The 111,445-nt window shown below is 29.3% G+C and overlaps 4 protein-coding genes across 6 annotated transcripts; 2 read left to right on the top strand and 2 right to left on the bottom strand.

The window, feature by feature from the left end:
• The first annotated feature begins 40 nt into the window (after positions 1 to 40).
• LOC122271738 (uncharacterized protein K02A2.6) lies at positions 41 to 1,282 on the top strand. Its single transcript, XM_043054027.2, has one exon. The coding sequence runs from the start codon at positions 41 to 43 to the stop codon at positions 1,280 to 1,282; it is 1,242 nt and encodes a 413-aa protein (XP_042909961.1).
• Positions 1,283 to 5,723: 4,441 nt separating this feature from the next.
• On the bottom strand, positions 5,724 to 30,068 carry LOC107457284 (deformed epidermal autoregulatory factor 1 homolog). Of its 2 annotated transcripts, XM_016075419.3 has the most exons (12): positions 29,444 to 30,068; positions 24,842 to 25,071; positions 22,337 to 22,433; positions 22,055 to 22,141; positions 20,300 to 20,341; positions 19,656 to 19,697; positions 18,838 to 18,879; positions 16,414 to 16,508; positions 15,247 to 15,378; positions 14,221 to 14,385; positions 10,788 to 11,867; positions 5,724 to 8,602 (listed from the first exon to the last, which is right to left on the bottom strand). In XM_016075419.3, the coding sequence occupies exons 1-11, from the start codon at positions 29,853 to 29,855 to the stop codon at positions 11,691 to 11,693; spliced, it is 1,521 nt and encodes a 506-aa protein (XP_015930905.1). In that variant the 5' UTR covers positions 29,856 to 30,068; the 3' UTR covers positions 5,724 to 8,602; positions 10,788 to 11,690. The 2 variants fall into 2 exon arrangements, with proteins under 2 accessions (XP_015930905.1, XP_015930906.1); XM_016075420.3 differs by lacking the exons at positions 5,724 to 8,602; positions 20,300 to 20,341 and having other exon boundaries at positions 11,359 to 11,867.
• Positions 30,069 to 51,338: 21,270 nt separating this feature from the next.
• Positions 51,339 to 88,475, top strand: LOC107457283 (spindle orientation adaptor protein inscuteable). Its single transcript, XM_043054022.2, has 16 exons — positions 51,339 to 51,505; positions 58,144 to 58,512; positions 66,779 to 66,895; positions 68,642 to 68,646; positions 68,710 to 69,855; positions 71,129 to 71,283; positions 71,763 to 71,938; positions 73,310 to 73,362; positions 73,952 to 74,057; positions 75,130 to 75,243; positions 77,921 to 78,046; positions 81,370 to 81,544; positions 83,230 to 83,405; positions 84,953 to 85,178; positions 86,055 to 86,131; positions 87,087 to 88,475. Exons 1-16 carry the CDS (start codon positions 51,449 to 51,451, stop codon positions 87,216 to 87,218), a joined length of 3,210 nt encoding a protein of 1,069 aa, XP_042909956.2. The 5' UTR covers positions 51,339 to 51,448; the 3' UTR covers positions 87,219 to 88,475.
• A 2,890-nt stretch (positions 88,476 to 91,365) lies between these two features.
• On the bottom strand, positions 91,366 to 110,683 carry LOC107457262 (pyridine nucleotide-disulfide oxidoreductase domain 1). 2 transcript variants are annotated; one of them, XM_043054023.2, is made up of 13 exons: positions 110,488 to 110,683; positions 109,093 to 109,173; positions 107,430 to 107,549; positions 107,267 to 107,338; positions 103,727 to 103,783; positions 102,496 to 102,569; positions 101,499 to 101,659; positions 99,838 to 99,917; positions 98,430 to 98,544; positions 96,885 to 96,994; positions 95,566 to 95,688; positions 94,043 to 94,180; positions 91,372 to 91,735 (listed from the first exon to the last, which is right to left on the bottom strand). In XM_043054023.2, exons 1-13 carry the CDS (start codon positions 110,581 to 110,583, stop codon positions 91,487 to 91,489), a joined length of 1,476 nt encoding a protein of 491 aa, XP_042909957.1. In that variant the 5' UTR covers positions 110,584 to 110,683; the 3' UTR covers positions 91,372 to 91,486. The 2 variants fall into 2 exon arrangements, with proteins under 2 accessions (XP_042909958.1, XP_042909957.1); XM_043054024.2 differs by lacking the exon at positions 107,267 to 107,338 and having other exon boundaries at positions 91,366 to 91,735.
• Between the last annotated feature and the right edge of the window lie 762 nt (positions 110,684 to 111,445).

Raw genomic sequence — 111,445 nt, forward strand, 5'->3', positions numbered from 1 at the left:
CCAGATAAAACTAGAACAAGAGACTGACTCAACATGCAATATGTTGATCAATTACGCTTCTCAAGGTTGGCCGGAGAAAAACCAGATAGTACCATCCTGTTTACCCTTTTGGCCTCTAAGATATGAAATCTCCATACAGAATGGCTTGTTAATGAGAGGAAACCGAATAATCGTGCCAAATAGGCTACGACAAGAAATATTGGGCAAAATCCATGAAGGGCATATGGGAATTAATAAATGTCGAGCTTTAGCGAATTCAGCAGTATACTGGCCTGGCATTAGTAAACAAATAGAGGAATTAGTTCGGGACTGTCCTTCATGTATACAGGAAGCTAAAAACTGTTCTGAACCTTTGAAACCAACTAGTTTTCCTCAGAGACCATGGGAAATTGTAGCTATGGACTTATTTAAACTCCATGCAGAATGGTATTTATTAGTTACAGATTTTTACTCACGTTATCCAGAAGTGGCAAAACTGGATAGTTTAACATCAAAAGAAGTAATTTTACACTGCAAATCAATTTTTGCCAGACATGGAATTCCAAATGTTGTAAGATCAGATAATGGACCACAGTTTGAAGTTACTAGAACAGCAGAGTTTCAAAACTTTGCAAAAGTATACGGTTTTAAGCACATTACTTCAAGTCCAAGATATCCTCAAAGCAACGGTTTTGTTGAAGCAGCAGTGAAGATAATTAAATTAAGATTCAAAAAGTCTAAAGATCCTTACTTGGCTTTATTGAGTTATCGGACAACACCTTTAAAGAACGGCTACAGTCCTGCTGAATTGTTGATGGGGCGTCGACTACAGTCAACCTTACCTTTAGCAATTTCACTACTTCAACCAAAGCTAATAGAGAAGGAGATATTGGAAGAAAAAGAAGAGAAAAGAATAGAAAGACAGAAAAAGGATTATGATCGGAGGCACAATGCTCATGAATTGAAACCAATACATCCGGGTGACAAGGTATGGATAACTGATAGGAAGGCTGTTGGAACTGTACAGAGAAAAGCTGAATCACCAAGGTCATACTTTGTTAAAGAAGGCAAACAAGTGCTTCGACGGAATAGGAAACATTTGATTCCAGGATCTAAACTACAGATTCCACCGCTAAACGATGATTTAGAGGAAGCTCTTTCAGAAAGAGATAACAGAAGGAACTTACCAGAAATAACGGATCCAGATCCTACAGTGTTAACTCATAAGAAGGATGTATCTTCAAAAACTGTTGTGACTCGCTCTGGAAGAATTGTGAAAGCTCCCAATAGACTAAATCTTTAAAGGGGGGAGATGTGGCATCAGCCAGATTAACTGTAACTGTGTACTTACTGTTTAGTTTCAGTTTGTGTTTGTGTATCTCGTTAAGTTATTATTAAATGTGTTTGCGAGATGCTAGATCCTGCTCGTTTATTTAATATGTACTGAAATAATACATAACAACACACTTAAGCAGTATTTTCCAACTGAGCAAACCCTGTACAAAAATAAAATATAACCCTAATAAAATAAAAATTTTGATTGTTTTAATAATCATTTTTGCCAAAACAAAGTACTAAACCGTATTTTCTTACACAAAAAAAATTTTTTTTTTCCTTTATCAAAAAATAATTGCTTTGAGGAAGTAAAAACCAAATATGCTCTTCATCCAGTACACAACGCTTTCTGAAAATTTAACATTTGTTGTTGTTGCCAATTGACCCAGTTGACCCCGTCAGACCAGATCAATAAATCCGTTGTCATCTAGAAAGTCAGAAACCAAAAGGGGAGAGGAATGAATGTCGTTCCAGTTCAGCCCAAGTGTTCAAGAAGTGCTCAGGTGATGCCTAGTTTTGTTGGCATTTAGGGCAAAGAGGAAAGATCTGCTTTTCTTTACTTTCACTAACAGCCTTCACTGCCAGCTTTAACAATACGGATTTTTTAGAATTTACCAATGCAGTGCATTATCAAAAATATATTGTATATATAGTAACATACATTTATTTTTTAAAGTGGTACTATTTAAAAAAAAAATTTTTTTTCGATTTCGAGCATACATGATTATACTCATTCACCTTGAAAGTCCTTCAGACTTTCTCAGATTTAGTAAAGATTTTTAAGACTTGCATTGTGATAAATTAGTTTCCGTTGCACAGGGGGCAGAGGGAAGAAATGAAGGGATGTAGCCCCTTCTACGATTATATTTTTCACCCAATATTTGTGCAATTAAATTTACAATTAAGAAAAATTAAAAAAAAAAAAATTTGTCCGAAATCTTTAAAAAAATTTGTCTATTTCAAGCGAGCTTTCCTTGATGAAAACAACTACCAAATCATCCCTCACTAATCCCCCCTGCAGAAGAAATATGCTTCCCCATTGCTGACCGAGGGGAAAATTCCTTGCTTTAAATGTCACTGCGATAAAGAAAAAAAAAACTAAACAGTGTAAAAAAAATAAATAAATACCGTTTAATGAAACTAAATACCACAATAATAAGTGAGACAATTCGAATTAAGGTTAAAATTGTAAGTTCGAATTAGCCATTTTGTGACCTTCTAATAATTTCATTTTTATATATATAGAGAGAGAGGGGGGGAAGCCCCCCCCCTCCTCTTAAGACTGCTATCGCATGTAGGAATATTTTATTTTTACTTACATTAAAAATAAATCACTTATGATTTTTGTATAATCAAATATTGAACCCTGACATTTCTTTTTCATACAATTAATCAGAATCTAAGAAAGTAGATAAAGCATTAACCCTTTCCTGTTAATCGTCTTTTTAAAAGTACGGCTCCTCTTATACACACTTGTTTCTTAGCTGGGATTTATTTTTCCGCAAAAATAAACTTTCTACAATTATTTATACAGGAGAGTGCGCACGCCTTCCAATGAGGTTAACCGGGTTCGAATCCCAGCGAAGACTGTTCGATTCGAATTTTGCACCCAGCTCGTACCGACCACAGTGCTGATGTAAAATATCGTCAGTCAGGGGTAGACGGACCATGAGTCTTCTTGCCGTCTGACTAACCATGGGAGGTTCTCATGATTTTCCTCTCCTTATAACGCAAATGCAGGTTAGTTCCATCAAAAAGTCATCAGCGAAGGAAAATTTCTTCCAATACTTTATCTAGGAGTCCCCTTGTCTTTTGGATTGGATTCAAAATCACAAGGTCACGGAGTTGAACATTGGTAGTCATAAATTTTGTCACATTTTCTAACTATTCATGTTTTGAGTTTCTTCTTGTTTGTGGATTTTTCTTTACGGCTGCCTCGTCGTAACTCTTCTTTTTGAAATTGTATCTATTTTCATGGGCTTTGGACAAACACTGGTTCTCTTCATCATCACAATATATTTCGTACCTTTTTTCAATGTCTCTCTTTTTTTTGTTTTAATTCATGTCTCGCCTATTATATTTGAACACTCAAACTCCTAAATTCTATTTTCTCAGTAACTACTTTTGTTAATTTTATGATTTCACTAAATTCCTTGAGGCCTTCTGGTTGGAGGCAGGGAATCTGGATCTTCGTAACGTCGCGGGTAGGAGCGCGCGCGGTGCCTAACCAACGTCAACCAGGGTTTTCCCTGTAGTTTCCCTTGGCCATTTTTACAAGTTGCCATGGATGGCCATCAAGCCTACCTTTTAGAATCCTCGTTTTCTTTTGTTGAAAGGTCAACACGCACTTAGAGTCTACAGTATTCTCCGGATGGCCCCTAACGGGGGCGGGACGGGGTTAAGTTTTGATTGGTAGTCATAAACCCAAAATTGGGTCGGCTGTTCAACGACGATTATAAAATGAAATTTTCTATTCAAATATATTTCAAGAATGTGGCACTATAAACTCGTGTATTTCTCTATCTGTTGGCAACACTTAGAGTTATTATTCATTTTGTTGGATTGTCTGAAGAAATAATTTAAGTAGTGTTAAAAAAAATTAGTTATGCGTTAAGTATTTCTTTAGATTCATTTTGTTGTTTTAACCTTTTGCAATGTGAAGTCGCCTCTGAAGTGTCATCAACAGTCTACATTCTAAGATTTAAAAACAATTATACATTAATTAGAAACCACATTGTATTAAGGTATTTTAAAAATTAGATTTAAAAAAAATACTGTATTGCATATTTTAAAAGATTTAGTACTTATACAGAGATGCCAACTGCACCGGATTCAACAAAATATTCGAAGAAACGGTGAGAAATACCAAATAATATAAAGCTAGAAGAATTTTAGTTAATTTTGCTAACTTTTTAAACACTGCTTAGCTTTACCTAGTCCTGGTGGGGCAATTTATCTGGGCCTACTTATCCTGAATTTAAGTTCAGTTTGCGTTGAGTCTTTACGGTCAACAAGCAGTCAGGTAACTGTATATACACTTCAAGCACTGTGCTTGAGTAGCTAAAAATACATGGAAATAATAAAAGCAGCTTGCTCTAAACTAGGTCTGCTTAAAGAAATTTAATTGTAGATGAGTAAAAAAAGTATCAGTATGAGGAAACGCCTGGAATATTCAGTTGATCGATTTCAGCAGTTGTGATTTTATTTTGTAGAATTTTTACTTTTAGAACTGCGGTTTAGGCAGAAGTTTCAAAATTAAATCTGCAGTTGAAGCTATGAGAAGATTTGAAGTTCAGAACTATTATATAAACAAATACATTTATATTTGTTTTTATTTATTTCAAACAAATAAGAGTAACTTATAAAAAAGCATTATAAGAATTTCAATAAAAAATATGGCTAAAATTTATATTTATACTCTTTACAGGTGTTTTATTATTACCCGTGTTGAACAGCCGACCCAATTTTGAGTTTACGACTACTAATGTTCCATTCCGTAGTCTTGTAATTTAAAACCCAATCCAGAAGATAAGGGAACTTCTGGATCAGTACCCCCCAGAGGTATTGAGTTATGGGAATTTGGAGGACAATGTGACCCCGACAGATTTAACGTGCACCAGTCACCATTTAATACACGGGGATTCTTCAGCCAGCTAGATTTGAACTCCAGTTCTCACAAACAAGAACGTCCTACCAACCTGGTTATCCCGTCCCTTTGCAGGTGTTGTGTTAAAAATGAGCTCTGCACAGTAGACAATAGTTGCTTACACATTTTGTTATTCTATGTCTCTTGGATGGATAGAAAGTACAAACTCTGCTTTTGTTCGCCGCACTTACAGTCGAGTTTTCTGTTAGCTTTTCAAAATTAAAAATATCTTCAGTGTTTATTTTTACATAACTAAGCATTCAACTGTTAGACGACAAATACCGCAAACCTCACAAAGTAACTAATGTACAGCCATGTTTATTACCTTCGGATACCTGATTTTACTAGCTATCAAGGTACTGTGATTGCAACAGATACATCACGACGTTGCAAGAGTCGGTAAACTACTAGACGAATGTTTAATTATCTGGGGTTAAAGTAACACATACTTTTTAAACCATTTTTGTTACCAATTTTAGGGATAATAGGAAGAATTTTTAAGTGTTTGAGTACATGGTTATGTATAATAAGGCATCACATGCAAAGAATTGTAAGGTTTTCAAAAACTATGAACAATAACAATTGTTTGTGTGACAATAATTGATTTTTTTTTATCGTTGAGATTATGATGAAGAATAATTAAAAATATTTCAATCAGCATAATGTTAACAAAATGCATAGACTCATAATTCTCCTACATGCCTTTGTAACTTTTGTAGAAGAGAAATAATTTCTACGGAATTCAAAAGCACAAAATGCAATATAATTAATAATACATATTTTATTCACAACAAACACAACACATTACAGATAACAACTCAAGTATTTCCAATATTTAAGTCACTTGGCTTTGATATTTAACAGTGGGGGAAAAAAATAAAATAACTTAAAGACTTTTGAACTAAACAGATCTGAAATAAGTATTCATAATCATCGCCCTTAATATATAATTTTAGAATCCTTGCTGAAAAAGCATATACATTAGCAAACAAAAATGATAGTTTAAGCAGAGATCAAAATTAATGACAGTGCATTGGTTTAGGACTACAGAATTTGACTCGGATCAATATAAAATAATAATCAGTGGTTCTCTGGGCCAGAAATTATAAAAGTATGTATAGTTATATCCTCCAACAACTACAGAATTCCGTAGTTTCAGAAAACATTTTGTATTGTGGTAGATAAGGTAAGGTATTAATAAATTTAACAAATTAGAAGTAAAAGAATTTTGCGCAGCACTACTTTTAAAAACCTTACACAGATATATAAAAGGTCATAATTTTGAATTCTAATCGAAATTTTGATACAAAAATTTCATCTGTTTGAAAAATTTCAGTTTTTTGTTCACAACTGTTGAAAAAAATAATTTGCTACCACCTCAAATGTTAGAAGACTTTTTTTTTTTTTTAAACTGTCTCAGTTTAATGTTTTTGGTCAGGGTCATTCTCCCAAAGTAGGCATACTTCAGCATAATTGTGAACATTACATTCTTTATATTAGTATTTTTCATTTAAAGTCATTTTATTAGCCTTTTGTTTCACAAAAATTCTAATGGAGACTAGTAAGCAGATTAGTGAAAATGTGTGAAAATTAGTAATATTTTTTTGTCATCGGTTCATTAACAAGTGACGAAATTTTCTTAATTTCTACCCTTGATGTAAGTAAATAAGAATCTAAAAGGCAACTGAAATCTGTTGAGCGACTAGAGAAATTAGAGTTGAAAGGCATGGAAAAAAATTTGATTCTCTTGTGAAATTAACATTACTTTTCAAATCTTATATATACATACTCTTCCAAAAATCAAACAGATTTGTTTTTCAATATTAGACTGATGCCTAATATTATGACAGCATAACTTAATGAATGGTTAATAAATAAATCAGATGCAAAAATTAATGAATAAGTTTTGCCTACCTTAAATATTAATTTATAGCCTCTAATGTGCATACTTTTTTCAGGAAGTGCAATTTAATATAAAAATTAAGCTATTTGCTCTCTGTCAAACCAAAAGAATAAAAACAATTAAAATACTTTTAAGTACATACTTAAATAAAGTTTTACAAAAGAGAAATTAATCAATTTGTATTTTACTTTAGCAATTGTCAGACCATAAAAATATTAATATACTTTGATTGTTTAAAGCTTTAATTTTTAAAAATTTGATAAAATTGTCTATACAATTTGATATTTACTCTTTGACACATAAGGGATGCCTGTCCCCTATTATATATATTTTTTCACACTTTAATTACAAGTAAAAATAGGTGTTGGTATTTTTTAATAATAAAAAACAGTCTAATAGTTATTAAAGAAACCTGATAGATTATTTCAATTACATTTGTACAAAAATATAAAATCCAAAAAAAGTAGTTAGAAATTTTTTTTTCCCACTCATATTCAAAATTTTACAAATAGTTGATTTTGTGAAGAAATTTCAATGATGAATAACTGTTTTTCTTAGATGCAAATAAGAGCAAATTTGAAAAAAAATGATTGTTTAGAAGAGAGCCATGTTTTGAAAATTTAACCTTTAATGCAGAAAAAGACACCAGTGTTTCATGTTGAATTTCATAACCATAAGTAATCAAAATGCTAAATATAATATTTTTAATTTATTTTGACCTAAATTAATACAAAATAATGAAAAAGTATGAAAAATATGTTTGATAAAAATTCTGCATCAAAGGTTGAAAATTCACGAGTGCAAAATCCGTTTTCCCGATTATTTCGGAACTCATCTTGAAAAATAGAGTTGGAAAGAAATTTCAAATGAAGAGATAAAAACCTATAAGTCCATGTTGAAGAAAATTTCAAAACTTATGTAAAAAAAAAAAAAATTTATACTTTAACAAGTATAAAACTTGCTAAAATGCAAATTATAGTAAAAAAAAAAATTTCAGTTAGATAAAAAACAATAGTAGACCATAGAAGAGATCTTTTTAAAAAAAACTAAATTTCACTTATTTTTATGAAGATGGCTGGTTCTGATGCCTAAAATTTCACATTATCAATGCTCAATAACAAATATTTGTATTTGCACTAAATCATACCTCTCAAACAAACTAAAGCAAACCAATGTATAAAACAAATTACTCTCAACTCATTAATTAAAATTAAATATTTCCATTAATACAAGGGGTATAAAAACAATGGAAAAAGTCAAATGTCATGAGAAAACACATCAGGTCTAAAATTTAAGACTATTGAAGTAAAATGTTTTCAAAAGATACATTCACCTATCTAACGACATAAACCCATGCATGGCAACATGTTTGCTTTATTTACTTGCAACAAAAATAAAAGTTTCTATTTTTACTTGTCCTTCGTTACTTTTAAATTTAGTACTTTTACTTGTTTTTGTTATGTTACTTTTTGAGGGAAAATGTACAAGTATTTATGACGAAAACTCTGAAAAAAATCATTACTAAAAAAAAAAAGAAAAAAGAAGAAATTTCAAAATTTTTAAAATAGATATTTTGTTTTCAATTTATGAATTTAATGTATTTATAAATTTAATTATATTTATGCATATATTAATTATATTTAATTATATTTATTTTAATTATATTTATATTATTACAACATATTTATGAATTTAATTTAATATATCTTATAATAGTTAACTTCTTTTTCAAGAAACACCTNTGTTAATATTTTTATCAGAAATTAAATTTAAAATTGATTTTCTGAATTCTATATTTCAGTATTCTGAAATAAAAAACACGAATTTGTAAAAAAAAAAATTTTATTTCAGAAACAATTTTTTTCTTTTTTTAAATCAGCAGTGGGGACAAGTGAGGGAATGACATATTGGTATATTTTAATTACCTAAAATAAATAAAAAATAAAAATTGATAATTTTATTTTTATTCTTTTGTTAGCTTGCATTCTGAAGGACACTTTCCGTGAATTTTTTTTTTCGTAAGCTGTAAAACAAACATAAAATATACTGGGGACATGAAAATGACTGTTTTTGTGAGAATGACCCATATATATACTCTTCCAAAATTCAAACAGATTTTTTTTTTCAATCCTAGACTGATTTCTTAGATTATGACAGCATAATTTAATGAATTATTAATAAATAAATCAGAGGTAAAAATTACTGAATTAAGCACCACAGAATATTTGATAAGTTTTGCCCTGCTTAAATATTAATTTATTGTCTCTCATGTGCATACTTTTCCAGGAAATGCAATTAAATATAAAAAAATGCAGCTATTTGTTTTCAGGCAAACATGAATATAACCAATTAAAATGCGTTTAAGTACATACTTAAATAAAGTTTCACTAAAGAGAAATTAATCAATTCGTATTTTATTTTAACAATTGTCAGGCCATAAAAATATTAATACTTTGACTGTGTATAAGTTCAAGTTCTTAAAAATTTGATAAAATTATTAATACAATTTGATATTTACTCTTTAACACAGATGGGATGCCAGTGCCCTATTATATATATTTTCTGACACTTTAATTATGAGCAAAAATACGTGTTGGTATATTTTAATAATGAAAAATAATCTAACAGTTATTAAAGAAACCTGTTAGATTATTGGAATTATATTTCAACAAAAATATAAAATCCAAAAAAGTAGTTAGAAATTTTTTTTTCACTCATATTCAAAATTTTACCAATAGTTGATTTCATAAAGAAATTTCAATGATTAATAATTGTTTTTCTTAGATGCAAATAAGAGCAAATTTGGAAAAAAATTGATTGTTTGGAAATGAGCCTCGTTTTGAAGATTTAGCCTTTCATGCAGAAAAAGATACTGGTGTTTCATGTTGTATTTCATAACCATAAGTTATTAAAATGTTAAAGATCATATTTTTAATTTATTTTGACCTAAATTAATACAAAATAAGGAAAAAGTATGAAAAATATGTTTAATACAAATTCTGCATGAAAGGTTAAAAATTCACTAGTGCAAAATCTGTTTTCCAGATTATTTCAGTATTTATCTTGAAGAATAGAGTTGGAAAGAAATTTCAAATTAAGAGATAAAAACCTATAAGTCCATGTTGAAGAAAATTTCAAAACTTATGTGAAAAAAAAGAAGAAAAAAGTTTTTCCAGCAAGATTTGTACTTTAACAAGTACAAATCTTGCTGGAAATGCAAATTATAGTAAAAATAATTTTTCCGTAAGGTGAAAAACAATAGTAGAGCATAGAAAATATTTTTTTTAAAGAATAAATTTCACTTATTTTTATGAAGATGGCTGGTTATAATGCCTAAAACTTCACATATTCAATGCTCAATATCAATTATTTGTATTTGCACTAAATCAAACCTCTCAAACAAACTAAAGCAAACCAATGTATAAAACAAATTACTCTCACGTCATTAATTAAAATTAAATATTTCCAATAATACAAGGGGTCTAAAAATAATGGAAAAGGTCAAATATCATGGAAGTACATATCAGGTCTAAAATTTAAGATTATTGAAATAAAATATTTTCAAAAGATACATTCACCTATCTAACGACATAAACCTATGCAAGACAGCATTTTTGCTTCATTTACTTGCAACAAAAATAAAAGTAAGAAGTTTCTATTTTTACTTGTCCTTTGTTACTTTTTAAATTTAGTACTTTTACTTGTTTTTGTTATGTTACTTTTTGAGGGAAAATGTATAAGTATTAACAACGAAAACTCTAAAAAAAATTATTTCTAAAGGGGGGGAAAAAGAAGAAATGTCAAAATTTTTGAAATAAATATTTGTTTTCAATTTATGAATTTAATGTATTTACGAATTTAATTTAACATATTTATGAATTTAATTTAATATATCTTATAATTAACTTCTTTTTCAAGAAACGCCTTTGAGGACATCAATTTCCTGAAAAAGGGCAGCTCATTTGAAAACTTAATACCTGAAAAAGTCATCAAGCGTTTTTTTTTTTTCTTTTTTTCTTTCAGAACAAGTAACATCTAAAGGATTGCCACTCAAATCTGGAAGAAAAAAAAGTATTCCCTGTGTTTTTTCTGTACATATTATACATCATATATATTTAGAGGAAACACAACAATTACTGCCCCCTTGTGTGAATTATAGATATGGCTGGGTATATTTAAATAAATAATGCTATAGTAAATTAAATAGTTTAGTATAGCTAAAATATCCTTTTTAAATATCCAATAGATTATGCTTTGACTGGTCACTATCTTTTAAAAGACAAAAATATGAAACAAAATTCTCTGTATTTTTCTAGTTTGTAAAGAAAAAATCTAAATTCCCCGCATTTTACCTGCTAATTTAGGTGATTTTAAAATTCCCTGTATTTTCCAGGTTTTTCCCTATTCTTCCTGTATTAGTCACAACCCTGATTTATTTTCTACAAATCACCTGTGATTTGCTACATAAATACCTGAGGTGTTGAAACCAATTTCATTTTCCTGTTATGATTGCAGAGCTATCTGGGCAACAAAATATGTAACCTGGGATGCTTTTTCTGAGTTATTGGGGTTCCTACCTAAATTTTGAAGGCTTTGCATCAAATTTGCTATCACTGAATGCATCTTTCACACTTTTTGGACACCCTGTACACCTCTACTGCAATAGATTATAGTCACACAAAAAAAAACTTTAATCTTGTGTGAGGTAAATGGAATCATTATAATGGGTATTAAATGTAATTTCAATTCAGCAGATCAGTTTGGTTTGCTGAATAAATGCACGCAGGAACTTGGAACACGCTACAGTATTAGAGTCTGTCAAAACTATCAACTGGTTGGGTCATCACTGTCAGGAAGTTCTGAGCAATCAGCAGCAAGATCACAGTCACCACAGTCATGTTTATGTGCAAGCCAATCTTTACGCTGGCAAAATGTACTACAATAACTGACTCGATGACAGCCAGTACATTCGGAGAAAGCCTCTCGATCACAGTTGGCACAGTGCTAGGAAAAGATTTTTTTAAAAAAATCTATATGAAATTTGATAAAACGCACATTTTATGCAAAATGAACAATTACAAACAGAAATATACGTTGCATGAGTAAGTTTTCTTCCAGATAAACAGTCTTTAAAATTTTTAGTACTATAAATAGTTGAAAAACTAGAACAAGTGAAGAACAGAACAATTAAAACACATAACACTTATACTCTGTTACAAATTAAGGAAAAACCATTGCTTGTTTGCATCTAAGTGTGCGACAAATGAATGCTAAGCACCCATCGTGAATGTATATCAACATCTTTGATGTCATCAACAATAACGTTGCACAACTTTCCTTTTGCTTGCTTTCTTAAATCGTGTTAAATTAGAAAAACAAAACTTATTGAATAAGCAATTAAAAAGCAATAAGAATTAATAAAAATGATATCTAAAAATCCAAACAAATATACACCTTTCTGTTCGCATTTAAAAAAAAGCCGTTGAAAGAATAGTAAATATTGTTTCTTGCAGACGATTTTCTTTTACAGTGAAACAAAAGCGAAAATGTTTCTAGCATTTGATTGTTTAATTCTAGTAAGACTACGAAATGAAAACCTTGTTTTAATAATTCTATTATATATATTTTAAAAGATGGCACGAATTCAATTTCTGTCCGATGAGTTTAACTTTTAAAAGTTATTATATTGTTTTGAAAGCAGAATTGTATAATTTGGTAGCAAAATATAACAGAACGATAAGCATTCGTGGATGATTACTTAAACCCGTTACCGCAATGGTTTTTTCTTAACTTGCAATGGAGTATTTTACAAAACATTTCGTGAAAAATCAACAAAAAATTCGACAAAAATTTGGCAAATATTGTTTAAAAGTTCTTTAAAAAAAGCTGACAGGGAAACTTTTTTACAAAAGAAGATTTTTCTGTTCATATTATAATTTAAAAATACCAGAAATAATATATACACAATTATAAGCATCTTTCTCATAAAGCATGCTTCAAATGCGTTATATACACTCTGGCTTATGAAACACAGAATTATTTCATTTTTTTAGATTTGGCAAGAAAATTAAATTCAAAAATTAGTAAGATTGATTCTTTTAAAAAAAAAACTCTATGCATCTAGAATATTCAAATATTTTATTCTGAGGAAGTTTCTAGAATTATCTTGTAACATCTGTGATTGCATAAAAAGAAATAAGTGAAGTCTTTAATTAGTTAGCTAAAGTACACTGAAAGTATCCTCCTAGTACACTGAAAATTAGTACTAATTCAGTTAAAATTTTAAAAGTAGTACTACACATGTTAAGAATGTTAGATCGTGGCTAAATTCATGATTTTCTAGTGTGATTGAGTTTTGACTTGTCTTGAATTCTTGAGAGCTAATAGGGCTATTTTAATATATTTACATTGTGTGTGTCACAAATTTATGAAAAAGTTGTTTCTGCATTTTTGCTCCCTGCCCATCTTCAAATAAATAAAGTTTGTCTATATCTTGGGGCCTCCAGAGTGGAAAAGTATGTCCCACCAAAGCTTTGAGGTAAAAGTGCAACCTTTCATAAGTCATATCTTTGTTAATTTTCCTAGAAGAATTGTTGTGACACTATTTCCTGATAACAGAGCAATTAGAAAATATATTCACGTTACAAAAAGACTATTTAAATATCCTAAATATTCAATGTATTTGTAAGAAAATTTTCCGGACAAGATTGCTCCTTTGTAGAAAATACGAAGATTGCCTATGCAAAAAAATGGTCAGGTTCTATAATTAATTTGGTTTCTCATTGCCAGATTTTAAAAAGTAATTTTATTGGATCTAACTCTACAAACATTTAACCTAAAAAAACCTCAATGTGCATAAAATATTTTTAACTATTTCAGAAATACTTCATAACACTTTTAATATTTGCCAGCATATACTTTTAATATTGGCATATTTAAATATATTTGAAAGAGAGGCTATCAAACTGCAAACCAGGTTAACTCAAACCCAAGTGATTAACTGCAAAATAATTTTATAATATAAAAACTACTAATGTTTACAATTTGTCTATGGGATGACAAACGCTTATAGGATTTAATAAAAAATATAGCTATTTCTAAACATTGCTTATAATCAATTTAAAAAGTTACTTTACTGTACAATTTGTTATAAAGAATGATAAAAAATCCTAAGTATTAGTCATAAATTAATGTTTATGATATTATTTGGCTTGTAAACCATAAATTCTATTAGTTATTAGTTGATACAAACAAGTAGAGAGCATAATGCACACCAGTCAGTTTATTATGCAAATGGCTTTCAACAACATTTAAGCACCACAGAATATTTTATCAAATAATCAAGTTCAATTAGTACCTTTTGAGTATCGGATTTTTCTGTGACAAGAGCATTCAGTTTCTCTTGCATCTCCAGTTGAGCCTGTTGAAGAGCTTCTTGCACAGCTGCTTCTTTCTCATTTTTTGCTTCTAAACTAGCTCTGGATAAGGCTAACTGAGCTTCCAGGCGACAAGCACTCAGAGCCTTAAGGGAGAGAAGAAAAAAATTCACCAATTGCAGTACAAAAATGAGTTTTAAACAGTTTAACTAAAATAAAAAGTGCAACATCCTAAGCATTTCTTCAAATGGGAGATAATATTGGTATGAGCTGATAAAAAGCATGCAGGGACTTAATTTAGATGTGCAATAAAAAGGACTTTAAAGGTAGCAGATAAAAAGTTAATAAACTATGAAACGTGACAAATGACTGAACGCTACATTTAAATTGTAATACAAATATGATTTAATCAGACGTGGCCAATTAGGACAGGTATGTGTTTTGACACTTAAGTGTTTTACATTATATGTTGCACATTGTTTGGTGTAGAATTCAGAAATGGCTACGCAAATGTTTTTTTTCTTCGCCAAATTCTCTCTTAACTTAGTAAGGACTTCATTGTAATAGAATTGGTTCGCTATTTGCTTTGAACCTTTATCAATCATGATATCATATATAAAGAAAAGAAAGCGAACTTTCAAGCGTTTTCTTATGCCTCAAACTTTTCTGTTCGCTGGTGGTAAGGAAGTCTACCAGGAAAAAAATAATTTTAAAAAAAAATTGGCATTTTATTGTATCAACTCAAACTGCGAAACATCACATGCTGTCAGAACAGTTGCATTTCTGTTCTCTTTTTGCATCTGTATGAGTTTTTTATGTTAATTTCACAGAAAGTTTTAACCATTTGCAAATCTTTGCACAAAAGTCATTTCGCATTGACAAATCGGGTGCTCTATTTCTACTTCCATTTAATAAAAAAATAAATTTAGTGTTTTCATTAATTAAGACAATTTCTTTTTCATCAACATAATGTTTTGATTCACAATTAATGAATAATAATAATATACCTGTTTTTTCTCTTCCTCCATTTGATTCCTGAGATCCTGTAATGCTGCCTCTCTGGTAGCAACACATTGATTTTTCACAGTTTCTACATGTTTTTGTAAATCTAGAATTTGACGTACTGCATTCTTTACCATCTATTGTAGCACAAATTAAAATTTAATAATAACTAATAAAATTTATGAGAACATAAATATTTAAAATACGTTACTAAAGAGTTTTTACAAAAGATAACTTTTTAAAATATTACAATTCAATATAAGTTATAGGTGATTTGTCAAAAACAAATACCAGATTCATGTTGTTTTAAACTAAAAATATTTACAAGGAATGCACAGAAATTTTAAGTAATAAAAATGTATTTTTTGTTGTTTAAAAAAGTTAATCAGCAAACTTTATATTACATTGAAGTATTTCATAAAGTTATTTCTACAAATAAATATACTATGTTTTTTTTTCTTTAAAAAAAAGGAAAGAAACAAGTTAAAGTATAATTTCTTAATTTCAAACAATATAAAATATGTAAGTCTCACCTGGATGAAAAAGGTCACTATCGACTTGACTGTGTTGTAAAAAAATCAAGTTTGAAAAATATTTGGAGACCATTCAGATATATCTTTTTAATTAAACGTATTTCTTTCCTTCCTTTTTAATAAGAATTTAAAATGAGCTCGAGTTCAGGTCTGACAGAAACCTTTAATAGATAGACCATAGAAATAAAGAATCACAAAGAAGGATCTAACTTTAAACTTAGTCCTGATCAAACTTGAATTTAAATGAATTATTATTTTATAAAATTCAAATGTGTGATTAGAGCCACTGAAATTTCAACAGCATAGATTTCAGTCATATCTCAGCAGGTAAAAAAATGCACATTGTTATGCAACAAAAAAAAGCTAATAAAATAAGTAATTACACAACAATATAAAACAAGGAAATAGCACTTAAACTTAATTTAAACCCAATAAAATCATTTAAGAACAATTTAGATAGTTAATTTAGGTACAATTTGAGCATTTACAAGAAAAAAATGTTGATAGTTAGTAAAAATGCCATTAAAATACTTGTAACATTTCAATTCCCTCTAAATTACTCTAGAATAGTTTCTTAACAGAGGAAAAGGTATCTACTTACTACTTAAAGGTATCTACTTACACTAGGTATCTACTTACTTCTTCTAATTGCCACCAATGCTTTTGTTCTGTTATATCTACTACACTTGACACTAATTTGGGTAGTTTGGATTCAGGCTTCACAATTACTGAATCTGAAATATCAAAGACAGTATAAAATCCAAAGAGAATACTTAGTATTGTGTTAACAAAGTTAAACAAATAAGTATAACACACAAATACCATTTACCATAAAAAATCAATTGCTAGTAAAATACAATTATTACAAAGTTAATAATAAGGCAGTAAATACTCATTTCTTAACTCAATAACATTTCTATAAAAACATAATACTCAGTAGCATCTATTACAAATAATATGATTATTGATAAAAATAGAACTCAAGATTAAATGAGTAAAGATAGTACTCTAACTTTTTTTAATAACCTAAATATTCAGTTACTCCTCAAGATTACCATTCTAATAAAAATAAATTCTTTTATATCATAAAAAATCAAAATTTATTTTTCATTTACTTTGCTGATACTTAAAAAAAAAAAAAAAAAAAAAAAAATGAAAAGCTTAACTGAATATTTTTTGCAGTGACCCTTGAATTCACAAAATACTTTTCATCACAATTTTTTTTATCTAATTGCAGTAGAATTTTAAATGTTTTATTGGAATATTAAATATATGAATCTAAAAATGTTTCTTAAATAATTTCTAATCTTCATTTTTAGACAATTTCTTGAACCCCCTAATCAGAAAGAGATTGTGTTTTCCTTTGGGCTCATATCATGTTTTGACTGTGCATATGATTTGCTGAACCAAAATAGTATCAATTGGCAACAGAGCGTTCTCTAATACTTAAATGGTTTTGTTGATAGATTTTTCCAATAAGCGGAAAATTTTTCGTAGCATTCTGTAATATTTTTTTTCTTTTTAATTTCTGTGTTAAATTATTTACATGCATTATTAACAAAAAATTAACTTTTGCATTTGATATGAAAACAGCATCATTATAAAATATTTTCCTTTAATTTTAAAAGGAAATAGAAGCAGATGTTATAAAAAACATTAAATTATTAATAGCCACTAATCTCTTGAATAATTAATAGCTACAAATATCAAAGGAGTGCCCAGACAAAAAAAAAATTTTTGAGGCATTAATTTAAAAGCTGAATTTTAGGTATCTTATTTGAAAAACATGCAATATCTATTGAAACTATCCATACACATACACATTATGTTTTGAAGTATTTAACTTTAACATTTTATTAACTGATACTGGTGAAATATTGATTACATTTTCTGCAAAATCCAATAAAATCTTTTCTCCATAAAATACACAGATAAGGGCAGTGGACCTAATCGTTAAAACTAATTAGCCATTTCCTTAAAATACAGCACAGAGTAAAAAAAAAATTTTTTTCGAATTTTTAGCCTTAAAAGCTTTTTTTTAGGCATGTAAACTGTGATGTAACAATGAACACAGCCAACCCTCGCATTATCAAAAGAAAGGGTACTCTATGAATCCAAAAATTACACTATGAATTTCTAAGACAGAACCTAAAACAACTTTCATGCAATTTATAAAAAAATTCTAAAAGTTCATATCATTCTGTTTGTGCAAAATAAAAAACATAGAAATTCAAAAAAATATTATTTGAATGTTAAAATCCAAAAGGAAGAACAGAAGAAGTTAAGATTGTCTTCCCTATGACAATTGGTTAAACAATAAGAGAACTTGTATTTATCATTCCTAAATTGATGATTTAATAACATGTAAAAGAATTAAATTTCAAGGTAAAAAATTTAAATACAGTAAAACCTCGTTAAGTCGACACTCAAGGGACCGAACATTTTCGACGACTTAAGCGGAGTGACGACTTAAGTGGAGTTAGAAATATCTTTAAAAAAACTAAAATAACATTGAAATTTTTTAATGGACTGCAATAGGATTCGTTGAGAAAAATTAGATTTTTAGAATGTAATGCACATGCAAATAAATGTGTAGAAAAGGAATACAAATACTTTTGTATAGTTACCACTTTTTATTTTTATTTCTGAGCATTAAAATAGCTTAACATAGTGGATTGATGCAGGAATTGTTGATTGCTGTTAACCTTCTTTTCCAATATCATCAGCGCCTTGAANGTTAAGATTGTCTTCCCTATGACAATTGGTTAAACAATAAGAGAATTTGTATTTATCATTCATAAATTGATGATTTAATAACATGTAAAAGAATTAAATTTCAAGGTAAAAAATTTAAATAATTTTTTTTTTCTTTACACAAAACAAAAAAATTATGTTTTTAGGTTTACTCCATATTTAATAATAATTTCATTTGTCAATTTTTGTCTAATTCTTAGGGGAAAAAATTTGTATAAAATTAAAAGAAATAGTGAAACAAATGACATAATAAAACAATGATATAATATAAATACAACAGGAAACCACAAATGTAATAAAAAATTATACCAGCACACACTGCATTTCCACTTTCTCTAGTAACAAGTGGCACTAAAAAAAATAAGAATATTTTTATTTAGTACACAATCTTTTTTCAAAAAAAGTTACTTTTCATATGAATAAAAGAAAAAAAAAGATCAGTTCAAAATTTAATAGGCATCGAGTAATTTAAATTAAATAGCACCACTCAGATAGGTTAAAATTTTGAAGAAGAAAATGGATTAAAATAAGTAAAACACTCTAAACTAATATTGTGCAATACATTTAAAAGCAGAATATAATGTAATAATGAAAGAGATGGATAACTTAAGCTTTCTTTTGCTATGTCATGATACAGTTTCACAAGCCCCTAATAATAACACAATTTCTCTGATGATATGTTATTTCAATATTGAATTAATTTAATTATTTGTCTCTCTTTGACACGCTTTTATGTTATAATTTCATACATGCACTATATAGTACAACGGAATAATCAAATTTTATCAACCATTTGAGAATTGGTCTAGAAACAAACATTATCATTTCTTGTTCAAAATCATATGCACATTGAATTGAAATACGGAGATTGGGACTAACAAGACTATTGTAAATGTATAAGTGCAAAGATATAATAATATGTATAAGTAACAAACATTCTCATTTCTTATTTAAATTCAAAAGAAAATTGAACAAAATAGAGCTTTGAATTGAAATAATGTGAGTGGAGCTAACAAGACTACTGTAAACATAAAAGTGCAAACAGATAATTTTTTTTTTTAATAAGTGAAAATTTTAAAATCACATTTACATTAAAAATTGTTACAGTAAATAAATAAATTTATTACCAGTGCAAATTGTAGTTCCAGTGTTACTGGTGACCATCGGAACTGTAAAGGAAAGAAAAAAGTATTTAAGAAATGTCATAATAAGAAGAATTATTTTCTAAAGAAAAAAAAAACGAAACAGGAAACTCTAATAATGTAACACTGTAATAAAAAAACATACACATCATAATAAATATATTAAAAATGAATTATCTCAAGGAACTGAATTGAAAAAGATATATTTGATGATTTCAAAACTTCATTCACTTCAAAAATATGAAGATGGTAATAAAAGTAGACTTATTTTGAGTGGTCAAAAAAAGACAAACACTCTCAAAACTCACCAAACGTGAATAAGGAAACAAAAGTGATTTTACCAGGACTATTGTAAATGTGTAGAACAAATAAAAATTTTGAAATCACACATTTTAAATGTGAAAAATCCCTTTTGTTTCCTTTTTTTTTGACTGGCAAAACTTTAGAATGGGCGTCAATTTTTGAGTGCTCAAAATATGTTGACTATTATTACCATCTACATATTTTTGCAGCAAATGAAGTTTTTAAATCATCAAATATATTATATAAACAAACATAAATAAATATCTTTAGGGTGGCAGAAATCAACAGTATATAATTGATTTTAAGTTAATAAATCTAAATATTACCAGCACAAATAGTAGTTCCATTATCCCTGGTAACCAAAGGAACTGGAAAATGAAACAAATCTAAGTGACTATTTTAATGCATATGTTCATATGCACTAATTTTAATATGTTTAATGGATTAATACCAAATTGTTCTCCTACAATTTAACAAAACCATAACATCATATATGATTTACTTTATCAATATAAGTCTTAAATTTTTTTTAAACATAAAATGAGAATTTGCTTTTAAAATTCTAATTTAATTTTATTTTAAAAATGTCTTATAACTCCTGTTTATCAACTTGAAAAATATTATTGAAATGTATACATCAGTAGATAATAATTTTTAATATAAACTTAAAATTATCAAAAAAAAAAGTTCTTTATTTAAAATAAAAATATTAAGTTTCGCAAAATTTTGCACATTTTTGAATAAATTAAATTTTTATTTACTTTTTTTTAGTTATAAAATTTTATAACTAAAAAAAATTATAACTATATTTTTATTATAAAAATTTTAGTTATTATATATAGCAGGGGTCTGTCTAGGTTTTTCTGAGAGATACCTATTTAGAGGATATTTAGACATAATTTGAGAAAATTAAAAATTATATTAAAAAACCAACACAATATGGTAAACATATGGATTTATCGTTTCTTACGGGATACAAAAATAAAATTTTAAGAAAAAGTATTTTGTGAAACTGCCGTTTTTCCTAAAGTTAAATTTGTGAAGGTAGCGCTAAACAGAAGAAAATTTGGCCTAGACAGCCACCTGTATAATATTTATTTTTTATTTAATACATGAAAACACATTACATGATAGCTCATGCATCAGTGAGAAAGAAACAGTTGACACTGAAGAAGTTTTCATAAAAAATCTCTCTTCTAATTTTCAAACTTATTCTAGTTTGGGTTGTAACTTGCTTACCAGTTTTTACTAATTTCAATTCAACAAAAATATACAAATTGAAAATAACAGTCAACATGTTTCAAGTACTACAAACAGGCACGCATTTTCAAGACGAAAATAAAAAGTTTATTTTTAGTTTTAAAACAAAAGCTTGTCTTTCCATTTTTCATTGGCAACTTAAAATTTCATATTTCTAATCACTTTTGCTTCTTCTCATTCACTTCAGGCAATTTTTGAAAATCAGTGTCTGTTTCCAAGGACTTGAAACATGACTATTACTTCTGATTTCCATATTTTTGAACCAAATGAAGTTTTTAATTTAGTAATATTTTACTGCTTCAGTGTTTAGGAATAATTTATTTAATTGTTTATTCTACATTCATCATTAATTAATTCATACTAAAACATACCTGTTCTTCACTTTTCATCTATGTATACAGCCAATTTGTTATTTTTAGTCCTTTTCATAATTCCATTATTTTCAAATATTTTTTAATTGAAAAAATATATCATCTTACATTTTTCATGTTCCTTTAAATTAAAATTTATATGAATTCAATTGAAAGAAAAAGACATGATCATTTTATTATGCACTTTGATACAAGTGTTGTAAATTGAATACTGTAAGTTAATGATATTAAATAATGCTAAAGTATAACATTTTCATATGTACTCATAAACAAATTCTATTAAACTCATTCCATTAATTTTAATTTAGAACATAAAGTATTTTTGAATCAAACCAAAAAAAAAAAAAATTAAAACTGGTTCAAACAAAAACAGAAAAATGAGTTTTTCAGTTTTAGTGAAGAAAAAAAAGTTTTTTTTTCCAACCCTGATTTTATATGATGTTTATATACCTGTTAATCCACTAACAACAGATTCAGGTGTCAAACTAGTTGAAGTAATATCATCAGTGTGAAGTTCTGCTGGAGCAGATACAATATCTAAAATTATGAAAAATAGAATTTCAACATACAATATCTAACATTAGGAAAAATAGAATTTCAACATACAATATCTAAAATTATGAAAAATGGAATTTAAACATGATTGAATAACAGCTAAAAATTATTTTGAGTAGTTTAATGCACAAAAAATGAGACTAGTTTTTCATTAGCAATAATAAAGCACATACTTACTGTCACTAGTAGGCAGTGCGACGTTTGTTTCAACTTTTAACCTTGGATGTTGGCGTTTCCTCCTTTTATAAGGCGTGAAAAGTCTCACTGGTCCACTCTATCAAAACGAAAAAATATATGGAAATCAAGGCAAATTAATGGAATTATTTTTCAGAATTATAGATTTTTTTAATCTATAATTATGAATTGAATAATTTAATTAATTTCTTAGTAATTTTGAAAGATTTAAGACAACTTAAGATAGTAAATCCAACAAGGTTAACACACAGCCTAATGTTTGCAGTTGAATATGTGGCTTGAATTTACTCAATTCTTTTTACGTAAATATCAACAAACTACTTTTTAGTTTCAGACTTTGAAAGTTTTTTACAGTTTAGAAAATGTCTGGAAAGGTCAACAAAAAAAATTCCTTATCAAAGAAACCTAATGGATAGCAGAATCTTTTTTTTTCCATTTTCCATTAAATTTCTCTCAAAAATATTTAGCCATTTCCACCCTTCTTTCCCAAATTTGAGATAAAAAATAATCAGCCCATGGCGTGACAATTTGTAATCTGTGTAAAATCTAATATGCCTTTAAAAAAATCAAAACAGAAGGTTCAAAGATATTTCCCATTTGTACGGATGGTATCTTCAATATAAATGTAAACAATAACAATCTCAAGCTCAATACCTGCTCTAGTTCCCTTTTGAAAGTTTGCAACAGCTTACTACCGCTTATTCTGCAAGGCGATATTTTCAAACGGATAATTTTGTTTTAAATAAAAGTAAATTAGATAATTTCTGAGCTCAAATTTGCCGTATTTCATAAGATATTAATGTTATTAAGTAATTCTGGTGAGTTTTAAGTGAAAATTTGTTTTAGTTGCTTATAGATACATTGTTAAAAAAGGTTTCATGGTTGCTAGATTTTGAATAACTTGCTTTTTTGGTAGTCCTGATTTGCCTCTTTAAAATTTGTTTATTACTGTTTGTTCCTGTTTCAAGCTGTGCACCATCTTATCTTAGTGTTAGCACCTTTAGCATTGTAAACACAAGTAATAAGTAATCAAATACCACGTTTGCAAGAATCTCAAAACACAATGATCACGTTGTAAGCCAAATGACTTTAAAATACACGGGAAACAGTAACCCAGAAGTATAGGCGGTATGGAGCTTGCAGCGTTCCCTAGTGTAGAAAACACCATCCTTTGCTGACTGGCAGCAAGTTTTGCTAATCACTCTATATGTATGTAATATTACAATGTATATGCATTTGCAATATGTGAAATAAGTAGGATATAGCAAAATTCATCTAGTAAAGTATGTTTAGTTCAAAAGGTGATTTTTAATGGCCAGGCATATAAATTAAAAACAGGTTACAGTATAAAAATTTCTTGTAACCGATAAAATATTTTGAAAGGTAAAAAATTTTGTAAAACAGAATGATCCATAAAAGAGCACCTTAAATTTAAGAATTTAATTGAAAAAATTTCTAAATATTATCAGAATCAAAATTGAAATAAGTATCAGCATTTATAATTTTATTTATTGATTGACATTTAAAATGAACAATTTACATCCGACACCAAGATGAAATAATTTCAAATTAATTATAGGTATTATATGTTTTAAAAACTGTATAGATTATTTTATTTAAATGTAAGCTACAAAATTTAATTTGATTTAAAATTCTAAACAAATTCACAGAATGTAAAGGATACATAACCAAGTAATCATGTTTAAATTATGTGTGATTTACATCCAACACCACAGTTTAATCCATTTAATATGTAGGTATTTATTATTATCAGATTGTAAAATTAAAGTATTTTTTGATAGAATATAGTAACTATGTAGTATTTTAAATACAAATTTAATACTTTTTTTAGTTCAATTTATAGTTCATAAAAGAAATTGTTCTAAGAAATTTTAGTTCGTTTATTACATGTGTGGCAATTCTATGGTGTACCCATAGAATTGTCCAATCACAGATTTAGTAAATATGTATTTTATACACATTTTATGCTTAGGGTAAAACTGTAGTTGAATACCACTTCAGATGACATTTTAAAAGTTGCCAATTTGGCATTTCTTTGAGAACTTTTCTCAAGTTCACATTTGAAATCAAAATAACTGTATAAAATAAATTAGCAGCATTTTAAATTAGAAAATTAACAAATAATTACAATAAAATTGTCACAAATCAAAAGAACTTAAGAAAATAAATAAAGATTTTAAATTAAAACTGAATAAAACAAATAAATTTTGAATTTGAAAAGGAAACTTTACTTGTCTATCATGCAGGTAGATCTTTATTAAATTAGAAAATTAGTAAATAATTAATAATAAGAACATTTTTGCAAGTCAAAATAGCTAAACAAAAGAAATGAATCGAAAGAAGAAGAAAAATTTCACCCAGGGTGGGATTAAACTACAATTCAACCATGCTCTGAAGTTAAGGTTAATGAAGACATAAAAACTATATTCAACTATTATAATGAGACAAAATTAAACAGATACTAACAGACACATCTGGTGAGCCATCCCCATATAAATTATCATCACAACAGTTGCCACAAGTACAAGTTGTTGCATGTGGCCGAAGAATGCCTTGTTCAATTAAGCACTGTAAAGTACGACCGCCGTAACGAATGCTACGTTTCCAGTCTTTGCTATTTCCACGGCCACCTAATGTCTCAAACTCTGAAGGAGTAACCCATGAACCATTCACCGAAATGCAACGTCCTCTGCTACCTGAAATAAAGAACATAATAGCTTTTCTTATGAACTTAAATAATGTTCTGCAAAACCAGGGTAGGCAAGTTTCTGTCAATTGATGGTTTCAACCATAGTTTAGCATTCAACCATCATCTTATAAATAAATACATAATCAACTTAGTCATTATATGCAAAATAAATTTTTATTTACTCGCATTTTAACTCCTCTTTTCTCTATAGTATGTGCTTGCAAAAAAAAAAATAGTTTTGAAGTCCTCTGTACTCAATAGTATATTTTTGAATTTTGTATCAATAAGACTGAAATTCAAAATTACTCTTTTTTTATTGATGATGAGCTGTATGGACTAGAATATATACCTACTAAGACTATCATAAAAGAATAAAATAACATGTAGTTAGTAAATTTGTTCTAAATTAATAGCCTGAAAATTTAAATTTTCAAGTAGAAGCCAGCGGCAGGGAGTAACAGGAAAGTAGTAATTTAGTAGCCCCTTTTTTCCTCCAACCTAATGAGCTGGTGACCGATACTGATAGGACCTTTTCCTTTAATAGCCTCTTTTTATTTTTATTTATTTATTTATTTTTATTTACTTATTTTTATTTTTTTGCTCGGATTTAATTAAACAGTAATTTAAGTTAATTCAACAATAAAAATAGCATAAATATGTGAAAAAATTCACTCCTAAACTTAAATTATAACTAATAAATACACAGAATGACTATGTTTTTAATAGGAAAATTTTTTTGAAAAGCACCATATTTTTTTAACAAAAAATTTTTTAGAAATTTTATCGGACCTATCATTCCCCCAGGGTTGCCTGAATTTCCCCAAAATCCTTCTTCTTGATATCAAACATATTCTGCTTCCCTGCATAAAAGAACAAATATTGAGAATCAAACAAAACATTTTCTAAGAGCTTAGACAATTATTGGCAATTACTTTAGTTTTGCTTAATCTAAGAAATCTGTCTAAATTATGACATGAAAGAATTAAAATCAATATTTAGATTTATAATAATTAACAACTCATAGTTATTACCTACAATATAAACTGTATAGTTCTAATGTAGCAAATAATACTGATCTTAGAGTATTAGGAGTTAATGTTTTTATAAATTATGTTTGCTGACCGGAGTGTGATGGGGTCAAGGAACTGGCCTTGCAATAGAAAGATTCTCGGTTCGAATCCTGGGCCAGGCATGGATATTCTTTCATTCTCTGCACTATCTGTCAATTTCTAACGTCGGCCACCTAATATGGTGGCCCTGAAAGAGTGGCCAACAAATCTGCCCGGGAAATGCTTGGATTGACGAAATGTTAACACAAGTGGGCATTGGAAACAAAAATAAAACATGTTTTAATAAAAACTAATTAATAGTTTCAATAATTCTGGCTATATTTTTTATAGATAATATAAAATTAAAAATCATAATTATGGCAATATATAATGCAATTATTGTCCATGATTTACTATCATATAAAATGTCCCCAATGACAATAAAAACTTATTCCAGGTTTTTGACGTGTCATGTCAAAAACCAGTTTTTAACATCAAAAACCCAACCCTGCAGGAAACCTAGGGTTCCATAGAAAGATCACAGGAGCTCCAAGAGCTCTGAACATTTTTCTAACAGCAATTATATTTATATCAACAGAATAATCCAAACTTTGTTTAATATTTCAACTGCTTAGATAAAATTATCTATGCTACATAATTTCATTTGAGCAATTATGTTTGGAAAAAAGAAGTACAGTAGAACTCCAATTATCCGAACTCCAACTATCCGAATCGTTGATTATCCGAATCGCTTTTAGAATTCCTATGGAAATATGAAAATATAGTAAAAAGATAAGTTTCTCTTTTTTTTCCTTTTTTTATATGAATAAAATAAAATTTTAGTAAAGCCAGGGAAAGATTTATGCAGAGAAAGTTTACAGGATAGGACAAAGATTTGTGGAAAAGCTAAGATCTTTGCTGAAAAGCTGTATTATTTATCTTTCAAAGCAAGTAACGGCTGGCTAAGGAATTTTAAGTATAGGCACGGTATTCGTGAACTAGATTTAAGTGGTGAAAAGTTATCTGCAGACTCCAAAGCTTCTGACGAGTTTATTGAAAAATGTAAAGTTATAGCAGCCTCATACGATTCCGACTTCTTATACAACGCCGATGAGTCTGGTCTAATATGGAAAGCTTTACCCAAAACCACTTTAGCCTCTAAAAGAGAGTGCAGTGCCAAAGCCTCCTAGTGCTCCAGGGCATAAAGCTAGTAAAGACCGCGTTACTGTGCTTAACTGCGCGAACTCAACTGGGAGCCATAAAATACCCCTTTTGTTAATAGGGAAGTCAAAACGCCCAAGAGCATTTAAAAATGTCAAAAAACTTCCCCTATTTTATAAAAACCAATACAAAGCTTGGATGACTGCAGCACTGTTTACAGAGTGGTACGATGAAATTTTCATTCCTGAAGTGAAAAAACGCCAAAAATCTGTTGGAAGTCCTGTGTTTTTGATTGTCGATAATGCACCAACTCATCCCACAGAAGAATTGTTGAAATCCTTAAGAATCCTTGAAATCCTTAAGAATCCTTAGAAGAAATCCTTAAAAACATTTTTTCCCCTCGTTTCCACTATACATACAGTAATTAATTAAAATAAGCATTTTTTTTTTTTAAAATCCAATTATCCGAATTTTTGATTACCCAAACGGGGTACGGTCCTAATTGATTCGGATAATTGGAGTTCTACTGTACCAAAATTTAGAAAACAAATATGGCTTCAATAATAATTCATTGAATAAATTATGAAAAGAATATGCACATATAAAAAATTCCATAAGTATTGCTCATAGAACTTTTCAAAATATAATGATCAAAATCAAGAATTAAGAAGTTTCTCTGTTAACTATTCTCGACATTTATAACAGCGAAAATCATAATTTAACTTATTTTATACATTTTCTGCATATATGCATAAACCAAGAACTTAATTAGCATTTAAATTATTTCATTCTTTGAATCAAATGTTTACAAAATAATTAGTCAGTCTTTTTTTTTCTTCCTTTCTTTTTTTTTATAGTCACTGCTGCTAATGAATTTCATAATAAAGTCGAGTTTTTGCAAAAGAAAGCTCTATCATTTAGAGTTCAATAGCCAAAAAGAATTGTGAAACACTGTCTTAACTGATTAATTAAAGAAATAAAAAGCTGTTAATATTAAGTAAAATGCTAATGACATTGATAAACTTAGCTGAATGATTTTTCAGCCTGATTAATACAGGATCTGAACATTTTAATCAGCTCAAATTAAATTAACCGCCATTTTATAGGAAATCTCTGAATAAAATCAATTTATTTTTCTCAGAAAAAATCTTTGAATTAAAAATTTTCAAAACATTTTAATATAGAAGTATCTAATTTTGGTTATTTTTAGATTAATTTTCATAGATTTAAAACTTATTCTGAAGACATTGTGGTGTAAATAGATTTCAATTAGCAAAAATTACATTATTTGCTATGAAATAAATAAATTTCATTACTTTGGGAATGACATTTCAAAAATTTACGTATTATTTTCAAAATGCAAATGAAGATAGAAAAGTAACTCACTTATATAGTTTAAACCAACTTATATAGTAAAAATATATTATATAAGTACCTACTTATACAGTTTACATGAAGAAGAGAAAAAAACATCTCAGTATTGATTTAAAATAAAGTTATAAGCTTTTTGTAAAATATTCTATAATACATGGCCATATCATTAACTAAGATATAAAATACTTACAACAATTCTAAGGTTAATTTATCATTTATTTTACTTCTTGAAAAGCAAATTATGAAAAACAAAAACTCTGTAAAAAGTCGCGATGATTTAAAAATACTTAAAACAAAAGCACTATAAAAACAATTAAAAACATATCAGTTTTAACAAATTTCTTCAAAGATTAATTCTTTCCTTTTCTTGAATTTCATGGTCTCTTCTTTTTCTTAACTCAAAGCTAATCTAAACACTATATTTTATTCGTGAATATCATATCATATAATTATAAAGATATCATATAATTATGAATCGAAGATATTCATGTCAAAAAGAATTATTCTTTTCTTAAATTTCACAAAATAATTTCTTTTTTCATTCAAAACTAATGAACACACTAAATATTTTATTGGTGCAGATCGAAATATTTAGTATCATAGGATAAATAATTTCATACTATAATTATTCATGAAAGATATTCATGTCAATAGGAACCAGACTCCCTTCAAATTTCATAAAACATTATTCTTTTTTCTTCATAATTAAAATCTAAAATTTTATTGAATATTTTGATGTAGTAAGAGTAGATTTCATGTTATAAAATACACACAGAAGATATTATTTTAACTAACCTGATCCAAACTTATTTTTATGAAGTTCTCCACGAACAGTCCGACACCTGACCGGTAATACAGGATCGTATACAGATGGGTCAAAGTTTATAGTATTTTTTTCAGGTACAGATAAACTCCGATTTAAAGAGTTAAATGTTATTGTCGGTTGACTGTTCTTTAACACATCCAAGGAAGCTGGACTATGTATTATAATACGAGTTGTTTTAAGTGGATCTTGGTCTAACAATATATTGTCAGTGGCACTGGTGACCAAAACATTGGGAGGCATGCGGATTTCGTTGACAGTTACCAGCTGCTGGCGATCGGCATCCTCCGATTCGGAAATTCCCGATATAGCACTAACGACATCGTCCGAGCGGTCGTTCGGTATATCTTCGTCTGTCAAACCTAAATCCATTGGATCTACCATAATAAACAGATGGAACTTTGAAATTTACCTAAGACAACACATTATTTAAGGCATGCCTGATATATATTGCTCGAACTGATGCAATCCGAAACCTGATACCATGCAAACGTAGGGTAACAATATGGCGCCCTTTTCTTATGACGTCAAGCTACGTCATAGTTTGTTCCTGACCTTTTAATGCATAAAGGGCTTCCCCACACGATGTTGAAGGACGTAAATAAACAATATCTAGTTTACCTGTCTAGCGTAGGGGTCGAAATTGTCTTAAAAATTAGGTCATTCCCTTTTTTTTTTTTTTTTTTCAAATGAAAGTGGGAATTGATTACTGTAAACTACTAACCAACTAAAAAAAAGAAAAGAAAACTTTAAGGAAGCATATACAGTTGTGTAATATACTATGTTGAAAGGGAAAAAGAAAATATGTATATCTTTTTTTATAAATTTTAAAAGAAATTAGAATTAGTATGTAATATGCGACAAAACAATTCATAAAAACAGATTCTGCCATTATTTTATTATTACAAAAATATTTTTAAAATTTTTTTTCCCTTAAGTAATGTTTTGGTTTTCAAAAAGCCCAATTTTAAAAATTTAAATCAAGTTAATAAGTTATTTAAACATATTATGTTCTAACTCGTTACTTTCTAAAAGCCTGGGAATGGGGAATTTTTCGATGGTGATTAAAGTTCTTACGAAAACAATGAGCCTTACAGTATCCGTTTTAGGCCTGATAAATAATCTAAGCTTTCTTTTTTTAGCTAAATTTAAAAATGAAGTCCTTAAATTTCTTATTTTATTTTATGACTTTTCTCTTTTTTTTGTTTAGTGTATCTGCTAGTTTGTTAATGTCGAAAAATAGTCAAAATTTAGAATCATATTAAAAAGAAGGAAAATTTTGCTTGCACTACTTAGAAAAGTGTAACTTATATCGGCATCAAAACCACAGTTCCATTAGAAATTTGAGCACTCTAGACAATCGGAAAGTGCATAGATGTCAACCCGGAAGATCTTGCTCCCCACAATATTTAAAATGGTAGCGAAATAAAATAACATATAAGATAAGCTAATTTTATTTAAATTTACCAGCATTAAAAATCTTCCCCGCTAGCTCTTTTAAGTGTTAGTATATTGTGGTAGGCAAAATAACATTTAAATTAAATCTATTAAACCAGAAATAAATTGAGTATAAAATTACAACCACTAATTATATTTATTATTCAAAGAGAAAAAAATCTCCTTTAAAAAGGGTAGTTGCCATGTATGAAAGCGGTTGAAATTTTAATTATAATATAAACTATATTTGTCTGCATAAGGGGATTCCCAAACTAATAAAATTTGTATTGTCATCCAGATTGTGCTGGTAGATCATGCTCTCAACGTGATGGGATTGGAAGGTTGTGGTGTTTTCTGAAGAACGAACAATTCAGATGGGTTCAGTAGGCAATTGAACAGTTTGACCGAAGCTGTCTTCCTGAAACCTTCCGAGCTCGTCAATCGTAAAAAAAGTAGTTTTCCATTACGACTAAGCGAGACTACACACATCTTTGGCCTTTGGCGTCCCTTCAAAAGTTATTGGAGCTTAGACGGGATATGTTGCCCCACTCCCCATATTGTCCTGATCTTGAATTTCATTCTTTCTCCTCTTCCAAACTCCTTACGTGAAATAACGTTAAATTCGGGGGAGGCTACGAATCAGTACCTTGTTCCGTTTCTCGCAAATAAAGACAAGTCCTTCAACGAACGAGAATTATGAAACTCACCAAACGAATGCAAAAGGGAAAATATATGATTGGTTAACCTTTACATAAATATGTAACTTTGAAAAATTTAGAAAAAAACGCAATTAGTATTTTCTCAAGCAAATAGAAAAAAGTATTAACTTCCTCTCCTCATTTTTTATTTTATTTTAGAACCTTCGTTGAACAGAGGGCCCAATTTTGTGCTTACTACTACCAATGTTCAACTCCGAAACCTTATAATTTTGAACAAAATCTAGAAGACAAAGGAACTCCTTGATCAAGTATTGGGGAAAATTTATTCTTGTGGAGGAATAGACACAAGAAATTACACACGTTAAACTCTCACGTGTTTAAACTTTTTGAAGGAATTAACCCGCACTTGCGTTACATGGAGAAGAAAACCTCCCACGGTTAGCCTGACAGTAAATTGACTCTAACCCATGATCCCTCAACCACTGAGGCTATTTTACGTCAGCACTGCGGTAGGTAAGAGCCGTGCATGGAAGTCGTATTGACCAGCCATCGCTGGGATTCGAACCCGGGTTACTTCTTTACTGGGAGGCGAGCACTCTTTCCTCTGAGTCACTACAGCTCCCTCTCCTCATTTGTGTCAATCCGAATTTTGCACGGGTAAAAATAACTAAACTTTAAAAATAAAAAAATAAAAAAAAAATAAAAAGATTCGAGCCTTATCTTTCAAATCATGCCAACAGTTCTGTCATGTAAAAATTTCCAAAACATTTGCTACTAAACGAAAGATTGTTTATATAATGTTAGTATATTTCCATATTTATACCCAACCACTGTGTCTCAATAGTTTATAATTAAACGTAAAAGTAAGAAACGAAACTTGTTAGTCAGTTTTTTCTTTCAGCATTGGATCGTTAGATAAAAGAATTTATCTATCGATCCAATGCTGAAGATTTTCAAAATTAAATATGCTGTGTTTCATGGGTTGTAGCTTAATGAAATATACTGAATGACTCGATGTCATTTTATTATAAATTTTCAGAACAACAATGAATCAGAATAAGCAGCTAAGAAAATAACGGCAAAGGAAGTTATGATTTTATTTCCTGTTTAAACACGTGAGAGTAAGCGAAGATTTTGCGAACGATTTACGTGTATAAATAAAATATGTGATACCATAATAGAATTTTTTTGGCACATTTAACGATTAATTCTTACATATGTTTATTTAATAACGAATTAAAAATAAATATTAAAAAAAAATTCTAGCTTCCGGCTGACTGGGAAAATAACACATATAATGAAAACGGTAAAGAAAGATAGAAAAGAGAAACTTTTAATATTTATTAAGTTTTATAACCTACGTGCAAACTGCAAGTACATAAAAAATCACAAGGAACACAAGAACAGAACACAAAACGAAAAATGAATTTTAAATTACAAAAAAAAAGAATAGAAATTATTAACATGATTTAAAAACTTTAAAAATTAACTAAATAAACGGTGCAAAATTAACAACAACAAATAAATATATATACAGTCCTGTCAACTATTACGCTTTTTGCAAAATATTTTATATATAAGTCCAGCAGTGGACTGATCGTTAAGACACGGTTCCCAGCAGATCACCGAAGTCAAGCATCACTGGCTGCGGTCAGTGTGCGAGTGGGTGACCACTTGGATCAGTCTGCGTAGGGACCGAGGGTGTGCGTTATTGGTTTCGTTAAACTGAGCTACTATGAAGTGCTCGACTTCGCGTGCAGGTCGTCGGGCTACCGAGGCGGGGGTGCCATCCCCTCTGCAGAGGATCAAAATTGTGAAGGCATGTCATCCTCAGGGATGTTTCCCAGACCGTCGCCAATAGCCCATTGTGCAGCTCTAGTGTGACGTAAATGAACTTCAACTACAGCAGCAAAATATTTTATAGTGTGGTAGACATTCAAAAACCAAAGCTTTCAGAATTTTGGGTAATTTTGCAAACACATTTTATTTATGAATAATATCATTAATTGTAGTAATAAATCAATGAATTTAAGTCTTGTAGCTAAATTATAGTCAGTGGTTACCGGTTCCAAAAGTTTCCGCCAAAATTATTAATTTAAGTTCCAGGTGTAAAAATAATTCTACTTAAGTTAATAAATATTTCCAACAAATAGTGAAGGACAGCAATTTTTTTAAGAATTTTATTGGGCATTGCGATATTATCATGAATGTTGATCTGTTAATTTGGAAAGAAAAAAAAACATTAACTAATATAAAAATGAGGTAAATTAGTTAATCATTAAAATATCGCGATGTATATTTCCTGACAGTATTTAGCGATATTATAATTTCAATATCAATTAGTCTTAATCTATTAATTTCTAGCTCCTGCATGTGCGGAATTTCTGTAGTTTCAAAAAAAAAATAATAAGCTCATGAGAAAACTGTTTGAAAACCGTAAATTTCAGGTAGAAAAATGAACTGTGTTTCCATCTTTTTTGAGATTCTTCTCTCATAGAAGGCGGCAAACAACGCCATCTATGTTGAAGATCAGAAAAAGACAGGAAGAAGGGGATGAAGAAACAATTCCGAAATTCATTAATCCGTTGGACACGGATTCATAAGTTTCTGTTTTGGATTGTATCACAGCCGTTAACACAGAAGTAAAAAAGCACGATCGGGTGGAAAATTCAACTGGTGAGTTTTTCTTCTTTTTTTTCTTCTATTATTTCAATTAACAATCAATTTATTATTTTAAGAAAAGTTTGAGATTGAAGATAATTTCATTGGTGCAGATTTTATCATAGAATAATTTTTTTTATTTAATTTATATAAAAAGTTATTTTATTTGTTATATTACGTTGTTCATTAGTTATTTTAAGTTATGACTGATATATGGTTATTTTTATTGCATAAAATGCGAAAAAACTGCGGTCGAACGCTAAAAAAAATAGTGAAGCAACATATAAGATGTAAAAAAAATGAATAAAACTATATTTATTATTACCGAAGTTATTAATGAAAACATTTTTAGAAAAAAAAATAAAATACAGAATTTGTTTCACGTAAAATGTTAAGCATTTAGTTAATATATTAAATAAAGTATAAAGAAATAAAGTAGATTTTGATTTTTTAGGTAAAATAATATTTAAAAGTGTTATAATCAAGAAATAAAGGGGCGGTTAGGATTTTCAAATAAAATAAAAATTTATAGTTTTTTAGTGACGAAATATAGTGCAGATTATGTTTTTCTCAAGTAAAATGCATTTGTTCAAAACAATTATACTATTTTTAAGGCATTATGTATTTCATTACGAGTTAAACTTTTTTTTTTTTTTAATTTCAAATTGAGCTTAAAAATGCTCGAATTTATTTCTAAGGATCACTTTGAATATGTAAACAGTGATAAAAAAAACATTCAACAATTTTTTTATTGTTATCAGTAGATATAAATCTAGTGTATGACCGAATCTTTATATCCGCCATAATTTATAAATTACATATTTATAATTTCTATATATATATATATATATATATATTGATTTATTCAGTCTGTTTCAGGTGAGCTCTACGGACATTTTAATAACTTTGCATACGAATGGAAGTACGACAAAATTTATTTTACAGGAATTGGTAAAAAAAAAACAATTTCTATCAACAGTAATTTTGATCACTGAACAGTCCCAAATGCAACGTATATTTATAGGTTGACCTCCTTGTTTTCTCAAGACTTTACACTTTTTAAATCCTTAAAAAAACATTTCGCACATCAATACAGAAAATTTCAAAATTGATTAGATAATTATTAAAAATATTTCGCCTGTTTTCTTTCACCAAAGAATTCAGGAAATCATTTATCAATGTGATAGTCCTCATGCACATATTAAAAACAGAGTACAGGTGTCTTAAAAGGAAAGATTTGTTCAACCTAGGAATCTGTTGTTGTTTTTTAAACAAAGGTACACATTTACGCATTGAATTTATCAAATAATATCAATGTATTTTTTTGAATAGCAGTAATTTGCAAATTTTGCAAGGTATTTTAAAAGGATTTAGCTTTCTTACTTATACTTATTTCAACATTACCTAAACTTATTTTCTCGCACATTTTTTCTAAATAACGCAGAATGNATAGAGATCTATCGACAAAGACTACTCACTTCTGCCTAGCTTAATAGTATGAGATTGCCGCAGCTGATGCTCTCTGGTTATTTCAGTTTCCGTTTTTAAAAGCGCTACATGTTGAGCCACCTCAGCTACATGTTGAGCCACCTCATATTTGGCAAGTGAAATTTTTAGCGGCAATCATTGGTCGATTCGCCGTTTAAGAGAAATAGTAACGTAACGTATATGTTGAAGAATTATATATATATATATATATATATATATAATTCACTGTTCAAGCTAAACAGTTTTTAAATGCTGGTTAAACTTAACAATTGTTTGAGAATTAGTACAAATATATTTGTCCTTTTAAAAAGCATAAGTTTGAATCTCCCTCAAATACCATAAAAGTTGGAAGCTTTGTAAGTAATTTTTTAGAGTAAAAAATAATTACTTTTATACTGTATGCTTTCGATATTTCGAACTTCTATGCCTCGAAAACCTTGTTATGTCAAAAAAATATTTTTCCCATTAGCATTACATATCCACTAAATATTAATTTAAATTCCTATGTCAAAGAGTTTCTTCTCAAAATCTAGCTATGTCGAATATTTTACGAAATAGAAAATGAATTTTTTCTGAAAAATCATAATGTAAGTTTATTGTAAACCAATTATTTTCGATTCAATTAGTTATATTTTTGTCTTTTAGAAATAAAATTATCATTACTGTATTTAAACTTGCAGTCAACTATCATTACATACATGTTTATTAGTAGTTATTTTTGTTTCATGACTCTACTTTTTAGAGTACTTTCTTAGAATACCTTTTTCTACTTTTTAAAACATATTTAGTTCTGAACTTGTTATCTCAAAAACACGATATCTCGAAATTTTTTTAACGTCCCTTCAACTCTAAGATATCTACTGCACTTATACAAAAATTTGTGCAAAAGATTTTCTTATATAATATTTTATTGGAAGAAATGAGGTTTTTCTATGCTCGTTATTTTAGACAAAAAGTTTATAAGCATTCCTTCAGATATGTTTAAATATTTGTGAATGAACTTAAACTATCAGCATGATAATATGAAAAAGGTGTTAAAAAAAATAGTGCTTCGTTGCTGAAACGTTTGCGTAGTACAATCAACAAAACTTAGCTATCATATTTATTTCGTGTTCGAAAATTTGGAAAGGTAAATTTGAATTATATTACATTGTAAAAACGACTGAAAACATGAAATTCAAGTTATAAACAAGAATTAGTAACTAAGTATGTTGTGTTTTGGATCTACTTAAAAGCTTACAGTAGTAAACTTTTTTTATGACAAGCTTTAGTGACAATTATTATTTCGGCGACGCAAAATTCAAAATGATTGTTATAGCTATCAAACTAAACTAATTCCTTATAAAAATTTATTTTTAATAAGGAATAATATTAAAAACACTAAAACTTATATGTATAAAGAATAAACCGCAATAATTTTCGAACAAAAAAAAATTCATTGTCACACTTTGTAGAAAATTAATATTTTAGCGAATCCAAATTCAACATGATTATTTTAGTAATCAGACTAAATCAATAATTTTGAAAATTTTATTTTTAATAATAAGGAACTATATTAAAGCACTAAAACCTATATAAATAGAAGTAAAACTGGGACAAATTTTCAAAAAATATTTTTCTTTGAGAAACTTTATCGACAATTACTTTTTTAGCGAATCAAAATTCAATTAATATTTTTAGCATTCGAATTAAATTAATTCTTTTGCAAAATTTATTTTTAATAAGGAACTATATTAAAAGCGCTAAAAATCCCATATAAACGGAAAATAAAAAGTTTACTTATAACTTTTGACAAATACACATAATATGTAATACTGAGTAGAGATTTTAAACTTAGTTTTTAAAATTTATTTTTTGTGTGAGTGGATCATTTTTTTAATAAAAAAAATAGTCTTAACAACAACAAAATTTTATTCAATGTTACATTTCCGAAATTTTGCATTTAACTGTAAAGTAAAACATAATGCTATTGCTTATAGTAACAATTTTACTTAAAGGATTTTCTCTTCGGATATTTTTGAGTTATACTAGTAACTTTCACGCTTCTCATGCTAATCTTAAAATGCACTTAAGATTTTTTTTTATATGTCTATTTATCCATCTAGGCACCACTTCTCCTAATTTACAAAAAGAAAAAAAAAAAGGTTTGTTTCTAAAATAGTAAGGAAGATAAGATTTTGTTTCGTGGGAAGGCGAATTTCGAGTTTTCTCATGTCTTAAAAATTTCGGTAGGAAGCTTTTATATCAGTAAATTTATTTAAAATGAGTAAGTGATAAAGAAATAATAGAATAAAGACAACGAGTTCGCCAAAAAAAAAAAAACACAAGATTTTTAGCAATGGTGAAAGTGAAAGTAAGTCCTATTTTTATTTCATTGAAACCTACTGTTTTTCTTTAACTTATACAGTGATAAAAAGATAAATAATTTTTTCAGACTCTAAGTTAGCACCGTGTGGAAATCTTTTAAACCGGTAACCGAATCTTCAAAAATGTACAGAGCACGGAATAATCAACAGACCACTCTGACTAGCTTTTGGCAGTGCCGGATTAAGCGCACGCGGGGCCCTAGACCATTCAAATTTTCGGGGCCCTTCGATTAAGTTGTTTTTCTCGCATATATTCATAATTTATTCAAATATAAAAGTATTTATACTTCTTTTCATTTAAGAAAGCATATTTAAAATAAATAATAAATTAAATTTTACTTTATTTTATTAAATTAGAACTAAAAAATAATCATAACATTTAGACAAAATTTGAATATATATTTGAAATTCATTTTTTTTTTTAAAAACATTGTTTTTCTTCAAAAAATATTTCTTTATTTCCGAAAATCCATTTTAAGGGGCCCCATAATCATTGGGGGCCCCAGGCCATGGCCTAGTCTGGCCAAATGGGTAATCCGGCACTGGCTTTTGATCTAATGATCGGATATTCCTACTCAATCTTAAAAGGTTTGAGGGGGTGATCTCAAATATGCTAATTAATTAGCTCCAGTACGATATTTTAAATTACGAAATCAGACTCAAAAACGTACTATCTCTGAATAAACATGCACGGATTCGAATTTCTGCATACAAGTACAGAGAAGGTATACAATTTTTTGCATCCTTTTAAAGAATGCAATTTTAAATGGCAAAATGCAAAATTTGAGCGAAATGGGTCGAATAGTTTTTAAGAAACCGAATTTTTAAAAACAAGACTTTTTCACAATTCGATTTCTCAGGTACTGTTGGACCAATTACGTTGAAATTTTGTATTTTGCCATTTAAAATTGCATTCTTTAAAAGATGTGAAAAAATTGTACAGTCTACAATCCGAAAGTTTTTCGACTATTAATAAATAAATTATAAAACACAATAAATATTTAATAAAAGTTAAATTTTTCATGGTATTATCTTTGGATAAACAAATTTTGTAATCGTGTGAAAAAATTTAACTTGCTTAAATCCTCAGATATGGCGAAATATACAAAACATAAAATTAACATTAAGGGGTCCAAACTTTGAACCACCCTCCTGACCAAATAATTGGGACCCTATATTTTGTATATGTTGTAATGTTATTAGAAATCCAAATCCGACGAATAAAAGGTATGTATATTCAGCGAAAGTGAGCTTTTGTGCCTGATTTCGTTAACTTTAAATATCGGCTGTGCTAATTAATTAGCATATTTAAGGTCACCCCCTTGAACTATTAAGATTGAGAAGTGGAACGTAAAGATCCGATCATTAGATCAAAAGCTATTTAAGGCTGTCCGTTTATTTATTTTTTCTTGCGCACTGTACACGTTTTAAACCGTTCATAATTTTTTAAAACGGAATTATTTTATTATATTGACGTGAAAGCTTACACAAAATAGCAAATTTTACAAAATGACTAAAATGGAAGCTTACTTCACAAAATTTGTAGTAGTCTTGAGAAAAATTTGTTATTTTCCCGAATCTCAAGCACCATGTATTTGCAGGGACGCTCGATAAGGAATTTAAGATGGTGCATTATATAAGAGGGTGTATTTTACTCGTAAAAGTTATTTTTTTATTTTAATTTATAATTTAATTATTTTTTTAAATAATTATAAATAACATCTATTACGTCTCATATTTAATCTACTCCGATTAACTAAAAAGTTGCATTTTTAAATTTAATGCTATAAATATTTAAAAAAAATCCATTTTAAAAAATTACAAATTTATTTGTTACATGCTGTTATATTCTAGTCGCCCAAGGTCACCATCAACGATGAAGGAGTCAGTTGTCCGCTTCGCGAACTGGCACTCCGTTGAAAAGTTCAGTTCTAGTTCAATCTCTTACGTCTAAATAATACGTTTTACATAATTACAAATCTATCTATCTGTTAATTTAGATTAATTATTTTCCTAAATATTTAACAAATACAGGAATGCCACGGGCGATAAAAAATGTAAGAAGTGGTTGAAGTGTAATTCAGTATTATTTTTTTTAAAATTTATTTAATTATTCAATTGTAACCACTACCATAACTTACATTATAAATTATTTATATTAAAATTAAAATCATTGTTTTCAATAGTAGAAATCATTACTTAAGCTGTGTGCCACAGCAAGCTATTTCAGCAGCTTCATTTTCCACTAAATATCTATGTTCTTTAGTACCAGTTGCCTTAGGGAAATAGAAAATAGCATTCCTCAAAATGATTCGTTGGGATTTTATTCACATGCTTATTATCTGTTTTGTGTCCAGTTTCCTTTCATGTTAAACGATAGTCAGCTTGAAAATTCCACGTTAAACATGTAAAGTACAACAATAATTGATTGCTGACTCGTGGGACCAAACATCTGTTTCATGTAAAGCGATATTTCGCGGTAGGCGCGTTAATGAGGTTTGACTGCATAGGTTTTTAAATATAGTATGGTTGATTTTCTATCACCTAGATAGGAAAATTAATTATACCACTTCTTGATGTTTGAAGAGCTGGAAGAAGAGATGGAAGAAGCAATGACATTTTCAGAGTTTCTAAAATCAGGGTAATAAGAAGAACAAGTATAGTATTTGAACTATATTGTCATAGATTTATTACAGAGCTAACCTCATAATTTCATACCTGCCAACTTTTAATCTTTTCGAAGATGATTTTCACAAGTGGTAGTAAAATTAAAATTAAATTACAGCTACATGTTGGAATATATATTTTTTGTTTGTAAGAGCTTAAAAGCACCATCATACCATAGTTTTGTATAGATGTTTAATTTATTTACATACAGGATCGATAAAAGTCATCTTAAACTAAATTTATAAATCCAAGAAGGAATATTTTGAATAATTTTTGATCTATTGATCGGGACTTGACGTTCTAGTTCTAGGGAGCAATCTTAATAGTGCGAGGGGTTGACCTCAAATATGCTAGTTAATTAGCGCAGACGATATTTTAAGTTAAGAAATCAGACACAAAAGCGTACTTTCTCTAAATAAATATACCTTTTTGTCCAATGCATTCAGATTTCTGACTCCCAAAATATAGGAGGCAGCAGCAATCTGAGAAACATGGTGTCCGTAATTTAATCAGCAGATAGATCCAAATTGTACCACTTACTTAATGTATGTTAATTTTTCGTGTGTGTCCGTGTGTATTTCGTCATATTCCGAGTATTTTTTAAGCGTATCGAAATTTTAAAATTCGGTAATCCAAAGAAATTATATGCGAAAAATAACTTTTAGTAATTATTTATTATTTTTTATTATTTTATTTAATAATAATCGGAACAATTTTGAATGATGAAGCATACATTATTTTAAGGAATGTAGTCTTAAGTAGTAAAATGCAAATTTTAAGCAAAATCGGCCAAATAATTCCTGCGAATTTGAAATGTAAACATCTGATTTTTTTTTTTTTTTGATTTATCAGGAACAAACATTAAGGGGTCTAAGTTAACATTACATATTTAACATCAAGGGGTCTAAACTTTGGATGGTTCACCTAACTATATTATTGGGATCATGTTTCCAAGATTGCAGCTACTCCCTGAATTTTGAGGGACAGAAATCCGAATTCGTCCAAAAAAAATTATGTTTATTCCGAGAAAGTATGTTTCTGTATCTTATTCGTAAACTAATTAATGTGGTTTGCAATAATTGATTATCATATTTGAGGTCACTCCTTCAAACCATAATGATTGAGTCCTTGACTGTAAAGATCAGACTTTTAGATCAAAAGTTATTCAGGATATTCCGCTTATTTTTTTAACGCGCTGAACATTATAACATTTTAAATTTATTTCCCTAAGACATTTGTAATGTCTTTTCATATCTACCAACGTGTCATAATACGTAAATTTATTCTATTACTTAATTAATTATTTACCGAAACTTTATAAATGCAATTACATTAAACATGAATATTTCTAAAACTGATAAACATTTTCCTCACTGACCGTAAAAGTGGTACTTCAAAAATATGACATCATAATATTTTTGAACAAACATAGATGAGTAAAATCAGCCACTTAGTGAATATGACCTTAATTTTGGTCACAACATCAAAATAAGATGTCTTTTACTAATTGTTTCGTTAATACAATAAATCCTCTTCATAGAATTACGAAATCAGTGAAGTGCAATTACAAAATGCAATTGAAGCACTAAATGTTAAAAGGGGATATGTTACAAATGTGCACTTTCGAGAAAAAAAAAGAAAAAAAACTCTGTGAATTGTGAAAAGATTGTTTTAATTGCTTCGAAATTGTTGGATTTTCTTCTTTAGGGCAGTCTAGAAAATTACTCGTCATTTGATAATCGGTGATTGACATTCCAAAAATAACATTAAATTTATTTTCTTAAAAATGTTACAAACCCCCTTTTAACATTGACAGCTTCAATTACTGTTGATGTTATAATAGAACTAACGGAGCGTATTTTATTTCCACATTTTATTAGCCATTTGTGAAGGATATAGTCCAATTTATTCACTTCATTATTTTAAACTTTTCACCCCAAAACCACTTCCTTTGCCATTTTCATTGAAACGTACTCCAGTTACCTCCGATTATTTCCTTCTTTTGTTTTCAGAATGTAATTATGAAAAAAGAAAAAAAAAAGAACAATTCAATCACACGACGATATATATTAATCGGAGCTACTTTCTTCCGCCAGATTACGAGGTCGCGTGGCTTTGTTACAATCATCGGAGCGGAAAAGGATCATCTTCAGGTGTTGAGGATGTAGCAAATCGGATGATAAGTTAAGAAAGTGAAGTTAGAAGTGTGCGCGTTCTTTGTTGAATGCATGTTTTTCCGCACAAAAAATAATCACCTGGTTATGTTTCCGTACAATAGAGGAAGGAGAAACCGAAACAGAAGGGGAGTTACGGGGCGCTGTTAAAAAAAAAAAATAGTTACTGAATGCTTAGCTTTTTTGACAATAAAACTCTTTCTAGTTTTCTTGAGCTTTACGGAAGAATTATAGAAAAATCTCCACGGTATATCACTGATAATGCGATATATCGAACTTATTCAAACATCGCAATATTGCTATTTGAAAAAGTATATTGTGAATATTGTATATACTTTTATTGTGCATACTTTTGTGAATATTGTACGCCAGAATAGAACGCCACGTATAGAAGAAATCTACACGATATATCACAATAAACTTATATTGCGATACATCTTGCATATTCAAACATCGCGATATTACTATTTAAAAAAGTAAATTGTGAATATTGTTGTATATACTTTTATCGTGTATACTTTCGTGAATAATATGCGGAGCGTGCATCTTTTTTTACAATAAAACTCTTTCTTGTTTTCTTGAGTTTTACGGAACAGTTATAGAAAAAATCTTCGTTACACATTGATTTAATTCAAACATCGCGATATTGATATTTAAAAAAGTGTATTGTGAATATCGTATATACTTTTGTTGTGCATAATTTCGTGCATATTCGATCAAACTCTTTCTAGTTTTCTGGAACTTTTACGGAACAGTTATAGACGAAATCTCCACGATATGTCACAATACATTCATTATTCAAACATTGTGATATTGCTTTTTAAAAAGTATACCGTTTATATTTTTCTCGTGCATATTCGTGAATATTGTACGGAGCATGTATCTTTTTTGGCGATAAAACTCTTTCCAGTTTTCTAAAGCTTTACGAATTAGATATAGAAAAAATCTTCGCCATATATTGATATTATTCAAACATGCGATATCTCTATTTAAAAAGCTTATCATATCGCGTAACCAAACGCTATTATGCATATTTTGATGATTGCGTGATTGTATCGATAATGATAAGTAATTAACGAAATTCATCATCGTCATCGTAGTTGGTCAGACAACCCAATGCCCAATATGGGCCAATGCATTCCTCCGGAAAATTTCTTCACAACGACTTCCAATTTATCATTGATCTCTAATTCTTTTCCTTAATTGTAAGAATATCAGACTCCACAGAATCAGCCAATCATTGACGATATTAACAAAGCAATTCTGCGTAGTGTTCTTTGTCCTCGATAGAGCTTTTTTTTTTCCTTTCCTCCAGACGTGAGCACGTACCTAGGTTTGCAAAACTTCGGTAGCGCTATAGCTAATTGTGTCAGTAAGCTACAAGAAGTTATCGACGAGTAAAGCTATCAGTTTTTAAATAATTTTATATTTCTGATCTTCGCCCGAAATATTTAAAATAGTTTTATGATCAGTTGATTGATGATAACTTATAGTGAGTCTATGACTTAATCAACAGAATTGTGATCTAGTTCAGTGCAGAATATTTTTATCGTTAGGCTAGAATTGTTGTTTAATTTTCTTAAGTTTCGCAGAATAATTATAGAATAACTATAGAATACAGATTGTGTCAATCAATAATAAGAAGTAAATGAGAAGTAATTGTACCCGTTGACGTGACTTCAATTCAAATAGAGAACGGTTTTTATCGCTCTCTATTAATTTTTTTTTTTCCTTCCGAAAAATTTTACTGCAAATGTTAAGATTTATATCTGGCAACACATAATCTCAATATGTAAAGCAAAAAAAAAAAATTGCAAAAGGCACTTAAATTTTTTAAAACTTTCAATCAAATCGGAATTTCGAAACAAAATTTAGATTTAGTTCAGAAATAAAAATATCTCTTTTACCTCTCATACCAAATTTCAACTCCGTAGTTGCATTTCAGCGGGATTACAGATCTATCAAGCATGGCATTTTTTACAACAAGTTTAACAGTTAAAAATTCTCGAACTAATTATCGAATGTTAATTTTTTTTTAATTTCATTGTGCTCCCTGCATATGTGCTATGTGCACAATTTCATTGTGCTACTACACGTCTGCGTAATCTCAAGTTTTATAGTTAATGCGCAACCAAACAAAATGAGCTCTAAGCTATACACTCAAAACAGCTTCATCGGCATCGGAGGCCCTTACGATTTTTCAATATAGAGGAATATAATTTTAGTACCATAATGAGAAAAAAAATTTGTCGCAATGCTATTCAGAACTGACGAGGTTAAATCAAACTTATAAATAAACCCCAAAAAAAACCTCAATACGCTATATTTGCTCCCATTATGCCAAGTTCCAAATCATGTATTTAAAAACATCTTACACTAAACCTGTTCCTTTATATCATTCCAGTCGAATTATTGTAGTTGGTTACGAAGTTGTAACAATACGAACACCAACGGAAATAACTGAATGAATAATATAGAACTTTAACGTCCTGGAAGTGCTACTCAGTATCTTTATTAAGGGAGATTCATGCGGTGTGAAAAAAAGAGTATAAAAAAAAAAGAGTAAGTGCGGAGCATCAAATACCGGATATCCGAAACAACTCTTTATGAACTTTTGAATGCATTTTGCCTTTTCTGGAACAGTTGGCTTATATTTAACAGGTATAAACTGGGTTTGTACTTCGCCAAATGTCACGGTCAAATAATTTTCAACAACAGATAGTGACAGTTTTTTAATTATACTTTTTTTAAATGTTTTCTTTTGGACTTTATTAATTATGAAATTTGCAGATCTGCCAACCTTTTCTCTTTCCGAGAAAAACTTTCCCAAGTGTAGGTGAAATGACAAATGAATTACAAGTGTAGGTCGGTTGAAATATTTTTTTATATTCTGACAGAACTTTATCAGAATATCATTCATTTATACGTATGAAATAAATGAATTTCCAGTTTTTATCTGTTCGGAAATTATACTCGGTATTTCCTTTATCCTAATGGGTTAAATTAAGGTGACCAGTGCATTAAAAAAAACTAAAATACTGGTATCGAAATTTCTAAAAGAACATTCAGAAACTGACCTCTTTAGCTTTTTCAGAAATTAAAAATATCTGCTCTACCTATACAGGGACGACAACTGCTGCGCTTTCTGGAATATTTTTAATAAAATGGTATCAAATTATATAGTAAAATTCGTTAAAGAAGGATAGTTTCGCCTACTTTTTAATAGGGTAACCAGTAGATGAATGTTTTAATGTTGCATTTTATATGATACTTATAATTTTTGATATGTAGTGGTGACAAAATTACTTAAAATGAAAAATACTGAACTGAAAGTAACTTAAATTTCGTTACCACTAGAAAATACTATTTCACAAAGCGAAGCATGTTGACATGCCTGCCATGCCAATATAATTTTGAAAGATAAAGAAGTTCATTTTAGGATATTCGCATAAAAATTTTACTACCAGTTTTTTTACCTTAACGCATTGCATGCTGGCAACTTTTCCTAAAAGTGTATTACAGCTGTTATAGACATCAGACTAATTACATCAGTTTTCAGAAATCCGCAGTCCAATGATATATATACGTTTAAGTTATTTAAATGTATTGCTAGTCAAAAGCATTTTAAATCATGTTTAATCCAAATAAGAATAAAGTGTAAGTGCTACATTTTGTTACCATGTGGAATATAAAATACAAAAACTTCAATTACAAAAATGTATTTACGTGTTAACTAACATAATATACTACTATTTCCGGTAACTAATTTACACAAAAAATTATAAGATACAAGTGGTAATTTCTAAAATCATTTATGCGTGGGTGCCAAGGGCGATAAAAAGGTAATAAATGGTAAAAACTCAAATGTTTTTTATTTATTTAATAAGCCAATCGTAACTACCACCGTGACTTATATAACAAATTATTCATATTTAAATTAAAATAACCAATACTTTCGCATTAAACAGTAAACTTGATGAAAGATGCTTTTAAAAAAAATTCGATTGTTCATCTCTTTTAAAAGGTTTTCGCTTTCACCAAAGGCCGAAGTTTAGTCACCACTTTTTTACATTTTTTGTCGACAGTGGCATCCTTGTTTATTTAATAAAATATTTTTTTAAAAATGTTTTTATTCAAAATTTTCGTTAAAACTAGAATTGAATTTTTAAAAAAAATATTTCATTTACTTAAACTGCATGCTTAATTCATTTTAACGGCATTAATGTCATTCACGTCTCTTTAGTGACCCTACTGATTCTAAAGCGTTAGTAAACCTAGCGTTAATGAGCCTACTGATTATAAAGTGATATTTTTTGTTTGTTTAAAAAATTATACTGCCCTTTTCTGTTTCAAACAATGGCTCAAATACACTCAAACAATTTATTTTTATTTGTTTTTTTTTTTCAAATTTAACTATAATAAAACTTTAGGTTTATATAAGTAATTATAAAATTATACTAAATGCATCTATAGAGTGTTTAAAAAAGTATCTATTTGGATAAATTTTGCTTCATCTAAATCCATTAATTCAATGACACGAAGCGTGATTTACTTATAAAAGACACCTATATATATTTAGAAAAATTGCAGTGTATATGCCATTTTTTTTGTTACTTTTACCACTTAAGATTTAAAAAAGCATTTGTCATTGAAATTAAATATTTATATTATAAATATATGGTTGCCACAGGCAACGATAAATACAAAAGGGGGTTGAAACTCAATTCATTCTCGCCTATTTATTCAACCGTAACTACCACCATGACTCACATTGCAAATTATTCATATGTAAAACGAAAATATTCACTGCATTTAATTTCAATAGTAAATGGAAAGAAATATAAAAAAAATCGCAATTAATAAACTACCACTTGAAAATATTTATTCGCTGTCCGGAAGTTGGCATCTCTGTGTATATAAATAAAACAATTTTTGTGTGTTCTATAATGCATTAATTTCTTCAAACCATTTTAGTAACGATTATAATATAAAAAAATTAAAAATTTACTCGAATTATGTATTTCTAATAATCGGTCTCCGGTGACCCCCGTGGCGCCACGAACAAACTCAGTGCCGGTCACCGGTGACCCCCATGGCATTCAACGTGTTAATATGTTATGTTATAAAGAACTATAATGCAACTACTCTTTTTCTCTTTTTTTTAAAAAAAAGAAACGTCCTCTTCAAAAGACAGACCCAACTAGGTTAATAACTACATACGAAATCTACTGCTGCTTTATATTACATCAATAATTTTTGTGTTAATGAATTATCCGGCAAAAAGATTTATCTCGACTATACTAAAGGTGTTTTTTTAAATAATTCATGTATTTCATCATAAATAAATCATAAAACCTTGAACATGCAAAGATTCTCGGACGACGCAAGGTACCGACTTATATTCAAAAATATAATTACAAGTCTAAGTAACATTATTTTAAATTTTAAAAAAAGAACTTAATGACATAATAAAAATAACACTTCTTCCCTTCAGAAATGAGTTAGTTATCTTTAACGATTCGCTGCATGATTATAGAACACCTGCACTTGGTTATCACCTGTCTACTTTGAAGAAGAATGAAGTTGTGTTTACAGCCGTTGCCAAACAATGTTAAAAACTAAAAATAATTGAATGAAACTGTTGATTTAACTTGTAGTGCAAAATTACAGTTTTAAGGGCCCACTCGATTTTCGTATTGATAAATAAGATATTCGAATAATATACTATACAGCAGGGCTATCTAAATAGCACGCAAAGGCACACAAATATTTTAGACCGCTATAACATACCATAAAGTTTAAAAACGAACTAAAATACTTCACATGCACAAAAGAATTCACTTTTATGATAGGGTGCAATAATTTTAACAAATTTAAACTACTTTTGATTACCCCAAAAACTCACATAAAACATTTTTAAACTATGTTTAATTTTTAAAAAAAAATTTCAGATGCTTACCAGTTGTAATCCTCAAATAATAAAATCATGGAAGTTAATTAAAATAATTAAATTAAATAAACATAAAGGTATAACAAATTAAAATAAATTCGAAAGGTATGAATTATTTTGTCAAACTAAACAGTTATTAACACATCTTTCAATGCCCAACTACCTAAAATTTTCCTAATTAAATAATGATAAGTGATATCTCATGGTAGTTTAAAACAATTTAAGACTTAACTATTAAAATAAATATTTATATCTTTAAATATAAATGTTACCATCGCAGATTTGCGATCTTAAGATTTATAAAAAGAGAAAGTTAAGTGCAATTAAAAGCAATAATTATTTTATAATATTTGTTTCAATTTAGTACCTCAAGCATGACTTTTTAGATGTTTATTATTCTACTTATTTAGAATTTTTTTTTTGTGTCGGAGTAAACAAAATATTTTTAATTATATTTATTAAACAAAACAAAAAAAATCATTAAAATATATTTTTTGCTATTACAAGAAAAAATCCTCCTCCTAAAACGGCACCGTTTAAATTTCTCATCAGAATTTTTATACTAAACCTACTGAATTAAAAATCAAAAAATATTTTCTCACGCCAAAAATTATGAAAACGGCAGCCTCTTTGAGATAATTACTCAAGACAGGAAGGCAATCGACGATTTTTCTTAATCCATCGTGAGAAAAAAAAATTACGCAACCTTAAATGTAGAAAGAGATTTCGAATGTTTATCCGCTAAGAAATCTCTTGTCACAAACAATAAAACTGCTGCTTTATGAATCTTAATTGATCTCTGCCATCAAAAGAATGTAAGACGAAAAAAACAAACGAGAATAATTCGAAATTTTCTCTTACCCCCTCGGGATCTAACGGTCCTTGAAAAATAAAAAGCAAGCTGCTACTAGCTGCTCAGTTAAGCGCAACGAACATCCAAAAGACAATGATTTATCTGGCATTCTAATTTGAACATTGATGGTTCTGTTAGGCATTTTACTTTTAGAATTTTTCTAAAGATATGAAAGGAAAAGTGTTTGACGCAGTTAATTTAGCAGGAATGTCATGGCTATGACGAGTAATCGGAAATAACCATCACAATCAGCTATTAACCGGTTATATAATAAGCAACTGAGCAGAAAACAAACAATTGCTAACAAAACGCGGAAGTTTAATTTAAGTGTGCTGCGTAGCTTCTAACTTGTATGGTTATTGAGGGAAATTCGTCTTTGTATTGGCATTATTTCTAATTTCTATAGCTAAAGCCTTCGGAATTTTCGATAATTTTGGCAACATTTTAAAAACCTCATCACTAAAGAAGTGGAATAGAGTGGCGTTTCATACGAACTTTTGCATCATTTACATACAGCGATGAGGAAAATATTTTTTAAACCCTTTGAACACCGATGTCGCCATCAACAATCAACCCTAAAGTTAAAATTTTTTATACCTTTATAATTAGTAAACACAACATTTTAGGAATTGCGTTGGTCATTGGCCGGTATGCTTTACTCGGTATTTCCTGCATTGATGTCCTTTTTTTTTAAAGGTTAAATGTCACTGTCCGATCAATACCTACAAAGATGTCTTTTAAGGTTTAGAGTTATTTCTTGGTATGTACCTCCAAATTCGTAGTCAAATTCAATTTGAATTCTAATCCTAATTATAGTGAGCAAAAAAAGTGAACAATTAAGTATCTTTTAATCTAATAATCGGATTTTTATGCACTATGACCAAATTTTACTGGTTCGAAAGCCTAACTTTAAAAAAAAAGGCTAATTTACCCTTTGTACGACGATGTCGAATTTGAGGAGCCATCAATCGTTACCACTCTAAAATTAAAAGCTTTTATATCTTAATAATTAAAAACCACGTTATTTTAAGAATTTTAAAAAATTTATAAAAATTTTGTGTAACATATAATTTGAATGATTTAGGGCTTATTTTTGTTCAAACAGCATTTTAAAGTACTGGGAGTGCAGTTTTCTTTTATTTCGCCAAACATTAAACAAATCATCGTATAATCATCAAACATTTTCATACTTTTTTTTTAATTCGTATACAGTGTTATAAATTTAATTATTTTAAATTAAATTTTTAAATCCAAAAATTAAAAAAATGTGTAAATTTTATCACTTTAATCTTAAATAAAAAAAATAAAATTTTGCGAAAAATCCATCGAAAGTCAGTTGTTAAAACATGACTCATGAAGGAACAGTTAATTTTAACTCACAAATTAAGAAGAATTTCACAGTCATCAAATCTGTAAATAAAAACAAGAAATGTGCAGGAAAACACCTATTTAGGTGGCACCGGGAATTACAATCGTGAAGGATGATCCCCCTCCCCGCCTCCCTCCACAAGACTTAATGTAGCTTTTTGATAAGGGGGTAGGGGATGACAACCACGCGCCGCATGTTCGAAAATCATTGAAATATTCTATGTAAACGCAAACGATCTCGGGGGTCGCGTGGCAGATGTCGAACGTCGGTTGGAAAAATGGAGGCAGATGTCCATACGTTCGTTCCAAAGCCCGATCAAAATGTGAGAGGCACATTTCATCAAATGGAACACCATGGGGCAGAAGGGATCGAAATCCAAAGCTTCGAAACTCGCGACTCCCCGTTCTACGGTAAGTTTTTGTTCTGTTTTGCTTTGCAGACGACCGTTATTTTCCTGTTTTCAGTTCGCTTTGCGTGAAAGCGTTTTTAAATTATTCGCTATAAAATCGTTTATTTCTAAATTCAACGAATAAATTAAATTTCTATTTCATATAGTATACTAAAAATTAAAATAAATAAAACCATTTAACATTTTTTTAATATTTAAAAATTTACATATTTTACGATATATTACGATCATTATAAAAAATATTTGCTTTATATTTACTTATTTCATTTATAATTTTTTTGTAGCTTTTATGCAGAAGATAATCATGTTTCCATTTTAATGTTATTTGCGAACTTTACAAACGCTAGATTGTTTTAGCAATCATAATAAAACAATTTACTGTTAAATGAAAAGAAAATTTTTAAAAAAAAGTCATTAAATATCTTATNTTTTTTTTTTTTTTTTTTTTTTTTTTTTTTTTTTTTTTTTGTTTGTCGTGTCTGTGACATAGCCGAATCAGATGTTTCCATGCATCTTGATTACTGCTTCTGCGATCTTACGTATAATTAAAGTAAAGATAAAGATAACCATTTTCATATCCTATTTTTTTAATATAAAGAAATATTAACATAACTTTACGCCTAACGGTGATATGTTTTGGAGATTATAAAAATAATAATATTTATATTATGCTTCTTAACTTTTCGATATTTTTAATTTATTATATTCGAGCGTCTCTTTTTTTTTTTNTTTTTTTTTTTTTTTTTTTTTTTTTTTTTTTTTTTTTTTTTTTCTTTCCTTTTTTCTTTTTTTTTACTCAGGCGATCCTTATATTTCTGTTTTATTTTCGTCAACGTGAGATATAAATTATTTTCTTTAAAATAATCTTAATGATGTTTTATGACGTTAATGATGTTATTATTTAAAATAATCTTTTTTTTATTAATGTTTTTTGATTTTCTGTTTTAATATCTAGACAATGTTAAACACCAGACAGTGTTAGCTGTTTCGTATCATTTACCATTACGTTATTTTTTTTTATTCAAAAATACTAATCCAATTCGATATTACAATTAGTTATGGATTTAACTTATGTATCGAACATCATTGAATTTAAATCTAAAAAAAAAAAAAAGAAATCAAATAGGTATTTCGTTATTTTGGAGAATTTGTTAAGCTATGAGACTTTATTTTTCTTTCTAGATCAATGGAATAAATCTCTGCACAAAATCCTTTTGTCCGCTGAATTCAAATATTTAAGCGGGATATATCCATATCGTGATCTGCCATGCCAACTACAATCTCCAAAGCGCCAAATTGTTTTTAAACTAAAAAAAAAGGGGGGGGGAGGTTTGCTCGGGGATGTCTGCGAGTTATTTTCATACCCTAATTATATAGTTCCTAGAAAGAAAATTGTAATTTACCTTTTTCACAAAAAATGTGAGTTGTTTCCTCATTTTACTTACATAAGTAAATGGCATTTAATGCTACTTATTCTTGGAATATCAACTTATAATTAATGCGTTTAAGGCAATAGAAATTTATAAATCCTATTTTAAGAAGAAGAAAAAATAATTAAACACAAAAATTTTTAAACGGCACAATTTTTTATTACACTAATTTTAATGTTCAACTAATTTTTTTTTAATAAATGTGTAAGATTATCAATTAGTTAATGGAAAATATGCCTGAAGAAAATGGGAATCTGAACCTTAAATTTAATAACAGTAATAAATGCCACTTCTTCTAATAAATGCCACCAAAACGTTAGAGTTCATAAAAATGTGTTGTTCATTATTTATGGAAAAAGATGGATAAAAATTTTTGTACTGAAGCTGTAGTAACTACATTTTGCTTGCAGAAAATGTAAACATTTACTTTAATTTTACTTAGATAAATAAATATAATTTCCTGCAGCTTTTATTTATTTATTACTTTTTTTTTTGAATATCAACTCATACTTAGTACATTTAACGGTGATAAAAAATTATTAATTCATATTTTATTAAAAAAAACTGATTAAATATAAAAATATGCTAATTTTTTTCCATAAGGATTAATTGTTATTAAAAAAATTCATTCTATATTTAAGGAAAACATTTTTAACTTAAATCAGCTTAAAGAAAATATGAATCTTACGTTAATTTTAACAACAGTAATAAATGCCATTTCATGAAGCTTTTACTTGGAATATTAAATATTATCACATCTAAAATGAAGTTGATAAAAAATTTATTGTCCATAATTTGTGTGATAAATTAATTGAATATCAAGCGATACGTTATTTTTTTTTAAATAAAAGGGTAATTTAATCAACAGTTTAGGGAAAAGTTTTAAACTATAATCTGATTGAAGAAAGTATGAATGTTTATCTCAATTTTAATAACGGTAATAAGTACCTTTTTTTGGAATAATAAATACCATAATAACTGAAACGTTAAAATAAATTTAAAAAATTACAAATCAGAATTCATTGAAGAAATTAAAAGAGATAAGCTAATATTTTTTATTACTGAAACTGAATTTTAATCCTAAGTTCGTGGAAAAGTTTTAAACTGCATTTTGCCTGTAGAAAATGTGAATATTTACCTTATTTTTTCGCATAGAAGATTAACCTTAAAAAAATTATTAGATTTATCAGCGGTTTTTCAAATCATGGCTTTTTAATCCTCGGCGTTTGATTTGGAAGTTAATTTATCATTATCGTGATTATCGTAATCCTTGTATCTCGAATTCTTTAACATCCATAGTGAGAACAACCAGTCTAATGTTTTTCTTTCTAATGTTTAACGGTCCAGCGAAGCTTATTATCTTTTTTTTTCTACTCTCATTAATTCGCATTATTTCGTTGCTTCGCAAAGCATTCAGTGAGCGGAAGATTTCACATAAAAAGGCTTTCAAACTACTTTTGGTTCGTGTATGGTTTAATTTATGCCCGATGAGATCTTTCTGGTCATTTAAACTATTGAAAATGACCTGTTTTTACGGTTAAATCTAAACTTTCAAAGTATCATTGTCGCTGTATACGCTAATTCTACACGAAAAAATAATATTAATAATTAGGAAAAACTTTTTTCTATTTCAATTGGGAATAAAGTCTGCAATAATTATTCATATAAGGATTTATATTTTTGTTTTTTTGATAAATAATAATGAGTTGGTAATTACTTTTCAATATTTAAATAATATAATAAGTACAGTGGTCAGTTGACTGCGGCTAAGATCTAAGACCAGGAGGGCAAAATTACAAGCGCAAAACATTCGAACCATATGCATACCTGCCAACTTTTACGCATTTGGCGTAAAATTTTATTTCTGTATTTAAAGTGGTAGTAAAATGTATGCTTTCTATATATTCCTTGCATTTATAAACTTAATTTATAATCTTTTTGATCCACCACTATTTTTAAAAAAATTAATCACATTTATTAGTATGTAATACTGTTCTGTTGATCCGATTAAGCTTGCTTAAAATACAGCGCATGTTTCTGCATAAAATTGTAATTTAGATTCCATTTTACTACCACTGGGGAAAATCATCCTGAAAAGGATTAAAAGTTGGCAGATATGCATATGTGATATTTTTGCAATCCAAGTGCAGATTGTTAACCCTTTGCACTCGAGAGGTGACTGTCTGTCACTTGTAAATTACCCACCACTCTACATGTGAAATTTTTTTCACCTTAACCCCTTGGGGACAGGTGATTCCGAAAATTTGACCGAGTCTGGCATCAGGGCCTCGTATACAAGCTCATAAATTTCAATATCCCCAAAGATCTAATACTACTAATTAATAATTATCTGACAAACAGAACTTTTCATATTAAGATCAATACAGCATTTTCTTCCGCTAGAAACATTAAAGCAGGAGTTCCGCAAGGTTCAATTCTCGGCCCTGTGCTCTACCTAATTTATTCAGCAGACTTTCCAAATTTTAATAATATGAGAAACATCACCTCAGCCTTCTACGCAGATGATACAGCACTTATGAGCAGATCAATAAATCCCAAGAAGTCAGTTACTAATCTCAGTAATATCATACCTCATATCGAAGACTGGTGCACAAAATGGAAGGTAGCCATNATACTTTGATTACCAGTTTTATCTTCTTACCCTGGTTGATACGGTTTTTTGCTGTCACGTATTTGTGACAGTCGGCGCGAAAGGGTTAATGTTTAGTTACCACTTCATTCAGCGATCTTCGGGTATTATAAGGTAATTTTGTAAAAAATCTTTCAAAATGTTAGTGGTTGCTTCTATTTTTTCAACAGCTGAAAAAACTTCGAGGGCAAAGGGTTAAGTTTAAAGTGGGTACACGAAGTATAGTGCAGAATTAACTGATCATATTTGTGCTTTAAAGTAATTAACCATAAACAAAATTGAATCCTAGTCCTAGCGTTTTGATTTTTTGGGACTTTTCGGTTTCGTAACGTACTTATGAATAAAATTATTATGTATATTGATAAACTTTTTATAATATTTGATGTGGTAGTTGTAAAATAAGGAAAATTTGAATTTTTTTATTTAATATACCAAATTATTATCAGATTTTCTAATTAAGTATTTTGTTTATTTATGTACGCTCCCAAGAAATTTTTTAAGTGCAATCGTTTAAATGCAAAATAAAGTACATCTTTTATAGCCATTAAAAAAAATCTCGCTAAAACGTGGAAATAAAACCCTTAGTTGCCAGGTTCGAAAATCTTTGCAATTTTTGGAATCTGTGGGGCAGAGGTCTAAAATGTTTTTTAAAGAAAAAAATGTTTTACCAATAGCTTTCCAAATGAAAAAAAAGTGCTTTTCTGTTTTTCAAGCAAATGATTAACTTGTTATAATAACACTAGGGGGCAAAGCCCCCTAGTAGTTTTTTCTTGGCAGAAAACAGTTTTTCTACTAAAGTTAAAAATATTCACTTAACATCTATGTACTAAAAGGAATTCTGTTTACTTACACTTTTGCGCCTCTACTTCCCACTTCCAAATATTACTATCTATTAGTATTATAAACACTCTTGGTGGACAGAAGTGATTTTTTTAACTATCGCTTTTTTAAAAAGCATTTATATTCGTAATGCATTATATTGTTCAAACAAATTTGATGAGTCCTCAACCATAATTTAAAATTTTCGCTAATAATGGCAGTACTGAAAAATAACTTTAAATTAGGGATACAAAAATATTTAAAGGAAAACAATGCCTTTACGACTTTTGATAATTTTATGCTGATGACAACCTAAACAATAAAAAATGGAAAAGAATGGGGAAAAAAATGGAAAAGAATGGGGAAAACTAGATCCTACCACGTGATTTTCCGGCCAATAAAAATGCGCCGACAACAATTGAAAACGGCATCAGACTATTATGATTTCATATTATATAGAGAGACCTCTTGTTATTAGTTTGTTAAAAAGATAGTCGATGTCACAATATAATTTAAATTATGAATGCAAACAAGACCATTTTTAATGACTATTATGATTTACGCACTGAAGAGAATGTTGTAAACGCATGATATTAAAAAGTGCGAAATTGGCACTTTGATAAAAGTTTTAATTTTTTCATTGCAAATGGTAGCATTTATATATGTTTCTATGAATGGCCGAAATAGATTATTGTTAACTTCCACCGGTGATTATCACAATCTCACTTTGGTATATGTCCGAAATATATATTAGATCCAATTTAGTGACACTGCCCGGTATACCCCACATCAATATTTTTTAAGGTCAAGTGTCACTGCCCAATATGCATTTAACCGGTACTCCAAAGTCTGACGTTTCTCCTCATCTATCATCAGCAGATATTAAAATATAGAATAAATATAATAATATCAACGAATAAATTAAGATAAAATTGGATAGACCAAATATCTCGGACATTCACCAAAGCCACTATGTGATTGGTAACATTCTCCAGTGAAAATCAACATTCTCTTGATTTCGACAGACAAATAACTCAAATACTTTAAAAGTTATTAAACTTTTTTTAAATTCGCCAATTTGGCGACATTTTTTAACCTAGATGAAAATTATCAAAATCACTAAATAATTCTCAGCTTTTGCAAATTTTTATAAACCCAAGTAATACAGCATTAGAGTACGTTTTTAAATATTAAAAAATTAGACCACAAACCCTCTTTATTTTCACAAAACTATGGGTTTTCTCCATATTGACATTTTGCGCCATTTACAGAATAAGCTTAGACAGTGCTAACTTTAGATAGGCTAAACTTGTCATAATAGTCATGAGTAACAGTTGCAAACTCTTAGCAGTTATAAAAATAGCACATTATTCCCAAAAGAAACATCATTTCATACTGCTAAGATGCCTTCGAAAAACAGCCAGCCTTCCTGCGATTTGTTTGGGAATTTTTATGCATGCGCTCTGAAGTTTAACCCTTTGCACTCCGAGAACTGTTTGAACTAAAATAAGCACTAAATCATTTAAAATAAATATTACTGCACAATTTTTGAATAATTTTTAAAATTCTTAAAATGATGTGGTTACTAATTATTAAGGTACAAAAATTTTCAATTTTTGAACGGTGACTGTTACTGGCGCATCAGAGGTGACATCGGACTGCAAAGGGTTAAATAGCGTTAGGGTTAAGGAAATCCACAACGCTTTGCAAAATCTCTCTAAACAACAATTTTTTTCTTAGGGCTCTTCACCACTGAACAACGCCACCTACTGGGAAGCAGAAGAAGATCCGGATTGGGATAACTGCGTCATGGTAGTGGCAACACAAAAGGCTAGGCAGTATCCAACTTTGACATCAGCATGCAGCAATGATTCCTTGGCCAGGTCATTGCATAAAGAAGTTGAGTACTCACCCTTAAATGTGAGTAGGCGGTCACCGGATCAGCAAAGAATTGATCCGGGATTGGCCCTGGCTCCGGATAGCCGATATCCATCGTCCAGTCAAAGAAAGAGGCAAAATACTTTGTTGGATACCGGATGGCCTGCTTGTTTTAAAAACAATAATTATGTGTTTGTACGGAACGGTAATGGATTTAAAGTAGACAGGCAGGTAAGTCAATTCTAACATTCGTTTCTCTTTTGGCTATCTGCATTGTTTTATTCTGAAAACTCAGTTTTATGTGGCCTTTTAACTGTTTCGTTTCCTCCGTAAATGTTTGCTTCAACTTTTACTGCTCCTCCTCGACGTCAGGAAAGAGATTCAAGCAGCTCTGTAGCACAATGAGCTCTACTTGTTTGTTTTTTTCCCTTTAAACCGGCATTTGTTTAGATTTTAAACAAAGTTGAGGCAAATATTTACGTTTGGGTTACAAGTTCGATTAACAGCACTACGTCATAAAATGATAAGATAACTATTTGCCCTTTCCACTCAAAAGTTTGTCAATATTTAGCGCACCTTTCTGGGGTTTTGATCACTTTGAAACAAAGAAGATTCTTAACAGCTGGTAGTGTTTCATGTTGGTAACTTTAGTTACATGCTTTATTTTTTCGTTGCATTAGCACAGCTCTTCATCTGGCACATCATATCAAGTTTACTTCGTTTCTTGCTTTTATACAAAAAATTTAAGACACTCAGTTAAGATCTAAATATAGAATACTGGCTGAACCGAAAGAGATGAAAAAATAAAATTCTTACTTGGTTAGTCATTAGCAATTTTTTACGTTTTCATTCACTACTTCATTTAAAAATTTATTGAAAAAATGGATTCAAAGATGAAGGCTTAGGAAATTTTTTTCCTGTGTCAGAGCTGCCAAATAATTGACCATATAAATGCCAACTAACCAATTCGGTACATGCCTTTTAAATCTACGAAATTGCTCGAGATTGGTGCGATTATCTCATTTTCATCTGTAATTTTGAATAAGCATAAACATTACACATATAATATGTAAAGTTACATTAATATTAGTATATTTGGTTCCAAAATTATTATTTTGTTACATTTTTAAATGAAACTGGTAGTTAAATAAATAAACACATTTAATTAAATTTTTCCTACCACTTTTTTTTAAAAGTTGTCTTTAACATTATCAGCAGGATGCACTGATTTAGTTTATCAGTCTTTTGAAGTAACGTTCTGTTATTTAATAAACCAGGTTGCACCTGGTATCCTTCTTAAAGTTTTAGTCACGAATACCAGTAGTTTTCTAATTTCTCTTTCTGTAAGTGAACCTCAAGCTGATGATGCGTAGTATAAGATTGGGCTGATGGCACACTCTCTAAAAACACTTTTTTTTTTTGTGTTTAACCCGTTTTGTCCCGAATTTATTTATTGAAATGCTACAAAAAGTGGTTTTATGAAAAAAGTGGTATAATATATTATCGAAATTAATTGGTTTTTCTACTGTTAGGGCATTCAAAAAGTCATTAATACATACCCTCCAACTTATGAGGATTTTGAAAATAATTCTTTCTAGTGGTAGCGAACCAAAGTAGAAATTTTTAAAGCAAATGGATCTCTCATAAAACTTTTATCAGAACTTAAGAATCTAGCCATATGGCCTGCACTTTTATAAGTAATAGTGGACAAGTTACACTAAAATAAATTTTTTTTTAAATATTAAGACCTTAATTTTGCTACCGTCTGAAAAGAAGATTTCTGAAACTACGGAAATTCCGTAGCAGTTGGAGGGTATGTTAATAGATCAAGAAGTACTTGCTCCTTATAATTCTGCATCTAATCAGAAATAACTAAATCATTGTGGTATCTGAGAATCTTTTAATTCACCCAGATAAATGAAAATACTGAAAAAACTTTCCCACCACAATGAATGTCTTTGAAAAAAGGAACTGTCCTATATATATGACACTGGGCGTTAACCGGTTAAAGCACTCTTAGAATTATGTGATAAGATAGGCTGCGGTGCCTAGTAGGCTGCTTCGGCTTTCTTTATGATATTAGTTATGTGTTTATTCCAGTTTAAGGTATTAAATAGTGTGATGCACTAATTAATAATCTAACATCATAATAATTATTATTAACCGTAACTAATTAATAACCTAATATAATAACCTAAGTATTTGGCACTAATGACTATTGAGATTTCTTCAATGAACAAAGCAAGCCTATTATTATCATTGATCTTCTTTTTATGGTTTTGTCGAATAACGAAAAAGTTCGAATCATTAATTTTTGTATTCCACTTGGAGCATCATTTTTCTATTGAGTCTAATTGATCTTGGATTTTAGTGACTGCTCAGTTTAGGCAAATTGATTTAAAGTGTGCCACCAGAGTAGAACACGGTTTACATATTTTGATCTTTTCTGTCAACGGGGAAATCTTTACTATAAATTAGAAAAAGTATTGGTCTTAGCATTGAACCTTGCAGGACAGTGGTTACTAGTTACAAAGGTATTAAAAAAATTCATTTTAGAGTGGTGACTGATGAAGACCCCTCAGAGGCAACATTAGACTGCAAAGGGTTAAGTGGTTGCTAAACCAGAGAAATTTCCACTTAGTTTGATAATTCGTTTACTGTTACTGTAACGAATCAAGCTACATTAAAGAAACAGTTCTTTTTTTTATAAAAGCACATTTATTTGACAATTGGGTATAATATAAAAAAAACACAACTACTTCCACTTAGTAGGAATAACATTTACCATGACGCAATGCTAAATGCTATGCCACTATCCACATAAATGCCACTATCCACATAAATCAATTATTAATCAAAAATCGAATATCAATTACTTTTCTTTATAATGCAATAAAATCTGGCGAGCAGCTTTTTAAACGATCAAACACTTCGTTTGCTTATTTGTGGCTTGAAGTTAGGCTCGCAGAAAATGCCATTCATGGGTTAAATGTAGTAGGAATAACACAACCTGTGACGTAGGCTATAGTATACCCAATTACACGCACGAACTAAACAAAATTAAATTAAAATGTACCCAGAACGGGTTAGTAATAACCTTGCAAAATAAATGGTAGGTACTTTTATTTACGTCACACTAGCGCTGCCCAATGGGCTATTGGCGACGGTCTGGGAAACATCCATGAGGATGATCCGAAGACATGCCACCGCATTTTTAATCCTGTGCAGATAGATGATGGCTCCCCTGCTTTGGTAGCCCGATGATCTGTGCGTGAATCTTTACGGTAGAACAGTTTAACGAGAACTGATACCGCATATCCTCGGTCCTTACGTAGGCTGAACAAAGTGGTCACCCATCCGCTTACTGACCACAGCCAGTGATGCTTGACTTTGGTGTTCAACTAGGAACCGTGTCTTTACGATCAGTCCACTGCGGGACCAAAATAAATGGGGGGGAAAAACAATTAACGTGTTAGTATGAGCCTTAAATTCAAAACAAAAACTATTCTTATCAAAAGTCAACAACGCTCTGTTCCATAAATTGGGTACAATATGAAAAAAACACAACTACTTCGATTTAGTAGGAACAACATATGACGCAATGCTAAACGAATGGAATTTAGTTGTTGTTTATTTAGTTATTGTTATTAGTAGTTGTTGTTATTTGTTTTAGTTGTTGCTGTTTATTTAGTTGTATTTAGTTTCAGTAACTTTTCTTTATAATGCAATAAAATCTGGCGAGCAGCTATTTAAACGATCGAACACTTCGTTTGTTTATTTGTGGCTTGAAGTTAGGCTCGCAGAAAATGCCGTTCATGGGTTAAATTTAGTAGGAACAACACAACCTGTGACGTAGGCTATATTATACCCAATTGTCTCGTTCTTTTATTTTTAATTCATTTCGTTCTACGTTTTCTTTTTATTCGTGCTTTTGTTAGCCAGATATTTTTAGACTTTATATTACTTAATTATTTTAGAACACCTCTGGGAGCCCTACAATAGCAAATTTTACGTTTAATATACAAATTGGATTAAGATTATATCGAGATGAAGATTATGCACTATAAAGTAATTGTGACTCGATAGTTTTTACCAAAGGGGAGACTTTATACCAAATGTTTAAAAACGCATCTATTGCTTCAATTCCAAGAAACTATATCCGCATTGTTCTGAATCACTACCAAACAATTTTCTTTTAACTTTTTGTTATTATTAACGCACTACTTAGAATACGAAATAAAAAAAGGCTTGTCGTGTTATAGTTATCCTGTCTGGGAATAAACTGAAACGCCTAGACTTTAAAAACCTCATTATGTCTCAGAAAATAGTAATTTTGTGTCTTAAAAGAAAATTTATCATTAGGATTTAGTTTTAGAAATATCATTAGATTTAGAAATTTTATAATTTCAATCATCTCCGTTTCTGAGGTGTAATTTCAAGTAAAAATAAGGTAAGATATTGTCTAACATTTCATTTCACATATTTTTCATTTATTTTAAATAATAATAGTGCAGTTTTTATTACTATGAAAAATATATAGTTGCTAATTTACTCAAAAGATATTTTTGCGAAAATTTGCCTCACTTTTTGTTTCTAATTATATCAGGTTTTGTGAGGTGGAACTTAAGATATTATGCAAGATTTTATCACTCATTTTATTTTCATAATCAATATTTAATTTATTGAATAAAATTGGGTTAATAGCGATAGTTTAGATGGTTGTAGAAAACTTAGAGAATTATTATCATAGTGACATTTATAAGCAAAATTAAAGGTCGCCACAGGCCACAGGGCGATTAAATACAAGTTTCGGTTTAAAATTTGTTTGCAAATCGCCTGTTTTTTCGTCCAAAATGTACACCATGAAGCATGTTATTATTATTTATATTAACAAATATGAAACTGTTATAAATATTTTATAATATTCTGAAAACAAATTTATTTCACGCTTTTTCTTAAAACTTTTCTTCATTTTAGAAACGAACCTTGTAAAATAATGTTTTTGAGAAATGATTCAGAAAAAATGCAAGGCATTTTTTCTGAATATCAACAGTTCTTTCAATCGTTTAAAAATTTCAATTTTTGAAATTGTGGCCGCATGGTACATAAAAGTAAAAACACTGAGCAAGATCTAATCTTACATTTTATTCGGTATACTATTTAAATTGATTAGTAATTTTTTTTATTTATTTTATAAAATTGCGTTGATAGTTTTGATCATAGTACAAAATTTTATGTAATGTTTTTTGCTGATTGTTACTGTCAGAAATGTTATATTTGTGAAAACTTACTTCTCCATTTATTTCCAATTTTATATAGCGGAACTTGAAAGTAAAATTAGTGAGCTAGATCTTATTTTGCATTTTATTGGGCATAATATTTGAATTTATTAGTAATTTTTCATTTACCTAATGAAATTGCATTGATAGAATAGTTATGGTCATTGTGCAAAACTTTGTGAATTATTTTTATAGTAGTATTCGGTCGGAAATATTATGTTTGAGAAAATTTACCCCTCTATTTATTTTTGATTTTATGTTGCGGAAAAAATATTTTGCAAGATCTTATTTTGCAGGGATAATAATTAAATGTATCTATAACTTTCCTATTTATCTAATAAAATTGAGTTTGATAATTTAGTTTTAATTTACAAAATAAAGTCTCATTTTCTTTATAAAATTATTTTTAGATTTTTTATTCTACTGAAAAATTATTGTATGGTTTATTGCGAAAATAATGCACATCTTAATTAATTTGATGCTAAATATGAGATAATTTTAAAATTTATTAGCCAATTAAAATGTAACTTATATTTTTAAATATGGAAACCAATTTTGTTAAAACATCATGATCGAAATATGTGTTTTAACCATTAGGAGTCTTTTCGATATTGTTTTATCTCAGAGCTCGGCCCGAATATTAGAGAATTATAGCACGTATTTATAATAACTTGTTTTTATGATATGTCTTTTTACGAACGTATTCGTATAACAGCGCTCACACTGAAAATTAGAAGTTAATTATAATACGCATTTAAAATAAATAATTTGTCTATATGACAAATTATTTATTATAAAGTCACTAAAAAAATCTCTTTTAAATTCGACTTCATCAGGAATTACAGAAAATTGTTTATCAGGAATTAGCTATAGTTCCTGATGAGGACGATGGCGGAACAGCAATAAAGTAAGATCAAAGCTTTTAAAAACGTATGTATCCAAACATGCATGTAGGTAGAAAAAAATATCATATTTAGAAAGTAGAAAAGCAAATTTATATCATAATTACAACTGACTTAGTACACTACAGGTTGCCACTTTTTTCTAAATATTGATTTTTCAACAGCATTGTAAATATAACAAGAGCGCAACAGCTGTTTATTGATTCTGCCAACAGAGCTACCTTCAAACCTTATGCAAAGAATCGAAAGTGCGCAGTAAAATAAACGGACCACCCTTAAAACTTTTGATCTAATGATCGGAAATTTTAGTGAATATTTATTATTTTTTATTATTTTATTCAATAACAGTCGAAAAATTTTTGAATTGTAAGGTATAAAAAATTTTTACATTATTTGAAAGATAGTAATTTTACATGGAAGAAATTACAGAGAGAAATCGGTTGAACAATTCCTGAGAAATCAAATTTGAAAAGAAAAAAAACCGTTCAATAAAATTCAATTTTTCAAGAACTATTCGATCGATTTCGTTCAAATGTTGCGTTTTGCCGCGTAAACACACTTTAAAATGATGTAAAAATTTGTATACCTAAAAATTCAACAAGTTCTTGACTATTATTAAATAAAATAATAAAAATAATAAATATTCAGTAAAAGTTATTTTTTGCATTGATAAACGAATTTTATAATTGTGTGCAAAAAAATTTCAATTCGCTTAAAAAGTTCTTGCGATATGGCAAAATCTCGGTCTCCTGATACAACTATTGGGATCATATTTCCCACATATCGGCAAACCACTTTTATGCCTGATTTCGTAACTTAAAATATCGCCGGCACTTAACAGCAAGCATAGTTCTAGTCACTATCTCAAACCATTAAGATTCAGTCCTAAAACATGAAGTTCCGATCATTAGATCAAAAGTTATTCAGGGAGATCCGTTTTTTATTTATTTATTTATTAGAACTGTACAATCATTATTCATTGAAGTCTACTCTTTTAAATAAGGTTCTGTGCTCTATTTCTGATAATATCCGATACCAAGAGGTCAATAAATAAATAAAGAGCTGCATAATTTGTGTTCCGAGGGCCAAATTATTTATTATAATTATCATTATTTAATTACTTATTGATTTATTATTTACACATTGCCCTTGAGTGTTAAAAACGGGACTGGCCCCTAAGCCAAAAATTGATTTGAAAAGCTACAAAACTAGCATAGGAAATTGTATAGCAGTTTCTTAAACTGATTTCAATAAAAATATTGAGAAAAAAAATTGCCGAAAATTGCCGAAACTTTAAAATTCGAAAACACAGGAATACTAATAAAAGATGATATTTCGAATTTCTTTAAATTAAAAAGAAAAACAAAAAATTTTAACTTAACTCTGTGCCAAAAAAATTTTGTTCAAGGATTTATTTAAAAATTAAAAGTGTAAAATATCTGTAAATTAAAACTTTAAGTAAAAATAATAATAATAAATTTTAAGTTGAAGATCAGTCACATCTTAAATTTGTTATAGAAGTCTAAGCATGCAAAATTTTAAAATTTTTAAATTCAAAAATATTCTACACATACTTTACCGTTTGATTTTTAAGGCAAAAATTTATATTCTATTTAAGTAATAATTGACCCCTTCACGCTGACCGGACACCGGTGTCCTTTTAATATATTTTTTTCTGATGCTCTAATCTTAAGCAAGAAGTATATGTTGGTATTTTTTAATTATAAAAAACAATCTAATAGTTACTAAAAAAATCCGTTAGATTATCGGAATTATATTTGTATTAAATTATTAAATCCAAATAAAATAGTTTGAATTATTTTTTTCATTTATATTCAAAAATTTATCAATAATTGATTTTGTAAATTAAAGACACATTAATAAGGAATAATTGTTTCGCTTAGATCTAAATAACAGCTAATATGAGTAAATTGAAAAAATATTGTTTTTAAGATTTTACCTATAACGGAGAAAAGACATCGATGTTTCATGCTATATTTCATAACCGTAAATAATTAAATTGATAAATATAATATTTTTTACTTATTTTGACCTAAATTAATACAAAATTATGAAGAAAAAAAAGTATGAAAAATATGTTTAATAAAAGTTCCGCGTCATAGGGTTAAGTTAATATTAATTAATTATTTTCAACGCTGGAAATCAAAAAAAAAAAAAAAAATTTTTTCCGAAATAAGTTATGCAACCCTAGATTAACAAATCAATTTTAAACTAATTCAAACTAATTTACGATTTCAATTTTTGCTAATTCAAATTACATTCTCAAAATTTCCAATGAATCTCTTTTTATTTCAGATTGACGAAAAATGGAAAGATAATACGGATGTAACTTACGTCATATCTACCACAAAACAAGAGAAGGACGGAGAAGAAAAGTTAATCGTTTCCCTACAAGATCTTACATTTTATTCGGTATACTATTTAAATTGATTAGTAATTTTTTTTATTTATTTTATAAAATTGCGTTGATAGTTTTGATCATAGTACAAAATTTTATGTAATGTTTTTTGCTGATTGTTACTGTCAGAAATGTTATATTTGTGAAAACTTACTTCTCCATTTATTTCCAATTTTATATAGCGGAACTTGAAAGTAAAATTAGTGAGCTAGATCTTATTTTGCATTTTATTGGGCATAATATTTGAATTTATTAGTAATTTTTCATTTACCTAATGAAATTGCATTGATAGAATAGTTATGGTCATTGTGCAAAACTTTGTGAATTATTTTTATAGTAGTATTCGGTCGGAAATATTATGTTTGAGAAAATTTACCCCTCTATTTATTTTTGATTTTATGTTGCGGAAAAAATATTTTGCAAGATCTTATTTTGCAGGGATAATAATTAAATGTATCTATAACTTTCCTATTTATCTAATAAAATTGAGNCCACATTCAGCTAAATATGAAGATGGAATCGGTAACAATAGTTTTCTTGCACATTTGATTGAATTTGGGTATTTGTTTTCTGTTTCCTCACGAAGCCATGCCATCACTCCTTTCATATTAAATAAGGTTTTAACTGGCTCATCATTTTGCATTTCTGCAAGTTCTTCTTGATATATTTGATATATCAGACAAATCCACTAACATGGATTGCAACATCCATGTTGGAAAATAAATTTGTTTTAAAGCAGAATATCTTTCTTTTAAATCAGCCGACAGAATTTTCAGATGATAGACAATAACAAGTAAAGCGGTATCATTTACTTCACATTTTTGGAGTTAATGAAACTGTTCTAAGTTTTTGTTGTTAATATATTTCTGACATAACTCAATAAGGGTAATGAAGACAAATACCTTCGCTTTTGCATCAACGAGAGTTTTATTTTTTCCTTGAAGTTTCTTATTTAATATATTCAGTTTTTCAAAGATATTGGCTAAATAACTCACAAATGCTTTACCATCGACTGTAAACACATACTTCATTTCAGGTTTGTCGCTTAAAAAATCCCTAAGTCACATAATGTTTATTGACCGCAATTATTTAACAATTCGCTTTTTTCTTTCGATTTTGTCACCGAAATCTCGCATTGCATTTAAATAACCCAGAGCAAAAGGTTTAAACTCATGTCGAGTTCATTTTTGAATTGCTCCCCTTTACAATGAAATTGCCCCCCGGTGGGGAGTGGGCCCCACGTTGGGAAACACTGCTCTAGCCTATGATCTTTCTACTACTAACGACAGTTTATGTTTGCACTGCAGTTGGTGCGAGTTGAGTGTGGATTTTTTGTTGACCAGTCATCGCTGGGATTCGAGTCCTGTGAGACGAGCGCTCTATCCCCTAAGCACCGAAGTTCGATTACTGGTTGCTTTTTTCTATTATTAATTTTTCGATTATTAGAACTTGGTCTGTTATATAATGAAAGGATGTTAATACTTATGTATAAAATCTATCCGCTTTTGTTTTAGATTACACTATAAGGATTTGGAAACTTATGCATAAAATCGATCTGTTTTTGATTCGTTTTGATCCATTTGCGATTACATTACAACGATATACATGGCGAAAATTCCTCTTTTCTGACATATGTCCAAGTGTACAATAATAAGTGTCACAATAATAAAATTTTCTTTAAAAAAAAAATCAGACTCTATGTTAAAAGTTTAAAATTTAAATCGAAAGTAAAATGAAAACTACCCATTGCATTTATTCAGAATTTGTAATTACTGTTTTTTTTTGTGACTTTAATTAAATATTTCTCAAATTTATCTGGCAAATGTAGATCAGACAAAAAGAAGACGTCAAGTTGGTTAAAGAAGTTGAGAACACCTGGTAAAAATAGATCGCTTAAAATAGAAGCTTCTGCAGAAGAAACAACTCCAATATTCGAAACCAGATCTGATGAATCTCCAGAATCTACCGGATCTAATACCAAAGGAAAAAAAATCTTCAATGCCTCTCCCGAGAAGCACCTATCACCATCACCCGAGAAACAAAAGATATCAACTCCTGCTCCGGCTTTCGACTATCACCTCAAAACAACGGGCCCACAGACTAGTACACCAAAAAGGGAAGAACATTCTGATGGAACCAAGAAACGACCTCAGGCAAACACACCATACAGACTTCCAAACGGGCGAATGTCTGTTCGAAGACGTATTCCATATGAAGACATGTCACCCGAAAGTGGACAATTAATCAACGTCGAAACATCTGCTCCAATAGCACAATTAGAATCTGTGAATAGTCAAGAGTTCCTAAACAGCCCAGATTTGGATGTGAACTTAAGTCCAATTCAAAAGAAAGGGGTGTGCCGTAGTTCTGGTCAGAAAATTGATGATACCGATCTAGTTTCGTCCATAAACCGCATACAAAGGAGAAGCAGTTGTATCAATACAAAGCAGAAAGTTATGAATGGTGGTTTGTCTTGCAAAGTTCATCTCCAGAGGCGACTTAGTTCCACTTTGCCAAAAAGCACGCAAACTGAGGAAAGGTACATAGTTCCAAAGCCGATGACTGATCCTAGAGTTAGTTCTAAACCCTGCGAAAGTATACTTCATCCAAGTCCGTCAGATAACGATATTCCATTCGTCGATTACGATGAAGATGAAGTATCGTTTGATGATAAACCTCGAAGGAGATTAATTGTCCGAAGGAAACAGGAAGTTATATTAAGCAAGTCTGCACCTAATGTGTCCCTAAATGGCAGCTGCGTCGATGAAAAGGAAGATAGAAATCCTGCTCCAAATATGTCTACGAATAAAAAGGTTATATCTTCAAGTGAGCCAGCTATAAGTCCCGAAAAAACGAACACACGTTTACAAAAAGCTCAGAGTCCAATGGAAGAAGAAGAGAATATGTCACTAGACCAAAAAACAGAAGACTTGCTCAGCATCGATGATTCAACTGACTCGTTTTCACCGTATGTGTGAGTATTATCTATTAGCTTGTTTAATTCTTATTTTTGCTGTATTCTTTTTGCATTTGAAAATTATTAAAAATCTGCATTACTATAATACAAAGTTATTCATAAGTTCCGATGAAATATCAAAAGGCTATATTAAAAAAAATTATTCGATTAAAACGAATACATCAGAAACTAACATTGCACTAAAGACAGAAATAATTCTATTTTAATTTACAGCCCTTACAGGTGCATACCTGCCAACTTTTAATCCTTTCAAGGATGATTTTCCCCAGTGGTAGTAAAATGGAATTTAAATTACAATTTTAGGCAGAAACATAAGCTGTATTTTGACCAGGCTTATGCTGAGTTCCACAACTGTATTACATATTATTTCATCGGAACTGATGCTTAATATATGCTTAATTTTTTTAAAAATTGTGGTGGATAAAAAAGGTTATAAATTAAGTTATAAATGCAAAGAATATATAGAAAGCATACATTTTACTACCACTTTAAATATAGAAATAAAACTTTACACCAAATGCGTAAAAGTTGGCAGGAATGCAGGTGCTCGTGGAGTGATCCCTCAGTTATAGCGTCCATATATAAATACGATAGTCCAATTCCTTCGAGATTCCATTCAGCATGGTAACTATAGCATACTTACCGATAAGTTGCATTTTCCGATTTATCGGGAGATTTTCTTGAATATTAAAATAGGTTAAGTACGTTTCATATTTTACTTTTATGATTGATTTAATAAATTTGATTTAGAATAACTTTGTCCATCGCTATAAACAAGAAGACATATGTATTTAAGTCCTGTTTATGGAGAAAGCTTTTGGCACGAAAGAAACTAAAACAATTCAACATTCCCATTAATATAATCAAACTTATTGATTCTTACATCACCAACAGAAAATTTACAATGAAACTAAACAAGGTCTTTTCTAAAACTGAAATCATTAGTGCAATTGGGTTAAATGAATAATGGGAAGAAATGGGACTTCTAGGTTGGCATCTATGCTACAGTATTGACAGCATGTGTAATCTTTTCACAGGGGCCTTGTTTTGTTGGTGGTGATGTATGCAAAAGATCTTATTTTCTTACCCTTTAAGCCGAGGGATTTAGCAAAACTACCTTTATTGCAAACTTTATTTTTGTTGCATTCGTTTCACTAACTTGTCTTACTAAACTTTTTCACTAAAGCCCTCTGAAACCTGGAAGGGATTTATGTATGAAGAGATGAATTTCTTTTAGGTTAGTTTAATTGTTCTAATTTTTTTTTTGCAGAGATTCCAAAAATACTGAAATAGATAGTCCTTTATCGTGCTGGCTGAAAGAAATCCGCTTGATGACTGACAGTGAATGCCTGAATGCCTTGCAAGCTAAAGTGTTGCTTAAAGAAGACTGGGTTCCCAATGCTTTGGCTGTTGGAAATGCTCAGGGTAAATAGAACTAATCAATAAGCTTTTACTCGATTTATGTTTATGAAGAAAATAAGAGAAAAACAATGATACTCCGCAAAGGAGAGTGTTTGTTTCTTAATCGAAGTCATGGTCTAATAGATCTTTAAATTTTGTTCTTTCATTAAGGAGACATCATTGTAAACGGCATAAATAAATTTTAATTTATTTATTTATTTTTTGGTGGCGGTGACAACTATATAAGACCTAATAATATATGTAGGCCTAATAATATATGTCTAATCGATCCTTAAATTTTGTTCTTTCAATAATGAGACATCATTGTAAACTGTATAAATAAATTTCAATTAATTAATTTATTTTTTAGTGGCTGCGACAACTATATGAGGCCTAATAATATACATAGGCCTAATAATATATGTCTAATAGATCTTTAAATTTTGTAACATCAGGCAGTAAATAACATCTTGCGGATATTTAATACCCATTTTTTATTTCAGAATCTGCAGAAAGAATATGGGACTTCGGAATCAACATCAACAAACACATTGATGAAATGATTGAATCCCTAAAATCAGAAGCATCAACTGTGCCACTGTCCTTAAAGGTAGCTCAGCTGTGCACAAGTTTAGTGGAAATTGTCAAGCTGTCCAGTTCTATTAAGCAGTTAGCGCAGGTAAGATAACCGTGTGTGCTTGTTGTCCCACACACCAGGTATTATATGACACGTTTCTTAATAGGAATATGAAAATCTAATGACAATTTAATCGCATTCGCTGATAGGATTGCATGATTTTATATTTAGAATATTCTTTAATTGGACGCTACTCATATAAGCAGGTTTATACAGGATATGCTATAATCACTGCTCCGAATATGTATTATTAGAATCCTTGGTGCAAAAATTATATTCACATTAACCCTTTGACGCAGATAAGACATTGGAGTCCCTTTTATACATTTTTTTTTTCTGAAGCTCTAATTGAAACAAAAATATATTTTGGTATTTTTTTATGATAAAAAACAGTCTAATAGTTAGTAAAAAAATCTGTTAGATTATCAGAATTATATTTGTATTAAAATATAAAATTTTAAAAAAAATAGTTAGGAAAAAAAGTTTCATTCATATTTAAAAAGTTAACTATAACTGATTTTGCAAATAAAAGAAATTTCGACAATGAATTAAATAAAAAATGGGTAAGCCGTGTTTGGAAGATTTTACCTTTAACGCCGTGGAAGATACCGGTGTTTCATGCTGTATTTCATAACTAAACTATAAATTATTAAAATGCTAGGTATAATATTTTTAACTTATTTCAACCTGAATTCAATAAAAAATAAGGAAAGGAGTATGAAAATATGTTTCATAAAAATTCTGCGTCAAAGGGTTAAAAAAAAGGCAAATTTACTCTAAATCTGATAGAACTCTTTTGAAGCCGACTGCATTCAAACATTAAATTTGACTGCCGGATGAACTTCTTCACAAATTTCTCCAACAATTAAACAGATTTTGCAATTTAAATCCCACTTGCGTCAGAAGTTATTCGTGAGATTTTAAGAACTTTTTTTCCCCGCTTTCATATTCATTTGCTACCCCCAATGTGGATACAATTTTTATTTTATTTTTAAAATGTAAAACTGAGAAGTAAAGCATTCCTGCAACAACCCCTTGTAGGTCGTGGAGCTTAAGACACTATAACTTCGTAACCAACGGTGTAATGGCAACAATGTGGTTAGCATTACGCACCGCCCGCCTTCATAACCCAGACAAGCTGGTACGCATCGATCTAGGCTTCAAGACGTCGCCGGGGATCAAACCCCGATCCTTTACAATAACAGTTCATTTTTAATAAGTATTCTTAAACTATTCATTAAGGGTGTAGTAATTTTAATAACTATTAAACAAATTCTGGAGCACCCTTTACAAAATTATTATTAAAAAATTCGTTCAGTGTTTTATTTGAAAACATTGGTAATTTTAAAAAATAATCATTTAATATTAATAAGCAAATTGATCTAAAAATTAATTAATGTCTTCTATTTGCAGATTGAGGCCAAAGTAAGAACATCATGTTCTACTCTATTGGATATAGTGAATAAGTAAGAGCATATTATTTTGCATCAATTTTTTTTTTGTTGCTACTAATTGTATATTTTTTAATTATTTCAAATTTTAGAACTGTGTGTCAGGTGTCAAAATACCAATTCCGTTGAAAAAAGCTAGGTTTATTCAAAGAAAATACGCTTTTCTGTCTGAATTTGTAACTTAAAATATACTAAATAATTTGCACTAAATAATCAGCATATTTGAGGTCACCTAGTCATTTCAGTCCTAGAATGTGAAGATCCGATCATTAGATCATAAGTTATACTGGATGGTCTATTCTTCATTTTGCGCACGGTACATACCAAAAAATGGCTCTAAATCTTAAAAGACGTCTTTGCAGGTATTTAGCGGCCAGTGATACTTAACCTTGATCATCCGCGCCCTGAGGGTGTATTCATTGTAAACAATACATTTTCCACCTTTATTATTTCTCGCACGCTGTAACGCCATATTATTTTTCGGTGGTATAATTAGGGAAGAATAAGCGAGTCAGACCTAATTTTGATTATAATATTATATTGCTATAAAGTTATATGAATGCCAATTACTTTAATGTCTAATATTAATATTTAACTTTCTTAGGAATGGAAAATACAATGAATGGAAATCCAAAGCAAAGGAAGAGCTTGAAAACATACAAAAGCACGCAATGATATTGATTCAACAGCTGATTCTTAGAGAACTATTTGTAAGGAACATCTCAATATAAATAATGTTCATCAATTGATTAACCTTTTCGTTACGGCAGTCCGGTTTTATTTTACAACCAGAGTTGAACAGCGAACCCTATTCTCAATTTACGACTATCAATGTTCAGCTCCATTTCTTTGTAATTTTGAATCTAATCCGAAAGACAAGGTAACTTCTGGATCAAACATTAGGACAAACTAGCCTTCATGGAGAACTTTTAGATTGAAATGATCCGCATTTGAGAAAAGTCACAGAGCGATGGAGAGGAAAGCCACGAACACCTCTCACAGTTGGCCAGGTAGCAAGGGGATTCCAACCCATGATCCATTTACAACTGAGAATATTTTACGTCAGTACTGTGGTCGATGTAAGCCGAGAGCAGAATTCGTATCAACCAGCCACGCTATCACTGGGGTTCAAACCTGAGCCACCTCATCGGGAGACGAGCGCTTACGAAATATACTTCTAGTGATATTAATCAAATGTAGGTCAATGAATATTAACCAGTGGGCCAGCCATGTGGACGAGTAGCTAGCGTGTCTGACCGTGAAACCAACCAATGGCTACAGGTTCGAATCCCGCCTAAAGCATGGATGTTTCTCTCTGTTCTTCTGTCTGTTGTCCTCTGTTGTGTAAATGTGGCCCATTCTATGAACGGGTATCTGTGGCAGAGTGGAGTGGGTAATGCTGCTCGCCTCCGTGACTTGGGTCTCAAGGTGGTCACCGGGCAACGCAAAGTGAGCAACACTTCCAAAACCTTCCTTGGCGAAAAACGATAAGTTCAGTGCCTGCCGTTAAAAAGAAGAAGAAAAATTAGCCAATGGCAATTTAAAGCAGATTGGGTCCGGTTATCAAATAGTACAGCACAGGACATCGCGTGGATGCCAGCTAAATACTGTCCTCGTAACGAAAGGGTTAATAGCAAGGATGTATTGTAGAATAATATAAAAACTAAATAATTTAACGATGGATTAGCAATAAAAGAACGAAAAAAAGCGGTGTTCTAACCAATCAGTAATATGAAGATTTTATTTGAAATTGTGTCAGTGATGTTTCTTTTCTTTTTAAAGGTGATCGCAGACTGCGTTGAAAGAGCAGCAAATATGGAAAATTTGAAGAGAGCAGTGTTTGCCCTTATATTATTAGGAAGAATGAATCCAACATTTTGCGATCTATTGGTAAAAGTAAGTTATTGATTTTTTCCAAAAAACTCCAACCGTTGTAAGAAAATGTCTTAGTTTAAATACAATAATTATGATTAAGTGTTGGGGGGAAGTTTCTCGAATTAGTTGTTACTTTAATTTCAAAAAATCATATGAAGAATATCATTTTCCCTGATCACTCTTCGTAACAATCACTTTATTTTGCTGCATGTCTCTTGACTTTTCTCATAAATTAAGTAATCAAACGTTCTTACATATTTCTACACTTTTTTTTCTTCATTGAAAATAAAAACCTCAAAAATGAGGGTTTTAATAGCTTCATAATCAGCAACTTGGCTCAAAAACAAATTAAAATTGCGTAAAGACAAGAAGAAAACTTTTTGTTCAAAAACATAAAGCTAAGAAACAGCTTTGCGAAACACAAATTGAAAAATTAAGTGCAAACAAAAGTAATAAACAGCCGAGCAAGAATTAAAAATAATTTTTTGTTCATAACGCATGTTTATAGGTATTAAAACAATTGTATTCTCTTAAATTTTTCAATTTGTGTTTCTTATGTCTTTTTATTTATTTATTATGTATTTTAGGACGAAATATTATTGATTTCAGTCAATAAGAACTACTGGACTAGAAACGCTTAGACCTTTAGATATCATTTACACATTTGTTGCTCGACGCACATTTAGTAACATTCTTTACTATTGCCTAGCTATGGAACTGTATTTTTAAAATGTTTCTGGTACCTAGTTATGGAAATGAATTTTATGAAGTTTCCCTGATGCCTAGCTATGGAAATGAATTTTATTAAATGTTCCTAATGCCTAGCTATGAAAATGAGTTTTATAAAATTTCCCTGATGCCTAGCTATGGAAATGAATTTTATGCAATTTTTCTGATACCTAGAGATATGGAAATAAACTTTAAAGAATTTTCCTAAGCAAATATTTTAACTGCAGATGTTTAGGATTTAAAATTTTTTAAATGGATAGTACCAAGATGGGGAATATTAAGAACAAAGTTGGAGATATAGTTAAGGTTATTTTTAATTGTTGAAAAAAGAATATCGTAGGATAGAGACGACTAAAACCATTATTAGAGTTAAAATGCAGGTGGTTTCGTTCTAACTGTTTAAATATTACAATATACCTACATGGAGAATAGTTTTACATCATTGTTAGAATTAAAATGCGCAATGTTTTTTTTTCAATTGTTTTAAAACGGTAAAATCTGAATAGTAGAGCTATAGGGTAGCAATTAAAAACCACTGGCTACCAGAGTCATAAAGATAAAAATTTTAGACAAGTTTAAAAACAATATGGAAAACTGTAGCAATAGTTTCAGAAGAAACAATCGACATGACCATTATCTTTACGATGGAAAAGAGCTTGAATGTCAAAATGTAATAACTCAAATCTCGTAATTATAACGTATTAAAAATACCGAGATTTTGAAAACCTTGTAAAAATCATGTTGTAATAACTCTCGGAAAAATCAATGAAACTAATCATTGCGAATCGACTCCATCAAATATTTATTACTGAAATGCTCACTTTGAAATTAACGCGTAATAATAAAAACGTATTGAAAATTATCTGAATTTTAAAAATCATGAGGAAATCCATAATTTTTATTTTTGAAAAAACAACTGACAAGACAATGCATAAATTTAAGGAGAAATCATCACAAATCGAGTCCATCAAAAAGTGATTAGTGAATATTGAATCATCATTGTTCAATATTAGCGTATGATATTACTGAATTATAAATCTCGGGAGTTAAAAAATTTTGTGTTAATCCATAGCAATAACTTTTAAAAACGCGAGCGACAATACTTTGTAAGTGATTATTTAAAATCGTGATTCGATATTTACGTATCGTAAGTATAAAAAAAAATCGCAGTCTTAAGAAAAATGTATTGTAATAACTCAAAAAAGCGAATCCACTAAAAATTTATTACTCAAAAGCACGATTCGATATCCTAGAGTCGTATTACCGTATTAAAATATTAGGATTTTGAAAAACATGTGAAAATTCGTAGAAAGAATTGCCGAAAAACGATCAAAATAAGAACTGGATTTGCGTAATTTATTCTTTCATATTAGGCCTGTTACATTCTTGTTACTTTTGGCTACTAAGCTTTGAAATTTTGGTAGCCATTTTCGATGTATTTGTCACCCTTTGGTGACTAGTGACTGATAATCTAGTAACTTTTAAGACCATTATTAGAGTTAACGTGCTAATATTATTATACTTGCAGTGTTTACCATATAACATGTTCTTTCAATTTAATTTTAAGCAAATCAATTAACAATCAATTTCAGAAGACTCCGCAAACATGCTATGATGTATTGATATTACTTCAGAAAACATAAACTGTGATATTTTACTCAAATATAGCCAGATAACGGATAATACACAAAACATGGCACACCTTAAATTAATTATTTCGATTGTAATATTAATTTTCTTAAATTTTTTTTATGCTCATGACCAGTTTGAATTTATAAATTACCTTGGAATTATTCACACATCGCCTCGTAAGCATAGCATAAGCGGATACACCGGAAGTTTTCTAAATTTCTTCCGGATTAAGGAAGCTTGTTATTGTTTACTGTCAACAATCCATAAATGAAATAAATAATTTGTAATAAATCATCAATGAAATATTTTTATTCTAAAATGGAGTGTAACTTTGTAGCTGGGAGCTGTGCGATCTTTACTTTCGATCTGCGTGGAAGATAAATGGAGAGATGTTCATCCATGTGCTCTTAGAGCGTTAACTGTTCTTACTTGTGTGCCTTCAGCTATCCGCAGTTTCGAAGAAGTAAGTACAATTATATTTTAAAACAACGCAATTTCTTTTCGTTGTCTTTTTTTNTTTTTTTTTTTTTTTTTTTTTTTTTTTTTTTTTTTTTTTTTTTTTTTTTTTAATAAGCCTGAAAATTTTATATTCGTCACAAGTCTGAGGGAGAGAAAATGGTTTCATGTTCTATTTTAAAAGAATTTTTATGCCCGAGAGTTTTATCAAGCATTTAAAATGGTGGGAAAATCTATGCTTTAACGTTGGAATAATGGCTTAAATCGTATTTAAATCATCGCGACGTTCAAATTATACGATTAATATTGTTACGGCACACAGTGAAACCTCTCGGGGAACAAAAACTCTGTTTCACAGTAAAATGGTCGTTAATGGAGGTGGGTCGTTTATAAAGGTTACCTCCACAGACTTCAAAATTGTTATCGAAAGTACATGATTTTTTGCAAACGATTTTATTTTTAGTCAGTGTCATTTCCTTGGTGTGGAAATGTCACGTGCGTTGGCGTCATGAAAATCGGAAAGATGAATAAAATTTAGCGTTCATAAAAATGATCCCTGCTGATATAATTATGAGTAAAAACAAATTTACCAATTATAAATGATAGAACTATTTTAAATAAATGAATAATTATATTTTTTGCTTCAGTTTGCATTAATTTTATTTCATAAAAATTAGTCAGCTTTAAAAAATGAGAAGAGGTTTACTTGTTTGAGATACTTAGTTTTTTTTCCTAGAATAACTTTTTTTTCTTATTTAATTCTTGTTTGTTTTGTTCATTTACGTCGCACTAGAGCTGCGCAATGGGCTTTGGCGACGGTCTGGGAAACATCCCTGAGGATGATCCGAAGACATGCCATCACAATTTTGATTCTCCACAGAGGGGATGGCACCCCCGCTTCGGTAGCCCGACGACCTGCACGCGAAGTCGAGCACTTTACGATAGAAAAGTTTAACGAGGACCAATACCACACACCCTCGCCCCCTGCGCAGACTGATCCAAGTGGGTCACCCACCCGCACACTGACCGCAGCCAGTGATGCTTGATTTCGGTGATCTGCTGGGAACCGTGTCTTAACGATCAGTCCACTGCGGGACCTTATTTAATTCTAAAAATGTATTATTGATATAGCATCATTAGCATCGTTTTTAGTGCAATATGACTGCAATATGAGGTTGTAGACCTCTTTCAAAAATCGTTAAAAAGAGCTCTCTAAATAAGAACCTCACACAAATATTTTCAATTTATTTTGATATTTTTTCGTGTTTCCTTATCTGACCTTTCAAGCATTTGGTGCAAATGTTTGCCCGGTCGCTGGGAGAGGTTTTGATGGTCTCTCCTAAAGGTTTTCTTCAACACAAAGTCTATGGAAAAAAAAATACGTTCCCATTAAAAGTGGTCGTATATAAAAGGAGGTCACTACATAGAGGTGGTCTTTCCCTGGAGGTTACACTGTGTTTAATTACAAATTTCCCGATTAATTTCGAATGTGAGTGTTCGTTCGTCAGGTGTCATTTTGAGTTAGCTATTTAAAATTCCAATCAAAAGCTTTTCTCAGGCTCAGGGCCACACAGTTTTATATTATTATAAAAACACACAGTGCTCGGGCAAAAACATGGAAACCCTTTTATCTTAACTCTATGTAATGAAATAATCATTCTTTTAGCTGCACATGCTTTGGAAGATTTTACAAGGCAAAACTGTTGGCACAATTAGAAAGATTACACTTTTTACTGGTACATTCGGATCGACCAAAATAAGGAGAGAAAGTTAATAAATTTTTTCGAGCAAGAGATAATACGAGAAATTCTGAAATCATTCTATAGGGTTGCACTATTTTTATAAGAATATTTTTTTTTAAATTTCAGCGATATTGTAAAATGAAAGATTTTAACTTCCTACTCTCCATTTGGACGGTGCGAACTTCGCATTAGTAAAAAAGACACCATTTCTAAAAACTTCAAGCATGATCTTTCAAATTATGGCAACAGTTTTGCCATGTAAAATTTTCCAAAACAGTTTCACGCTAAAAGCAAAATTATTTCCATGTTATAAAAGTTATTTTTATATTCCATTCCAGTTAGTCAGAAATGTATTCCACATTTTTGCCCAATCCTTGGACACGTTTAAATTATTTGAATTTCATTGTAATCAAATAATTTTAAATCAAATTTATTTACTGATTGTTATACATACAGATAGATGACAAAACAATACGGATACTTCTATACTAACTCTATGTAAATCTTTCTCTTGGCATCAAATGTTTGGGAAGATGGCAAAACTGTTGGCATAATTTAAAAGAGCTTGAAGCTTTTAGAAATGTTATTTTTAACCATGCGAAATTCAGCTCAACCAAATTAAGGAGAGGAAGTTATTTTTTCGAGCTTTAACACCTGTAGTTTTGCAATCATTCTATAGGATTGCAATATTTGTAAGCGAATGTTTTTTTAATTATATTAATATTAAAAAAGGAAAGAAGATTTTAACTTCTTACTCTCATTTTGGAAGATGCAAAATGAGAGAATTTCAAGAATAGATAACACCAACCAAAGAAGGATAACACGTCAAAGATACATCCAGGATAGAGAGGAGTTTGGGCTCACTTTTGGAGGTTCGAGCCAACCTCAGCCCAAGATACATAGGATTTCTTAGAGCCGCAGTCTGAGATATACGTTCTTCTGTTCTTAATATGAGGATAACTAATCTTTAAAAACATACATTAACAAAAGAAAATTACATAACTATAAATTAATAATATGGTAAAATGCATGTGATATTAAATAAAAACGGGAAGGAAATGTTCATTACATTCAGTATAAATAAAATTTATTGAAGTTAATTTAGACTATTTCATTTCCGTATACAAATACAAACTAATAGTCCGTGCCATGACATAGTTTCTCTATAAATTTTCCGGTCAACAAAGTGTTAATAACTAAACCAAACGTTTGTTTAAAAGTAGTAAAGAATTTTATCAAAATTTTATAATGAGCCCGAGCCTACCCAAGATAGAAAACTTTTTTCAATAAATGAACCCCATCTCGCGTCGGGCTCAAACTTGAACTAAACCCATCTCACCTCTAATCCAGGGATGTAGCAGGATTCTAACCTTACGTAAACGTTACCTTAACGCAAAAGAGCGTTTGGCGGAAAGGCTCGACCATTCGGCTAAGGCCCTTCTGAGCCAAATGTTAAAGCTAAAGTTTTGTTGAAACTCAAAAAAGTTGGTAAGTCTAAGAGTGATTTGCATGTGTTGTTTACACAAAAATGCTTACTTACATCACTTGTACCTCCAGTTTAGTAAAGAATTTTTAATTCTTTTTGCAGAACGGTGGAGTTGACTGTACGTGTGATGTACTCAGTGACAAAAATTCTGCAGAAGAAGCTCGGAGCGAAGCAGCGGGAGTCATTGCACAAATAACTGCACCCTGGACTGAAGGAAGCGCATATGTGCTACGAAGTGTGTCCGAAAATGCAGACAGATTAGTGCAATCCATAGCAAGTAAGTCAAGAAATCGATAAAACTCGGGAATGCAATATGCTTTATTTAAAAAATAACGAAGTGTGTCCTACACAGACAGATAAGTGCAATCCATAGCAAGTAAGTCAAGAAATCGACAAAACGCGAGAATGTGACGTTTTTTTTTCTTCTTTTTTTTTAAATAACGAAGTATGTCCGCCAATGCAGACAGATTAATGCAGTAAATAGCAAGTAAGTCGATAAAACTCGGGAATGCAATATGTTTCTTTTTAAAAAAAAAACGAAACACGTCAAACAATGCAGACAAGATTAGAGCAATCCATAGCAAGTAAGTCAAGAAATCGACAAAACGCAGCAATGTGACATGTTTTTTTCCCCTCAAAAATAACAAAGTGTGTCCGACAATGCAGGCAGATTAATGCGATAAATAGCAAGTAAGTCGGCAAAACTCGGGAATGCAATATGTTTTTTTTTTTAAAAAAATAACGAAGTGTGTCGAACAATGCAGACAGATTAGTGCAATCCAAAGCAAGTAAGTCAAGAAATCGATAAAACTCGGGAATGCAATATGCTTTATTTTAAAAAAAATAAGGAAGTGTGTCCGACAATACAGACACATTAGTGCAATCCATAGCAAGTAAGTCAAGAAATTGACAAAACTCAGGAATGCAATATGTTTTATTTTTAAAAAAATAAGGAAGTGTGTCAAACAATGCAGACAAGATTTGTGCAATCCATAACAAGTAAGTCAAGAAATCGACAAAACGCGGGAATGTGACACGGTTTTTTTTAGAAATAACAAAGTGTGTCCTACAATGCAGACAGATTTATGTAATAAATAGCAAGTAAGTCGACAAAACTCGGGAATGCAATATGTTTTTTTAAAAAAAATAACTAAGTATGTCCGACAAAGCAGACAGATTAGTGCAATCCATAGCAGGTAAGTCAAGAAATCCACAAAAATCGGGAGGAGTGCAATATGAATTTTTTTTATTACCAAAATAACGAAGTGTGTCTGGCAGTGCAGACAGATTAGTGCAATCCATAGCGAGTAAGTCAAGAAATCCACAAAACTATGAAGTGCAATATTTTTTTTTTAAATAAAATATACAAAAAGTACATTAACACGAGACTCTGATACCAAAACTCAATTAACCTTAAGCCAAAATAGCATTATATTTTGTTGGAACGCATTACATATTAAACACAAGCAGGGTGTCCACAAAATACCTTATCTATCCTCTTAACTATCGAACAGTCATAGTGATGAAATTTTTAGTCTAAAATATGGTGGAAATGTAGGATTAAAAGTATATTGCAAAGTTGTAGAGCATCTGCGATTAACCACAAAGAAAATCAAGAATCAGGTTGAAATTAATGTTAAAATGCTTAAAACAGGCGTTTATTCATACTTCATCTCTTACACTATGAAACGGAACAATTTTAGAAAGAAAAGAAAAACTACTTTTTACAATATTTATTTTCGGGGTTTTAATGTTTCTGTATAAAATCGTAAGAAAAGCCTGATGTTTTCGCTTTTCAACTTAAAGCAATTCTAATAGGGTAAATACACCGAAGATTTATTACTATTATTAGTGAATATAACNTATATTAGATAACAGAGACAGCTACAAATAGCATTAACTTTAAAAGGAATAAAAATATTTTATATAATTTGAATAATAATGGAATTCTGGGTATTATAGGCGTTGCTTCTGCCACAGAGAATAGTGAAGTGTTTCTTTTATCGTCTGCTGCCCTTGCAAATCTCTCATTTACGGAAAATGCCTTGAGCAAGATGAAAGAGAACAAAGTCTTGGAAATACTAGTGGATGCTTGCCGAAATAAAACTCATGCAGTTTCACTTTTCATCAAAGATCAGGTAATTTTTTTTTTTAAATCCATTCTCCATTTTGCAAAAAAAAAAAAGAAAAACGCTTAAAATGTTTTAAACTCTTTTCTGTTATGGAACATTCTCACTGCATGCGATTCGCATATGCGATAGTGGATCAATACAGTTCGCGCATGCGCGAGCAGTTTATCTTACACGTAGTTCGTAAATATTCGCACCTGCATCTAAGTCGATCACTTGCTATGTAAATGCTCCCTTACGCTTTAAGTCCTACAGTAGTTTAATAGCTAGATACGATTCCCAGTAGATCACAGAAGCCAAGCATCACTGGCAGCGGGCCGTGGTTGACCACTTTGATCAGCCTGCGAAGGAACCGAGGATGCTTGGTATCGGTCCCAGTTGAACTGTTCTGCTGTAAAAAGCTCGACTTCGAGAGCAGGTCGTCGGGCTACCAAGGCAGAGCAGCCGTTCCCTCTGTAGTAGATCGAAATTGTGATAGCATGTGTTAGGATCATTCTCAAGGATGTTTCCCAAACCGTCGCCAATAGCCCCTTGTACAGATCTAGAGGGACGTAAATTAAGTACCTACTATTACCTCTTTTAGCAGAAAAATGCTGAATTTTTGGCAATGTATTCATAACGAAAATTATTTTAAATTAAATTTAATAAATTCAAATCAAATTTTAAACATAAATTTTTCTACCCCTTAGAATAATCTTCTCTGAAAAGAGTTAATTTAGACAACCATGGATCGTGAACAATGTTGATTAATATATCGTTAAATATCGATATTTTTTAAATGATACTCTATATTCTCTCAACATGTATTGCAAATTTCATATCTTATACAGAAAATAGGAAGTACTAGAGAATTATCAATAATGATAGCTGTCGACTATGATAATATCATGCTCATTACCTTCATCGATATTTGTCATACACGAAAATATCGCGGCAACTGTCTGCAACGTTATATCTCACATAAAATCTTATTGTGAAATATTTACCATATTTCAATATAATATTAAGTTACATAGCTGTAGTTTCCAAAACTTTCTGGTTCTCTTTAGTGGTAGAGATATAACAACTGATTTTACAATTATAAGCACTTTTTAACTAACGCGTAATAAATAAAGAATTTTATAATTGTGTGCAACATTTTTTCGATTCGTTTAAGTCCTCAAGATATGGTGGAATACGCAAAAAATAAAATTAGCGTTAAGGGGTTCAAGCTTTGATCGCTTCTGACCAAACCATTTGGATCATATTTCCCAGATTGCGGCTGCGCCCTATATTTCGGGTGTCAGAATACCAATTCCGTTGTTTATTCAAAAAAAATACGCTTTTCTGTCTGATTTCGTAACTTAAAATATCATCTGTACTAATTATTCGATTAATTAGAAAATTTAAGGGGGTACCATCTGCCTTCAAACATTTAAAATTGAATCAGTACGTAAAAATCTGATCATTTGATCAAAAGTAATTCAAAATGTTCTTTATTTTTGTGCTTTGTGATTCTTCCAGTAACAAAGTTAGGTAAATGAAAGAATTTGTTTATTTTATTTTTATTTTTACAGGTTGCAACTGTTTTAGCAAACATGGCCGCCAAAGATGAATATCGGGAAATTTTGTCCTCAGGAGGAAGTTTATTTCTACTGATGCAATTCTTGCAATTGAAACCGTCAGCTAGCCATGGACCACCACAACTTGCTGCTTGTGAGAGAGTTCAGCAGAAAGCTGCAATTGCACTTGCAAGACTGTGCTCCAATGCAAATACATCAAATATAGTGGCAGAAATGCAAGGTGAATAATAAAAACATGATTTAAAATAGTAATACATAAAACATTAGTCAAGGTATTTAAATTTAACACAATAGTTTAAGATATAAATATGATTGGGTTAAAATAATATTCATAAAACTAAATTGTACTTATACTGTTATTCACCTTAGATATTAAATTTACGATTCACCTCTCTAGTTAGTTAGTTCTTAGATGGGGCCACTGTAAAACAATATTGAAATGTTTAAAAAAATGAGCTTATTTCAGGATAAATGAAACTAATTTATTTAATTAAAAATTTCATCGAGTTTTCAATTCCACTAAATTTTACAATAACAAAAGCAAAGTTTACCTTTCTTTTGAAGTACAAAAAATTTAAAAGCAGAACAATCGGCGATCGAAACGGGCTATAGGTGGCGTAGAGCAGAACTCTCTACCTATGGCAACACTTCGCATGTTTTCACCATTAGCGTGTGGAGAGTCATAGGAGAAGGAAATACGTAAATTTCTGTCTTGATTTTTAAATAGATTAAAATCTTTTGAATTAGAAAACTATAATATACTGAAAACTACATTAAACATAGTTCTGAAAGAAAGTTTCATAAAAAATATTTTTAACAACTGAATACAAAAATATTAAAAAAAGAAAAAATATCCCGTATTCGAGCGTTGTGATCACAAATTAATGAAATAAGAACAAACCGCAACTGATAATCCACAAAAGATTTTTAATTGCTCCATCTAATAACTAGATAATTAGAACAATAAATAGCCTCCTACGTTGACATTCATTTTTATAAATCTATTGTAATATCATAAGCATAAATAATAAAAAAAATGACAAATGTAACATTTCCATAAATGGTCTAACATTCATTTTGTATATTTTATTGACAGGAATTCAACGACTGGTGAAATTGTGCAAAGACAGAAAAGAACGGAATGACAGTGATTCAGTGCTAGTAGCTTGTTTGGTAAGTAATATCGATTTTAATTCACAAATTTTTTTGAGCAATATTTAACCTATATGAATTGCAAAATACATGAATACACACATGTAAAATTCTTTACATGAACTAGTTTTAATTGAGGTCGTGGCCAAAATACATTCATCTATTATTTATTATATCTAAGAAGAGTTTTCCACAACTAAAATACCACTTACATTTTCAGGTACGCACTAAATTTTTATTTTTGCATACATGTTGTATTTAATTTAGTAGACTGATTCAAAAAGCAGGGCTGCCTACTTTCTATGCTTTAAAGGGAAATTTCTTTTACTAGTAGCTTAGTTTGTGTTTTAATGCATTATCATACATTCTTTGTTTTACAAATTTGAATTAAAGTTATTTTCCACACCACTACATGTAAATGATCCAAAAGTTCATATAAAACACCACTTTGTTCCAGCTCTCTCGTGGTGAGGCTTTTATACTGTTGGCAAGATTACCCAAAATTCTGAAAATGTTTTTAAAAAAAGCATCATTTTATTGAAAATCAAACTGATTTCTCAACTTTTTCCGATTTTTAATAGCAACTCAAATTTTTTTTCAAATTATCACTTTTTAGTCGCCTTAATTTATCTATGTTTTATTTATCTACTCCTGTTGTAATTACAATCACAAATCTCTGATCTATAACTCTGAACAGGCACATTAAGCTTATGCGCTTCCTCTAATCTCCTCAATTTTTCCCAGTCCGTTACCATGGTTTCGCAAATATTGCTTTCTTTCCCACAACAGTATGTTTCAGTAAGAAGTTGGAATATACTTGCGAAGGAAAAAAGCCAGTTTTTTCTGAAACCATGATAATGGAGTGAGGGAAAGTGTAGATAGTGGGGAAATCCTTGAGGCGCGGATTCTATTTATAAAGAATATAATATGGAAATGTTAAATCTTACCTTTCATCACTAACAAGTGCGTTTTTCAGGCTGCTCTGAGGAAAATTGCCGCTGTGCGTCAAAAAGAAGAATTCATAAAGCTTGGTGCTCAAGAACTTATAGAACCACGATTGTGGGATGCCTTTCTAGCACACTCCTCAAAACGGGAGAGTTACGTATGAAAAGGATCAAATTGTATATTTAGATTTGCGGGAACTACTATGAACAGGAGAAAGTTGCTGTTTCTTAAAGTTAAGAGCAAGTGCTATTACCTAATGACCCAAGGATCTGGAGGGGAAGAAACTATTCATCAAGATCTATTAAATGTTATCTGTGAAGTGACCAAGTAAACAAAAAAAAAAACTTATGCATGTTCAGGCTGCATTTCGTAGCTAAGGGGCTATGTTATCTAAAGCTTCATTTAGTTAACTTTAGAATCTTGGCTACTTTTTAGAAATTCTCTAGTCAGATTCTCACTCCTCAAAGTTCTTTAGAATGTTTATAAATTTTAAAGCCCAATGTTCTCTAAAGTTGAGGAAGACTTTTATCTATGTTAAAATTCATATCTTTATATCCATGTGACCCTATTTTGCATGACTAAAAAACCAAGTTATTACAAAAAAGTAGAGCTGAGGAATGTATCAATATTGTTTACACATCGTGGTATTATTATTTTTAAAATTATATCAGGAGATATCTTGAATGCTGTCTTTTACAATTAATATTGTATGAACACTGATCAATACCAAATACGATAATGTCGTGATTATCGATAGCGATAATTTTCAAACATAATATCGCGATCAAAATTGACAGCAATGAATGACGAATTAGACGTTATCGCGCTCTTTATCGACAATGATAAATATAGAATGAGACATTATCGCGATCATAATCGATATCTAGAAATATCTCATTTAATAATATCACGAATATTATCGAATGCAATATTATCATATAAGTTTTGAAAAATTTCATTTGGCTAATAAAAATATTTATAAATGTAAAAATAATGTAAATTAGTTAAATTGAGAAAACTTTGCATTTTACAAAAATTTTATCAACTAGCAGTATTTCTAAAATCATAGAAAGAAACAAATTTCTAAAGTAGGAAAGCAACCTGGTTCTTCCCCAAACTAAGTTTGTTGTCAACAGTTAAAATAAGGTGATTTAAGCTTTCAAACTAATAAAATACCTAAATATATATTGTATAAAAAATATACATACATATTATAAAACATACTTGTTTTGTAATTAAATCATCATTTGTAATTTAAAATTAAATATTTTTTTTACTACTCAATTATTTAGAATATATTTCATGTTGAAAATTAAAATTACGTTCATAAAAGACTTTGAGAAGGAGTAGAAAATTGTGATAAATATTTTGCTGCATTGTAATCATTTTTGGATGAAAATAAAATGGATTTTGGATATTGCGCATTTTATTAACTTTATTCTTATTAATAGTGTACACATTCGCAAAAGTAAATTATTGATTTTGCATGTATAATTACCACAATAATCACAGTTTTTAAGATAAGGGGGGGTTCTGTAAATAAGCATTATTTTGGCAGTAAATAAAAATAATTTTGCACTAAATTAGCTGTAATTTTTTACTGTTATTTGATAAATGAAGCAGATTTCTATTTTTTGACCTGAGAAAACATTTTTTTTTAGTGCTTTAAAAATCCATCCTGCATAAAGCTTAGTCATTTGGGACCTATTTAGAAGTTATTGCAATGTCACTCGGCTTTAATTGAGCAGGTAACTTTTATGCCACACCTAAACATAGTTTGTCAAGATACTTTGGTCAAGGCCTTCGTGTGTTGGGAAGTTATGGGAACTTTGCTTTTCCCAGTCCTGGAATGTGATGCAACAATTACAAGAAAAGTTTTAACGCCTGTTTAAACAGTTCAAGCTCTTGAATCTGAGAACTTCAAGGAATTTCCCTCTCCAAGAAATTGAATGATTTATCGAAACTAACCAAGTTCTTAAATGTCACTGATTGGTCGGATGAGAAACCTGCACATGCACATTGTTCATATTCAACATTATAAAATCATACTTGCATGAATTCAAAATTATTAATTTAATTCAAATAAAATTGCAATGACACAAATAGACCCTAACAGATTAATGTATTTGGATTGAAATATATGAAAATGGACAACAATATGACATAATCTAATGCCTGCTTGTTGACGACATAAAACTTTAGAAGCCGATTGGTTAAGGGAGGCAAAACTTAAATGGATAGTAGAACATACTCTACTATCATCTAAGGACTTCGACCAAAAACTTGGATGATCGTTTACACAATCCAAGTTCCAAGCAAAACAAGTTTCCATTAATTTCAATCAATCTTCGTCTAAGTATTTAGATTGTATAAACAGTCCTTTAGTTTCCTGACTGAAATTTTGGATATCAGGGACAAGACTTTTAAAAGTTAATGAATGCTGTTGAAAGTTCTTGTGACAATTTTATGAAAAATTAAAAAAATTGCTGTTGGAACAAACAGTTGAAAAATTACCCTTGAAAACAAATTATTACTGTTGATATAATGAATGTTTTCGTTTTTTTACTTACTGCATTTATTTTTATTTACATTATTATCAAAACTGCACATACATTTTTTAAACAATATGTCGAAGATAATTTTATTTTGCTACAAAAGTAGATTTTCCTGAGTTCAAGTTGTAAAATACAGCTTAAAGTTTCTTCTAACAATATTCTAGAATTTTAAAAATTAACTTTAATCTGTACTGTCATAACATGTTTTTACTAACAGAATTATTTTAAAAAATCAAAAAAGAACTGATACCAAATAAAGAAATATGTCATCCCTGGAAGTTTGGAATGGATCTTTTAAAAAGTGGTTAGATGAATTTCTGATTTACAATCGGAAAGTTGAAGTAATTTAAAGCACAATCCATTTGCTAGGCGTCACAGAGCTTAGCCATTTAAAAAAAACATAAGTGAGTTTTTGGATATATTTTCCTTGAAGTAAAACATATATGGAGGATCATGTAATAAATACTGCAGCTTTCAGTCCTCAGATGATATTGTGGTTCTCTGTTTAGAATTAATATTACCTAATTATTGAAGATTAATTTTTTGCCAAGTCTTTAAATGAGCAGATTTTAACGCGAAAACTATCACTGCTTAATCTACTAAAATCACTACTTAAAGCCAATTTATTTAAATTCATTTATGTTTTTAAAGAAAATTAAAGCAAAATCAATAAATCTTATTTTGATAAAAAATAAAAAGTATAAATTAAGAATTTATTGCCACTTTAATATGTTTTATAGGACAAATTTTCCGTAAACATATTTTCAAAAAAATTCTTAAAAAATCTATCATAATTTGTTAATGATAATGTGTAAAAAATTCAGGTAGATTAGCATGCACTAATATTGACATTTATAACTATTTTGTAGTTCATCAGAATGCAGCATAGAGCAAAGGTGTAGTACAAATGTAACAACTTGTATGTATATATAAAAAGAGAAGTAATTAAAATAAAAGAAATTTATTATACAACATATAACAAATTAATTATAATTTCACTTTAATATATACTAGGTATATTAGAGTATGTATTAGAATATTCTAATACAGAATATGTTTATATGTATATTAAAATACTAATAATTCTAATATACTATTTAATATGATTTATACAACAAATTTTGCGTAATCATATTTGCAAAAAATCTTAAACAATCTATCATGATTTGTTAATGATAATCTGTCAAAAATGCCAGTCAATTAGTATGTACTAATACTGACATTTATAATTATTTTGTAATTCATCACAATACAGCATAGAACAAAGATGTAATACAAATGTAACAGCTTGTAAGTATATATAAAAAGAGAATTAATTAAAATAGAAGAAATTTATTATACAACATTTACAATAAATTAATTCTAATATTAAATAAGAATTTTAAGCTCATTTCTAGATATACAGTGCACTGCAAAAACAATTCAGTGCAATTTTATGGTTTTTAAGCTATGTTTTAAGTACTATATTGATTTTAAATAATAAGTGTTTCATTAAAAAAGAAAAAGAGAGAAAAATAAATACAATATCAACTTAACATTTCCTGAGTAGTTGAAGTATATGAAAAAAAAATTCAGAACAATTGTGTAAAATATTGAAATTATTGACTTTAATAACTTTTGATAAACTAATAGATGCAAATTTTTCAGTATATAAATACAGTTTTGCGTACAATAAATGACAATAAAAATAAACTTCAAGGGAAAATTTAAAAACACAGTGAACATCTATAAAGATGTTAAACCCCAAATCTTCAAAGAAATTAAAGTTCTTGTAATAAATAAGTTTTTTTTTTTTTAGAGCTAGCTCAAGTTTTTTATGGAACACTCAGATAAATTTATATTATTAATATTATTTTAAAATATTGAACACTAAACCTTAATCAAAATAGTCTTCAATATCAACATCAGGATTTAAAATATCTTCTCCGTATGGTGTTAAATCTAAAGAATTAAGAATTAGGTTCTCAAATGTTTCTTCTAAATCTGTTTCTCCAATTAATACAGCTCCTTGCATCCTTCCGTTTTTCATCACCACTTTAGCATATTCCCTACGTTCAGATGTCCTTACTATAATTTCATAGTCATTCCCTAATTTCTGTCCATTATAAAGTCCCAAAAGCACGACCTATTTTATAATACAAAATTAATTCACACTCCTCACCAGTTAAAACATATATAGGATGATTAAAATTAAACAAACCGGAATTAACCTTTCATTACACAATCTCAGATTTTACCTTATCATTACTAACCTTACAGATACTTATTTGAGCGGGAAATGACAAAAGGTAATCCCCATTGGAAGTATCCCTTTAATTTTTTTACTCCTAAGTTAGACAATTGTATAAACTGAAGTCTGCTATAGCTTTTGGTTTTCTCTAACGCTGATCACTTATATCGCCATTATTCTTGCTGCCTATAATATATCATAGATGAAAGAGTGGAGTGCCCGCTTTTGCAGGCAGGGCAGGGCTCGAAAAAACTCAGAAATTTTACCCGTCCTCCTTTGAAACTAACCCACAGCTTTTAAATAAATAAAAATACAATTTTCTCTTATTTATAATTAATATTTATATAAATTGCACAATGAATTAGTAGTTACTAGAATTACATTATACAGTAATAAAAGAAGTACTAGGTAACTAATAGTAAACTCTAGTATTTCCTTTATGAAATAATTTATTTATTTTATGAAATAATTTAGATGACAAAGATCAAGATATCTGGAATGTCAATTTTTCCGACGGTACTGCGTTTTTTAAATGAATCAAATATGACGTTTGCCAGTTCCACAATCAAGCCAATGATTTACAGAGGCTTCTGCACAGAAATCTGAAAGGGGTTTTCCATTTAGGAAGATGTTCATAATTGCGTTTAACGCTTCTTGTTTGAGACCAGTACGTAACGTGTTTTTTTGTAAGTTCATTTCAACCTCTGCAGTACTCCCAGACAGAAAAAACATCAATTCACCCATGCGCAGTATGTTGCTATATTTCTAGATTAGAGGGTCATTTTAGAAATGAGGGGCTAGACTCTTGTAAAATAACAAAAATTGAAAATGTATCACGAACATTAACGGGAAAATGGCGGTCCGCGCGGACGTCGGATTCGANTCTTGTTTAAGACCAGTACGTAATGTGTTTTTTTGTAAGTTCATTGCTGAAAAGCCCCTTTCAACCTCTGCAGTACTCCCAGACAGAGAAAACATCAATTCCACCATGCACAGTATGTTGCTGTATTTCTAGATTAGAGTATCATTTCAGAAGTGAGGCGCTAGACTCTTGTAAGATAACAAAAATTGAAAATGTATCACGAACATTAACGGGAAAATGGCCGTCCGCGCGGACGTCGGATTCTAGAAATTTCTTGTCCGCGGTAAATTTTTGACCGCCGAGGACGGGCGGTTTTTCGAGCCCTGAGGCAGGGACTCGGTATTAAACTTCAGTCTAAGTCTAACCTTTCATTATTTAAAAGATGAAGTTTCAAATCAATAAAATTTGACTGCTATTGATTCAAACATGTAACTTCAATTGTTATTGTAATGTCATACAATTTAAAATAGGAAAATATATTTTCAATCCCATTCTATATATCGAAAAGTATGTCTTCAATTCTATTGTAATTTTCATCATAAAAAGTATAAAATTATATTTTGTTTTAATTCTTATGCAAATATCATTATATCAAGGAGAAATATGCTGTTTTAAGATAATAGTATAACTTCAGTTACAATGTAAATACTATTAAATCAAAACTTATAATTTTAATCATCATGTAAATGTCATTATATTATAAGGATTAAATATACTTTCAATCCCAATTAAAATGTCATTATACCTAATGGTAAGTCTTTAAGCCCAACTTTCATTGTTATTATAAAGAAAAGTATTATTTCAAACCCATTGTAAGTATCCATAATATCAAAGAGAAACATGCAATTTTAATTGCCAAGTAAATATTCTATCTAAGGAAAAAATATACTTTCAAGGAAAAAAATCTAAATGTTATTATATTTGAAGAGAGAAACATGCATTCAACACAAAATGCAAATTTCAGTGTAGCAAATAAAAAATATTATTAAATATTCTAAATTATAATTGGCTTCATAGTAAGAGTCAAAAAATAATTTTATTAAAAATTACTAGTTATTATAGGACTAAAAACTAATTTCAAAATAATAATAATAACTAGTTATTTTAAGAATTAAAAATACTCCTTTTAATTATTATCTGTCATCATTTTTAAACACATGGTAAAAATTAAAAACATTTTGATGTGAATACTATAACTATTGTTCCATTACAATCAATTAAAAGAAAAATCAATTATTTCAGAATGGTCACTTATGGTCATTATTAAATAAGAACAACACGGGTAAAATAGGTTATTTGATAATAATTTATGACTTATAAATAAAGTAAAAAAGTCTTACTTTGTATCCAAAAAATTTTGTTACGTGTGTAAAAAGATCGAAACAGATATCAAGAACTGCAGTTTCTCCTTGAAGCTCAGAAGACATGCATTTAGCAGCATAGGCTCCCATTTGTCGAGCTTGAGTCCAAAGACGCATCTGTTGAATGAATATGAAAAAAATATATAAGTAATCACTTTGCAAAAATTAAACTTCACTAAATGCAAAATAATATAAATTAGAAAAGCTTCACTTAATTTATAATAACAAAGAATTTCTAACAAAAACTTCTATACATTATCTTAAATAAATTAAAGCTTAAAAAATTTTTTCCTTTTTATTTAGATAATAAAAAACTGTACAATACTTCTTTTTAATGATTTATATAAAACAAGCCAATTTTATATCTCAATATTAGCGATTAAAAAAATATTTAATTTGCCAATTTCTAAGCAACATTTTAATGGGAAAATGTTATTGAAGTGGCCACTGGTCTTATGAAGTAGCCATGTACTCTTATATTTGAAGAAGAGCAACATGCAAAAGGGTTCAGAGGTGCATGGATGACTGGGGAAATTCTTGCCCCGGAAAAGGGGATACTGACTCCTATTGAAGAGCAAAAGCTGAATAAAAATGTTGGCAGATTTTGTACTTTATATTCATTTTCATGTTAATGTTATCAAAAGTTATCCTGTGGCAAAAAAAATTAAAATTTCCAATAAAATATTAATTTTTTCTTAATTTAAATATTTATATTTTAATGGTCATTAACTTAGTAAAATATGTGCTTGAGTTGAACAGTTTCCTATTGAAAAATTGAATTTTAGAATAAAATTAACAGAAGTAGATTTATTTTTAGTGTCCTTAGTGATAACCCCTTTGCCTCCCCCCCCCCTCAGCATGCAACCAATGGGGTTTATAAGCAATTGCAAAAAACAGTGGATTTGAGACTCCTAATTTATATATAGAAAAATTCACATTAAAAAATTTTCTAAAAAAAGTTTTTTTTCAAACCGAAACTCTACAGAATTCATGCAAAAAAAGAAAAGGAAAGAAAGAGATTAAAAAAAAGTTTTTTTAATAAGTCACAACTGCGTACTCTTTTTTAACCATATTTTTGATTTTTTTTCTTAATTGTCAATTTTAAAATGTAATACAATAAAAGTTTATAAGAAAGCTAGATAAAAAATATGCTTCACAAGAATACTATATTTTTAGTTAGAAAATTTTGTTGCATTAAATGTACTTAAAATGCAAGAATCAAATACTTTAGAAAATTGTTCAACAAAAATGTTATTCTAATTTAAAAGTATTACCTTTTAAAAAAACAAATTTAAAATCAAAATAACACAGCATGGGATTTTCGCTGTATTTTGTATAAAGAATTATTAAAAAGAAATTATAGATTTTATTACAAAATAAATTAAATCTTTTAAAAATACATTTTTTAATACATATTAAAAGTGTTTCCATCTTTAATGTTCTGTTAAATATTTTTAAAAGAAAAAATTGCATGTATGAAATAAAACAATCAAAGACATTACCTGGAACCAATGTTCGGACAATGACCAAGAAGCAGTACAAGCATCTCCTGCAGCGAAAATGTCTTCCAAATTGGTTTTCATTTGATCATTAACAGCAATACCTCCATCATCAGCAATCAACAACTAAAGAATTCTGTTATAATTATTTTTTTTTAAAATCAACTTAAAAAAACAATAAAAAAAAGCACACATATTTTACAGTAGAAATAGGACAATTCCATCATTTATGTATGTCATCTTTGTAGAATTTAAAAACATATGACTTAGTTTTAAAAAAAAAGTTAATAAATAAAAATTCAAGCAAGCTTCAATAATTTTTGCTAAATTAACTTTAAAACTAAACTAAATTAGTTCTAACTACATAATTAATGTCATTTGCACTCGCTCCAAATTTTAAAAATTTTAAGAAATTGATTTTCCTTAAATTAAAAACTAACAGTTATGTACTTAACATGCTGTATCTACTGCCAAAATCACCCTTTTTTTTCAAATTTTTAAACTTAAAAATTGGATGAAGTGTAAATGACATTAAGAGTTATTTTAAGAAAAAGTGTAAGAACTGCTAGAAATTTTTCATTGTGTAATATGCTTCGAATTTCTGAAAATATAACATTCATAAATGGTGAAATCACCCAATATTATATATGGCATTTGAAAACTAATGTAATTTTAACCCCTTTAGATAATAAGATTTTTTACAGTGCAATTAAAATAATGCAAACATGTTTTTGACAGAATTTTAATAATAAGAGGGATAGAGTGCTCGCCTCCCAAGAAATGGCCTAATCTCAACAATCAATACGAATTCCGCAAATGCCTTTCACCAACCACAGTGCTGATGCTAAATACCCTCAGTGGTAGATGGATCATGGATTAGAATCCCCATGCTGTCAGGCTAACCGTGGGAGATATTCATGGTTTCCCTCTCCAGGTAATACAAAAGCAGGTTAGTTCCTTAAAAAAAGTTCTCCACGATGGCACATGTCTCTCAATACTTTATCCAGGAGTTCCCTTGTCTTTTGGATTGAGTTCAAGATCACAAGGCTATGAAGGTGAACATTGGTAGTCATAAACTCAAAATTTGGTTGGTTGTTCAACTTCGGTATTTAAAAAAATACAAGTGTAACAATGTGGAGTCCCTAGACCCACAATCTATTCCTCACTGTAAAAAAAATTTTAAAACAAAACAAGGGGGGGGGCAAACTTCTGCATATGGAAAACTAGAAGCATTGACTCAATTAAAAAAAATATTTAGCACCGCAGTACAGTTAATATATCATCAGCAATTTTAAATCAGAAAGCTGTTAGGGGATACTTACTTCATTTTTTAGTAGAAGTGAAGTATTTGGAATAACGCCTGTAGCACTAATAACAAAATCACAACCAAATACAGAACCATTTGTTAATTCAACATAAACAGGCCAAATATCTGAAAAGAAAAAATATAGGTGGAAAAAAAAATAATTTTAAAATATCAATGCCTTCAAACTTGGGATAAGTTTGGTAACAAATCTAAATTTTTTTTTAATTGTTATTGTTCGAATCATCATTGATGTAACTAATTAAACACTTACCATTTCCACTTAAGTTTAAATTTTTCCTCCATACATTATTTTGAAAGGATGCAGACCAAAATATTGAGACAACTAGCTTCCAAAAATCATGTGAGCCTAAGCTTTTCTCCCGAAATAAAAATGTATGAATTTTATGCAAGTCTTGCGCCAAATCCTAAACCTGCTTAAATTATTCTACACGCACATATATATATATACAGTCGGACCCCGATTTAACGAATTCATCGGGACCGGAAATTTTATTCGTTAAATCAGGATTCAAAAAAAATTTTTTTTTTTACATATGTATTATTAAAAATTACTAGTTATAAACGACTATCTAAGATAAGAAAGGAATTTCTTGTTTGACTCATAGTCCGCATGACAAACCCCCAGAAAATGACCTTGCAAGTGTAATGTCTTATTGACTGTGCCCACCTACCGACGACGAATTTTGTTTTTCCCTGTTGCGGGCTTTTCTTTTGTTTGAGACGAATATGCACTTTCTCTATTTTATTCCTCCCAGGAAAGGTTTTTTTTCCCTTTAGAATCTGCAAATTACAAAAAAATGCAATATTTTTCTGATCAAAATTAATGAAAAATATTTTTTCCGGATGCTTAAATAATTCGTTAATTAGGGATTTTTGACTCTGTGTTTGTTGGGGTTNTTTCCCTTTAGAATCTGCCAATTACAAAAAAATGCAATATTTTTCTGATCAAAATTAATGAAAAATATTTTTTCCGGATGCTGAAATAATTCGTTAATTCGGGGTTTTTGACTCTGTTTGTTGGGGTTGAAAAAAAAATTTGTTAAATCGCAAAATTCGTTAAATAGGGGTTCGTTAAATCGGGGTCCGACTGTATGTATATATATATATACTAAACAAATGATATATATATATATGTATATATATATATACTAAACAAATGATATATATATATAAAATTTGCTTAGTTTATAAAAAAAAATCTCTTCAGTATTTAGTATTTTCTTATCATCTGATAGCAATATAATCAAAAAAACTAGTTGAATAATACAGTTAAAAGAACTTAAAACACAGTAATAAAATACAGTTAAAAAAACTAAATAGAAGGTGTACTATTGATTCTTTCAGTTAAAGAAACTGCCAATTTATTTCAAAGCAAACTTAGTCGAACTTATTTGAATAACTTACTGGTAAAAATTAAAATATTATTATAAATTTTTTATTGGTTATCAAGTTGTTCATTGGTTATTAAAATATTATTATAAATTGTTTAGAATCAAAATGATATGAATGCTTAATTTTTTTTAAAGTGATTAGGACATACTTTTAGATTTGGATGTTTGAAACGTTATTTCCTTCAGATCCTGTTGCAGAAACTCGTCTCTTGAATGAATATTTTTAACCTCACATTCATATTCAACATGAACGTTTCGCTTTTCCTAATGTAAAAATAAACACTTATAAAACTTAAATTTAATGCAGAAAATATTTTTTAAAAAAAACTCTAAATAACTGAACAAGTAAAGATCTAAATCTAGTTTACAAAGTTTAAAAATTTGTATAATAAAAGCAAGGTACTGACATAGTTACAGTTGAAAAAAAGTTTTTTTTTCCAATACTAACATGAACTTAGTGTAGTTTTGTGCAGTTATGTTTGAGATGCACCTAAAACAAACCTACCCATATTTCCTCTTTTTATTTATAGATAATTTTGAAATAAACATTATTTAATGTAAAGAATAAAAAGTGCAATTATAATGTGAACTAAAAACTGAACAGGGAAAAATTAAGAGAAAAATAAAATAGATTATTTCTAAAAAATATATAAACATGAATAAAATATTATCAACATAACAAGCATGAATATCAGCATTACAAACATGTATGTATACATATATATCTATACATATTTATCTATATCCACAAATTTATCCAACAGAATAATTTTCAAATTAACTACAATAGTCAAAGTACAATACAGAACACTGCTAAATAAAGAACAATTTCGACCACCTCTACAAAAAGAACAAACAAGAATTGTCCATTCAACAGAGAAAAAAATTTAAAAGTAACATTTAACTGATTTCTCCCCAACAAAGGAATAATAAACACAATAAGATTAAAGAAAAGAGAGATATAATTTGAAAATTTCTTCATTAATTAATTTTCTGAATTATTTTAAATACTACACATGTTGTAACTTTTTCAAAATTTATAAATCCCATACTAACTAAAATTTAGGGAGGTAAGAAGCCCTATTAGTATTTAAAAGTAATCTTTCAAAACTGCAGAAACAGAAATATAAAATGCAACCAGTTCTATGAAATATGAAAATTAAATCTTTAATCATATATAATCCAGATATGAACAATTGGAAATTGTTGTACAAACAATGGAAGTTTTAATTGTACTAATACTGTATGCAAATCAATTATTTTAGGAAGAGAAACACTATTCTGCATTTTTTGGATCACATAGTGGATAAACAGTATTTAACATCGCAGCATTTAAAGCAAAGTTAGAAAAAAATAGCAATGAGTGAATAGTAAAAATTATATATGAATAGTGAATAACTCACAGTTATTTTTAATAGGAATATTTTATGCTAAAATATTTTTTATAAAAAATTCGAGAATAAAATATTTAATTCTTAAAACTGGATCAACAATATCTAAGAAGATAATACAAGGAACATTTAAGACATTAAGTGCATAACTTTAATATATATTTACCAGAGTTTTCCCTTTCATATTAATTTTTGTTGACCAATCAGGACCTAAAGCACTTCCCATCACAGAACTTTGAGGATTACCTTATGAAATAGCATAAAAATTATAAGTTATTAATTAATTATTAATTTTTTAATTTATTTACATAAGCAAAAGATTATATGAATAAACCTAGAATAGAGAACAATTTATAATAATCACTTCACAATTTTGATCAACTTTAAATAATTATGATTCGATAATTCAATANTTATAGATATAATAAGGGATATAATAATTATATATCCTTTATTATATCTATAATAAATATATAAGATATACTAATAGATATAAGATATAAGATATACTTATATCTATAATATATATCTATAATAAATATAAGATAGGAAAGATATAATAATTATATGAATAAACCTAGAATAGAGAACAATTTATAATAATCACTTCACAATTTTGATCAACTTTAAATAATTATGATTCGATAATTCAATATTAATTATTTAGTTACAAATTGTGTAAGAAAAGGACCATCCTGAATAACTTTTAATCTAATGATCAGATTTTCATGTTCTAGGACTCAATGTTAATGGTTCAAGGGGATGACCTCAAATATACTAATTAATTAGTGCAGATGTGATATTTGAAGTCATGAAATCAGACACAAAGACGTACTCTCTCTGAATAAATAAACATACCTTTTTTTTCGACACATTTGGATTTCTAACCCCCGAATTATAGGGGGTAGCCGCAATCTGGGAAATATGGTCTTAACAGTTTGGTCAGGAGAGTGGTCCAAAGTTTGGGACCCCTTAATGTTAATTTCATTTTCAGCGCATTTTGCCATAACTCCAGAATTTTTGAAACGAAAAGAACATTTTTGCATACCATTATAAAATTTGTTTGCCCTACGATAGTTCCATGCAAAATGTAACTTTTAGTAAATATTTACTATTTTTTATTATTTAATTTAATAATAGTCAAAAAATTTTTGAATTGTAAGATCTAGGACTAGTTTTTTACATCATTACAAAGAATGCAATTTTTAAACAGCAAAATATCAAATTTGAGCAAAATCAGTAGAATAATACCCGAGAAATCAAAGACATATGTTTATTCAGAGAAAGTATGTTTTTCTGGCTGATTTTGTAACTTAAAATATCGTATGTACTAATTTTTTAACACATTTGAGGTTACCCACTCAAACCATTAGATTGCGTCCTAGAACGTGAAGATCTGATCATTAGATTGAAAATTGTTCAGGATGGTCCATTTTCCATTTTGCGTACTGGTACATCAATAATTATTTGAAAATTGAAACTGCTACTGTTAAGAAATATAGAATAGTTAACAATCTTATAATAATAAGTTCTCCATTTTTATAAATTCATAACCACAAAATGTTTACCACACAAAAATTCAATATCGATTATCATTTATTAGTATATCAATAATCTGAAAATTGAAACTTCTACAGTCAAGAATTTTAATTTAAAAAAATAATTAAGATTAAAAAAAATTTTAGCTTTTTGATAAAATAAATTAACTTAATTTTATTGAGGTACAATCAGATAAAGACACAACATCATACAAATATTCTAAGCATTTTTATAGAAAGCATTCGATTGCATTCAACACATAATAATTAATGTTCAAAAATTGTATACCTTCTAATGTGTACTTTAGTCGCTTAGATGGGGCAGTCTCCTTCTGCTTGCTTTCATTTAAACAAGGTAAGAAAAATTTTGCAGCCCCTGCATCAAAAAAAGTTGAGCCAACTGACTTATCTTTGATTGCCCAAATGATATCACAGTTTTCTATTTCATACCTAAAATTAAAAGTTTCATCAATAAAACCTACTGACCTTTGACCCATGCTCCCCTTTTCAAAGAAAATATACATTTTTCATTTTTTAAAAGGAAAATAATGTGAAGAGTTTGTTTTTAAAATGAAAAATGCAGTGAAAGGTCCATTTTTAAAATAAAAAAATATTGTGAAAGGTTCAATTTTAACATGAAACTATTTTGCGATGGTCCTTTTTTGAGATATAATAATTTCTGAAGGGTCATTGAGAATAAAATAATGAAATAATATTAGAAGGCCTATTAAAAGACTAAAAAATTTTCCAAAATTTTTTCTAAAATTTTTTCCCTGCTTAAATTTCTTAGGACTTATTCCCAGCACTTATCTCCTTCAATGTGTAAAAACTAGGTTTTCCAGAAAATTAAAAGAAAAAGAAAACAGTGATAAATTTAGTGTTAACGTTTAACAAGATAAATAGTATGTGTACAACCTGATATCTCAAAACTTTGTGTGCAGTTTCTTTGTCTGATTTAAAAGTAACATAGAAACTATACAATTTACAATAAAAAAGAGATATCTTTCTTTAAACTCATTACAATAAATTTATGAGGAAACCCTTAATCATAACATTGCAATTTCAAAATATAAATCAGAAAACCAATATAGCCATCTCATGTTTTAATGTCCATTTCTGTTTTGATGACAAGGGTAATTATACTGAATAAAGCCAATAGAAGTTCAATATCTACTTTAAATTTGTTAGTTAATTTAAATATTAAGAAGAAACAAAACTTAAATTTGAATTATGAATAATACTGCTAAATGATATATAAATAAACCGTGATTAAAGATAGAACCTACACAATTTCAATTGCAAGGCCACCATTTCCAACTACAATAACACGACTTGCATCTAAAAGTTTTCGCTGAAATACCTAAAACAAAATTAAATTAATTTAAAGTATACATAGAAAAGTATAAATATGATAAACATCCAAATGAGGCTTTTAAAACAAATGAAATATTCCCTATACATTATAACTCACAGAATAAAAATGAAAAGTACTCCACTAGCCTGTAAGTACTGTAAATGCTGATGATGATTTCCTACAGAAATTCCCACAAACACACATTTATACATTTGACTCAAGAATGTCTTTGTCTTAAGAACTGAATTCAGAATTACAAAGTTACTAAGTTGAATATTAACAGTCTTATATTGACAATATGAATACATAACTATTGACAGATAAAAAGTTAAAAATCAACCATTCATATTCTTATTACCAACAAAGATTATAACTATAAAAACCACATAACTTATTAATTTATTATAGACAGATTTATTAAATTTTTTCACATTAAAACATGAAAGAAATATTTATTTTATTAAAAGAGTGAGTCATTAGCTGCAATTAAAATTTCAGATACAAATTAAGAAATAAATTATGTAATTACGTAATAAACATTAGGTGGCAATGTGTGATAAATACAAACAAAAAAATTTTTTAAAACAGCAATAATGTTAAATAGCTTAATTTTCTTTCTTTTTTTTCATATAAAAGCACATGATATGAAAACTTTCCAAACTTGTGCCTGCTTATTTTAAAACTTTCTTATTTAGGCCCTATAGCTCCCCTTAATATTGACCCATAATATTCTAATTGGATCACCTTATATATTACCGGATATTAGTCTACCCCACCAGAGGAAATAATTATAATCTTAATAGGCGACCCACAATGTGGCCCTATAGGTTACTATGTATGTATATTTACAATAACGTTAAAATGAGGAAATTCGCAGTCANGGTATCGCACCCATTGTGGTGGTCCTGAAAGAGTGGATACCACCTCTGGAGAACGCACTAGGTCTGCTCATCGGCAAGACCAAGTGTGCAGCTCATTGGAAATAAAATAATAATAAAAAAAATTTAATATCACTTGAGAAAATACAATTTTTGAGGCTTTTTCTGAAATTTATTTAGTAAGCTTAGCAAGTAAATTCTTGCAAACAACCCACAAATTGAAAAAAATTGGTCAAAACAATAAATAGTAACAGTTAATTATTTAAGCAAAAAGAAAATTATTACCTCAACTGTTTCTGTATCCCTAATGCCCAAAATATAAGGATTAGATCTTGAAATTATCTATAAAAACAAAAGAGAAATATCACAAATTTGCACAGGAAAGATTCAGATAAAACAAGGTACAACATTTTAAATATTTGACGACGTATACATTCTTAAAATATTTGAATAAATTTAAAAACACACTCATAATATAATTGTATTATAATTTCCGTGAATGTAAACTCTCATTAAATTCAGACCATAAGCTAAAAATGAAGGATTTGTTTTTTTTTTCTTTTAAATATTTAGTTAAATTTTTAGCTAAAAATTGCATTTGAAGCATTTTATTTTTATTCCTAATTAAAGTAAGCCAACATAGGTAGAACAAACCATGGGTACTTGTGAATCCTTATAATTCATAACATAATATTTAGTGTGTTTGGGTATACATATATATAAGGTTGTTTTATTTTATTTTCATTTTATATCAGGGGTTGAACAGCCAACCCAATTCAGCTTATGACTATCAACGTTCAATTTCTTAGCCTTGTAATGTTGAACTCAATCCAGAAGACAAGAGAACTCCTGGATCAAGCAATGGGACAAATTATCCTTCGTGGAGGACTTTTTAATGGAACTAACCTGCAATTGGGTTACATAAAGGGGAAAACCTTAAAAATCTCAAATGGTTAGCCCGACAACAAGATTACAATCCATGATGCGCCTGCCTCTGAAGATATTTTACGTCAGCACTGTGGTTGGTACGAGCCGGGTGCAGAATTCATATCAACCAACCAACGTTGGAATTCAAACGTTCACCTCATTGAGAGCCAATAGGGTTCTAAATAAGCTTATGTAATTTTCCATTTTCAGGCTACCCAGTCGTTAAGTGAAGTCTTTGCTTTCCATGGCTTTTGCTGGGGTTGAATTTATGTGCTAAAGAATGAATATCTAAACAAATTGTACTTTTTCCAAGCATGTCTTAATGGTTCAGAAGCTAGGTCTATAGCCAAAAAAGTTCATCATCGGTGAATGGGTGAGTAGTACGATACAGAGATCAAATGATTACTACAAACATTTGACCCCGATGGTGGCGCAGCGAAGAAAAAAAACTAATTTCCGAATTCCATGACAATGAATTTTCAAGAACATTAATAATTTTTAATACTTGAGTTATTATTGTATTATGAACAACTTAGTTTCATAAAAAAAATGTCAATGAAAAAAACTCTTAAAAATTTAAAGTTTCCGCAATTTTGCAAATGAGCCAATTTGGGAGAATTTTTCAATCTTGTATACCGTCTTTCTATACTATGCTAACTTGGGTTATGCTACTTAGTTTTGAAATGTTGCAAAAAATGCCGATCAAAATACTATTTTTTACATAAATGTACAAAAAGAAGTTAATTAAATGTTTGTTTGTTTTTAAAAAAAAAACACAATGAGATGGAAATAATATAAGGCTTCTAGTACAGTATAAATACGATGTTATTGAGTAATTATAAAAAAAGTGTAAGATCTTATGAAACTGTGTCAAAAAAAGCAATATAAAAGCATATCATAAACAAATAAAAAGTATATGATACATAAAAAGAAGATAGCTTCAAAATAAAAAGAGCTAATTTAAGATCACTACAGAATTGAAATATAAAATAATAATAAATATTATTTTAAAAAAAATTTTCAATGACCACTCGATTGACACTCGTCATTCAGGTATCAGTAAGGCAGATTTGTTGGCCCTCTTTCAAGGGAATCATATTATGTAAGCCAACATTGCACCCACAGTATGGACAGATAGTACAGAGAATGAAAGAGCATATGTACCTTGTCCGGAACTTGAACCCAGGACCATTCTGATGTAAGGTCAGCTCCCTGACCACTACACAATCTGGTTTTCAAATTTTACCAGAACGGAATGTTATTCAAACACAAAATAATTAGCAATGTTGTTATAAGAGGATGATATAACATGGGAGAAAAACTTTATGGCAAATTCTGTTTAATTTCATTGGTAAGTCAAAATTTAAAGTTTTGATAAAAGGAAAGCCTAGCCTCTGGAAGCCTAGGTTCAGGTAAACCTAGAGTACACCATAATGCTTCAAATTCTAAAATAAAAATTTCCAAAATTACCAAGTGCACACATATTATGACCGAATTACATCAGATTACACTTTAGGGAAGTTATAATGCAATAATTTGTTTGAATTATGCTTTGAAAAGATTTTTCAGCATTTGAAACTTCATAGTTTACTCTAGGTCAGCAGTTCCCAATTTTGCTTGGCTGTGGAAGCCTTTATGATCAAAATTCATTCGGCGGAATGCTGGCTTAAAAAAACGAGGAAGTATATAAAGACTACTTTATTTTCAAAATATTTAATAAAAGGAACGAAATTGTTTCATTTTTTATCATTAATAATCTTAAATTAGTTTTACGGATGACAATCAATTGAACTCACAGTCTTAGACTTGAATCTAGTTAAGTTATAAATTTGTTTTTGGCATATATAAAACTGAAAATGAACAAGGTAAGTCAAAGTTTTTTTCAGGAATGAAAAGTAAAAAAATTGCTATAAATGCTGAAAAGGGTTATTAGGAAAACACATTAACAAATTTAGTTAAACTCAATGAGAAATACTAATCAGTTTTTAATAAATGCAAGTTCTTTTCATGAATTCCTCAATATAGAGTTGTAAGAAAAACTATGTGCTTTTAAAAAATGTAATTTCTTTCTCATATTTTAAATAATTTCATAAAATCAAGCAAAATATTAAATATATAATGGATTATCCATTGATTATAAGTATATAATTACCAGTATCAAAAATATTAAAGAAAAAAATCATAGCTATCTGAACATTTTTAACTCTTCCTTGAAACTCTGCAGTTGAACTTCCTTGAAAGTTCCGCAGAACACCATTTGGAAACCCCTGCTCCAGGTTTACCTAAACTCACCTTTCTCCAAATTTTAAAATACCAATGTAAAAAAGCAGAAATTTTCTATGAAAAGTTTCTCCAAAAGTATAGCACCCTCAAAACCTGAATATTAGTTTCTGCTATTTTTAAGCTTAATGGCCTGCCTGCATCAAAAAACTGGTTTTTCCCATGTTAGAAGATGGGGAAGCTGTAGGTAGGACAATTATATTAATAATAAGGGCTATTTGTTCTAATTGCCGGCCAGGTGGCCGAGTGGTTAGCGTGTCTGACTGCGAAGCCAATGGCCGCGAGTTCGAATCCTGCTCAGGGCATGGATGTTTCTCTCTCTGTGTTGTCTTCTGATGTGCGAATGAGTGAATGTGGCCCACCCTATAAACGGGTTTGTGGCAGTGTGGCGTGGGAAACGCTGCTTGCCTCCGTGACTTTGGTTCATAGGTGCCAACTGGGTAACGATAAATGAGCAACACTTCCGGCATCTTCTATGGCGAAGAACAAAAGTTCAGTTCCTGCCGTTATTAAAAAAAAATTTAAAAAATAAATGAATTTTCACTGATTGGAATGATTGTATTTTGTTATTATTATCCGTATGCCTGAAAAAAAACAATCAACAAACATTTTTAATACCTTTGGAACAGCACCAGTGCAAATACACAACTTCTTGTAGTTCAAGACTTTAGAATCTGACAACAGAACAGTCTAGCAAAAAATTAGAAAAATTAGCAATACAATCAGCTAAAATAATAATCAAACAATATAAAATATTTAAGTATAGAAAAAAAAACAATACATGTTTTAAAGAATCAATTTCAACTGCAGAGGCAAAGTAGACTGTGCAATTTGCATGACGATTTTCCAAAAATGAATAAGATTCTTCTCCAACGTCAAAGTCTTCTAATCTCTTCGATATCTGCAACAACAAAAAAAAAAGTGTTAACCATCACAATTAAAGAATTTAAAGCAAAATATATTACAGTTTCTACATTAAGCTAAAGTTTTGAAATGTACAACATATAGATAACAGTTAGCGATTGGCAAAGAATAAAAAGTAACTAAACAAAAATTTCACTTTCAGTTAACACAGAGTGCATAAACAAAATATCTTCATCTGGCAAAGCATTAAAATTTTAGATATACATTATTTTTTCTTGCTTTTAAAATTAATCTTAAGTATTCAAAATATCTCAATGTGAAAATGTGTAACAAATTTTTATATTTTGTGAGATAATTAATTAATTTTTAAAAACTATGATAGCAAAAATGGCATTTCTGTCATGTCATTTAAGTTATTATATGCTAAATAAACAACTAATAATTTTGTAGGAACGTTAGTTTTCTTAAAAAGAAATTAATTATAGTATAACCCTTTGATGCAGAATATTTATTAAACATATTTTTCCTCATTCATTATTTTGTATTAATTTAAGTCAAAATAAGTGAAAAATATACCATAGCATTTTAATAGTTTATGATTATAAAATACAGCATGAGGCACTGGTACCTTTTTTCTGTGTTAAAGGTAAAATCTTCTAAACATGGCTCACTTCCAAATAAAAAATTTTCGAATTTGCAGTTATTTAAATCTGAGAGAAACAGTTATTCATCATTTAAATTTCATTAATTTACAAAATCAATCATTGATAAACTTTTGAAAATGAATTTAAAAAAAACATTTTCAAACTACTTTTTTGGATTTTATATATTTTGGAATAAATATAATTCCGATAATCAAACATATTTTTTAAGTTACTATTAAACTGTTTATTTTTTTTATCATTGAAATATATAAACATATATTTTTGCTTGTAATTAAAGCATCAAAAAAATATATATAAAAGGAACACCAGTATCCCATCTGCATTAAGGATAATATTTTTCAAATAAATTTACATTTTCCTATTTAAAAAGCAGTTTATTAAAAAGTTCACAACTATTGCATAATTAAAGATCCCTTTGCCAAAAAAAAGTTTTTGCTCCTTAAAGTTAATATAATCTTAGCAAGGATTAAGACAATGAGATAAGAAGCTGATTGGAAGAACTATTTTCAAAATTAAAAACTCTAGACTAGGCAGGCTCCTTTTACTTAAAGAAAATTATTCCCACAAAATATAAAAATCTTTCAAGTAAAAAAACTTCTTTTTTTAATTCTAATACAGCAAATAAATAAATAAATATCAGGCAATATCTTTAAATTTAATATTGAATATTATTGAATGAATAAATTAAATCTTTTATTAAATAAGTTAAACATGCATATAAAATTTAACTATTAAATTTCAATTAACAATTCAATTTCCAATTTAACAATTACATATGTACTTTCTACAACTTATTATATTTCTATTATAAAATGAATGTTACAAAATGTTTAAAGAAACATTTTTAAGAATTGAAAATACTATTTCAATACAACTTTAAAGCTCATAAGCAGCAATTATTACTGTTGATTTTACCTTTATAACATTTTTAGCGACTTTCACAAAAGGAGAGGCTGAAATTAAAATAATGCTTTCATCTGGTTGTTCAAATGCCAACTGAAATAGAAAAACAAACATCTAAGAATGTAATAATATATCTCAATAGCATAGGAATAAAGTTTAAGGAATTATAAATATTATAACATCAACAATGAAAGCCAAATTATATTTAAAAGTAAAGATATTTCATAAAATTATTTCTTGTAAACACAATAGACCCTCGTTATAAAGGTCTCTATCCTTTATAATAATGTAAGATTGCTGAAGTGCACAAATATGTTTGAAACATTTACTAAAAACTAAAGGAACCTGGACCGATTTAAAAAAAACCAAAACAACTGAAAAAAACCAGGTAAGAAGAATAACATTTTTCAAAACATAAGCAAAAAAATTCTTCAAACAAGAAAAATATAAGCCATGATAGCTAAGAGGATAGAAAGGGTCTAGGATTCAGGGAGACCCGGTTTCAAATCCAGAGGCAGCCTGGTGGTGCAAATTCTGCTCCCGGGTCGTACTTGACCACAATGATGAGGTAAAATGTCCCCAATGGCAGACATATAATGGGTTAGAAACCCCTTGCCATCAAGCTAACCGCAGGAGGTTTTCCTCTCCGTAAAACGCAAATGAGGTTTTTTTTTCTCAATAAAAAGTCCTCCACAAAGGTTAGTTTGTCAATTTACTTGATCCAGGAGTCCTCTTGTCTTCTGGGTTGGGCCCAAAATGACAGGCTAAGTTGTTGAACATCGATATTCATAAACTCAGAATTGGGACAACCATGGAGCTAGGAGTAGATGGAGGNGGCTAATGGGAGTGTCTTCTCCACTTACTCCTAGCTCCATGGGGACAACTGTTCAACACCAATTATAAAATAAGTATAAAATAAAAAACCGGAGAGTTTTCCATATCGTGATCTTAGGCAGAATAATCGAAAAATCTTGGCAGCTTCCGGGCAGCGGCCCGCGAGAAACTAAAAAAAAATATAAAAAAATCACAGAAAAGGACCAACTCGAAAGGTATAACTCGTAGCCACTCCCAAGCAAACATCAACTTGTTTTTTATAAAATTTTGAAAATTTAAAATCAATTTGCAGCCTTGGCGATTGTAATTGATGCGACAGATCAAGATACGGAAATATCTCCAGAAAACACAGTACATGCTTAAAAATATGCTAAATCATAAAATAATGCTAGATATAAAGATTATCGTTGGCAATTAGAATATTATATAGGAAACACACAATTTACTAAGATTTCTTCACCTCTTATTTTTAAACAATACTAAACTCCAGCTTTTTCTATACGAATTTTTAAAACCATTCGGTGTAAAACAATAATAATAAAAATTAATTATGGCAAACAAAAAAATACATGCCTGTTCAGCGCATGAAACGCCAGCAATACCACCCCCAATAATAATGAAAGTTGCAGATGACAATCTACAAATGTCAGCGGTATCACATTCAGCCATATGTTTAATTGTATTTATTATTTCAATTTATTTAAATACGAATTTTATATTTGTTGTTTTTATTTACATAGTTTAATAATATAAACAGAAGCTTGTAACTTATTATTTCTGTGCGACTTGACACTTGCTTATAAAACTAAGGCTTTCTTGATCGACGAAAAAATAGGAGCTGGAGAAAAGAAAGTGAATAACTTGTTACTCTATTGGCAACACATAATAAATTGAGGTAATTTTGGTTTGACCATGCGATAATAAATTAAACTCGATCCAGACTAAGTTTAATTATCGACTCATTTATAGACCTTGATTTGAGTTAGAGATTTCTCTAAAGCTTAAGAATAAAATTGGAGCTAATATGAATCTTTCAAGAGTTATATTTACTCTTATATTTTGTCCACACTATGGATAAATTGCTCTCGCAAGACTTCCGGGTTACTGCTTCCGATATATTTTTACGCCGCAGATTGAAAAAACGCGCCATCATATTATTACATCATATCTTTCGCAGTATTTCACATGTACCGAATTCTTTCTTTCAGCCTTTAAACTTCAGCATTATCATATTAATATTATAATCATTAGAATATTTTCTAATTAGGCTAACTTAAAAAGTTTTTTTTAAAGATATTTTTGGCGACATTTTATTCAAATGTAGCCAAATAAGGGATAAAATACAAAGCGTGGCAAACCTTAAGAATTATTCACAATGAGATATTAACTTTCCAAAAAAATTTTTGGCCTTACGACCTCTGAGAATCAATACATTTCTGAAAGCTCTTATGAATGGTACAATTATGTTTAGATTTGAACCCAAATTACAATAACAAAACTGCATAGAATATTAGGCTTGTTCACACATCGC

Source organism: Parasteatoda tepidariorum, chromosome 5 (assembly GCF_043381705.1).
Source record: "Parasteatoda tepidariorum isolate YZ-2023 chromosome 5, CAS_Ptep_4.0, whole genome shotgun sequence".
NCBI lineage: Eukaryota > Metazoa > Arthropoda > Arachnida > Araneae > Theridiidae > Parasteatoda > Parasteatoda tepidariorum.

Excerpts from the sequence above, each read along its gene's own strand:
- LOC122271738 (XM_043054027.2), top strand. The coding sequence starts at position 41 with ATGTTGATCAATTACGCTTCTCAAGGTTGGCCGGAGAAAAACCAGATA.
- LOC107457284 (XM_016075419.3), bottom strand. The coding sequence starts at position 29,855 with ATGGTAGATCCAATGGATTTAGGTTTGACAGACGAAGATATACCGAAC. Across the intron at positions 20,342-22,054 it reads TGTTGTTAGTGGATTAACAG|TTCCTTTGGTTACCAGGGAT; the intron begins GTATATAAACAT and ends TTCATTTTCCAG. Across the intron at positions 15,379-16,413 it reads ATTGGTGGCAATTAGAAGAA|ATGGTAAAGAATGCAGTACG; the intron begins GTAAGTAGATAC and ends GTGCTACAATAG.
- LOC107457283 (XM_043054022.2), top strand. The coding sequence starts at position 51,449 with ATGGGGCAGAAGGGATCGAAATCCAAAGCTTCGAAACTCGCGACTCCC. Across the intron at positions 74,058-75,129 it reads TGATTCTTAGAGAACTATTT|GTGATCGCAGACTGCGTTGA; the intron begins GTAAGGAACATC and ends TTCTTTTTAAAG. Across the intron at positions 85,179-86,054 it reads TATAGTGGCAGAAATGCAAG|GAATTCAACGACTGGTGAAA; the intron begins GTGAATAATAAA and ends TTTTATTGACAG.
- LOC107457262 (XM_043054023.2), bottom strand. The coding sequence starts at position 110,583 with ATGGCTGAATGTGATACCGCTGACATTTGTAGATTGTCATCTGCAACT. Across the intron at positions 103,784-107,266 it reads GCACTGGTGCTGTTCCAAAG|ATAATTTCAAGATCTAATCC; the intron begins GTATTAAAAATG and ends TTGTTTTTATAG. Across the intron at positions 96,995-98,429 it reads TCAAACATCCAAATCTAAAA|ATATTTGGCCTGTTTATGTT; the intron begins GTATGTCCTAAT and ends TTTTCTTTTCAG.